The 144,179-nt window shown below is 43.7% G+C and overlaps 2 protein-coding genes across 4 annotated transcripts in view; one reads left to right on the top strand and one right to left on the bottom strand.

The window, feature by feature from the left end:
- Positions 1–2,578, bottom strand: part of LOC147629082 (cryptochrome-1-like) — a 4,257-nt gene extending 1,679 nt beyond the window's left edge. Inside the window, exons 1-4 of the mRNA XM_086812328.1 lie at positions 1,739–2,578; positions 907–1,131; positions 109–815; positions 1–8 (exon numbers count right to left, since the gene is read on the bottom strand). The exon at positions 1–8 is cut by the window's left edge and continues 781 nt beyond it. Of these exons, the coding sequence (XP_086668454.1) occupies positions 1–8; positions 109–815; positions 907–1,131; positions 1,739–2,045 (1,247 nt within the window). The 5' untranslated portion in view covers positions 2,046–2,578. The remainder of the gene's footprint in view (positions 9–108; positions 816–906; positions 1,132–1,738) is intronic.
- Positions 2,579–37,279: 34,701 nt separating this feature from the next.
- Positions 37,280–134,860, top strand: LOC147629081 (putative 3,4-dihydroxy-2-butanone kinase). Of its 3 annotated transcripts, none has more exons than XM_086812326.1 (20): positions 37,280–37,523; positions 37,657–38,117; positions 38,326–38,389; positions 38,581–38,693; positions 38,972–39,019; positions 39,206–39,277; positions 39,415–39,504; positions 39,701–39,874; positions 40,052–40,135; positions 40,257–40,312; positions 68,359–68,489; positions 68,691–68,783; positions 68,881–68,942; positions 102,759–102,902; positions 102,985–103,028; positions 103,149–103,232; positions 104,125–104,198; positions 104,332–104,444; positions 104,534–104,629; positions 134,496–134,860. In XM_086812326.1, exons 2-20 carry the CDS (start codon positions 38,070–38,072, stop codon positions 134,619–134,621), a joined length of 1,716 nt encoding a protein of 571 aa, XP_086668452.1. In that variant the 5' UTR covers positions 37,280–37,523; positions 37,657–38,069; the 3' UTR covers positions 134,622–134,860. The 3 variants fall into 3 exon arrangements, with proteins under 3 accessions (XP_086668452.1, XP_086668453.1, XP_086668451.1); XM_086812327.1 differs by having other exon boundaries at positions 37,282–37,523; positions 38,044–38,117; XM_086812325.1 differs by lacking the exon at positions 134,496–134,860 and adding an exon at positions 120,748–121,091 and having other exon boundaries at positions 37,282–37,523; positions 38,044–38,117.
- Positions 134,861–144,179: the final 9,319 nt, after the last annotated feature.

Below are 144,179 nucleotides of genomic sequence, written 5' to 3'. Positions count from 1 at the left end.
CCTTCGATCTGCTCCAATAAACATGAAAAAATTAAGTGTCATAGAAACTGACCTAAAAAGCAGTGCAAAAGCAAACTCCTAGTACCATGTAAGGATCAAATGGCCAACCTGAGGATTATCAATCCTATCTAATTCGTGACCATCTGGCAAACTGCCTGAAATGTATTGCCATCCCAAAACATCACTCTCAAGGTCAGCATCCAAGAGAGTATCCCAGAAGTACTTCATTCCCCAACGCCATGGAAGCTGCAAAAACTTCACACAGAAGCTGGAGACAATAACACGAATCTGATTATGCAACCATCCAGTAGCCCATAGTTCCCGCATGCCTGCATCCACCAAAGGATACCCAGTTCTGCCCTGCCTCCACGCCTTGAAGTAGCCTTCATCAACACGCCATGGAAAGAACCTCAAGTTTGATAACAAGGACCGTTCGTGGGTGAAAGGAAAGTTGAAACTGAGATACCTTGAGTACTCTCTAAATCCAATAGACCTGAGAAACATGTTCACACTGTTTTCCGCTTCTCGCTTGCCATCTTTAACCCATAGGACCTGCTTCATGCGAACGTTATGGAATATCTTCCTGACACTTAGCTCCCCATAGTGCAAGTGTGGAGATAACAAAGAAGTCGTAGCACTATCTACTTTCTGCCTGTTAACAGCATACTCCATTAATGGTCCATTTACAAAGGCCTCCAGGGCTTTGTCGGCATTTGCCCACCCAGGAGCCCAGGCTCGTGCTAGCAAAGCATTGCTGCCCTTGTCTGACTCATCCTCAAGTTCCAAGTCCTCAATGGAACAACTGAAAATGGTTCCTGCAAGCAAATAACATTTTTTGTTACCATAATCTCACCTCCACAGAAAAAGATGGCTTTTGTTGAGATGGTGTCCTTTGCTGGCTCATACCTGAGAACCTTGACAAGCGTTTAGGAGGTAAAAGAGGAGCCTCTGGCTCATTAGGCATGTCCATACACTTTGTCCAAAACCCAGAAAAGGTTGTGAAAGCCTGGCCTTGCTCATCATTGACTTCCCATGGCTCGTAAAGCAAGTCTGCATTGAATGTATTCACAATGATCCCCGCTTGGGAGAGTCCCTGCTTCACTCTATGATCGCGCACAAGCGATACAGGATCTGGAGGAAAGAACAAGAGAGATCATAAGTAAGACCTTTATGTGAAGGGGATGTTCCTATACAGACAAATGAATCGGACTCCTTATCAATGCAGACAGGTAAAATCCGCAAGTTACATGCTCTAAATGCATAGAGGAGGACATGTGCCTAATCTATACAGGTAAGTAATGATGAACCCATGTAAAACTTGGAACACAAGAACCCACGTAGTGTTTAAATAGGGGTAGGTAACGCCCATCATCTAGGCAGCCAGTTGTTACTTGCTCATCAAGTCCACTTAATACTTAGGAAGAGATACATACAAAAAAACCCACTGAAGGCTTATAGAAGAAGTGTAAAGATCAGTCATCTGAACCAGACAGGATCAGCTGAAGGTCAATAAGTGACAGTAACTAGAAATCAAAGAACCCATGTACCGCTTACAATATAGGAGTGAGTAGCCTAAACTATGCAGGTACGATCATCAACAACCCACTTAGTGTTTACTGGAGAGGTAGTAATGGGCCTAATCTGTGCAAAAATAACCCCCTGTGTGCTCACAGTAGAGGTGGGGATGAGTCTAATCCGGCCAGGCAAAACTTCCAAACAGCCCACATGGAGAGCTTACCGTAGAGGTGGTTGTAGAAGACGTGAGTTGCTCCTGTGGCCTTGACAATCTCCAGGAGGACGGCAAGGGCATTGCGGGCTCGTCTCATCACCAGAGGGGCTCCCATGCTCCTGAGAGAGTCATTGAGGTGAATGAGGCTCTGCTTCAGCCACCATCTGGAGACCCTGCCAGGCAAAAACTGGCCTTCCTCCTCGGGAGACCATATGAAGACCGGAACCACAGTACCTGCTCTCACAGCATCAACCAGGGCAGGATTATCCTCGACTCTCAGATCTCTCCGAAACCACACAACCGTGCAACCTGCCATAGCTTCTTTCTCTGTAAGTTATCCAAACCCCAATTCTTCCGTTAGGGGTCTCGAATTGCGCCCCTCTACTGGGCGTTTCACTGAAACCCTAAAATGGAGGGTACAAGGGAAGCTCTGAAATGAAGAAAATACTAGGTTTCCACAGCCTTACTGACCCAATTCATCTTATAGTTCTGCTGGAGGGGCCTGGGAAGATATCAATCATCCCTGCGGCGCGTACAAATAGATAACCCAAATCATCTTTCAAGTTTCAATAGCCAAAAAGAATAGGGAATACAGTGCAAATCTGAAGATTTGTGGCGGGGGCGGGCAGGGGAGGAGGGGAGGGGGTAAATCGGTGAGAGGGATTCGAGTGCAAAATAGTATCTACTGGCGCTAATAGCTGACAGACAGGCTGCAATGCGACCCTTTTGCCCTTTGCTGCTGGCACTGCGACAAGTGGCGGGGCTTGCCGAATTCAAGAAAGAGGAAAGGAAAGGGGGGGGGGGGGGGGGGGGGGGGGGGGCTGAGAGCTCGTAGGCTGATAAGAGGCAAGATGTGCGGGCCACAACCTTTGAGGGAAAGAGAGAGAGAGAGAGGTATTAACATCGGTAGAGCATATACGACCAACTGTGGGACTTGAACTCGGGTGGATCATGGCCTTTTATTTAAATAACATTATGAAGAAATAAAATGTCACTTTAAAAATTGTCATCTCCTCTTATTATTGTGTGAGATGATTGTTGTAAGGTTCACAAAAAAGTAGTTTCTCGAACCCTACTATAAGGGCTAGGTTTGGTACCTTTTGATCGACACTGAGCTAGGCTTGGTACCTCCTCCTGGGTAATGGCTCTCGTGGAGATCACGACTGATCATTGAGGTACACACTTGACCCCCTATTATTACCCAGGTATTGTACCTTTTGATCTCCTTCTTGGTATTGTACCTTTTGGGTAATGGCCTATGGAGATCACTATTGATCATTGGGGTCTTGTGTCTTGACCCCCTCTTACTACCAAGTATTGTACCTTTTGATTGCCTTCTTAGTAATAGCTCATAATTGGGGGTGGAAATTTTCCATTTGGACGGCCAAGATTATGGTTCTTTGTGAAATTATTTGATGGTGGAAGGGCAAGTTTCTCCAATAATATTGGTTCATGGTCAATGGAGATCTTCGTCTTTTGGCATTTAGTGATACACCATTGCAGTAATTTCAACATTTTCTAGTGATGGGAGATGGCCTTAAGCTTTGGACCATGCAAATATTTGATGGGGACGAGCATGATTACCTCGTAATGGGTAGTGGAAATGTTTGATAAATGGCAAGATTGCTCAATAAATAACGGCTCATGGTTGGAAATCATCATAATTTGTCATTTTGTGACCTCGAAATATTGTTCTAGTGCTAAAAAAATCCAAGCCAATGGGTAGTGGAAATGTTTGATAAATGGCAAGATTGCTCAATAAATAACGGCTCATGGTTGGAAATCATCATAATTTGTCATTTTGTGACCTCGAAATATTGTTCTAGTGCTAAAAAAATCCAAGCCAATGGAAAAAAGGGCAAGATTGGAATTTCTTTTATTAAATTTTGTTGATTTATCATTTTATAGCTAAAAATGTAAAAATATCATCGGATTTCTTAAGGATATGATCAATTTCAACCCATTTTTAGTTTCAATTACTACAAATACACTAAATGCCCAGTTTTTTGCATTGGGTTGTTCCAATAAGTTTTGCCAAGTAGGAATCATTTATTTTGTGCTACATTATGTTGCCCCGAGATATAAGGGTCCATCTATAGTTTAGCTTGTAGAGCTTATGAGGTCTATATGTCCAACTTGTAGGCATAATCTTTCAGGCCAGCCTCACAAGAGGTGCATCATGCCTTTTCATTTTGAAAGTACACCTCATGGTAGGCTCGTTACACAACTAGCCCTTGCTCGTTAGCCTTGGACCATGTCAGCATCCCGTTAGGAAAGATGCTTGTTTGCTTCTATGTTCGTAGCATAAGCAAGGAGTGACATGTAAGGATGAGCAAGGAGGGTTGGTAGCATGAGAAAGGATTGTTGTATAATGAGCCTTATCTCGCCACCTCTACTCCCTGAAACAACACAACAATAGTCCTCGAATTTCTAAGACTCTTGGGTGGGCAACAAGCCGAGTTTATTACTAGGTTACATGATGTAGCTTGTTCATCCTCTTCATATCTTACATACCTTTTAAAAAACTTTAGCATGACTTGATTAGATCTTCTCTATAAATTATGCTCCGTCCTATTCTTATGGTCCCACCTTTAGTATGAGTCATCTCTTGTAAACCTCATCCCCTCCCAAGGATCATTCCTCACCACTGCTAATTCTCATAGAAAGGGCACATTGACATGACCTTTACCCTATCAAAATGCGCACTAGCCTCTCCAACCATGACTTTTAGATTGTCTCCGAACAACTTTTCACCTTTTTCCACTCTCATTCACATAGTATTGTTTGATGGCATCCAATCTTATGCAAAAAGAAATATATCATGTGGTGTCCATGAAAGTAGTATTTTCTTACAGGACATGTTTGTTCCCTACCTTTTATTTTTATTTTCGCTATATTGGAGAAAGTTTAACTATCAATGAACTTAAGAAAATATATTCTTAGGAATCTAAGCTAATATTCTCTCTTTGGAATATAGTGTAGTCACCTCAAAATGAGTATTTGAAGGTCTGGAAGTAATATGTACAGTTGAAAGAGAGGGGGGAAAGATGAGAAAAAGGAAAGAAGGGTGGATAGCCAACCTTGGCTATAGCATTTGAAGACATCTCCCCCACCCCCTCCCCCTGAAAAGTAAATAAATAAAAAACATTTAGTTATCCTGAAATGGCACTATCACTAATGTTGTTTTTTCACAAGAGAATCGAGGAACTTTTAGTTATAATTTGTGCTTCCTCTCCCTTAGACAGTATATATGATACTTTAAAATTTTGTTGTGGCCTTTTGGTTGAAATTTGTGCTTCCTCTCCTTTAGACAACATATACAATACTTTAAAATTTCATTGTGGCCTTTTGCGAAACCATGTGATAGTTTACACTTGATGTGATAGTACTTTAAAATTTCATTGTGGCCTTTTGCCAAACCATGTGATAGTTTACACTTGATGTGCATGAAAAAATCTTATGGGAAATATGTCGTTGTTTGTCTACGTGTGAGCATGATAACACATTTTGGATCTTTTCCATGTGTAATACACATCCACTATTTTATGAGTTCATAATAATATTTTTGTGTCAATAACTACTTTGAACACAACATTGATAACTCATTAATTAATTATTTGTAATTGATTTCAGATTATTAAAGGTGAAAATCATAGAAATGTAATATGTATGCCATGCCCTTTTGCCTCGAAAGCAATGGACTAAGTTTGTGACATTACTAAGTGGATCTTATAGTGAGTCTATATGTCTTCAAATGTCGACTAGAGCACTGTGATTACAAGGAACACACAAAGAGCACAACAATGTGTTTCATGATTATATTTGACGACTTACAAATTGAGTTTAAATGAGCCTACTAGCTAAATAGCAAAGGATCAAGCATATGGTGTACCCTTTTTAGGTTTTCAAAATCACAAATAATTTTATTGCCTTGAACTTGAAGTGGCCTATCATCACTTGCATAAATTTGACAAAGAGGCTTTTAAAGGAGATAATATTTTTGTGCAAGGATGTCCTATCTAAGATTTTACATGGATTAACCAAGATCAACTATTTTTATTCCTAACCCTCCCTTGGATAGCGTGAACTTCATCTCAAGCTTAATAGTAGATGGGGGTTCTTATTGAACCGAAAGTAGTTGAATGTGAAACCATTGTGGACTAATCAAATGGATAGACCTATGGATCTGAGATAATATGTGCGCTACATGTCACATTCAAGTAGAAGCATTCAAGTGGAATATATTTTTTACCTATTCATTTCATGGCAATAAAAAAAAGAGATGTTAGGACCCTAATGCATGCTCTCATTTCACCTATGCAAAATTATATTGGAAGAAAATGCTATTAGGGGATATTTTTGGTATGATACACAATATGGAATATGCTTACGGTCGATTTGAATAGCCAAAATAAAAGGATCTTTGCTAATCAATACATTAATCTTGTCTTCCTAGTTGGAATGGAGTATATTTTGCATATTAAAATGTAAAAAAACAAATGAAGCCAAGTCAAACTTGTCTTGCAAGAAGAAGCCAAGAAGATTTACTCCATTATGCAAGGCTCTATTAGGTTTATATAAAGAGACCAAGTCATTGCTATATCATCTCTCCTTCATCAACAATGCAACGACTTCGACACATAAATGAAAAGTCATCATAGGGAACTGCAAGGATGAATTCATTGGATAAGATTGTGAAAAAGATACAACAAAAACTCTTGCTCAAGGGGATGATCGTAACTATGTCTAGATTCACGTTCCTTTATATTCTAGCAAGGCAATAGCTTTTTGAAACTTTTTGTTATTAGATGTAAGTCCATCTTCTTATGACTTTGATATAGCCTCATTATTTTTTGTTGGTGACCCTCAACTCCTCTTTGGATTGAGTTGTTTGATGTACATACCACTTTAGTTCATATGTTTTTCTTTTCCTTAAAAATAAACTACAATTCTCATCTTTTTATCAAGAATCAAAAGCAATTTAAATAAAAATCACCAAAAAAATCCATGTAATATGAAACACATACAATATTGACTTAATTCTTATGTTAAGATTGAGTCTCATATGTATCAAGCAAACTTAACTACCCCACCTACCCACACACCAATGTATACACAACCTTTGAAAGTCAATGCTCCACCCTTGGGTTTGGGTCCACATGTGTGTGGGTTGCTTAGTGATGAGTACCTTTAGATGGATATTGATGAACCTTCAGATGGGTCACTTAGTGATGAATACCTTCAAATGGACATTGAGGTTAATATATGTAACCATGCATTTGTGTGAGTTGGAGTTTATTTTATTATGTTAGAACCTTGGCTAATCATTTAACGGTAAAAAGAGTTGGAGTTTATTTTAGGTGATGGTTTAAAGGTAAAAAGAGTGTCTGAAACTTTAAAGTTAAAAAAGTTGGAGTTGTATATGAGTAGAAAATGTGCAAAGGAGAAGTTTATAGAACTTTAGGACTTGATTGCAGGTAAAAATTTGAGGAGGATCTTGATTCCTTCAATATAAATATGTGATAACTTTATGAAGGAATTAAGCAAGCAAGTTTTGAGTCTTTATGTATTATCTTTTTAGCTTCTTTTACTCTATTAGTTGAAGCGTCCTTAATTAGGAGACTTATTGGGAGATCCTTTATGCATAATCTTTTTAGCTTCTTTTACATTAGTAGTTGAAGTGTCCTTAATTAGTTAAAGTGTCCTTAGTTAGGGAACTTGAGAGGTCACTTTTAGGCCTTTTAAGTTTAGAGAGAAGACATGATCTCCACCAATAGTATCCAAGCTTCCATAACATAGTTTTTTAACCTTTAATTGTAACTTTTGGTGTTGTTAGTATTGTAAAAATAATATTCAGGCACTTAGGATAATTGTAACTTTTGGTGCGAAAATAATATTGTGGCACCTAGGATAAATAAACCTTATTTTTTTATAAGTATAGCATAATGGGGCTCGTCAACAAGATACTTAAAACTTATTTTAAAGAATTGTGATGATAAAAAACATGCTATTCATGAGCGGTGCAAGAGTGTCGCATGGAGTATCCTATTTTGTGTCAACTTGAATTATTATTTCATACGGTTAATTTATGGCAGTGCGCCATGGTCTTGAATTATATATTCATCTGCTCTTTTTAAGTATGAGCATGGACTTTTAAATTGTATGTGCATGTTAATAAAGTCTATGGTGGAAGGCACATATGTGTGAATAGGGTAGTGCCTTGCCAATTTTATAAGCCAATTTTATAAAAGGAAAGCCCAATCTTGTACGCACACTCTATTATTGGCTCAAGGGCTAAATTTTGGAATATGATGAAAATACCCATGTCGTGGATACAGCCTCATGCAAGGGGGGGGAGATTGAACCTAATCTTGTGTCGTGTATGGTTATGGTTTTTCTATCTTTCTTACTTGTATATTTGTTTTAATCATCTTTCATATGCTAAGGCAATTGGTAGCTGAAAGCTTTTTGTTGAATTAAATTATATTAACTTGTACTTGGATACAAGATCCATTTTGGTAAGTATAATGGACATCTCTTCAAGGTTTTAAATCAAAAACATATTCTTGAAGCAATTCCAAAAATTCAAGGTATGTCTATTTCCTTGTAAACTTGATTTGATTTATTTCAAAAGAGTATGTAAATAGATTAAAAGCCTTTAAGCCTCTGTCATACCTCAATTGTGAGGGCTACAAGTCCTTTTCAAAACATTTGTGCAAGAGAAGGAAAGAGAAAAACCTTTGGGTAAAGGAGTTGAAGGGTTTATGTGATTTTTGTGGGCCATATTGGAAGGAGAATTATCCCAAAAGCACTGGATGGAGAATTAGATCAAAGGTTTGGAATTCATGTCACCTTTACTCCCAAAACCACCTCCTCCCAAAACCACCTCTGTGAAGGCAAAAACCACCCTTCTTTATGAAAAATGGTTTTTCCGGGCTCTTATCCTCTCCATGATCCAACGATATGAATGGAATGTGTAGGGTTTCAATAATCCTCTTCTAATTTCAGAATTTGCAGAGCTTATGTAGTGGATGGTGTGGAGAGGATTCTTAAATCCACAAATTTTATTTTCAAATTCTTCTTCCCTGAAGTTTTTTTCCCTTTCTATTTTTTGCAAAACAGTTGCTCTTCTTCTTCTTCTCTATGCATTACGGCCACCTAAAGGTTTTTTTTCCCTTTCTAATTCCACAAGCATTACCAATTTGAAGCCTTAAAAGCTTAATCATATAGCTTGTATTACAAGCTATATCTTGAAGCTTCTAACTTTAAAGCCTTCCATTCCTTTTGACCTTAGCACCCTTCTACGCTTTTTGATAACATAGATTACTTTGTAGAATCTAATTTTTAGTCTAGGATTCTTTTAAAAGAGAGAGATATATTAATATGTGTGTGCCATTGCACCTTAGCAACCATAGTCCTCTACTTTATATATACCTATATATGATTCAATATGTTTTTCCTTCTGTGTGTAGAGAATACATATTAGTCATTAAAATATCACAACTGTTCTCAATTTGAATTTACTAGAGTCTAACACTTTTGGTCTCAAATAAAATTTATAACCCATTTTTTTTCATATATATATATATATATATATATATATATATATATAGAGAGAGAGAGAGAGAGAGAGAGAGAGAAACAAATATCATAGAAGTATTAATAAACAATTATAAAGAGAAAGATGGAAAGTCTCTCGGTCACTCAGTATGAATTTCTCAAAGATGGTCGATGACGTGATGACCACATTTGACAAGGAATCTAGCTGTGTCAAGTTAACGATTATCAATGATTAACAATGTTAACATTATCATGAAATGGTAGTTTGAAAATAATATTTGTCAAGATTGATAGATAAATATTTCAATAAAATAGACATGATTTAAAATGAAGCTTAACTTTAGATGGATTGAAAATGTACCTTGGGTGAATCAAACTATAATAAATGTTAATAATTGGTAAAAGAATAATGTTTAACAGGTTTATACAATGTGAAATCAAAACAATATTAAATGAGTGGAACCTTGCCTTTAAAATTGAACTAACCTCACTTGATGTCAAATTTAATCTTGTTGTAATTTAATTGGTTTGAAAATAGAGGTAATACAAAACACATAAAAAGTACATGAAGCTATAGAGTAGTATAATTTTCTAACAAGGGAAATGTACTGAGAGTCTTATCTATGGCCAAGGATGCCATACGCCATACTCATACCGTCTGAAGAGTTGGCGAGGAAAAGTATTCATCATGATAAGGGTAATGGCTACAATCGGAAATTCTTCTTTGGTCTTTGGGATATGTAATCGTATTTCATGACTAGATAAGGCATATGGGTAGGCATTTCGAGTCAAGGAAGTGATGTCAAAGTCCAACACTTTTGTTCCCAAGTCCCAGACAATTCCACGAACCCAAATCATGAAGGGTCTCCATCCATTAAGGAAATCTTTGGGGGAGGCTGATAGTCGATGAGCTTTTCCACCAAGCTATGAATGTATGGCCCAGAAGTGTTTCTAAGAGCTAGGAGGAGCGGTTAGATCGAAGACTAATTAGCCATACCTGAAATTTGGATAAAAATTTAAGAAAATTAAATTAGGGAGACAGTAGAAGTTATATGTATTGTGTAATATGACAACTTGACATAATATTACTCTCGATCAAAACTTCTTGCCAAGTTAATTTAATACACCAAAAGTAATTTTGTCGAGCAGAAATCAATATAGTATTCAAAACCAAAAGACTTTCCTTGAGTTAAGGGCATATGCTTTTGCCCTCATAAATAGCATAAACTAGAATTTGGATGCATCCCAACCTTAAATCGCTACTTGTTGACATCGTAAAATAAAATGTAAAGTAATTATTGATATCAAGGTAGGAGAGACTTACTTTAAATTGACGAGTTGTTTGCTATGAAATGAAATTTGAAATTTATAAAAAATTTAACAATAGCAAGTACAATAATAAATTTTATAATCCTCTAATAATATGAATGTGATTAGATGCAAACACTTTCTCAAGTGGTAACTTAGATTTAAGGTAGTAGAAACAGGTAAGAAATTCTTCATCAAATACTATTGGATCATCTTCTACACTATATCTCCAAATGATATTTAGATGTTCCATGATCTGACAAAAGCAAATGTTAGGAGCAAAAACTTCGGTGTTGCCGATAGGTATCATGACGAAGCATTCATCGTGATCGCGTGTCCAAATCTTTGTCTAACGTGATGTTTCATTTCATCTTGTTGAGATCCTCCCACAAGTCATGTTCATTGTTGCTTTTCTCCTCGTCCATTGGCGTGTCTTGACTTCTATACATCCTTCTTTCTTTATCCTTTCTTTCATGTCCTTGACTCCCTCTTGTCAATATTCTTGTCTGGATTCCCTCTAGATTTCCTTCCTTTTCTTCTTCTTTTCAGATGCTTATGCTACTTTGGGCTGTACTTGGCCTGTGTTGGTGGTTTGGCATCAGCTTCTTTCTTGCACTAATCTCTTCTTTTCCCCTGATTGAGTTTTTCCTGTCTGGATTTTCTACAAGATAATCTCCCAGGGGCGGGCTTTCCTACATCATCCTCACCATTCCTTGTGCACTTTGCACTAATTTGGTGATATGTTCCCAGATCTTTTACTGCCTTGCCCACTATTTTGGTTTCCTTTCTGATTGCCACTCGACAATTCTGCCTATCTGCATTTTGATAAGTCCTTGAGATCTTGTCATAGACATAACTTTTGATGGCTCCTCCTGTTCTTTCCTTGCCTCATGGTCCACTTTTACCATATTTGTAGCCGCATTTTTTCCTGTTGGGTTTTCCTCCCTTTGTGGCCTTGCCTCCTGCAATTCCTGCTGATGGCACTGATATATGAGGCAATCATTATGTCTGTGCCCTAGACCATTGCAATAGAACCAGGATCTCCTTGGATCGAATCTTCCACCTCCCCCAAATATTCCACATCCTCATCCATATGGTCTGTTGATTTGAGGTCCTATGGTGACCTAGTTAACAGTGGGGGCTTGCTGTGCACACTTGTTATGTGCCTCTTAAACTAGCACTCCTCTTTTGTGTTCCCTTGATTGTTGCACTTCATGTACCAAACATCTGGTCTGATTCCATGTCCTATGTGTCCTCTTTCAATCTTGGCTAGGCGTGGCCCTTAGTTCTTCCTGAACTTTCTCTGCCTACTTCGTACCTTTCTTTTTCTGGGGCTTTCGCTCTTCGGCATCCGACTCCTGACTGGGTTCTTACTCTGAGGTATCTTCTCTAGAATCAAATTCTAAGGTTTCTTTCTCTTTCTTCCTCTTTTACTTCTTCTTCCTGGAGTCTTTATTTGTTTACTTCAGAACTCCTTTTCAGCTTTGGCAGCTCCTGCCACCACTTGTTTGAAGGTTAGGGCTTCCATGTCGTATGAGGCTACCGTCGTCTGGATTTTTTTCCTCAGTCCTCTCACAAACCACTGGCTCAGTGTGGCTGGAGTGGGATGGTTGGGCTGGTCCAAGCGCATCAACATTGCTGTGAATTCGGCTATGTAGTCTTTTGTTGGCCTCTTTTTCTGTTTCATCCTCTTCAAATGTCTGGAAGTGTTCCAGACCCTATTGGGCATACGACTTGGTGGCTTTGCCACCCAACATTGTGGCAAAAAACTCTGTCTTTTACCCCAACGGAGCTCTATTTGCCTGGAATATGGTTTCAAAGGCAAAGGTGTGGGCATATGGATCCTCCTCACTCTTGCCTTTGAATTTCGGGTACTTGAGAGACATCCTGTCCACAGCTGCCAGTTCTTCCCCTTCTTGAGCTTCCTGCCTCCTATTTGGTAGTTCCTGGCGATATTTTTCATGATTCCTTAGTGGTTCCGGAATCAGTCTTTCTTGTTACTGTGGAATCCCGTCTGGTTCCTAGTGATCTTCTTCTTGATTCCTTAGTTATTCTGGAATCAGTCTTTCTAATGTGGAATCCCATTTGCTAATCTTCTTGGATGGCACAGTGGACGATGCAATGGTGCTTCTTGTTCTACAGCTTCCTTAGTGGTTCCTTAGTGGTTCCAGAATCAGTCTTTCCTGTTAATGTGGAATCCCGTCTGGTTCCTAGTGATCTTCTTCTTGATTCCTTAGTTATTCTGGAATCAATCTTTCTAATGTGGAATCCCATTTGCTAATCTTCTTGGACAGCACAGTGGACGATGCAGTGGTGCTTCTTGTTCTACAGCTTCAGCCTGCCTATGGTAGTATTGCATTTCCCTATTTGAGCTTCCTTCGTTCCCTATGCTTGCTCCATTGTGCTCTTATGACTCTCTAGTGAGCATTCTTGACACTAGTTAGTGTGTGCTTTCTTTCTAGACTTCTTTTGACTAGTTTACTCTATTGATTGTGTAGGACTTAACTTATACTAGCCTCTATCTTTCTACTCTCATACCTGGCGTACCAGTCCCCAATAGGATTGCCAAAAGTGTTGATGTCTGGTCGAGACCCAGCACTTGTGTGGCTCCAAACCACCTAGTTGGTTCCAGAGGAGACACGACTAATGCAACTGTGCCCAACACGATAAGCCAATGCTACTGCATTGGCTTATCGTGATGCAATGCTACTGCATTGCATCACTAATCTGCCTAAGCAAGGGAGTTAGTCGCAATAGTGCAGAGGTTAGCTCCTACATCTAATGAGATTCCTAACGTGGCTCCTGATTCTGATTCCAGATAGGAGTCACATCCGGAAAAGAATGACATTGGACCTAGATCTAGTTAGAAGACATATCCAAACAGAAAGCACTAATACAACCTAGGAATCAAATAGAGTTGCATAGTACAGAGAATGGAGAATTACACCAAAAATCACTGTATCATGAGAGTGAAAGCCTAGTACCAATGCAATGGTGCCCACAGGTCACACCATCTACTCTCTTCTATCTCTCCTTTACTTCATAGTTCCCCTTTCCCTTTTACATCTACCCAGGTATTACCTGTTGGCAAGATTGAGTTACAAGTTATTACCCAACGGATATACTAGGTGTCAAAACTGGCGCAACAAGAGGCTGGGTGCGCCGGCTAACAGTTGGATGACCCCCAACAGAGATTGGAGTACATGTATAAGTACATGGATATACAGATGCATATTGGCTTGGTAATGTTGTAGATAGGAGATCTACTAGTGACTTTATGTTTTCTTTTGGGAGTGTTGATGTTTAGTAGCTAGACTACCAAGAAGCAATCAGCAGTTGCTTTGTCAAGTATAGAGGCTAAGTACAAGGATGCTTTCTTTTGGGAGTGCTGCTATTTAGTAGCTAGACTAGCAAGAAGCAATCAACAGTTGCTTTGTCGAGTATAGAGATTGAGTACAAGGATGCTGCAATGGCAGCATGTGAGGTAGCTTGGTTGTAGAAGCTACTTACAGATATGGGTGAGCTCATGGATAGGGTGCTTTTTGCCATTTATTGAGACAACATGAGAAACATATAGTTGGCGAGTAACCCAATGTATCATAAGCATATTGAGGTGCATTATCAATTTGTGATATAGTAGGTTCTAGCAAGTGATGTGGATTTGGTATATGTCAGCACAATGGATGAAATTGGCATCTTTACAAAGGCATTAGGTGCAAAGAAGCTCCACAAGTTAGGAGATTACTTAGAGTACATGTTATAGAGTTGAGCTCAAGAGGGAGTGGAGAGATATCAAGCTCAACTCTAGTGCAAATATGGATGATAGCTCCACACTTATGCCACTAATGACCGGATGCATGTATCCCCAATGTCACATGATATTTTGGTGTATTTCTAACACCCTTCCTCAACAAAATATCCATGGCTACTATGATGTCAATGCTAGCTCTAGTTATTGTTTACAATGCTAGTTATGATGATCGTATTTGTGCCCATAGGTCTTACTCCAATTAGGTTTACAATGCCAGTTATGATGACAAATGCTAGATATCTAGTTATGATTACATTTCACTTAGGATAATTAGGTGGGCAAGCCTTGGCGGATTTAGGAAGCCACCTATGCCTTTTATAACATCAAGGCTACAAACCCAAAAAAGTCTAAAAGATTCAAATTTTGGGGGACGACCTAGGCAAAGAACCCTTAACATAAAATAGGTATTAGAAATAAAGGGAAAGTCCCCCCTGTTGATGACTAATATGCCGATGAAGATCTTCTTGATGTAGCTCGTAATGTCAATGTAGCTCTTGATCTTCTTTATGTCGATGTAGATCTTGATGTTGATATAGCCCTTAGTCTTCTTCATCCTCTATTTCATTGTGTGATGAAATCCATATAGGCAAAGATATATCATATTCTCAATGTGTTCATAAAGCCTTACATGATGATGATGCATGTCCCTTTCAGATGATAATATGTTGAAACCTGCTTAAGGTGGTCTTAGCCTTATCACAATGGCCAATGCCTTGCCCTTGTACAAATGATTTATGAGCATGATAAATGCAGTTATGAAGCATATAAGCTCGAAAATCCCATTATCCCAAACAATGCTGATACAGATTTATACCCGATATTAGATTAACAAATTGACCACTCAAATCAAGGGGAAAATCTGATTTGATGCTTTACGGAGGTTAAGCAACACTTGAATGTGAGATGGCCCTAAAAACCTCAAATGATTAGCACTAATCAAGGTATTAGTGAAAGCAATTTTCTATATTTGAGCAAAAAATACCTTGATTTGGAGAGCACCGTCGAAGGGTGAAATCAAAGGGCTTTCCTGATATGAACCTTTGGGCAAGTAATAGCAAGTCCCCAATGGTATGATAAAACACTAAATGGTCAAAGAACATAAGGATTAGTGCCAATTAATCACTGATTTTAAAAGAGATAATTTACTATTTGTAGTGCAAAAGAAGGGGCAACTTGGAGCTTTCAATTGAAGCCCTTTCATAAATCTTATTCAAGAAACCTTCAAGGGGTACTAATAGCAATATATCTAGTTGTGTTTGAAGCCCAAAATCCTGAGATTAACCAAAGATGAATACCTTCGTCTCTGTTTGACCAAAATGACTATTAGCCAGTGCTATAGATAGCGATTTCTCCAAGTGTTTTTTTGAGAATCTAACATTGCAGACGGATTTGGCACCCTCAAAAACCCCCGAATGAGATGGGATTTGCACCGGTGTGGCTGCGATTGTGTGCTACAACATTTTTACCAAAGAACGCACCCTTCTTTTAATCAGTTGCTCCTGGTGGTGCGCATGCAAAAAGCTTGATTGAAGCTGTTGGAGGGTGCACCTAGGGAGAGGTAAGCAATGGTTGAGTATCTAAGGAGCAATCAACAGCTGTGTTTTTGCAAGGAAGAGGAGAAATGATAAAAATGACTAATCATGATTAGGGTATGTGATGATGAGCAAGGATTAATCATGAATCATTAGAAGCATGGCTCTGATACCATATGTTGGCAATCATAGGTCCAACCATGGAATATCTCCATGGTTGAGGAGAAAGAAAAAGAGAGAGAAAGAGAGAGCAAGTTGAAGGTGATTGTAATATGAGTGAGAATGAGATATGAATGAGCCACCAAGTACAATACCCTTTTATAGGCATCAATCCCTATCTTTTGACTCTAACTAAGAGGTTGTTCACACCAAGTTGGCTATAAACCTAATGTTACATGATATTTTGGTGTATTTCTAACACATAGTAGAGCCTTGATGACACATGGTGCAAGGAAGGCTAGGGTAGATGCAAGAATTTATCTTGGATCAACATAGGTTGAGTAGAGATTAACGTATGTGGTTATGTAGCTCACCATTACGCATGCATGGCAAAGGTTATGTAGCTCACCATTATGCATGCATGGCAAAGGTTATATAGGAGGTTTAACCCACGTTTTTTAAGGATATTTTTGGGCATTTACACTGAGAGAAAGCCATGGATAAAGAAATGGCTGCATTGGATAAAAATACGACATGGGAATTGGTGCCCTTGCCTAAGGGTAAAAAGGCTATTAGATGTAAGTGGGTCTACGAAGTAAAGCACAACTCAGATGGAAGCATTAGTAGGTACAATGTGAGATTGGTTGCCAAAGGTTATGCTAAGACCTACAACATTGATTATGAGGAGACATCACCAAGATGGCAACAGGGCCACCGTGAGAGATGTTATTGCAGTGGGGCTACATCAAAGGTTGGGTTTTACATCTTCTAGATGTAAAGAATGCATTCTTGCATGGTGAGTCGCCCAAGAAGAAGTATATTTGGACCAGCCACCTCGTTTTATGAGGAGTTAAGTCACCCAAGATATATATGCAGGCTACCTAAAGCCTTGTATATCTTGAAGCAAGCACCAAGAGCATGGCATGATAAGATTGTATGCAGGCTACCTAAAGCCTTGTATATCTTGAAGCAAGCACCAAGAGCATGGCATGATAAGATTGCACAGTATCTTATCACCATTGGCTTCATATGGTAGATGCTGATCATTCAATATGTGCGAAAAAAAGATAAGGGGGTTATGGTCATTAAAGGGTTTCACCATGTGAATTAGTCTATGTGCTTCTTAAATTAAGTCTGAATGAAATCAATCTCTTTGCACTTCCTCACACCTATGGACTCATGTTTGTGGGCTCATGTTTGTAGCCTCATGCCTCTAGACTCATGTCTAGTGGACTCATACCTTTTTGTGTATGAAATAGGCTTACACAGGTCTAGTGAGCTAGACACACGTCAATATTCTAGGCTATTGGGCTCATGGCTTCTAGTGGGCTTATGGCTCACTTTTTTGCCTGGGATCACGGGCTATTTTATGAAATAAGCTTACGGTTTTCTATTTTTATGAAATAGATATACTTGGGCATGAATTCCAAGTAGCGTATGGGGCTTTGAGCCAACGATAGGGTTGGTGAACCAAATGTTATGCAAACTTGTACTTAATGCTCTAATAATTGCAAAGGATAAGAATTTTCCTTAGCATTTATATACTGGTACATACTGTATGGTAGGAAATCTTTATAGGGGTGTGTCTTTATAAGTATTGAAGGTAGTTTTAATTGACTTGTACATCTTGTATGGTAGTAAAATCTTTATAGGGTGTGTTAATAAATGTCTTTAAGGTAGTTTTAATTGGCTGGTACAATATTATTAGGTATACCTATCTCTAGACTTAAGTCTCTAGGATTAAGTCTATAGACTCATGCCTCTAAACTCACGGCTCACTTCTTTAGACTTCATGGCTCATATCTGTAGGCTCATGGCTCATATTTGTAGGCTCATGGCTCACATCTTCAAGACTCCTGTATTTTTCATAGGACTGTGGACTCACATCTCCCAACCCGAGAGATGGTTCGAATTAGTTTTTGGAGGTTTCCAGATTTTGTAAACTTGATAAGGGGTGATTAAGATTCTTATTCCTAATTAATGGTGAGTTATTTTGGATTATTTTGGGTTAATTGTAGATACTTCTAAACTACCAATTCTAATAATGTATGAAAATTTATGAAACACATGAATACTAATTAATTTTTTCCCTTCTAATCCACATGGAGTTCAAAGCTTATGTTTTTGGAGTGGATTCCACTCTTATCACAAATACTAATCTATTTCTTGATTTGATGCCATGAAATCTAACCCTTATGGGCTTTAAAGTCATGCAAAATCACCAAAGAAACTAGGTTTTCCCATAATAACCAGTTTTTGTGAATGCATGATGTGGTTTACCAATAGAGTGCGGGGTTTGTGAGATATGATAATGTATGTAATTGACGATACGAGGAGCAATCATTCATGCTTATTCAATCAACCAATTTCGATTATGCAACTTATGCTCAAGAAAATAAGAATTGTAAACACGAAAAGAAAATGCAAAGGCAAGGTACAAGCTCCCATCTTAACCTGGATATGTCGACCTCGCAACAAGCAGATATTAGATGGGAATCGAAATCGTTGAGATGCAAGCTAAAGGGTTGCGCACACGATGAAGATGACGAATGCAAAATGCACGAAAAGGGAAAGAAAATGATTTTATGGTACAGATGTCAGACTGGGCGGCTGCCTTAATGAAGAATGCCACGTGGCTTCCCATGATTGGTTGAGAAAATGTGATCGTTACACGATGTGAACCTTTGAGGACTAGCTCACGGTGTGAATTGTTTAGAATGTTTCACGACGTGAACCTTTTTGAACCAGTTCACGACGTGAACTATTTAGACTGTTTCTCACGACGTGAACTATTTTGTGCCAAGTGTGATACCCTACGTTCCTTTCATGCTCAGGCACTCAATCATGCATTCAAAGGTTAGATGAAGTGAATGATCCCCATTTTACCTTGTATCCATTTTTGAGTAATGGATACCTTTATTTGTTTATTGCCATGGAAACCAAGGTGGTACTTTGGCACTTCCGTGGGCAGTTGTTGTTGCAAGCGTTTTAACTCCGTATGAAAGTGCTTGATCTTTCCCTCCATCCAACTGAAGAGTGTTTCTACTGAGTCTTGTGGATTGGGGTTTATATTTGTGTCCATTTGTTGCACCTTCTTTTTCTTCTTTTCAATAACATTGCCCAACTCCTCAATCGTGGTGGTTACAAGTAGTGGTTCTATTCTATTTAGCTAATCCTGTTGGATTGGCTTCTTCCTCCACACCAATGTTTGTACATTCCTAGCGTTTATTTTAGTCAGGAGTTGGTTCTGAATGCCTTTACTGTCCTTTTCTTTGTATTTGTAGGTATTTGCAAACAATGGGCTTTAGGTGGAATTTGAGCACCCATTTTGTTGTATTACCCTAGTAATAGTCTTATGCCACTAGCAATTCCTTTCAAACCCATTGCTCACTCCTATCCTTCATGAAATACACCCACACTTTCCTCATGTGATCATCAATGAATGTTACATAATACCTACAGCCACCCATAGACATAGTTTTTGCAAGACCCCATACATCTGAATGCACATCTAGTACATTCCTACTCACATTTCTATCATGTGGAAACACATGCTTGGTCTACTTTATGAATTGACATACTTTGCATACTTTCTACATACCATCAACTTTAAACTTAGGTAGCCCTGTCACAATTTCTTTAGCCTGCATAGACTTCATTCTTTGCACATTTACATGCTTGATTCTCTTATGACAAATGTTTTTATCTACAACAACTCATGAACCCTATGCAAACATTGTAGCTTTCACTTCATGCATATTTACATCTAGTGTTAATATTCTGCCCACACTATTACCTTTTGCAACCAACTTGCACTTGTCTTTAAAGTCTTCAACATAACAACCATTAGGGTGGTTAAAGTGCACCTGCAAACCTGCTCAATCATCTGGCCAATAGATACTAGATTTTTTGTAATATTTAGAACATGAAGTACATGTGTAAGATACTTCACCTTACCATTTTGCATAGACAATGGCACATTTCCAACATGGGAAATTGGATGAGTAGTATCATCCCCTGTTTCAACAAAACCTAGCTTTTCAGGATTTTTCATATCCTTGAACCACTTGCCATGTGGTTTGAAGCACCTGAATCCACATACCATACATCATCATTGTATACAGATACATCATTTTTTGTCACAACATTAAGCACGTGTTGCATAACAAAAAACCTTTCATTGTCCTTGTTACTTTGGCTAGAGGATGCATAATTATTTTGCTACACTTTTCCACATCTCATGTCATTTTGCTTCTTGCCTGCACATGCCCAGATTTGCCATAGTAAAAACAGCCTCGTGTATCATTTTACTGCCTTTGCCAATTTCCACGACCTCTTTGACTCCCCCTGTCCTTAGAATTGGCCTCTTCCACATGTGTGTTGTTGTGATTCATGGGACTGTTGTTGCTAACCATAATTTGATTACCTATTCGGCCACGGCCTTGACCTCTACCTTGTCCTCTACCGGCGCTTGAATGTTCTCCCAAGTCTGAATAGACGTCTTGAATGCCTTGTATTGTGGCCCGAGACCACATAGACATACTTCCACCTTATCATCATCATCATCAACAAAAACACAAATAGATGCAAAGGATTCTACAATGCCCTTGATCTTCAAGGCATAATCGTTCACATACATGTTTTTCTTCTCCACAGTATGAATCTCATTCTTCAACTGAATCTTTCTTGCCTTGGTGCTAGTTTAATACAACTTCACCAAGGTGTCCCATGCCTCCTTAGGTGACTTGGCATCCTGTATATGCCCAATCATGTTGTCCTATATGCTAATACAAAGCCAATACCTTGCTCCTTGAATCCAATCCTTGTATTCATTTACATCTGCAGATTAATCTCTGGTATCTCTAGTGCCTCTTCATGTTCACCTTCAATGTAGTCCCAATAGCATTTTTCCATCAGAAAATTTGTCAATCTAAACCTCCAAGCATGGAAGTTGTTATTGTCAAACTTCTATGCAACAATCCGGTTAATTCCATCATTTGACATCTTGTTTGCAACACAAGCTCACCAAAAATAGCATTCTTGTTTGACTTGCACAAACTGTTGTATTCTTCTCTGTAGTAGCGGTACTATACTACACCTAAACTGTCACAACCAGTGACCTCAATTTGAATACATACACCTAATAACACCTGTAAGAACTTTTTACAGTACACACAGTGTTGGCACAACCAAATGCCCTTCTTGCAGTTCCAAAAATAGAATTCTACAAAGAATCAAAACTTACCCGGAGTGTACGTAAACGCTTGCGAACTAAAAAAACAGAGGTCAATATGCGCCTGAAACTGGTCGCCACCAAAACTATGTCCAAAAGACATTATAGTTGCCCTGCAGCTCCACTCTCATGAAGACAACTCCTCTATCTGAGTTCGTTTGCCGGTGCCTCCCGAAGAGCTCCCAACAAGGGTGTAGTAGCCAACACAAAGGGAAAAGAGTAAGTGAAGGTTTTACCCTCATATCGCTTCCTGTGCTTCTCTTACTTGCCACTCAGCTTCTTAGCATGAACCAGGTTCTAATACCATAAAAAGATGTAGGGAGGAAGAGAGTTTGAGCTCTTGCAAGCACACACACTTACAGAAACCCTAGAAGAGAACACACAAGATGAGAGGCTGAAAATTTATTTTTCTTCTTCTTCACAACCAAAGGGTTCTACCAAAAGATAAGGGAAATACAGCATAAGTACTAAAGTACTATGTACATGCGGTCCATAATGTGAACATGCTAAGTGAGTGAGCTGGCAAGGTAAGTATGACATAACTCAGTGGGGTAGACTAGTAGCTGGTGTCGAGTTGTAGAATCACTGGCAAAGATCTATCATGTTAAGATCCTACCAAACACCCCAGTGATGTAAGCAGTGATGAAAACGGTCACCTAGGCATATCATAATTGCCAACTCGTGTTAATCTTGACATCTCAACATTAGTTAGGATGATAACATTCTTATCTATGCAGATAGATCCATTACCATGTCGAGTAACAAGAGAGTATCACCTTTCTGGGCCATGCATGCTTCAAATGTACAAAGCCCATGGGAGGATGATTGTGAGGAGTATGGGCCTCTTTCTCAAGAGGCCCCCGTAGCACAAGGGCCACGAGGTTAAATTTCTTTTACTGACATGATGGCTCCTCCTTGGGAGGGCCTGATAGAGGAAATTAAGTTTGTAGCTCCTAAAGAGGATGCCTCATTACCAGTGCATATCCCACGAATGGAACACTCTAATATTGTTTCCACGTATGTAACAATTCACAATATTACCTTGGATAGTACTAGAGTTCCACCCACCCAAACCAATGTTAGTATTTTAAAGAAACAAAACGAGGTAGAAAGAATGAAGCAGAACTCATATGGAGCAACCCCAAGTTCTTGGTAATTCTATGCAGTTTGTGATGATATATGGAGTAGTGCTCCTAAATGCTTTGGAACAAATTGATGAATCACAAACAACACCAACTAAAATACTAATGAAGATGAGGAAGACAACTACATGCAAGCGCAACACAAATGACTTGGAGGAGCCATCCCCAAGTAGAGCTGATGTCAACTTGGAAGGGGTGGTGAAAAAAGGATAAGGTATCAAAGAAGCCTACCTTGGCCAATCTTGCTCACATGATGGTGTTATGGGCTACTGCACCTCCCAAGAAGGAACTCCACACACTCTCCTATTCTTACTGGAGCTTGTAGGTTGTCAGTATCGAGACTTTCTTTAGTGGCAGCTAGTTCTGTTGATGTAGCTTCTTTATATCTCGTATCCACATCCGTCTGGGACACTTGTTGCTATGGGCCCTATTCTGCACCTATCTCTGCCAAAAGTGGCTAATCAGAAAGGATAAGATCTCGGAGTGGTGTGAGAGGTTCGGGAATACCATTGAAACAGGGCTTGAGGGAGGTGGGTGAAGAGGCATTGCAGGAGCTACGCTTGATGTCATCCCTTTAGTGCCATGTGTTTCTTTCTATTTTCTAGCGCTTGCTTCAATGATGCTATCTCTCTTCTGACACGTCTATATCCAAGCGTTGGGATTCTATCTCAACTTGCTGGAGGATCCCCCTCATTGTTTTATCTTTTTTGGTCCTCCTACCCTTCTTCAATTCATGTAACAGCTCTTTTGTTTCTTTTAAGACTGCTTGTCCTTATTGCAGCTCGATAGGAATGTTTGTAGATGGTTCCAAGGGTGCAGTAGCTTAGGGTACCTATACTTCCTGTGTGCCTTTTGGAACTGGAAGATTAGCTGCATGGCTAAGCACTCTCGTAAGGAGGTAAGGGTTATGCACCTTGGACTGGTGTGATTTCAGATAATTCTCCATCTCTCGATGAATGTACCATGCCCAATCTTCTTCTTTTTGTTCATGAACCTTGGTAAGTTGGTTTAGGGGGACCCTCTTGTACCTGTCCACGGGTTTAACCTGGATGATAATGGACATGGCTCTGCAAGCCTTTTCATCCATCTCATCCTTGATGTTATCATATTCCACCCCATTGGAGTTATAAGAAACCCTCTTCAGTATGTCTTCCATGGGCATTTGCTCCAAGCTATGTACATGTTTAGGAATTGGTGGTGGCAACTGCAGAGCATTGCATAGCAGTTCTTATATGATGAGTACCTGCTCAGTTGTACCATCTGCCTTTGTTACTGTACCCCCCTAGTGGATTTATCATAAGTCTTCAAGTACTCCGCACATAAGCTTGTGTTGATGGTGTAGGGAAGATCTTTGCCATTCGTCTCAGGCCCACCTTTTCCAGCTTGTCTTTGAGTTCAACATCTTGCAATATCTATAAACATTCTGGGCTGTGATACTGGAGTAAAATCTTTCCATGAGCTGTGTATATCTGTGCTGATTATAGAGCCATGAAACTGTTGCGCCATTTAGTGCCGCGGGGTGCTCTCTTCCTTTTGTCCACTAGTGACCTTGTTGTATTGGCTTGAGTTATTGCCAGATTTTCTTTTACCTCAGGGTTTGATGTAGTAGAGGAAGCCATCTGTAACATTGAAAAAAGTGTCAGTCGTAATGACTAGTAGGAGCTCGTAGTCCTTCTTTTCTTTTCTTTTCTTTTTTCCCCTTTTTTGGTGGAGAAGTGGGGTATGTGCGTGCGTGCGTGCGTGTGTGTATTGGGCGCTGATGTAAAGAGAGTTAGTGGAGTGAGCAATAACAGATGTGTGTGGGTATGAGCCTTAATACACAAAAGTGCGGGTCATGAAAGGCTTAGTCCATGAAAGGCTTAGCACGTGAAAGGATTAGCATGTGAAGTGCTTAATCCGTGAAATAGCATACGTTAATTTGTGAGGGGCTTAACACGTGAAGTGCTTAAGCCGTGAGCTATTAACATGTGAAAGGCATAGCACGTGAAGTGCTTGAAATGACAGAGTGTTAATTCATGCAGAGCTTAACACGTGAAGTGCTTAAGCCGTGAGCTATTAACATGTGAAAGGCTTAGTACGTGAAAGTGCTTAAGTCGTGAAATAGCAGACTTAATTCGTGAGAGTGCAGGGCTTGGTGTGTCATGATTATTTGTGGAGAAGAAGGGTTAGTGATGTATGTGGTATGCACAACTAATTGTTAGGTGCAATATTTTCTCCCGAGGGTTTGGTGTGAACCTTTTGAATTAGGTGACTGTTATTTCACGGGTTTAGAAGCTATTTGATTTGGGAAGAGATGAACAATTCTACATGCAATGCATTGTGAAAAACAACAACAAAAGAAAGGGAAGGTCACACAAGCACTCGATTGAGAAGATATGAAGAAAACAAAAGAGAGAGAAGGTAACATATGCAATCGATTGATCTCATATGTGTCCACAATAATTTTATTCATACAAATGAAACAAACAAGGGTGGATAACGGGCTCCTACCTGAGAGGGATGGTCGCAAACAAGGAAAAATGAACGTACACCAACTCGAATGTAATTCAAGAAGCGATGAAGATCGATGAAGAGTGGATGCAACGAGATGAAACAAAGTAGGTCGAAAAAAGAATACACAAAAAGGAGAAGAAATAGTATTTATGACTCAACCATTGGTCCCGGTGGCGAGGTAGGTGGAGGGCTTGTAATCGTTTCACGGCATGAAGTGCTAGAGTCGGTTCACATTGTGAACTATTTTGAAGTGTTTCACGGCATGAAGCATCCCATACCAGTTCACAACGTGAAACCTTCTGAACCCTTATGCATGTAAATTGATACCCTATGGGGCTGCCTATATGCTCAAACACTCAAACCTAAACATTATGCATTCAAAGGAGGAGATTAGTACTCATGAAATGAAGAAACATGTTTCATGACATGAAAGGCATACTCTTTTACCTTGCACCCACTTACTTGGGGGATGAGTGCCGCTTATGATCCTCCTCCTTTATTTACGGCCACGTAAACAAGTGGGGTACCTTGGAACTTGTGGGTATTTGCTATTGTAACCACTTTAGTTCAGAGTGAGAGCTTCGAATTTTTCCTTCCATCCAGTTGAGAAGTGTATCCACTGAATCTTGGTGCACCTGCTATGTTTCTTGTCCATGTGAGTACATGTCTTCTTTACCCTGGTCCACAAATTTAGTCAGCTCTTTCTCTCTAGTGGATGACATTGGTGGTGGCGCACTCCCTTGTTTACCTGATTGAACCACTTTCTTTTGCCAGACCAATGTTGGTTGTTCTTTAGCACTTGATTTAGCAATGGATTGGTTTGGTTTATTCTTGGTCTCTTCCATTGTCCTAAAGGTGCTCACAACATTGGTTTTAGGATTTGTCTTTGGTAACCATACTGTTTTACTCCCTTGTGATAATAGCCCTATGCTATTAGTAAAAGTCCTTTCGGACCCACTGCTTTTGAATGCTGAGTTGATTGTGGTCTTGTTTGGAATATTTTCTTTTGTCCTTGGGGTGCCTTCCTAGCCCCTTTCTTATAGCCTGGCTTTTTTGGTTGGATTTCCATGAGGTCCTATCTATATCATAGTACCCTTAGGCTTGACGTTGGGTTTTGGGAATCCACTGTTGACATGCTGGGTACTTTTGTTTCTTTGCTTGTGGTTTTCTTATATGGATATGAGTTTGTGACGTGGACGCTTTGTCTATTGTGGCTTGTGCCTTCCTTGGTACTGGTGGCTCCACGTCACATGTCATTGCGTGTTTTCTTTTATTGAATGGACTCCATAATGGCACAATGATTGTGCCTTTTGCCATCATTGAGTTGCACTACCTGTTCATCCCATTGGATGTGACAATTACTGGCGCATATCTAGGATCTCCCCAGAATCATCTCTTCCTCCATGGATCCTGCAAGCATGACAAATCCCTTTCCAACCAAGGAATTATTTCTAATAGAAATATTAACACTAAAAAAATCCCATGATTTTTGTGGTTGACAAATACACACTGTGAACTTGTGCATCAGATGCCTCAAGGTGAGGTTTGTCTAGAGCCACCCATGTTTCATAGGAGATCAAATTATGACTTGATCTCGTATCAATCAATACAATGCTTTTGGTATGGCTCTCTTTCATAGAAACTCTTACATTGAGATATGCAGGCTCAATGTCCAGGTCTTCCTCATCAAGCAAGGTGAGTGAAGCCATGTTCACATGTAGCAATTTTCCCTGGAGTCTCTGCTTTGCCTTGGCTTCTTCTAGAGCTTATTGGATTTTTTCTTTGGCTAGCTCCTTTTTTTGTTTAAGAAGATGCTCTTGCGCAAGCATTTCCTGGGTCAGGGGTCCGTAATACTTTTTAAGTTTTCACCCATTAATGTATCCTTCCATTTCTACTCCCTCAATGGTTTCAATTCGGATCGACCCTTAAGGGGTGATCTCGGACACTCTAAAAGGTCCTAACCCTCTATACTTGAGTTTCTTTTTCTTAGTGCTCCCAACACCATACGAGGTCTCCTATTTTTAGTTCCTTGTGTTTTAGGTTATGGTCAAACCAACGTCTTCTTCAGAATTTATCAACCATAAGCCCATGTGATGCAATTACCCTAGTTTCATCAAGTTTTTCCAAATCAACCAATCTTTCGGCTAGTGCATTTTTAGTAAGCCTTTCCTATACTGCAATTCTCAGGCTTGGAACTAAAAAATCCATTGGCATCACTGCATCCACGCCATAAGTTAAGCGAAAGGGAGTATACCATGTCGCTACCTTGTACGATGTACAATAAGCCCATGGAGCTGCAGTCAGCTTGTGTTCCCAATCCGTGCAACTGGCTTCTAAGGTTTTCATCAAAATCGCACATAGAATCTTGTTAATACTCTCTGCTTGACCATTTGCTTGTGGGTAATAAGGTGATGATTTGTACTACAAGGAACCATATAAGTAAGTGTTTAATCACCTCATTAATGAAATGTGAACCCCGGTCCTGACTAAATCTAGAAATAATCTACTCGTATAAGAAGCATCGGCTCATTTAAAAGCCCTTGCCTTTGCCCACTTTGTGAAATAATATGCGACCACAATCACATATCGGGCTTGTGAACGGATGCGCTGCTGGACTAATGGGTCCAACAAAATTAATCCCCCATTTCTCAAAGGGTTATCTTATGTGATTACAGGAATGGCATCCTGTCTTTTTGTTGTGGAATAGCAAATCTTTGACATTCTTTACATCTTTTCACAAACTCTATGGCATCCCCGAATAACGTAGGCCACCATAGACCTGCTTGAAGCACTTTGTGAGCTGTAGATTCTCCTATGAAATGTCCTCCGACTATTCTTGAATGTGCTTCTTCTAATATCATAAAAAATTTATCTTCTCGCACACATCTTCTCAAGATACCATCTTTGCCTAGCTTATATAATTCTCCAGCAATCAATTGATAAGGTGTGGCCAACTTAATGAGCCGATGCATCTTATCCTTGTTCAAAGGTCAATCTTGTGGAAACCCATAAGCTAGATAGTCTATAATTTCCTCGCTCCACTCAAGCACTATATCAAGTTTAAATAGATAAGCATTAGGGAGGTCATCTCATCAATGCCAGTTTTAGATTATCTGTTTGGAATTCTAGACATATGGTTAGCCAATACATGTTGTGTTCCCTTTCTTACTATGATCGTAAAGTCAAATTCCAAGAGTAGAAGTAACTAGCATGTGATTCTTCCCGTGGTGCAGGGTTTGTTCACCAAATACAATAAGGCCTGATGATCCACAAAGAATACAAACTTGTTGGCCAATAAGTAATGTCGATATTTCTTTACAGCATAAACCATGGCCAACCCTTTACGCTCCGTAGTGGTGTAATTCATCTCTGCATCGTTTAGTTGACGACTTGCAAAGCAAATTGGGTAATCCGATTTGAATTCCCCAGGTTGTGCCAATACACATTCTATCACAAAATTCGATGCATCTATGTGTACATGGAATACAAGATCCCAATTGGGTGGCCCGAGAATAGGTGCACTTGCCAGTGCTTTCTTCAACTTATCGTATGCTGCTTGGCAGTCATCATCAGTCCATTCAAAGACAATGAGTAATTTATACAATGGTTTGGCGATTTCAGCATAGAATAAGATAAAACGACGATAATACCTAGCACGGCCCATAAACCTCTGTACACTTTTATTAGTTGGTTGGTGGGGGGTAATTCCAAGATCAATTTTACCTTGCTCTCATCCATGGAAATATCATTCTTAGACATAACGTGCCCTAAGACTACACCATGTTTGACCCAGAATTGACATTTTTAAGGGTTTAAGGATATACGACATAATTGACATTGCTCAAACACCTTTCTCAAGCAAGCCAAATGTTCAGTCCAACGTGAGTGTGCACATAGATCATCAATGAATACCTCTAGCCACTTCTGCAAGTAGTCCTTGAAGGCTGTGCACATCAATTGTTGGAACATTGTTGGGACATTGGTGAGGCCAAAAGGCATAACCTTATAAGCATATGTTCCCCACTTGTATTGAAGGTCGTTTTGTGCTGGTCTTTTGGTGCTATGGACACCTGATTATAACCGAAAAACCCATCTAAGAAGCTATAAGCTTCTTCACCTGCTACCTGTTCCAATACATATTCAGTTTACGGTAGTGGTTTGGGTAGTGGTCTTTCATGGTAGCCGCATTGACCTTTTTAAGATCAACACAAACTCTCAATTTTCCATTCTTTTTTGGCATAATCACAATTGGTGAGAGCCATTATGTGTGCTCAATTTCATAGATGAAATCCATAGCAATGAGGTTATCGATTTTCTCCTTTACAATTGCTGCATATTCCAGATTTTTATAATATGGCTTTTGCCTGGATGGTTTTAATCCGTCCATGATTGGAATCGTGTGTTGGACCACCTCGGGTGGTACACCCTTTCATTTCCATATATTTCCAAGTAACGCAATCTTTGAATTCTGTGAGGAGAGCAATGAGTTCTCGTTCTTCAGTTGTAGTTAAATCCTTAACAACATAGACAAGTTTGGGATCCTCCCCTAGCTTATCAAGGTCAACTTCCTTAACTTCTGTTGGACTATCGCGTCGTAAGACGTAGATTGACCATCTTCCTTTACCCTTTTAGCCGTCAGTCAGTAGACCACTTTCCGTTCATCAATGTTGTATGTCTTAAAATGGTCAGGCACTGAGAGTAGGTCTGGTTTGTCGTCCTCCTCATCTTTTGTCTGAGCCATCGCCTTTGTAGCCTCGCGCTTAGCCCGGCCAGAGCCTTGCACCATTTTCTACGTCCTGCCTTTATGAATTTAGGTGCTTCTAGTTCTCGAGGTATCACCTTCTCTTCTCATTTTCCTTCCAGGGTTATCTTACTCAACTCTTCGCCCCCTAATTCTTAGAAAACTCCTCATGCGCCTTCATGACCTCGAGATATCTTAGCCACTGAGCATCTATAAGTTTATTTCATAATAGGACATTTCGTTGAGTGACATACCTTTTTTGTTTGTGCCATCTCCTAAGGCGTTAGGTGCTATTATGGCCTTATGATCTAAAATCGTATATGCTCGATGCTTCATCCTCCGTTTCTTCTTCAATTGGTTACACATCTACCATGAGTACCGAGGTGGTAGGAATATTTCCTGAATCCACATACTATGTTCCTCTGGAAGGCAACACATCTATAGTAGCAAGCACATGCATCCAGTTTTCACTGAAATCCAGGGGTGGAAGCGATGCGTACATTGCGGCCTCTTCCTTGTCCCATGCATTCTCCTCCATTGGTTGGCAGACTTATAGGGACGTGGTTCGTTTGGTGGTGACCGAATCATTTCCAAACAATTGCCCTTCCATTGGATGTGCCTTCCACGTTTGTAGATCAATCTTTAGAATTTGCGAATCCTTTTGAACATACACTTGATCTAGCACCCAATCATGTACCAATTTGGCTTCCCTCTAAAAAGGTCTCCCCAAGATAATGTTATATGAATCCGGTTGGAGCAAAAAGTTCGTTACAACAAATGTATGATTGTAGTGAAACAAAATGACCTTGAGTTTGACGTTTTTCAATAACCCCACATGTCTTGAAGATGTTTCGTCTGCCATTTTAATGATTAGATCTGCTCTTTCCAATTCTGGTTTACCCCAGTTTTCCCAACATCGTTTTCTAATGATGCTCTCCCCCACTCCTCCGTCCAGGATAGCCATTGCTTGGTATCCGTTATTGGTGAATTGGGATCGTCGCATTGTATCGTCACTCTCATAATACCGGGCTAGTTGATTGACAGGTATTTTGACGAATTTGGGAGTTCCTTCCTCTTCAGGTACTAGTTTTTTCTCTGTTAGAGGTAAGTGAGTCTCCTCTGCAAATGGACATTGGGTTTAATCTTCCTTCCATACGTTCGTCGCATATTCAACCCTAGGGATTGAAGGGATGGACAATTCTTGCTCTACTTACTCAAACATTCTTGCCATGAGGTCACTATCAGTCCCTTCCTTGGTTCCTTCTAGAATTGAAGTAGGCACTTCCAATTTTCTTTCCTTTATCAGCTCGTTTCTTAGATACACTGTATCCCTAGCCCTGTTAGCCCTTAATCTGGCTTCATGATTTCGTTGGCACTCCTCAACTAGAGCTTCCTCAAGCTTCCTTATCTCCTCGTCGGTGTTTGGGTATTTCCCAATCCCTTTAGGAGTTGCAGGTCTCTCTCTCTCTTGCGGTTTCTTGGTTGTGCCCATCTTGTTTCGGCACTTGGTCGTCTACTTCCCTTGATTGGGTGGATCCGATGTCAATGCTATCTCCTTTGGACCCATCCTGAATTGTGACCATGTTATCACCCTTGCCCACTTTCTTCACTCTTCTTCTTCTCCCAATTTTAGAAGTTGTGACATCTACTGTGTTTTTCCCCTTGCCCACTTGTTTTGCTTGCGCTCGTGTCAGGACATTCAACGGCGTGATATTCCTAGGCTGCACACTTATAGTCCTGATACTGCATGGTTAGAAGTGGAACCCGAACCATTGACGCGATATGGACAGTTTTTAATCAAATGATCGATCCCACACTAAACACATGAGAGTGTTGGCATAGCATTGGTCGATGCTGCCAAGCATTGGGCATGGCTCGTATTAGCCACATTCTTATTAGAGCATTTCGCTATTTGATGAGGTCCACCACAACCAAAACATTGTAGTGGCCCCCTCCTCATAGTTGAGTTTATGTCTTCACCTTTCCATTTTACCATGGTTTGGAACACTAGCACTGGCGTGTTATTCTATAAGACATAAAACTCTAGCGTGCGATCTCTGCGGCCTCCTCATAGTAATCGTTGTTGATTTCTACCTCACACATGACTTCACCCTCATCCAAAGGCTCCTCAATCAACACTTGGTTGATTTTAGCCTATGGAAGTTGTGGTGGTAGAACAAGTGGCAGCAGCAACAACATGTCCTGTATCCAAAACATCCCTCTTGGTAAGTAGGATGAGTTTGGTTGCCTTGCACATGCAGTGGTTTAAACTGGTGGTGGTGGTAAGGCTAGCGGCACTCTTGGTGCTGGCAGTTGTGCTAAGGGCTAGGCCCTTGGATATCGACACATGGCAATGTCACGGTTACCCAATCTCACATAATGAGCATAGTAAAGTAACCACCTTAGTCTTAATTTAGGACATTCGGTGGTTGTGTGATTTTGTCTGTAAATAGAACACTAAATTAGATCTCTCCGAGGATAGAGATGAGCATGCCTTGATGCTTTTCTCCCATCCATGACCTTGATTTTCTCTAGGATGGAATTGCTGAGCTCTTCCACTATCATATTTCCAACTTGTTTATTTCGGGTTCCTATGTCCTAGTAACTTAAGACCCGTGATGTTGCCGCTATTGAAGTTGCCTTGGCATCTTCGAGTTGTGGCAATTCAGGCATATTGTCCTCATATTCTATTGCCAGCTTACATCACGCATCTAAAGTAGCTGGCTGGCTGGCACTAGATAATCATGCATTTTATGATCTCCGACTTCTCTCTGGAAGCAAGAAGCTGAGCCATAGAACTCCATCTGTCACTACTTCGAGGAGAAAAGCTTGGTATGAACACATTTTTAAGCCTAGTGAAGTTGACTTTATCTTCTCGCTTTAAGGTTCGATACCATTGGTGAGCCTTTCCCTCTAGGGTCAATGAAAAGCATGGATTATGGTTACATCACTCACACTGGCCCACATGTTTCACATGTTGACTCAAAGACCTCTATATGCTGGATCGGGTCCTCATCACCTAAGAACTTTTGCACAAGCTTAGAAATAATATGTGGCTTCATTTGGGATGATCAGGATTCTAGGGTAGTGCCTAGTTCCCTAATCATACCTCGACCCATTTTCGTAGCCATATTTAGCAAATCCGCCTTTTGTGACAGCGTTCAGATCTGTGTTTTGATCCATAGCTCGTCTTAGAGGAGCTACTCCCCCCCTACCTAGACCTCTTCCTCTTCCTGCATTAGATCTTCTATGTAATTCAGGTATATGGCTAGGTCCAACCAACTCCTCATTGTTTGGCTCATTATTAGCGGTTTCAGCTCGTCTTTGTTGGATTAAGAGCTCCATGCCGCCCTGCAAGAATGTAGGATCATTTATCATTTCTTATATATCTTCTCTAGTATAGAGGTGATCCTCACCTTCTGCAGGTACCCTAGGTAAATTGACCTTCTCATTTTGCGTCTCAAGGCTTTCATCCAACCTTGATTCCTTATTGATGGGCTCTAGAGTTTGTATTACTCCTTCTCTTATGCTCGTCCACATGCTATCAATGGCATTGCTGGATGTTTATGGTTCTCTGCCTCGTGATTGAAATGGTTTTACGTTCTCCATTCCCCTCTGTTATGCCCTTGTTCTTCGCAAGCACTTGTTTCCTTAAGGTCAATAATCACAACTATCGTTCTACCTCAACCCTCTTCAAGTTTGTTTCTATTTCCTCCGATGTAGGGAAAAAGACTTGTCCTGTCCTGGGCGCACTTTCCTTATCCCTCCTGACCCTGGGGGTTGTCCCATTGATCCTCACTCTGTTAGTAAGCCTGGAGCCAGAAGTTTGGGTTGGTAATTATGGTCTTAGACCATGTCCAATGCTGGTTTATGGACTCGTGCCCGTAGATTGCATGCCATCTTCTGTGCCATGTTGGATACCAAAAAATCCCCTGGCCACATCAAAGATTCCACTAGATCGTGCAGGGGAAGACGGTTTTTGTTTCTCTCCAAGGCCAGAGAATCGTAGCTCCTCTTCCATGTCACTACTTGTATCAATGGTGGTCAGATTCATCCAAGATGAAACACTCAATTGAGTGCTCGTCGGTGGAGCAGCCTGAACCAACACTCCTTTGATAGGAAGAACCTAGGTGGTTTGATGCACTGTCGTCGGGAGTAAGGTTGTCTCCAATGAGTTTACCAGACCTCAAGTGTATGAGAATGTAATTTGACATGTGAAATTACCACTCCAATGTTTTCAACTGGTTTTTTGCCGAACTGTCTTTTTTGGCCGTGAAGTAACAGATATCCGTGAAATCGCAGAAAATGCTTCATGTCGTGAAGTAGTAGGGAGCAGTCCACGTCATGAAATAGCAAGAAATGGTTCACGTCGTGAACTATTCCTCATACTGCGCGGCAACTAAGGTTTCATTGATTTTTTAAGTTCAAAATTAATTCAATTTGAGTCAGATAGACCCAAATAGTGCAATTAGAGTACCTCTTCTACAACTAGTATAACAACCCTTAATTCGTGAACTAGAAGTCTGTGAAATGTGAACTCGTGAACTGCTAACACGTGAACTACTAAGACGTGAAGTGTTAGGCTGTGAAGGCTTAACCCGTGAAGTAGCAGGTAGTGGTTCACGCTATTAAACAGAAACTGATTCACGTCGTGAAACACTTTACTACTATCTCACATGATAAGATTCTTCAGATTCGTTGTGTCAAGATAAGGCACCCTATTTTTAACAAGGTAATCCCGGAAATCCTTGCGTTGATTGGAATGTGCTTCACGCCGTGAAGTAGTAGGAAATGATTCACGTCATTAACTATTTTCTGCACTTTCATGTGTTAGACTATCGCATCGGCAAATTGATGTTTTGGAGTGTTACTTCCCTATCCAATTGATCCAGACTGGTCATACTAAGGATTGCATATGTAATGCAAGTTATTAACACGACCAATGGCTCTTTATTTTGTAAATTTTTACGAATTTTTAGAAAAAAATAGAAAACAAGGTGTCACCCCTGCTAGCTCACGGTAGCACGATTGGTGACAAAAGTATCTAAATTTAAAGGAAAAACTAATGTAGCTTCCCTTAAGCTCTTCCTCACCCACACATTCAACACACGATTTTCAGCAATTTCTTCTCTACCATTCAAATTTTATCTACACAGTTTATTCACATTGCACCTTCTAAATGTAAAGGCAGCACTGATGAATCTTGCATTGTGGGAGTCAAAGCTCTAAGAGGGTGGAAGAAACAACGGTGTTTCCTCGGCCAACGATGCCAAAAATGTTATGGGCTACCACACTTCCCAAGAAGAAACTCCACACAACCGTCAATGGGAGAAGCAATAGACACAACAATCGTTGGGTACTTACAAATGCTTTGAGCTCGTGTTCCTTGAGGCTCCCCAAGCTTGGAAGCCTCACTCCTCCGAACACCACCTCCATGTTGCCACTGCAAAGTCGCTCACACCACGAATGCAAGGCAACCAACCTTTCACACTCACACTCATGCATGCATGAAAGAGGCACATGTACTAGGGCTCTCTCTCTCTCTCTCTCTCTCTCTCTCTCTCTCCAAAGTACAAGAGTTCTCATAGCACAAAGGGGGATTGTATCATTTCATTATGAGAATTACCTTATATACAACTGGCCCTTATTCACACTTGGGCGCCCAAAACTTACTAACTAAGGCCTTGGGTGGCCAGATTCTCAATACAACTTTTATAGTGCCTTTTCATGACACTTATTAATGTCCTCAATTGGAGGAGCATCTTTGTTAATCCAGAATGGGATAATTCCTCAATAGGAGCATCTTTGTTAATCCAAAAATGGGATTAACAGATGGTTGATGGGTTGCAAGGGATGTGTGAGACTGTCCATGAGGTTAAAGAGAAGCATAATGTGACATTGCGACAATTAGAGGAGAATAGAACTGCATTAAAGGAATGGCTCATATGGATTAGGGAGGAAACCAAACGACAACAAACTTATCTTACTACTTAACTTGAAATAGCAAAGCTTTTGAGCAAGTCTAGGGAATAGTGAGTATTCGATCTTTATTGATATCCTTATTAAAATAGTGAATCTTGAGAGTAGTGAGTATTCAACCCTTATTGATATCCTTCGTTGATAATAGCTCCTTGTTTCAAGAAGTTCTCAAACTATACGCGTGACGTTGTGCAGATTGCTTGGATCTTCACCATAGGTAACAAGATGTTTGATAGAGTTACCTTTCTTATGCATCTATTAATTGATAGAGGTATAGAAATCTTCCTTTCTTATTCATGGATCCATACGTGTTTATGTGGCTTGTGTTCATGTGGGGTTCTAGTATGCTTTAAAGTATGTCTATGTATTGATGCTCATTTACTTTGCCTCATTTACATGAGTTTGCATCGTTGAGTAAGTACATGCTTGTTATTAGTTGCCTTGCAATGTTTTCCATAATCATAGCATACTTAGACTCAAGGAGGATTGGAGATATAGGGTGGTGGTGCTGTCCACGACAAGTGACCTTTTGTGGCGAGTCATCCACTCTAACATTTGGCTTAAGGCATGATTAGAGAATTAACACAAGTTTTTCTATACATATAGGATGTCGTACAAGTCGTTTCATATTTTAAGTGCATTGATAGAGCCTCGTTTGCCTTGCTCTAATAATCTAAATACCATTTAAGACCTCATATAAAGCGACATTGCATTAGCGATGACGTTATAGAGATTAGCACATTGGCATTCATCCACTAGCTATTGTTTAGTGTGGGTGAGTCAATAATTTATAAGCATATAGGTATAATTGTGGATTTCTTGTGTACACGAGAGTCATGGTATTAGTGTACCACATGGTGACCATCCAGAACATATCATATCGAGTTTGAAGCATTGATATCTTTGCCTAACATGTGTGGTGCTATAGATGGTTCTCACATCAAGCTTTAATGGAAGCCACCAAAAAAGTATTTACCTTCTCAGTATAGATGTAGACATGGTATACTACAAGGTATTGTGAACTCTAGGAAGATATTCTGAAGTATCGTATGTACTGCTGGGGGGGGGGGGATGACTTAACACATTTATAGGTTAAAGGCTGGAGAACACTTGTGGGAGAAAAGACTCTTTGATAAAGTTAAAGTATAGAATGGTTTTGGGATCCTAAAAAATTGTTGGCATATTTTAAGGGACTTAAATGTGGCCATGCCTTTTGCACCAAAAGTAGTAGCTACATATTGTGTATTGCATTATTTGTACAGATGTGTGGCGAAGCTAAACCACAAGATTAACGAAAAATCAGGGGGATGATGGCATGGGGTGTCAATGAATCATGGGCATGAAGATGCGAACTGCCTTGTTATGCGACTTCCATTTGAGGATGTAACATGATCGTAGGCTAAGCGGGTGAGTTTCGATTCCTGATAGGCTAGAACGGTTTGTGTCTGAGTGCAAGTCCTAGTGGAAGTCTCTTATAAGAAATTGGTGGCGAAAGATAATTCTAGTAATTGCTTATTTTACAACTATTTTTTTCATGTACCAACTAGCTGCCCGGAACAGGCTATCTACGCGGGCGCCCATTGATGAGCGGGAACTCTCTCAAACTGCATCATCAGCATCATCATTTCACCTCACCACCGTGCGCACTGCCGCCGCACCCCATCGTTACCCGCCTACCTCCCTCAAGCTACCGCTTTTCTACTGATTTCCTGTTTCTGTCGCCCCTTCCCTATCCTTCTCGCGGCGTCGATTTGCTTTGTCGCCGCTCACCACCTCTTTCCGACGCCGGCTTCGACGGAATGTCCTCGGCTAAGAAGTTGATCAATGACCCCAATGGTACGTCAGATCATCTCCTCCTTCTGTGCACTGCATTCTTCAAGTACAAATAATACAAGCTCATGAAGCTCCTCGATGCTGGTCAACGCATGCTGCCTTTTAATCTCTCGGCTGCCATGCGTTCGTTTCCAAGTGTGCCCGGCCCCCCAAACTTCAAAACCTGCAAGGCTCCGCCACCGTACACGAGTTTAATCCTTCAGCGTGGAGAAATCAGCCCCCGTGTGGGATGCAGAGAGGCTCAGCTTGCCATTACAAGGATTTATTCTCTCTCTCTCTCTCTCTCACACACACACACACACACACACACACACACACACACACACACACATACGCACGCACTCACTCTCACTGTTCCTTTTCCATGTGCAAGTCTGCTTCATCAAGAACACACCTAGGCTTGTGTCATTCTTTTAACTAAGTTGATAGTCCACCGTCATCTACTGTAATGTAACTGTTTTGCCATGAAAAAGAGTCATCCAGCGCAGAAAGCTTTTGAACCCTGGTGGACTGGATCTTGCAGATGCGGTCACTGAGCTTATCGAGGGCATGGTGGAGACTTATCCCAATCTCCAGTATTTGAATGGATTTCCAGAGGTGCAGAGATTTTATTCTATCTTTGCGTGATCGGTGCATACGTTCTTGGTTAACTTTATGCCATTGATTGCTCATGCCATTTACTCTTCTAGCTGGAAACTGTTTGAGATGGTTTACCTCGGAAGGGTGCCCTTTCAAATTGCCATTTCACAGTGCCCTTACATGCCAGCAGTGACTTGATACATCCGACGATGCTCGTATATTTCAGGTGAAAGTGGTGCTTCGAGCTGATGTTTGTAAAGCAACTTATGAAAAGGTGGCAGTCATTTCAGGTGAGAGAGAGAAAGTATCCACCTAGAATTTTTGCGAATCATCTGTTCAGTACTGCAAACAGTATGTTGCCTATTTTGATCATAAGCCACACTCTTCACTGGATGCGTGTTCTTTTCGTTCTGTATCATTTCATTCCTCAAGGGGCATCAATACGTAGCATCCAGTGATAATGTCTGTGCAAAAATTGCAGGAGGGGGTAGCGGGCATGAGCCTGCTCATGCTGGGTTTGTTGGAGTGGGAATGCTTACAGCTGCTGTTTGTGGTGACATTTTCACCTCTCCTTCAGTAACCGCAGTCTTAGCTGTGAGCATTTAATTTCACAAGGACTTTCTTTTCTATGATGAAAGTATATGATCTTTTACTAAGCTGTCACCATTGTATCAAGAGCCTTGTCTCTTCAACTTCATGCGAGCTGCTATTGAAGGCTGTCCCCTTTTAACTTATAAATCCACTGAAACGCTCACAAGCCACTGGCCAACTCAGTTTATTGCTGTTGCTAATTCATTGATAGCATTATTTTGCTTGCTCATTCTTGGTGACCAGTATTGAATCTAGCTTACTTAAAGTGAATGGATTCACAGGCAATAAGAGCTGTTACTGGTCCTCCGGGGTGTCTTCTAATTGTGACGGTAGTATTTTGACTCTACTATCTGTTGTGTGCTTCATTGACCATGGTTTTTGTTGGATAAGGCAATTTGGAGTCAATGATGTTTGCAGAACTACACCAGGGATCTTATTGAATCTATTATCTGCTATGTGATTCATGACCATGATTTTTGTTGGATAAGGCAATTTGGGGTCGGTGATGTTTGCAGAATTATACTGGGGATCGCTTAAATTTTGGTCTAGCAGCTGAACAGGCAAAGGCAGAAGGCTTCAAAGTCGAGGTGGGAAAAAGAGAATTTTAGATTGATTGTTTTCAATTCAACTACCGTTTGAGCTCCCATTTGTGGATTTTTCTCTCTTCACTAGGTCTGACCAACCTTCTTTCTTGATTTTGTGATGTGGTGAATGTGGTTCCTAGATGGTGATAGTGGGTGATGATTGTGCCCTACCTCCTCCTCGAGGAATTGCAGGGCGTAGGGGGCTTGCTGGTACACTTTTTGTAAACAAGGTCAGTTCCCAATCCACGAGACATAACTGTGTTCATGAACAGTTTTGCTTGGTTCTCAATCCTTTATTCTCATCTTAGAGCAACCTATAACTTATTCGTCTTCCCTATCCATCTGTTCTATCTGTGCTTGCATTGTTTAGAGTGTTACTGATGTTTGAATTACCTTATGCCTTGACTACTGTTGAGAGCTGATCAGGTTGCAGGATCAGCTGCTGCTGCAGGCTTGAGTCTTGCAGAGGTGACTGCTGAAGCTATGAAAGTGGCACAATTGGTTGGTACAATGGGTGTTGCTTTCTCTGTATGTACAGTACCTGGTCAAGTTACATCTGACAGGTTGGATTCTGGAAAAATGGAGCTCGGTCTTGGCATTGTAAGTGGACTGAATTTTTGGAGGCACTTATTTTCAAAATTTTTAATTCTACCTTTTATTTTTTTTGCATGAACTGGTATCTTCCAGGTGAACAGCTGGCACGAGCAGAAGCCACACCATGGAACTTGGGTTGTGTCCTCACATGCTGATGCTAAGAAATTTTCTTCACTTTTGCAGCATGGAGAGCCCGGAGCTGTAGTTGTTGATATACAACCTGTTGAATCTGTGGTGACACATGTTTTGAAGCAGATCCTTTCCTTGGTAAAGTGTTCTAGTCAACTTGATTTATGAAGTTAAGAGAACAGTTTTTGATTTTGGAATTAAATATGCTCATTTTCAACACTTTCATTGCCCTTAGACTGTATGGTTATAATTTGTGTAGGAGACACAGTATGTGACCATCAAACGTGGGAGTCAAGTTGCTCTTATGGTGAATGGGTATGTGTGAGTTTGTTTGATTAACTGTTTTTCAGTTGTGAATGTGCATTGTATTATAAAGCTGGTGTTTTTCTTTTGGAGTCGAGGATGATTGTCAAGAGGGACAGCTGTTTAAGAATTGTTCTTTCCATCTCCACTTTATTTATGTAATGGACATTGGCTGCCATGGACATCCAGTGGTTAGCCGATCCTTCTTTTTCCTTCTTCCAAGGCAAAAGAGAATCGTACATTGCTTGGGACACTTGTTTGCATAGCTCTACACCAAGGCCCTTCAAACCTACAAGATGGGCCTTCAAACATGTTAGGCTCCCAATCACACCCACACCCATGCACCTGTGAGTCCCTGTTGGAAATATTGTTCATCCCCAGATGGACTCCCTGCATGCTTGTATTGTATCTGGCCCATTTATAGGGCCCTGCACTGCATATTTTCTTTGCTATTTTTGCACCATTTTTTGGAGCCTTTTTAGCCTTTTTAAAGATTTATGGACTTTTGTCAAGGTCGGCCTGCAGGACCTAGCCGACCAGCTCTAGAGGACCTATATAATAGGTGCCTCAGTCCTCATCATTTTCATCTCCCTTTTCAGCTGTGATTTGTACATACCAGCACTCATGGGCCTCCCTCGTGCTGTACCGTCATCCTAATTCAGGTTCTTGATCATCTGCAGTCTACTGTCTACACATATATGCTGTTTTATCCTCTGTTTTCAGATTTACAGCAGTAGCACATAAATCTCACATGGTATCAGAGCCTAGAACTGTTGTTTACAGATTTCAGCACATAAAGACCTGCGTTTTTCTTCATTAACCTGTTGTTTACAGATTTCAGCACATAAAGACCTGCGTTGTTTACAGATTTCAGCACATAAAGACCTGTGTTTTTCTTCATGAACCTGTTGTTTACGGATTTCAGCACATAAAGATCTGTGTTTTCAGATCTGGGAGCTGTGTTTTTCATTTGGAAGCTACGTTTTCTTCAATTAGGCTATGTTTCTCCAATGCACGCATCTGCAACTCAAGCAAAGAGCTCGGCTGCAGGCGTGACCCCGCGAGAGGGTCCCAGTGTCGAGTATTTGGAATCTGGGATACGGAAGGAGAGGGAGGAGGAGATGGAAAACGCGACATTGGAGAACAGGTACACTCTTCTAGAGCCTGGATCTGCGTCTTCTGCTCTTCCAACTTACTTTCTTGCCTTTAGGTCAGCTTTGTCTTTGATACCATAAAAGAAAGAGAAAACGCGGCCCAAGTACAAACTGCCCAAGTACAAACTGCTGAAGGCTGTAGATAGTTGATTATTGCTGAAAATGAGCACGAGGGAAGCCCGTAGGTGCTTATAAGCATAAGAGACTGTTGCAATAGCGAATGACCTCCAGCAAATATGCAAAAATAAGATGAGATATGAGGAGAAGGGTGAGAACCCTTATATACCTCATATATGAGCATGTCAGCCAGTTACTGCAGGCCGGCAGCAGTTGTGAGCCATAAATAGCCTAAAAAGACCCATAAAAATGCCAGAAAAAACCTAAATGATGTTTGCTAGTTATGCTAGTGCAAGGTCTCATAGAAATGACCAGCACAAGCATGCTAGGGTACATGAAGACGATCTGGAGATTATACATTTTCCAACATAGGCAACCTTCGTGCCTCTCGAATTGTGGCCAACGTGTGGATCAGAGCACCCAAGATCCCAGCTTTTGTGCCCACTTGTGGCTAGTGTGTGGATCCAAGTCTTCGAGACCTCAGTTTCACGCTTTGTCATGTGTCAGACCTAGGCCCGGGCCTCGGAAATATTAGTGCTTTACATGTTCCATGACCGGGAGATTGTTCATAACAAAGTGCACATGCACACATGTTTGCATGTTTGAAACTATTTTCGCGTGAACTATTTTCATGTGATTGCTTGCTTTGAATGTCCAATTCATGGGCTTGGGACGCCTACTCGTGAATAGTGTGAATGCCTTGTATTTTGATGTGTTTTGTGGCATGCGAACAGGTGGTAAGTGCACTCTAAACCTTTATTTTAATCTATTAAAATGATTTGTAAGGTTATGACCTTTGCATGTTCACACTCATTAAAATTTGTCTCGACAACTTTTAAAGTGCTCGGGGCCCAACCCGGTGGGCACCTTGTTTGGGCACTCTAGTTTTTATAGAGTGTGGAGAGGGTACCCCATAAGTGAGGGGTGACCACCCATGTTGCAAGAGTTGGTGTAGACAACCAAAAATCACATGCACGATTCATTCTCTTCTCTTTGCAAGCTATATCGTCGTTTTTCTTGCACACAAGCTCTCCATCGTTTTTGCTCACATAGATAGGGGCTACGCTCACCCGATCGCAATTCTGACTGCATATTTGTGATCCTCATTTGAAGGGCGCCCCTCTTCATGTGTTGATTATTGAACATTCTGCCGCCCAGCTGAACCACTTTTACGGGCGCCATGTCATTAGGCCGCCTGCGTTATGCTGAACGGCTTAGTTGTCGAGAAGCCCTTGTTGATAGGCGATTGTTCTTGGAGAGCCCTCGTGGCTGCATTTTTCTTTTTGGAGCTGTTCTGAGCCTTCCATGGGCATGTAATGCTCGTGGGCGGTGCCCGTGATTGACTGAGAGCGTCCTATGTGCTCTACTTCTTTGACATACTCCGTGGCTCCTTGGATTTTTTCTTGGTGTATTCTCTAGCATCAGTCTGCCATTTTCAGCACTCTCCATTGTGAGGCTACAACCGAGGCGCTATTGTGGGCACACCAATGACGTGTGTGGACTCGGAACACGAGTTGTGTGGTTGCTTCGCTCTAGTGAGAGGTGGGGAATTTCTAGAAAACCTCTAGCAACAGAATTCTTCTCTGACAAACAATTTTGTTTGGTACATGTATTCATTTCTTTTGTTCATGGAAAATCCGACCTAAGTGCCTGTGGAACATTGTACAAAACAAAATACTCAAATAACATACTTGGTATTGAGAGGCGCGCGAGAGGGGGGGAGGCAGGTTCCGGCCCTGGTGGTGTCATTTTGCAAAGTTTCATTTTCAGCATTGTCTTTGTCTCGTGCTGTTTCCATTTCAGAAGTGTTTAGGAGACGGTGCCCAATTAGTGCTCACACCCGACCGGGTGAATTACATTGGTATTAGAGCACAGTTGTTTCTCTCTCCTCGGCAAGGGGCTTGGACACCGCGTAAACATTGCACTTGACATTATGGACAGCCAAGGGAGGAATGGTGAAGTGCCGAATTCATGAGGGAATTCAAGTGATACACATGCCTTGGAATCTATGCATGGCACATATGCACCTAGACAACGTGCTGCACGGCTTGGACAGTCGCCCAAAGGCAAAGAGATTATGCAAGAAGATGAGTATAGTGCATTAAAGTCTGAAATTCAGCATATGAGAAAACAACTACAAGAAAAAGAGGCTTCTACACAAGAACCCAAAGGTTCACAAAAGGTGAAGCCGCAAAAGGTGAATGTATGGTGGACCGCACATTGGACTCCATGGCAAAGGAGTTGGGTGTGAAGCCAAGGGAGAGCTAGCCCTTACATATCTTATCTGAAATGGAGATGTGTTGGAGGGTAATGCAGGTGAGCCGAAATTCAAGATACCACCTCAAATAGAGCTGGGTGGTGCTATTTCTCGCAAGGTAAAGTCTTTTGTCAATAGAGAGGAGCCTTTGTTGACTTCTCGCCATGCCTCTGCTAGACATCATCATCCCCTTGCTATTGGCTTCCTTTGTGGTGTCCTATTTTAGCCTTTAGGGATGACCATGTTAGCTAGAGGGGCTGGTCACCCCTTACATCTTGTTCCCACTTTTTCCCCTATTTTATGGAGTCTTGGGGTTTTTCTAGTTGTGAGGATGCTGGTTGGCTGCCCTTGTTTGGGCATATATATAGCCGGGCCATTCCCCCCTCACACTTGACTTAGGTATTTGCCTTGCATGCCTTGGTGCCCCTGCATATTGGCTTGCTGCAGTCCCTCACATACGAGGTGATCTTCCCCCTCTTGCTCGGGACTTGTACTAGCATGTGCTTCTTGTTTGGGTGATATTGAGAGTAGGTATCCACGTGCATTTTTTCTCCATGTCTCTCTCTCTCTCTCTCTCTCTCTCCCTCCTACGTTTCCACTTTCCCATCTTCTGCTGTGCATTCCTTCATGGTATCAGAGTGCCAGTGACTTGCAGCATTAGTTGCTCCCTCTTTCCTCCGTTTTTTCTCATATCTGCTGTTGGTTAGTTTGCCCTCTTCCAGGCGCTTCACCGTTGCAGTTTTGTGGTCGATCTTCATCAGCATCTATCCTTGGGACTCTTGTAGTGCTGTTGGCCTGCTCTGTTTTAGGGCAGCAGCAGTGTATTTGTTGCCTTTTTCTTCTACAGGCTCTTTTGCTGAAGTTGGTTGGCATATCTGAGGCTTGGTGGTATCTTATCGGATCTGTGTTTTTTTCCTGCTGCACCAGACTCTGCCCTATCTACAGCCCCTTTCACCTCTGCGTTTTTCAGATCTGCAGCCCCTCGTTGCTGTGTTTTCTGGACTGTAACTGCTGGTAGCTCTACCTGCACTTGGGCTCCATCATTTTCAGCCGAAGGTACCTTCTCTTCAGCGTTTTTTCCTCATTTGAGGTGTGGAAGCCGGTCAGTCTGTATTTTCAGGATTGCAGCCCCTTTCTTGGCTGCGTTTTCTTCTCTAGTAGACACATATCACTTGGAGAGGGGGTCTTTTGTGGATTGTGGCTTTGGTGACAGCTTGGTACCTGAGGAGGACATTGGATTTATTGATTTGAGTCAGTGTTTAGCTGATTTTGGAGCATCTATACCTGTGTTTTTTTTCCTTAAGTTTTCTTTGGCTGCGTTTTGCTTCCCGAAGGAGTTTTCGACACTCAGAGGGGGCCCTTCTCCAGCTACTTCTTGAGGATCAGTTTGGGAGAGCTGTTTTGTACTTGTGGAGACTTTCTTTTGCGACAAGAGTTTGCAGATTTTGGAGGAGAGTACTTTCTTGACGAGAGTAGTGATCTTTTCAGAGATCTTGAGCAGAGTTTATTTTGTCCGAGCCTGTGTTCTTTGTAGTGTTTGCAGAGAAAGGAGGGTGTTTTGCCTGTGAGGTGTGATCCTTACACTGGGATCACTTGTTTGTTACTGATTCTTGGAATCTGGTTCTACTTATGGAAGAGTCTTGATGCTTTTGAGGACTTTGTTACCACTGTAGTTTATATTCATGCTTCCCTTTCTCATTGTGAGGAGTCTACCTCTACCTCTCTTTGTGATGCTTCTGAGGATGCCCCTCCACCTGCTAGTTTTGCATTTGACTTGATGTGGCATGTAGGGTTGTTTTGGAGGATAGACTTTCGGACCCGGTGGGATGGTTTGGATCTGTGGTTGCTAGCCGTGCTTGGGACACAGTGGTACTTCCGGAGTTTTCTGGATTTGGATCAGAATCAGGTTGGGCTTGTACCAGTCCGACGATGTCATTCTTCAGAGGGGGATGTGGAGTCCTTTCATCTGGCGATGCCCACCTCAGTGGAGTGTGCATTGGGTAACTCATGGTATGGAGTTTAAGCTGATGGACCCCATCTTTTCTATAGAGTCTTTATATCTTGTGATGCCGACCTTTCCAGAGGATGCTTTTTTTTTTCAACGTTTGGCAACTCTTGTTACAGAGTTTGAGCAGATGGACTCAGAGGGTTCCAGTGAGGAGTAACTTGCTTCTCCCGGGATTGATTATCTACAAGATCGGATCTAGGTTGGTTTTGAGGTTTTTCAGATCTTCTCCAGGTTGGAAACACGACATTCGACTTCTGGGAGTGTTATTACACTTGGGAGTGGAACCATTATTTGGAGCAACACAAAGCAGCCTACATGGTTGTTTTCTTCTAGAGGAGCGGTGTACCTAGTGGCTTGTTCTATTGCTCTTGTAGCTAAGTTGCCGAGGAGATTGCTTGTGGAGCTTTCCTTGTACTTTTTGCTGCTGTAGTCTTTCATCTTTGATCGAGGACGGCGTCTTTGGCTTCTTGGAGTTCACTCAACATCCGGTGGTGAGAGGGGGTGTTAGACATCATCATCCCCTTGCTGCTGGCTTCCTTTGTGGTGTCCTATTTTAGCCTTTAGGGCTGACCATGTTAGCTAGAGGGGTTGGTCACCCCTCACATCTTGTTCCCACTTTTTTTTCCCTATTTTATGGAGTCTTGGGTTTTTCCTAGTCGTTAGGATGCTGGTCGGCTGTCCCTGTTTGGGCATATATATAGCCGGGCCATTCCCCCCTCACACTTGACTTGAGTATTTGCCTTGCATGCCTTAGTGTCTTTGCATATTGGCTTGCTGCAGTCCCTCACATACGAGGTGATCTGCAGTCCCTCACATACGAGGTGATCTTACCCCTCTTGCTCGGGACTTGTACTAGCATGTGCTTCTTGTTTGGTTGATATTGAGAGCAGGTATTCACATGCGTTTTTTCTCCATCTCTCTCTCTCTCTCTCTCTCTCTCTCTCTCTCTCTCTCTCTTGCATTTCCACTTTCCCATCTTCCGTTGTGCATTCCCTCAGCCTCTTCATGGGTGAAGCAGGTGAGCCAAAATTCAAGATACCACCTCAGATAGAGCTGGTTGGTGCTATTTCTCACAAGGTAAAGTCTTTTGTCAATAGAGAGGAGCCTTTGATGACTTCTTGCCATGCCTCTTCACCTCATGGATCCAAGGATGAAAGATATGCTCATGCAGGTTATTCCTTTCATGGTGAACATGGCCGCCGGCAGGACATGGGACTTCGCCTGTTGAATTGGCTTTTCTTGTTATGCAGGTGATGTACAGGATGAACATGCATGCAACCCATGATACTAGGTGATGTACACGATGAACATGCATGCAACCCATGATACTTACGCCTTTGAGTATTCTTATGAGCAAGAAGTTGCAAGAAGGGATGTACCCATGCATGCAGGAAGGCCATTGTTGCCAAGGCCACCTACTTAGAGAGATCATGTGTCATATCGTACCAATGATGAGCACTATGTTGAAAGGGCTGCTTCATTGGAACGGGAAGGGAGGAGCATCAGCAAGAAGAATCGAGGCCGGTGACAAGTCGCTCAAATTTGAAACATGTCATAGTGAGTATGATGCAAGCAAGGCAATGGCTTTTATTGCACAATCTGATATTGCCTTTAGTGTGATGAAGATTTTACGGTGAAGTCTAAGATTCACTATGCAAGTATGTTTCGTAAAGGATCGGCTGCACATTTGTGAAACTCTCCTACTTGGAGGTCTCATCGTTTATGCACATTAGTGAGCCCGAAAAGAAGGGAAAATTTGAATCCGGATTGCTACCCATCTACCAATCAGGTGTAGACATGCAGAAAAGCCAAACTTTACAAGAGCTTATTGCTTCAGCCCTTTCCACCGAGCAATTCGTGCAAAAATTACAACTTTCCGGCAAGGATGCACATGCTAAAAAGGTCAAATAAAGGGCTCTCCAAAACCTGCAAAAAGGTGGACAGCCATCGAGAAAAGACTTTAGAGATGCCAAAGGAGGCAGGAAAGCTGAAATACTTAATCTAAGGACAACTCCAACAAAAGGCACAAGTTTGGTCTCACCCTGGGGCAAAGAGAGCAGTATGCTAAAGAGGGAAAGTGCTTTGCATGTGAAAGCAAGATCACATGTTTAGGGAGTGCCAGCAATGCAAAAAGAATGAGAATGACAAATAGCCCAAGGTATATGTACATGCCGTTTGTGATGTACAAGGGAATACAAGTCATGAGGGTAATGAGAGAGTGGTATGCAAAGCTAGGGACAAAGTAAGGACCAGCCCACTCTCTTCATGTTTGATGATTGTCCAACAGATAACTTCATCTCCGTGCAAATGGCTGTGGCTTTGGGCATTGAGGTAGGGGACTTGGGACCCAAATTGAAGCTGAAGCCGCTTTATGCATAACGGCGGCCGGCCACATGCTTGTTATTTTTGCTGAGAAGGAGGGAGTCTCTATTTCCATTGTATCTCACATACAGATCTATAAAGCAATAAAAAAGGGTCTTTCTATGTACTTGGTTTTTGTTTTTGTAATGTTGAACATAATGATGTGCATGTGGATACTCTTACTCAAGAGGCTGAATTTTTTTTGTGGAATTTAATTTATTGTTTTGCCAATGCATTGCTAGGGGAGCTACCTCCTCCAAGACCCTAGGATCATCACATTGATATAGTGCCGGGTAGTTCACCTCATAGACCCACATACTGCGTGAGTGCTGTGCAACAAGAGAAGATTATGAAACAGGTAAATGAGGTTTTAGAGCATGGTTTAGTTTAGCCAAGCTCTTTGCTATTTTGCTCATCTGTAATCCTTCTACAAAAGAAGGACGGGTCATTTTGTATGTGTGTTGAGTATCGGGCATTGAAGAAGCTTACTACCAAGAATCGTTTTTTTATATGCATAGATGACATTCTTGATAAGCTTGATGGGTTGGCATGTTTTGGCCGTGTAGATTTGAAGAGTGGGTATCACCAGGTGCGTGTGGTACCGCAAGATGTACATAAGACGGCATTCCAAACAGCATGAGAGTTACCTTCATTAAGAGACAAACCATATAGCTGACTTTCCAAATTGATCACCTTGGTGAGGCTCTTCATCTCAAACTATCCTTGCAAAACCCTCCATGCCTCATTAGATGACTCCGTTGTTTGAATGGGAGGAATCAAGAAGTTCGACGTGGTCATGATAATCAAGGCAAAGACTTGAGCATCATGCTTCTCCCAATATGCAATCAACTGTGGGTCAAGTACTTCTTCATCAATAGCACCTTCGTCATCCTCAATGATACGTCTCCTTCTCAACGTGGATGTGAGACTCTTCTCTGACCCTCCTGGTTTCAACTCCTTGCCTTAAAACAATTTTCCACAGCTTGCGGCACAAGGTGACTCCGGATCTTTACTTTCCACAATGGATAGTTGGATCCATCCAACTTGAGAACTTAATAGGTAGTAGAGATGCCATGCCGCAACCAACCAATACTTATGCCAAAAATCTTAACCAATAGTGTAGGAATCCTTGTATTTGCAGCCAAAACACCACTTGTAGCAAGAAAAACAGCTTACCCCTTTGCGTTTGAAGTGAAAACAGTCCTCTAGGCTCTCGGCAACTGGGGCTTGATGAAGAGTAGCACCACACTTGCATTTTGTTGAAGATGGGTTGAATCACCTTTCCTCACTCCACTAAATGAAGAACTAGTAGTGAATCTGCGTTTTTCAGCAAATCGTCACTCCACAGTCACTCCACGAGATGAAAAAAAGCATATGCCTTTGCGTTTTCAGCCCAACATGACGAAGAGCAACAGCACACGACTTCACCAAGGCTCCCTATGGCTGTGCGCATAGTCAACTCTGCTATGACAACAAAAACGCAACCCCAACAAGGTGCCAACAGTAGCAAAACAAGAAAGAGCGTGAATTGCAGTAGGATTGCACGTGCACAACTCCATGTGCGTTTAGTAGCATGAGATGAATAGGAGTCGATTCTTCGCGTTAAAGAGTAGCAACACAGAGCAAGATAGCTCAAAGCCAAAGATCTGATTCCATGTTAGTAAAATGAGATAGCTCAAAGCCAAAGCTGTGATACCATGTTAGTAAAATGCACAACTATGGGAGAGAAGAGAGAGAGAAACACTTGATTGCAGGAACACACGCTTGCATAAGAGAGAGAGAGAGAGAGAGAGAGAGAGAGAGAGAGCACAAGGAAACTTGCTTCAACTTGATTGCACTTACAAATAATGTTACATGAGGGTCCTTTATATAGGCACCGGACCTAGCCTCAAAGTGAGCGTACTAGAGTGTATTCACACTAACCTTACACTTAACTAAGAGACTATTCACTCCCTCAAGGAGGCTCACAAGTGGAGATGCACCATAAACCCTACATTCAACATATGTGCCCAAGAAGCCGGGAATGCACGGAACTAAGCAACCTCAAGGATGTAGCATGAAATGTCTACTTGTAGGCTTTTGGCTTGGTTTTCGATGCAAAAGTTCATCTGTATTTAATGGTATTTTAAGTGTCACAGTATGTGTATACATTATAAGGTTCATGTACACACTAATTAATGTGCAGGGCAGGCACTTTATTCTAAAAGTCCGCCCAATACATCAAAGAGTGTGTAAAGCCTTGATATTTTAATGGGAGATAACAGTTAGATTTTGGAATCATTAAAGTTAGGTTTGTGTTCTTCATGGGCTAGTGCACAGGCTCCCATGCTACACAAAGAACCTATCTTGAATCGAGGTTAGGAAAGGTAGAGTAATTCTCACAAAGAACCTATCTTGAATCGAGGTTAGGAAAGGTGGAGTAACTCTCCTTGCAAGAACACTCGAGAGGGCAAAAGCTCGAGATTAGGTATAATGTTTCTAACCATAGGAACTTTTCATGAGGGACGGAATCTAAGGGAGGAATGAACAACATAAACGGGTATGTCAATTCTCATGGCGTGGAACATGTGTCTGGGGAGAAAGTTGGGCTTTCCAACGAATCCATCCACATTGACCCTAAAAAATGCTCTCTGTAGAATCCATGTCTGGTGTCCCCAAAAAGAAGTCCCATACATCACCGCCGGCTACCAAAGTATTAGATTGTGAGTATTTGGTACTAGGTTCCTCGAAATGGGCTGAAAACAGTCTTTCCAAGCAAGCAAGGGTGGGTTATTGCGAGGTGACCATGCTTGGGCAGCCGGATGCATAATAAAGAGCGGGTTAGTAAAAGTGATTCCCAGGTGTACATACAATTTGACCTACTCGACATCATCACCTCTGTATGTGAAAGAATGTCTGGTTGTAACAAGGAAGGAGGCATGGAGGAGCATAATCTTGGTCCTCCCAAGATTCAGCCGAGGTCCCAATCATCACAAAATGTGCGCGTGCGCGTGAGAGAGAGAGAGAGAGATGTTGGAATTAGGGTTAGGATTGCAACAATGCACACACACAAGATAGAGAAGCTTGAGAGCACACAAACTCACTAGATTAGAATAAACAAATGTGTGCCAGATACAAAAGATAAGTACACCCCAAAATGAGTAGATAAGAGGGTGTACATATGCACGGGGGAAAAAACCTCCTAGTGAGGGAAAAAGTGGCCCGGCGGTCCTAAGTGTGTTCACACAAATCACTACCATATAATGCTACAAACCCCCCCTGGAGTGATGATGTGAACATGTACAGGGTATGGCCGATCAATCCTGAAAAGGCAGTAAGTCCAAAGCATAGTTGTTTCTCGTACGCGTACGAACAGGTTCGTACGGTACGGTACGAGTGGTACGATACCGTACGATATCGTACGGGATTATTTTATTTTATTTTTCCCAAAAAACCATTTTTCCTTGAAATTTTTTTTTCCAAATGCTTAAAAAAAATATAGAAACCTTGCTTTACGAAGATCCCAAATGCTCGCAATACTTCGCAACTTTTGTGTCCACTCAGTATTCCATATGGGGTTGTTGAGAGACCTAAAAAATCTGGCGAGGTAGACTGGTAGTGTACACTTGATTGGTAGGATGAGAGAATCTTGCTACATCACTTGGGGATCCCTCGTATAGGTAGGCTAGACAATTAGATTCTCAAGTTATGTACGAGGGAGAAGATTTGGACATGGCCATTTTGATCTAGAGAGGAGTCCCTAACATTATCACCCTAGATGCACTTCTCGTATTTGTGCAAGGACGGTCCCTTAGTCATAAACGCTACACTGGGAGACCTTTGGTATTGCATTACCCATCTAGGTTCTTTTTTGGAGACAATCGGGAGATCCAACCGAGAGAGACACATATCCATGTTGTGGTTCCTCAAGCACTGTAGACTCCTCCCCTCCCAACCTTCCCTCACATTCAAGCTTGAAGCTCCATAGGTTGTAAGTGTAAAAAATAAAAACCGTATTTTATCGTACGGTATCCGAAAATTTCATATCGTACCAAAAATTCCCGTACGGTATCGTATTTTCATACCGTGACAACCATGGTCCAAAGCTTTATGAAAAGCTTCGAACTTTTCACGAGAAAGACCTTTCGTGAATAAATCTACCATGTTGTCATGTGTAGGCACATAGACCAAGGTGATCTCTGCCGCAGAGCGTCTTTCCATGACATAGTGGTAATGCACCTCAATGTGCTTCGTGCGAGCATAAAACACTGGGTTTCTTGCAATTGCTAATGGGCTCTGGCTGTTAGTGAAAATCGTAGTGCTAGACGAGTGTCCAACACCCAAATCAGCCATAGGATATCTGAGCCACACACACTCAACTGTAGATGGAAAAGCGGCCCTGTACTCAGCTTCACAGTTGGAAGTGGCCACTATAGAGTGCTTCTTGTTGAGCCATGATATACATGAATCACTAAGGCGAAAGCAAAACCCACTAGTGGACACTCGTGTGTCATAACATCCAGCCCAATTTGAATCACTAAAAACATGCAGCTGTGACTCACCCCCTTTTGGATAAAACAATCCAAAATATTGAGTGCCCTGTAAATAGCGGAAAACCCGCTTAACAGTCTGCCAATGCTTTGTACCTGGGCTATGTATAAATCTGCTCAATTGTGAGACCGCATACTGTATATTTGGTCTCGTGTTGCGTACATAAAGAAGGGAAGTCTGGCCTTGTAGCGATCAATGCTACCATGTGCTTTGCGTTTTAACTTGTAAACCCACTTAGTATCAATGGCCTTCTTGCCATGAGGTAGATTTGTCAAATACCAGGTGTCATTCTTGAGTATAGAGTTATACTCATCCTCTATAGCATGCATCCAATGATCATTATCCTGTGCTTCCTCAAAGGAAACAGGTTTCTCCTCATTACATAAAGTAGAAATGAGAACACGATTCACATGAGGATAATCTGCATGATGAGAACCTGCACGAGTTCTGCGAGGTAAAGGAGCTGCTAACTTGTTATCCCTCAATGTCTACACAAGCCATTTTGGCATACGCCTAGATTCTTCTATGGTTGCTCTCTCTTCATCCACTACATCCTCAATAATTGTCTCATCAAAAGGCTGATTTTGCACTTGCAGAGGCTGAATTTCAACACTTGGTTGAGCATTCAATTGCTCTACATATGGTTGCCCTCCATTAAACAAAGGTAGGAGCGAATCAAACATGTCCTGTGAGCATACATTCTGCTGTTTTTTTGCATGAAAGCTGGTTGAACTAAGTTTTCGATAAAAAAACATCTCTACTTACCAAAATCCGCTTTGAGACCGGATGGTAGAGTCTATATATCTTGCTTTCTGAACTGTATCCCACAAATATGCATTTAACTGCCTTATCATCAAGCTTATTGCGTTGTTGCACAGGCACAAGAGTATAAGCAAGATAACCAAAAACACGCAAATGAGCCACAGAAGGCTTCTTGTCATGCTAAGCTTCAGAAGGAGTTTTAGATTGCAAGGCCTTGGTAGGGCATTTGTTCAACACATAGTTTGCACACATAGTTGCCTCTAACCAAAAACCATGAGATAAATCTTGGGCTTTCACCATACATCGTGCCCTGTTCTTTCTCTCAACCACACCATTTTTCTGTGGTGTGTATGGCACTGTACATTGATACCTTATGTCTTTTTCAGCCATATATGCATGAAATTCCTTGGATATATACTCTTCCCCTCAATCTGAACGAAGGGTACTAACTTTACATTCACATGCATTTTCAGCCATGGATACGAAGTGCCTAAAGCACATAAAAACCTCTGACTTCTACTTTAATGGATACACCTAGCTATATTTGGAGTAATCATCAATAAAAGTGACGAAGTAGAGATATCCCCCAATAGATAATGTCCTCATAGGACCACATACATCACTATGTATAAGCTGTAATTTCTTAATAGCTCTCACATATCCATCCTTTGGAAATGATGCCTGATGCATTTTACCAAGAATACACTCCTCACATACATGTCAAGTAGGGGTCTCAAGAGTCGGCAACTCAGACACCATATCATGTCTTTGAAGGCGTAACAAACTGCCATAATTCAGATGGCCAAATCGTGCATGCCATAATTTTGTATTATTCATAGCACGAGTCGGAGAGACTGAGCAAGCATCATGCTGCAACTTCTTAAATACATTCATCTTGTATAGGCCATGAAACAAGGTACCTGAGGCAATGATAGAATAACCATCATTTCTATCTTGAACTGTACATCTGTCATCCACAAATTTCACCGTCAAGCCTGACAAGGCTAAGGTTGAAACTGATAGTAAGTTCTTCTTAATGCCTGACACACATAAAAATTTCGAAAGAGTAAATGCGCTCCCATTTGCAGCAGTGATGAGCACAACTCTACCAACTCCTTTGACAGGATATTGGGAACAATTTGCACATGTGACGGTTCCTGTACTTGCGGACAGATTTCAGAGATGAGAACAAACCTTTTTGTGAAGTCATAGTTGTCAGGTACGATATCGTACGGTTCGTACGATACGATACCGCACAGAAAATACGGTACGATATGATTTTTTTTCTTATCGCACGATAAAATACGGTGTTTTAAAAAAATACTTATAAACTTAGGTATTTCTAAGTGTAGATATGGTGTAATTTAGAAAGGAGGTAAGCATCATAGTACAGAGGAAGCTCAAACAGCCATAGATAAGCAAAAGAAAGACCATTACCTACCAAAAAATTATATTTTGGGATTTTTTTTGATTTTTTTTTCTAAAAAAAACGTATGAATCCGTACGAGTACGTACTGTACGGTATTCCGTACGATATGCCATCATGCGCCGTATGGAAACAACCATGTGTGACGTAATGTGCTTACTAGCACCAGAGTCAAAGTACCAAGAATCCGATTCTGCCACTTGCATGTATACATCATGAATAGAAGACTCATAACTGGAATGTACAGTCCATGCCCAATCGTCTTGAGCAAAACTTACAGATTCCTTCTTCTTTGCACTTTGTGAAGATGCATCAACCACAACCATGCTCGATTCTTTCTTTTTCTTCTTCTCTAGCCTTTTTTTGCACTCATGTATGTAGTGCCTTGGTTTCTTGTAATAGTGACACTTGCCCTTCTTTTTAGGCTTATCACCTTCTTTCTCTACATCCTTACCTGAGGATTTTGATTTTGGCTTATAGCCACCATGCAAAGAAGCTTTACCTTTGCCTTTCTGATTGGCAACAAAAGCTTGGTCACCAACTCGCATATTAGATCTGTTTTGCCTAGATTGCTCTTCTTGCAAGAGTATTGAAACCAACTCATCAAACGTAAGGGCATTTGGATTTCCCTTCATCATGAGTCTAAGGGTAGAGGTAAAACTCTGATAAGAATCCGGCAATACATTGAGAACTGTGGGCACCAATGTACTATCAGGATATATCTCATCCACACCAGCAAGCTGCACCTTAAAATCTTTGATCTTGGTCAAGAAACTGTCCATTGAGTCTCCCTCATTCATGTGCTCAGACTCCAACTGTTTGCACAGATATGCAACTTGTGCTTCATTGTGCACCTGGTATAATGCAGCAAGTGTATCCCATGCTTGTTTTGAAGTCTTACATGATCGAATATGAGGAATAATGTTTTGCTTCACAGAAAGTGCAAGCAATGCATGTGCCTGTGCATCACTTCCATCCCATCTTGTTTGAGCAGCAGTGGGAGATACTGGTGGTGCATGTGGAGGAGCCACATCTGTATCAGATTCTACTTCAGATGTACCTGCAGCACCTGGTTGCACTGGTAGTTGTGAAACAGGACGAGTTTCACTATCACTGACCACATTCCAAAGGCCTTTAGTAACCAATACATGCCTCATTATATAGAACCACAATGGGTAGTTATTCCCATCAAGTTTGTCTTCAGCAGACAACATGTTGAATACATCACTACTGCCCAGCCATGACTTTCTACCAAATGAAAAATCTTTCAACACACTGCAAGTACTCAATATTCACTAAATGCAACCTTGGATGGCTGCCAACTGACCGAATCACGTGTAAAGTGTATGAAAATTAACACAGAGTAGAGAATAGAGTGTTACTGGCGAAAGTATGATGGTCGATATTGTTGAAGACACTAGATGCTCCTGCACGCCAAATCTTTGCCGCTACACAGTCCAAACATCCAAAATCGAGCAGAACCAATCCAAAATGACGCCTCTCCAGAATGGCTGCAGAAACCTTGTGGTGCCCAAAACGCGTCCGAAACGCGCCGTAGACCTGGAAAGTTTTGTATACTTCGTATACATCACACTACAGTATACATCTTCTTCTCCTAAGAGGGTATCTCAATCGGAGACAGAAAAATAGGGTCGTGAGGAGGGAGGCAGACTACTAGATCAAGTGTTAAGGAAGCTAGCTCTGATACCAATTGTTGGAATTAGGGTTAGGGTTGCAACAATGCACACACACAAGATAGAGAAGCTTAAGAGCACACAAGCTCACTAGATTAGAATAAACAAATGTGTGCTAGATACAAAAGATAAGTACACACCCCAAAATGAGTAGATAAGAGGGTGTGCATATGCACGGGGGAAAAAACCTCCTAGTGAGGGAAAAAGTGCCCTGGCGGTCCTAAGTGTGTTCACACATATCACTACCATATAATGCTACAAGAGAAGAGAGAGAAAGGGAGAGAGAACACAGCAACACGTTGTGTGCTCATCTAGGGTTTCGTTTTGTTGTTTTTCTACTGTTTTAGGGTTTTGTTTTGCAGTACACTGCTGTTTTAGGGTTCGTTTTGCTGTACACTGTTGTTTTAGGGTTCTATTTTGCTGTAAATTGCTGTTTTAGGGCTTTCAATTGCTGTTTTCAGTTGCCTTAGTGTTTTGCATTGCTGTTTTAGGGTTTTTGACTGCTGTTTTAGGGTTTCTTCTTTCTGATTTAGGGTTTTGTTCTAATGTTTCAGGGTTTTGGACTGTTGCTTAGGGCTGCTTTACTGCTGTTTTAGGGTTGTGATATGAATCAGATAGATGAGAATGAATAGAGAATGGATGTGATGAGAATAGAAGTGATGGTTTAGACTTTCGTTCTGCTTTTTTTGAGTTTCCCCTAGAGAGAAAGAGAGAGAGCGAGAAATGAAATGAAATGAAATGAAATGATATATTAACGTCTTCAAAAGGCCAAAATGACCTATGAGACCAAAAAGGTTACAACAATTGGTATAAGAGAGAGAAGGTATAAGAGAGAGAATGGAGGTTGCCCAAGAGGTTCAGCAGGTGTGAGATGTGGTCTTTTCTGAGGCTTCGGATGGAATCGGCATGGCTGTTGGCAAGAGATCGATTTATGACTCTGTTGGTGATGAGGACTCCAAGAGGCAAAGGACAAGTCCTGTTGAGGATCCGTCACAACCCTCGAGTGCAGAACCACAGGTTGACTTAGCTTTGATGATCGATGTAGGAAATAAGTTGCTGCATGATTATGTGGCAGCAAATCAGGGGAGGGCTGCATTTGTCCCTCCGGAGACTGTGGCCGAGGTTACCTTGGGGACTCGTCTTGCTTAAGCAACTTGCTGATTTTTATGATAGGGTAGTGGTGTTTTTCTTCACTGGCCGCTTGCCTCTCATGGGTCGGTTTAGGGCTTGGTTGTCAGACATGTTGCATGCAGATGTGGTTGAGGATATCTTTGATCGGCCAAGAGGATTTTATGAGGTCACGTTTCGGTCTCGTGAGGCCCGGGATGTGGTGTTGCAACATGTGCCGTTGTTTTTGGATGGTCAGTTGGTTCATGTGGTCCCTTGGAGGCCATTGGCTGATTACAGAGATATTCTTCGCAAGCGTGTCCAATTTGGGTGGAGGTCATGGATTTTCCTCCGATGTATTGGAGGTTGCTCCCGAATTTGCTGAGGGAGGAACATAGGGGAGGTGTTGGTGGAACTTCGGGTTACGTCTCGTAATCATAATCGAGTATGTATGCTTTGGGACACTAGGAAATAGAGACCTGCACATTTGAAAGTGCGTGCTGAGGGCATGGAGCCCGTGATGTATGAGTTAAAATGGGGGTCATTTGCAGGTCATTGTTTTCATTGCGGGCAGATGGGTCATTTTATTTCTGAGTGCCCAAAGGTTGTAGAGGTCTCCCTTGAGGTTGGGCAAGGTCAGGAGACACAAGTTTCTGAGGCCCCTCAGAGGGTGGTGATGAAGGGTAAGGAACACGCCCCAGTTTCTTCGGATCAAAATGGTGTTATGGAACCTCAGGTGTTGTCATCGGAGGGGCAATGGGTGGACGTGAAGAGAAAGGGGCAAAACCAGCAAGCACAACACCCACAATTTGACGCGAGGCCCTAGGGTGCTTCGCTGCGAGGGCAACAACCTGAGTTGCGGACTTACAGTTGTAGGCCTCAAGGTTCTTATGGTAGAGAGTGTCAGCAGGGCCTTGGAGTGATACCTTCGAGCGGGCATACACAAAGGTCTAGGGTTGCTTTCTCGTTGCCTCCTTACCCACTCCGATCTCAGGTCAATAAAGAGAATCAATCTTCTCTGTCGTTGGCTTTTGATGTGAAAGGGGGAATGATCTCTCCTTGGGATGGGAATTACCCTTTGACTCGTGCTCACCAGTTGCAAGATCCCTCTTCGTCTCGGATGGCAGCCGAAATGGGTGCAGTGATGTTGAATGCCGTTCATGCACTTATGGATAGACAACAGTTGGGTGGCAGTGGGGACTCCAGATGGACCCCTCAAAGCCTGACTCGCTTTCATGAAAATTGTACAATGGAACGTGACGAGGATGAGCCGTTGTGGTTGGTGGGGATATATGCTCCCAATAATGTAAGGGCTTGTCGTGCCCTTTGGGAAGAGTTTACTCACTTGCACATCTCGAGGCTAGGTTTGTATTGGGGGATTTCAATGTATGTGTTCATCCTTCTCATGCTTCTTTGCCACACTCGGTTATGGATGGTCTCGAGAGGCCGGTTTGCGATGAATATGCAGCGGTAGTTTTGAAACAGGACATGTGGTCATGGTTGCATCCTCATGACTTGGGGTATACTTTTCATTCTCAACAGCATGTTCGGTCTTGGGCTAGACTGGATAGAATGTATGTGTCGCAGCATGATCTCGTCTTGCCCGAAATCATCGCTATGATTGTGGAGAGACGACATGTGTTCTCAGATCACTTCCCTCTGGTTTTGGAATTGTTGCACCATCTTGTGGATGCTTATAGGAGAATGTTGGGAAAGGTACCATTGCGTTTTAATCGATCCTTTTTGGATAATGAAGTTTTTCATGTGTTTATGTTGGAGGTGGTGCAACACTTTGCGAGGGTCAGGGAAGATGGAATGGGGGCTTGGCAGGTGTTTTGTGGTAATTTGCAAAGGCTTGCACGTCAATATGGAAATGCCAATGCTTCAGTGCAGCGTGCTTATTTGGAGGAGGTGCAAGGTCTCTTGAATGCCTTGCAATCCTTGGCTTTGTCTTGCCAGAGAAGTGACGAGCTTGATGGTGCGATCTCTTGGTTGGGTCACGAGGTGCAAGCTATTCAAGACATGTAGTATGTGAAATTCAAGCTCTTGGTAAGGCTTGATGCTTTGCTGGATAATAATTGCCAAACCCATAAGTTTTATGCACGCTTGCATTAGAAATATGCAAGGGAGAATATTGTGTGTTTACATGATCGGCAAGGGGTTATTATTACAGACCTGGCTTGACATTTGTATGGACTACTATAGGGACCTTTTGGGACCCCCACAGGTGGATTCGGTTGAGGTTATGGCAGCTTGGGACTTGTTGTTTTAGCAAGTTAGGAATCAGGTCTCTCCCAATTTGGCAGTTGATTGAGGGTATGGCAGCTTGCGGCTTGTTGTTTTAGCAAGTTAGGAATCAGGTCTCTCCCGATTTGGCAGTTGATTTGGATGCACCGATTACGGAGGGGGAGGTGGAAGCTGTGTTGCTTCATTTGCCTCGGGGGAAAATTCTGAGTTGGGATGGCCTCAGGAATGAACTTTTCACAAAGTTTGCTGAGGATTTGAAAGTACCTTTGACGGCTATTTGTCAGGAGGTATGGAGCTCAGGTTTCATGCCTTAGGATTGGAAGATTGGGCTGCTCCATCTCTTGCCCAAGGTGCCTTCTCCTGTTCATTTGAGGCATTGGAGGCTGATTAGTCTTATGGGAGCCATGTATAAAATATTCACAAAGGTGCTGGCTAATCATTTACAGAGGGTTCTTCCGTCTCTTGTTCACCGCTTCCAATATGGCTTTATCAAAGGTTGGGATATCCTACATAATATTCTTAATGTGCAAATAGGCATTGATTATGCAAAAGCTACAAAGCAAGAGGTGGTAATGGTGCAGCTTGACTTGGAAAAAGCTTTTGATCATGTTAGTTGGTCTTTCTTGTCGTAGCTTATGACAACTTTGGGTTTTGGGCCTCGGATGTCCAATCTGATTTACACGATTTGTAGTGAGGCGGAAGCCCGTGTTCTACTAAATGGTGGGGTGACTCAGGGTGTTGGCTTGACTCGGTCTTTGTGGCAAGGATGCCCTCCTAGTCCACTGTTTTTTGCTATTGTCACACACCCCATACTTTTCTTGCTAGACAAGATGGCTAAAGATGGCCAAATTGTGGGTCTGCATCTGTCGAGTGGTCAACAGTTGGGGGTTAGGCCCTTGCGGATGACTCTTTCATGTTCTTGAGGGATGACAAAAGGAATGCTGCTTGTGCTATTGAGACTTGGGATCTGTTGCTCATGCTTCGGGTTTGTGCATTATTATTGAGAAGTCTGCCTTGCTTAGTTGCACAGAATCGGATTTGGCTGCCTTGGGATGGCAAGGAAGACTGGTCCCTAGAGGTTGTATTACGCGGCATTTGGGCTACCCTGTGGGTGTTGATGTATCGACCAGGGAATTGTTGAATTGGATGATCACCCGTATTCATAACAAGTTTTTGTACTGGAAGTCCCAAGGGTGGGCTCTACATGTCCGCCTTAAAATAAAGTGACCCAGTCGATTATGGTACCGATGGTCTCTTTTTTCCTTCCTTTGATACCATGGAGTAAGAAGTCGTTGGGTGAGTAAATGCAACCTGTGCGATTTATGTTATGGAAAAAGCAGGGTGATAGGGTTGGACAGACTTGGGTCTCTTGGATGCATATTAGCACGCCTAAGAGATTAGGGGGAGGAGCTAGAAGATGAATCCACCACAGTATAGGCTTCATGCAAAATCCTTGCAGAGAGAGCCTTTTGTTACCACACGGGTTGTGACTTGGCCAGGGAGGGATGATTCCCGCAAGGAGCTGAACCGTCTGGCTAGGTTGCGCTTGGTGCGGGTGGCTGATGCACTGATACCGAGGCAGGGCCGGGTTTTCTCTTTCCTTCGGATTCGTCAGCATTTCAAGTTCCCAGGTCTTATAGTTTACTGTGGAGTGTGATTAAGGAGAAATTAGATTCGTTTGGGAATATTCTAGCCTTCGAGGCTGCTACACCATGGGCTGATTGGATGCTTAAAAAGCCTAGGGATCTTATGCTAGTGTCTGCTAAGTCTACCATTTGTTTTAACACCATAATCCAACCACCAAGTGACAGCACCAATATTTTGCAGCTCCGGAGTCTCAACACCATAATCCAACCACCAAGTGACAGCACCAACATGAAATCTACAATAAAAAGTTTAAAATCCAAATATGTTCAAGTCACAGTGTTCGTAAGATAATAAAGCTCAAAGTTGAAATAGATTGGTTATTAACTTTATCTATCATGTTGGGCATCCCTGCATTCAAAAATTCCCTCTTTGTTGCAGTAGTTAGACGGCTGGTCCCTCACCTTGCGTCGCCCTTTAGTAGTAGTGATCATCTTTTGCAAAGTGGCATTCCAAGCACACACTACCTCGCTATCTGCTTGTTGCTGTCTCCACTTGTGTTGAAATTCAGGGTCAAGAATGTAGGTTGCAGATTCTCAGCTCAAAAGGTTTAAGTTCTTATTAAGAAAAAGTGTGTGCATGCTTTTGTGTGTGTGTGTGTGTGTGTGTTTTTTTTCCCTATTCATTCATGTAATTGTTTTGTTTTGTTTTGTTGTTTCTTGTTTTTTTGTTTTTTGTTTTTTGTTTTTTTTTTTGGTTTTTTGTTTTTTGTTTTATTTTTTTGTTTGTTTGTTTTTGTTTGTTTGTTTTTTTTTTGTTTTTGTTAATATCTTAATTAAAAGTCTTCGTTTGATATTATCTTTTGATTTCCTCTCTTTAGTAGCTAGGTTTGTTAGTTTATTTATCTTTGATCTTTCAAATGCTTTGTTTTTGTCTTTGTCCTTCTTCACTATTATTTCTTTCTCAAATCTCTCAATTCATAAGTTCAGATTTTTTTGACCTTATGAAGGTATAAATATACCATTTGTTGGCTGAGGATAAGAGGTGGGTTATTGAAAAAGCCAACAAAGTTTGGCCGGTAGCTCGAAGACGCTCGTGGTGGAAGCATACATTGATGGGTGTTTGGCATTCCATGATCCCTTTTCAAGGGAAAGTCTTTGTTTGGCGGGTGTTGGTGGGAGGTTTGCATATAGGGGATCAATTGTACAGGAGGAAGCTTGCAACAGGCCTTTGTGTTTTCTGCACCACTTGCCCAGAGAATAGCCACCATTTCTTTATGCATTGCCTGGTTGCTAAACGTGTTTGGGATTTTGTTTCCCGAGCTTGGTGGTCCATTGCACACAGAGAGGTTTCAGTTAGGGATTGGGTTTTCGGCAATCTTCCGGGTGCAATAGTGGAGGCTGCACTCGTGGATGTGTTTCATTTCTTTAGGTGGATTAGCTTGTAGCATATACGGCTCACCCCAAATGCATGCATCTTTGATGGCCAATCGGGTATACTGGCCATATTGGACGAATTCAGGGCTTGCGAGAACTTACATCACAAAGTGCAAGTGTAGCGGGTGCACATTTATATCTTCATGACCAACAGATGCACATCAAAGCAGTACCAATTGGAGTTCGCTACGAAAGTTCCCTAAGTAAGTAGCAATTTCTCTGAAGGGCACCAGTACTCTTAATAGATAGTGGGCTGCTTGATTGTTAATCAAGTAGTACACATAGCTCTTTGGTGTTGGAAAGTCACAACCACACAGAGAGAGTTAGGGTTTCATCTTATAGCCACACAGAGATGGAGATGGACACAATACACAAATGTTAAGAGTGAGAATCAATGGAGGTGATAGAGTCAACCTTCCACATATATCCATCCATAATAATAATATGAAAGTACAAATAATAATAATATGAAAGTACAAAGCAATAGATAGAGTGTTCTTTCACACCTGATATCTAAGGGGAAAAACCACATGGGAAAAGGCGCCCTTGGTTAGGCATTTGCCTTCAAATCCACCCTTTAGTGTAAGTGTGAACCTGCATAATGTAGGGTATCGCTCTTTTTATGAGAGCAAGCCTAAAGCTTTTTGAAAAGCTTCAAAGTTCTCTCTAGCCAAAGCCTTTGCAAATAGATATGCAACATTATCTTGTGTAGGGCAGTAAGATAAATTGATCTCCTTTGCATGTAATCTCTCCCTGACATAATGATAATGAATCTCAATGTGCTTGGTACGTGCATAAAATACGGGATTTTGTGCCACGGCGAGTCATATGGGATGCGAAATGGGGACGGGGAACGAGCACGGAAAAGACTTAGAATGGCCATTCCCTGTGACTATAGAGTGACATGGGACGGGAATGGGAAGGGGAAGATGTTGCTATCCCCAACATTCCGGAGTCTAAAAATGCCATTCCCTATGACTATGGCCACGGCCCTAGAACTTTGGCTATCAGTGAGAATAGTAGTGGGTGTTTGTTGACACTCACGAAGATCAGCCAATAATCTCCTTAGCTATACACAATCTACTGTACATAGCAGGGAAGGCTGCTATGTACTTGGCCTCGCAGATAGATGTGGCAACAGTGGGTTGCTTTTTACTCAGTCAAGATATGCATGAACTCCTAAGAAAAAACAATTCCCACTGGTGGATTGCTTGGTATCATAATCATCAGCCCAATCTGAATCACCGTATACATAAAGCTGCAAGCTGCTTCCCCATGGATAGAACAAACCAAGATCGATAGTATCTTGTAGATAATGGAAAATGCGTTTCACAGCTTGGCAATGCGTTGTGTCTGGGCTGTGCATGAATTTGCTCAACAGAGACACCCCAAAAGCAATGTTAGACCTCGTGTTACACAAGTAAATGAGGCATCCCACTGCGTGGCTGTAAATTCATGCTTCAAAAGGTTCACCAATGTCGTGCATGTTGACTTCCATGTGAAACCTTTTTAGTAAACTCTTTATGTACTTAGTTTGCTACATAACAACTCCATCATATCTGTGCATAAACTGAATGCCAAGATAGGAGTGTAAAATCTGACATATCAAATTCAGCTTTCAAATCAGCCCTTCACATACAAGGTGCTTTCAGTTGGACTATTCACATAAACTTTATGATATTGATTCTTTAAACTTCTCTCTCTCTCTCTCTCTCTCTCTCTCTCTCTCTCTCTCTCTCTCCCCCCCCCCCCCCCCTTCCCTTTCGAAAGGGACCCTCTTTGCTTTCCACCTAAGCTATGCACGAAGAGCCTGAAGCCAATCCTAGGGAACAATGAAGCTTCTTGTCTAGGTGCACGTAGCTTGCATCTTCAGAGACATGTCTATTTCATCGAGTCTTTCTCTGAGACAGTGCCCAGATTGTTTCGCCTTTCATTCGGGTCGGAACTTACCCAACAAGGAATTTTGCTACCTTAGGACCATTATAGTTACGACCGCCATTCACTAGGGCTTCTCATCAGGTCACCGACTTCCTTAACCTTCCGGCATTGGCCAGGTGTCAGTCCCCATACATGGTCTTATGACTTTGTGGAGACCTGTGTTTTTGGTAAACATATCAAATTCAGCATTTTCTTACATCCAGACATATTTCAGCCATTGCCACAAAGCGTTGAAAGCATGTAAACACATCTTCTTTTGCCTTCAAAGGATATACCCAAGCAAACCTTGAGTAATGAATGTGACGAAGTAAAGATGTGGATGATGTCCGCTTCGGACCACATACATCACTATGCATGAGTTGTAATTTATTTTCAGCTCTAACAGCTCCATCCTTGGGAAATGATTTGTAGTACATATTTCCCAAAATACACCCCTCACATACATGTCTTGTTGGATACTCAAGAGGCGTCATATTTTCAAGTATATGATGCTTTTGCAAAAGCATCAAACTCCCAAAGTTCACATATCCAAAACGAGCATGCCATAGCTCTGCATCATGCATAGCAGGAGTGTAGGCAGGTGCTGTATGTGCATCATATGGACACTTGGCATTGCGTTCAAAAGTGACTATAGCATAACCCCTTGAAGGGTCTTTGACTAAACACATCTTATCTGCGAATTCGACCACCAAACCTTCATAGGTTATGGTTGAGATAGAGAGCAGATTTTTCTTTATCCCTGAAACATACAATACATTCGTCATGCATACATTTGCACTATTGGTTGCAACAAGCATGATGTTGCCTATCCCTTTCATTGGACAAGTAGAATGATTTGCACATGATACAGTGCGGTCAGCATAAACCAAATGCTGAAATACATCTTCGCAAGAAGTGATATGGCTCGAAGCACCACTATCAAAATACCAAATTACTTCCTTACTGAGGGATGCAATCAAAGACATATCCTGTTTTGTAGCACTTGGTGTCACTATTGCATGTGATAAAAAATGTCCACTCCTCATGGACTACATTAGCAGACTGCTCTGCTCTGTCACTAGAAGTGTCGGCTACTGCATGACTTGCATCTCTCTTCTTCTCTTTTGCCATCCGCTTTCTACATTCATTTATGTAGTGGCCAGGCTTATGATAGTAGTGATATTTGCCCTTATATTTGGGCTTGCTAGCATCCCCTTTTTTAGACGTATCACCTCGAGAAGAGGGCTGTCCATGACCAGTCTTATTGGATTGGTGTCCTCCATGCTTGGCTGAAAATGCCTTGTCACCACCATGGTTGCTTGATAGATTTGCTCTTGTTTGTTCTTCTTGCAAGAGCAAACCCACCAACTCTTCAAAATTGACAAGTTCTGCACCTCCTCCCATAGAGAGATTGAGAGAGGTGTGAAACCCCAAATATGAGGGAAGCAAAGAATGCAAAGTATTGGTGACTAGCTATTTGTTTGGGATAACCTCATCAATGTTCAACAACTGTTCTTGCAAATATTTCACTTTGGTGAGGTGATCTGTCATTGAGTCGCCCTCATCCATAGAAAGGGTATCCAATAGTAGGCAACCCTTGCCTCGTTGTATACCTGATTCATTGCTTCCAAACTGTCCCATGCAAGCTTTGCAGCCTTGCAGGATTGGATGTGTGGAATGATAGACCTTTTGACAAAAAGGGCCATCAAGGACATGGCATGTGCATCCTTGGAATCCCATCTTCTTTGCTCTTGTGTAGGAGCAGGATGTTCTACCTGAGCTCTTGGAGCTCTTTGTGTAGCTCTCCTCTGAGGTGTTGCTCGTTGCAAGGTAGTTGGGCATGTGTCATCACCACAAACAATTTCCCAAAGCCCTTTGGCTGCCAACAGATTCAGAATCATGAAACTCCACAGGGAGTAGTTTGATCCATCTAGCTTATCCTCTTGGGATAGCACACCAAATACATCTGTAGCATATTGAGCCATCATGTTAGAATATGCACTTTAATACCTGCAAGCAAACCAAGAAGCACTTACGTGCACTACGTGCCTGGTAGTATGTGCACTAGCAGGCAACCCAATGTTCCTGTGCAAACTTTTTGCGTGCAAAAATGCAACCTCAAGCAAGAGTATTCTTGCACTAGATTCTCTGTAGTGTCTAGAAAAAACACTCAATGTGTGTACATATGTTTCAAATCTTTGCTTTTGTATTCTCGATATTGGTGGAGCCAAGGGTGCCATGGTCGATTTCAAGAAGAAGGATTCATGTTTGTGTTCAGAGACAAGGCAAGAAGGCAAGGTGACAAAGTGAAACAGTGCATAGATCACTACATCAGATTTGGAGTGGAATCAAAGACAGGGCAAGGTGTTAAGTGAAAAGGTTGCTAGGAAGGGAAGGGTGACCAGTATGGGAGACCATATGTGGAGATTCATCCATGATCAAGGGTTGGAATCCCGTCATCAAGTTTAGCGGAAGGGGATGTCATGTGCATGCACATGGACATGCCTAGCCCTGGTGGGCATCAGATTAGTTTAGGGCTCAGATTATGCGGAAGACCTCCACGTGGGGAAGGACATCAGTTGGTCATGTGGACAGGAGTCTGCAGATGAAGTAGGCAGCATAGATGCATTATTGTTGTCCATGGAGCTGGCTGACAGCAGGTCGGCCAGTTGGCCTAGTTGCCAAGAGCCTATAAAAGGCATAATATTGTTCATTGTTAGACATCTCTCTCCCCTAAGGACTTAGGTCGTAGATAGGCTTTTGATTATCCTTTTTGGAAGGCCAAAGGCCACAGACGATTATACCTTTTTGTATCATATGAATATACTGAATACACAGCCACCTCTCTCTCTCTCTCTCTCTCTCTCTATTTGTGTTTTGCATCAGGATGTTCCTATCTCAGAAAGAAGACAGCTTCCGGGCATGTAACAAAATTAGCACTTAGCAGTCATCTTTAACATCCTTATTTCCATTACTTGTTGCCTTCATCATTAGCTGTTTAGTTCAGCTAGTGTGTTTTTGCAGTGGCAACTAGTGTGAATGTTGGAGGGATATTATATACTTTGATCACTTTTGGCTTTCTCCCTTTTTATCTGTTCTCCTCTCCGCTTCACCCCTCTTATTCCTTATAATGATATTGTTCCAAAAGTGTGGATTTTATTGTTTGGTTTACAAATTATGTGGAATCTATCAGTATTTTGTGTCTAACAGTTGGCCAAGTGTTAGAGCTTGAGTATATTGGATTCCTCAAAAAGTTACAAAATAGGGTTTTTTCTGGCAAACCTGAGATTGATACTTTGAGGTTTTACTGTTTCTGCCTGCAATATTGTAGATAATGAGATTAGTTTATTTGGGCTTGCTTTTCTACGTGGGGACTGTATACTTCGTGCCACTGATGCATTTTTAAAAAGTAGATGCCACACGTATTTAGATGATCAATAGTTATCCGATGAATGCAGATTAGGTGCAACCCCTGTCATGGAGTTGATGATTGTAGCTGGCAAAGCTGTTGCACAGCTTCAGCTGGATTATGGATTAGCTGTAGAGCGGGTTTATACTGGAAGCTTTATGACTTCCCTTGATATGAAAGGTAAGGGCTCTCTGTAAAGTTATATTTACACTTGATAGGAAGATCATAGCCTGACTTGCTTGCATGTTTAGAGGTACACTATGGAGGGTTAGGAATAGGATACGAGCTCTCTGTTGTAGTGCTATTTCAAATTCAAATCTTGCTCTTCTTTTCTTGAATCTAATGATTTCCAAGTCTGAAATATGGTTTGGTGATATCCAGGGTTTTCACTATCTGTTCTGAAAGTGGATGACTGCATATTGTCAAGGTTGGATTCACCAACTAGGGCACCAGCATGGCCAGTCGGTGTTGATGGTATTGATCCTTGTTCTCATGTGCAGTATTGTGAGATGTTTATGTAAAAATGGGAGTGTCTAGGCTTTTTCGGTGACTTGATTTTACTTATTCGTAGGACCTCGACCACAAACTACAATCCCTGTGGATTTGCCCCAAGTGCTATCTACTCTTAATATGGTAATACAATCTTCTATTTCTTTTTTATTTACAAAATCAAGAAAATAAATCTATTTAATATCGTATGATGGTTCAGTGTTGCCAGGCTTTATTTAGGAACTTTTTAAATGCACCAAGCGTTAAGGAGGGAGGCTGCTTGAAGTGATTGACAAGCCTCTAGTTCTTTTTTCTTGACGGATGGTTTGCTTGGGCAGGATTGCTGAAAGCTAGATATTCTGCTGTACGTGTGTTTATGCTCTTCAGTTGTGCAGCTGAAAAAAGAGGATGTGAAGGGGTTAATTTTTCTTTATTGCCCTTGCTGGAGCAGCTTGCTAGCTTTTTGTTGATCACGAGGAAAATGATAGTACATTGTTTTCAATAAAAGACTTCAAAAGACTTGTGTTTTTGGCCTTCTTTGTGATGGTGAAGCACCCTGTTTTCCTGTGTTAATGAACGGTAACACCTTAGCATTGTTGATTTTTTAACCCAAAGTGGTATCCTTGTAGCAGGCAATGCAGTGTTTACATGACTTTCTGTTGTTTGTCAGGGAACTCTTGCTGTGTCACATGCATCGGCCCTCAGATGCATGTGCTGTGTCTACTGGGGCATAGAGGGTAGTTCAGGAGAGATGCAGGCCATTGTGAGCCCTATTTGCTAAATGGTCAAAGCCATTGGGTTCACAGACAGGCAGAGATGCATGAGGGTAGAGTAGGTGCATGTGTGTGAAGGGGGACTTGATTAAATTTCAGGGAGGCAAAGGCCTATGAGAATGACAGGCTGGGAACAGATGTGGAGCAAGCTTTGGACAGCATAAAAGGGCAACGCCTAGCATGGAATATAGAGGTAAAGTTTGGGGAACGTAGGGTCTGTTCTACAGCCTGTAGGTAGTCGCAGAGCTGCCTATGCCAGGTAGGACAGGTCAGGGGCTGGGCATTTGAAAAGGGACTTTGAAGGGTCTGCAACCCTATTGGGGTGTGCACGTGACATCCCCTCCTAAACTTGGAGCACTCGGGCATATGTTGCACCTTTGCTCCATCCTTGGTTTGGTCCAACTATAGGCTTTGCTCCAAACTTTCTAGCTCTGTCTCCAAAAAGAACTCCTCTGGAACTGCTAGCATGGGCACCTCCTCTAGGACTGTTGCCACGGTTACTTCTGCATCATATGGATTTTTTACATGAGTAGATCCTTCTGTCTATAGGTGCCTGCCCTGAAAGGGCATGGTCTCCAACCCGAAGGTGGTACAATTGCGCAATGCACCAGGTGCCAATCTGGGGCTAGCAAAATTTGAACTTAGGACCTTCCCTTCTGAGTTACAAACCCACACTGCTAGGCTACTTGCACATTGGCTCCTCCATATGGGGTTTGGAGAGGTGCACCTGTGAATTGTTGGTATTTCCACCACTTTGGAAAACTGTTGGACCTCGGCTATTGGTTTTGCATGTGACATCCCCTTCTTCTAAACTTGGAGCACTCGGGCTCTATTTGGCTCTGTCTTCAATGGGAACTTCTCTGGAGTTTCTCACATGGGCAACTTCTCTAGGACTGCTGCCACGGGTACTTGTGCATCACTTACCTCATCCTCTTCCATATGGGATTTGGAGAAATACACCTATGAGCTGTTGGTGTTTCCACCACGTCAAAAAACCAGCTGAACCTCGACACTCGTTCTGGGGTTGGTTTTGGCTTTTGTAGATTTGGATATTTGCACCTCTTGGTTGACCTTGATCTATGGATCCTAGGGTGTCCTTGGTGTATGTAAGATTCCCCAAGGATCAACCTTAAAACACAGGCTAAATCCAAGATTAGTACAAACATAGAATGGTGTAGGCAAACTCACCTCCCAACCGTAGATCCCATCCGGAATCTTCCCCGAGCTGCGGGCTAAGGTTCCACTCCCCACAGGCCAAGCCAGACAGCCCTGGCTTCCCATACCACCATAGCCTATCTTAAGGGACTCTCAACAAGACCACGTGTGAATTGACATTTTCATGGCAAGTAAAACTACTCTAGTCCAGGCACAAACCAACTGTCAAGTATAACAATATGACCTCAATAACCCATAAGTCACTTGTAGAGTGACTATTGTTGCTATAAATAACCATCTAGTCATAAATAGCCAGTAACCATGGATTATCAATAATAATGAACCCCACAGTTGTCTGCGGGACGCGTACCGCACCACACGCACGTAAAAAACGATACGAAGCGAAATGAGCAATATGAGGAGACCGGGATGTTTTTTTTTTCCCAACACTTGCCATTTGAAATGGTACGGACGTTTCGTACTGTACGGTATGAAATGTTTCCGAAATGTACCTGTGAAAAAAAGGAGCCGTTTCTGTCCGTTTTTTGTTTCTGCCTGTTTTTTCTGATTGTTTTTTGTGGCCGTTTTTTTGGCTGCTTTTTCTAGCCGTTTAGGGCATGGGCCTCCGCTCTCTTATATAAGCTCTCTCAAGTGCTCTCTCTCTCTCTCTCTCTCTCTCTCTCTCTCTCTCCATATTATGATTGTATACTCCATGCATATAGCTTTGCATTCTCCTAGTAGTTCCGCAAAGCTTTTGATAGTGTACCCCCAGCCCGCCTCCTACACGTAACACCGTCTACTACAGGAGATTAGAGTCCCATCTGACATGGTATGGAGCATCAGCGCCCTATATGAGTCCATCACTGAACGAGTGAGAGCCCCAGGAGGTACATCACATGAAAGTTCTAGCACTATTGGAGTGAAACAGGGCTGCTCTCTATCACCCACTCTTTTTGGCCTCTATGTTGATGAGATCTCCAGCTTCATTGACGGATTAGGCAGGGTTGGTCCCACACTGGCAAGCATATCGATCCCCATACTACTTTATGCAGATGACATCGTCCTCCTCTCAGCCTCAGCTGAGGGGCTTCAGAGACACTTGGATGCCTTACATGACTTCTGCACTTTGCCGGACCTCTCTGCTAGCCCTATACTCACGACTCCGCATACAGAGAGCCTTGGGAGCCATCACAGAGTAGGAGTCGAGGAGAGAGATGAGGAGACTTACTCGCCGCAAAAGGCGGGCCTTCAAAGAGATACACGAGCTAGAGATCTTCCATTTCTTCATGAGTACACATGCAGAGGGCCTATACCACGCCCCACAGCAGCCACCTATACCTCAGCCACAGGAAGCTAGCTTCTTTACCCACTCGATGGTAAAGAAAGCTATCCGCCGCCTACAGCATGGACGGGCCGCCGACCATATGGGCCTACAGGGTGAGCATCTCATATATGTAGTAGATTCTTTGGCTCCTTTTCTTGCACACTTGTTTAACAGTGCACTAGCAGAGGGTTTGCCTGTGGAGTGGACGATGCACACCATTGTGTCGATCCAAAAAAGAGGGGATATGCTCGATCCGAGCAACTACAGGACGGTTATGGTTGGCCACGTGTTGGCCAAACTCTATGGTGCAGTGTTGGAGCAAGAGCTTAGCTTATATGCTGAGCGAGCAGGTTTACGCTCATCAGGGCAGGCAGGCTTCAGGAGAGCCTTCTCTACCACTGACCATGTATTCACTTTGAGATGTATGATTGATCGGGCCAGAGTGAGGAAGAGAAAGCTCTATTGCTGCTTTGTGGATTTCCGCAAGGCATTTGACACAGTACCACAAGAGAGGCTCTTTCAGCGCCTGCAGTCTCTTGGCATACCAGCAGATATGACATGGGGCATCTATGCGTTGTATGAGCAGGTTTTTGGGCGAGTCAGATGCCCAGGAGGTATGTCCGAGACTATTGCTAGCACCATTGGTGTGAAGCAAGGATGCCCACTTTCCCCCACGTTATTTGGGTTATACATTGATGAGGTGGCTGACTTCATTACACGGGGAGGCGGAGATGGAGTTGATTTAGCAGGTACCTCAGTACATATTATGCTTTATGCTGATGATATTGTATTAGTGTTTGAGTCTCCAGGAGGTCTATAGCAGCATCTACATGCACTCGATGATTTCTGCACACAGAGGGGTCTTACTGTGAACCTTGGGAAAACCAAGGTTATGGTCTTTCATACATCGAGACAGGGCAGGAGTCAGCTGACATTCACTCTCGCAGGACGCCAGGTGGAGGTGGTGACATCATACGTGTACCTAGGGGTAACCTTCTCTGCAGCAGCCACGGCTTCACCATGGGTTCAGCAGCCAGAGCCAGATTGACATGGGGATATGCAGCATTGGCTAGGCTAGAGAGACAGTGCCACCAGGTGCATTTTCAGGAGCCCCGGACGAAGGGGTGGCTATCTGACACATTAGTCACACCGGCACTGATGTATGGAGCAGCCTTTTGGGCGCCAGGACTTGCTACCCATTGGTGGACACAGATAGAGAGACCACAGGCCCTCATGATGGCACGCATGATACGCAGCAAACCGTCAGTACCTCATGACATTATCCGAGCAGAGTTTGCTGCGCCTCCTATGATGGTAGAGGCCATATTCCAGACTATATGCCTGCTAGACAGATTGAGAGAGAATCCACAGGACAAATTGTCATACAGAGCTTTTGAGGCCATCTAGACAGCTGGCTGAGGCAGGAGACAGAGGATCATGGTATGCACAGGTCACACATTGGTTCTCACAGCATGGCCTAGACATGGATCATCTACCACCATTCCAGTATGACAGGGATGCACCACATATCCGTCTCTCTCATAGTGAGAGGAACAGAGTATTGAGACAGGACCTATGGCAGCTCTATACACGAGAGACATGGATATCGCCTACACAGCCTCTTCCACCGAAGATGCTGTACTACAGAGATCACTTCATGAGTATCACTGATGATGAATTTATAGAGAGGCCTAGATACATGGAGGGCTTTTTACCACACGGCTCCTGAGTAGCTATTGGTCAGCTTAGAGTCTCATCACATCGACTGGAGATCGAGACTGGCAGAGCAGCACGGATCCCTCGAGAGGAGAGGGTATGCAGATTGTGCAGAGAGGAGGTGGAGAGTGAGGAGCATTATGTATGCAGATGCAGAGCATATACAGCCATCAAAGAGAGATATCCCATTTTCAGGGAGCCACATTCCCTACGCCATATCTTTGAGGCAGCAGACGAGAGCATACCGGGGAGATTCATTCTAGACATACAGCGTCATAGAGAGACATCATTACAGGCTCAGACAGCTCCAGAGGGGGGACGCCAGACACATATTACTACATTTTTTCGGAGATCCACCCCACTCCCAGCCCCTACACAGCAGGGAATTACTCTCCAGAGAGTAGAGACACTCGGAGCCCGCAGGAGACAGAGGACACTTGGCTTTCGGACACCACGCCTATACCAGAGAGAGATGACAGAGATCAGAGCTCAGTTTCACACAGAGGGTGCGGAGCGATTGGCTCGCTTCAAAGCAGACCCAGGCATGTTCTTCAGGGAGCTGTGGACACCCCCTTCATTGATGTATACCATTCTATACCCCCAGTATGGTACAGGATGGAGCTAGCTAGGTTGCATATCATGATTGTATACTCCATGCATATAGCTTTGCATTCTCCTAGTAGTAGAGCTTCATCCCCTCCCCCACTCATTGTACTTATTGCACACCCAGATTCAGCTTTTTAGTTTAGTACTTTTTCATTTTGTTGGGATGACAGAGCATACCCCACACAGGTACACTGATTTGTCTCATAGGCCGAGTTCGGTCTTTTGGAAGACGTTAATAAAATCTTTCTTTCTTTCTTTCTTTCTCTCTCTCTCTCTCTCTCGTGTCTGCACTATCGGGGTGAAGTAGGGCTGCCCCTACTCTATTTGGTATATACATTGATGAGATCTCGAATTACATAGACAGACAGGGAGGACCAGGAGCACATTTAGCAGGAGTCATGATACCGATCCTCTTATATTGTTCTTATTGCTGATTCACTAGAGGGGCTGTAGAGGCATTTGGATGCATTACGGGCCTTTTGCGAGGACCGGGACCTCACTGTGAACCTTGGAAAGACCAAGGTCATGATCTTTAACACCTCCTCACAGTGGATAAGTAGATATGCAGTACACTTTACATACAGTGGAGGGCCTGTGGGGTATGTTACCTCATATGTATACCTTGGGATCACTATTGTTGGACCTCAGTTCTCGATGCGGAAGGCGGCCGAAGCTAGATTGATGAGGGGATATGCAGCCCTTGGCTTGCTGGAGACGCGATGCTCACAGATACACTTTCAGGAGCCGAGGACGAAGCTTTGGTGGGGTGAGATGTGCGATCGGTCAAATCCGCACCTCGTCCTACCAGCTGAGAGTGGAGTGTGCCAGATATGGACCCAGGGCGGCCGCACCAGAGGACATGATATACCGGCTTTGTCACACAGAGCCTAAGACAGAGGATCATTACATATGCGGATGCCCTGTATACTATGAGATTCGGGGGAGGTTCCTTCTGAGCTGGGTTCGGACCACTTTCCAGGATCATGGACTTCCCAGATCAGAGATGCTTGGGACTTTTTCTTCTAGAGCTCCGTAGACATAGGGAGTCCTTAGTGAGATCCAGATTAGCTGTACTTGCTCGAGGACTAGCACAGAGAGCTCTCACTGACTTCGAGGGCCGATCCACCCATCATACCCGGACCACAGGCTAGTCCAGGAGCTCGGCCGAGAGATGTGACACTTGACAGAGCCACTGAGTTATGCAGAGCTCGACGTCCAAAACCCCATGGCCCTCGCCCATGGCCACGCCACCACAGGAGGATCCGGGCCATCATCTCCCATCATCGTAGGACCTTCTCGTGCCAGCTTAGTATTCCCAGCTTGAGTAGCATGTCACAGTGGTCCATGAGGGATGTATTAGGGTGATATGAGAGCTCTCTGCTCATGTACCTAGATCAGATTTTATAGTTCTAGATTTTTGTTATCTTTCTTTATTACTATTTTGTACCGAGGATGATGTGTCTCATGAATATGATGTAACCTTTTGGTCTTATAGGTCATTTTGGCCTTTTGAAGATGTTAATACAACTTTCTTTCTTCTCTCTCTCTCTCTCTCTCTCTCTCTCTCTCTCTCTCTCTCTCTCGCTCGCCAGATGTCCCCGACCCAGAGCATCAGGACCCTCCACCACACAGAGACGGATTCGTGAGATTCTCCGCCGACATGTCATGCTCCCATCACAAAGGCCTGACATTCACTCCATCAGATCGAATCTAGCCGAGGCGGGTATCGACATGTGAAGTCGCGACTGGGGTTGAAAGGTGTAGATGGCACCATGAAGTTCGCATGTGAGATTAAGTGGTATGGTTCGAGACCGCGATTCGCGGCCGGATGCAAGGTATATTGGTGGGTTTGGGTAGTCCCGGTGGTATGTAGCTTGTCGAGGTAGCATGAAAGGCATAGGAGATGTAGAAGTACTTCATGTGAGGCCACCTTCTATTGTGAAAATGGTTGGGACCCTTCAAAATTGAATAGTTGGTAGAAACGGCCCCGTCTTCCAAGTCCGGCCGTGGAACACCAACTACAATGAAATCAGCCAAGTCATAAGACTCCAAAACGGACACCTCTTGGCCATACTCATTAGCCCCATGCTTGATATTTTGGAGAGTGGTATACCATCTACATGGAGCAAATGCTGCTCTCATGTTTCTATGTTCTTAGTATTTCCATGATGAGTTTCCATGGACAGTTTTGTATCACCCAAGTGAGATAGCTATGTTTATGTTTACTTTCTGTTTTATTTTCCATTCCATGATGAGATATGCCATGGACATTATTGTTTCTTAGTATTTCCATGATGAGTTTCTATGGACAGTTTTGTATCACCCAAGTGAGATAGCTATGTTTATGTTTACTTTCTGTTTTATTTTCCATTCCATGATGAGATATGCCATGGACATTATTGTATCACTCTGGTCTCATAGGCCCATTGGGTCTTTAGTAAACGCTTAATATATCTTTCTTCCTTTCTCTCTCTCTCTCTCTCTCTCTCTCTCTTACAGATACAGATGTACTTACAGCACAACTGAGCAAAGTAGTCCCCTTCGTGGACTTAGGAGACCCTATCTCTATTATAGTAAAGGGTACACAGGCAAAAGTCTCCTATATGGACAACAATGAGAAAATAGCAGTGATGAAGCAAACAAGGTCTCTCCAAGGGACAAAGGTATGGATAGCTGATGAACTCACCCCGCTACAACTTAAGAACAAATCGGCAGAGCTGAATAAAGTTAAAGAAGCAAGAAAGAATGGCAAATGGGCAATATAAAGAGGAGGACAAGCAATCATTAAAGAATTCCGTACCCCACCCCCCTCAAGAGCAAATCCATCCATGGATGAAATATAGCTATTTTTATTTTGAACCTCAATTTTGAACTAGATGCAATAGAACCCATTGTAATTTAAACTCTTAAGAGTCTTAAGAGTTCATTTTGAGTTATTTTTTTTTCAGTTTTATGTCTCTTTGGCATCGATACCCAGAGTGGAATGTAAATGGATGTACCTGATCTGTCCCATAGGTCGGATTCGGCCTCCCGTGGACGTTAATATAACTTTCTTTCTTTCTCTCTCTCTCTCTCTCTCTCTCTTACATGAGCATGTTCGAGTCGTAGCACGAGACTTGGAGGCGAGATACATGTGGATTAGCTTACGCCTCTCGGAGACCAGATGGATTTATATCGCCCTTTGCTACTTTCCTCTGAAGGGGTCGCGGTTTGCCACCACCGAGGAGCCGGGTGGAGGAGAGGCTAGTGAGTCTCCATACTCTGTCTTATCTGAGGAGATCTCACACTATCGACACTGGGAGAAGTCTTCTTGATGGGGGACTTCAATGCACGGACCTAGAGCAGACAGTGCGAGATATATGACTTTAAAGATCCCTTGAGACTAGAGCCGCTAGCTACAGAGGATACAGGGACCACTCGGATCTCCGCTGAGACGGAGGAGCTGACAACACTGGATATGGGCAACATTTGCCAGAGCTTGGGACCCGACACCATCTCGTTATTTATAACGGGATGACTCAGTGGCCAGATTCAGGTGGGTTGACTTGCTTTGCAGTGGGAGGCGGCAGTAGTACAGTGGACTATGTGATGGGATCCCGGGAGGCAGCAGATATGGTGTCTCACTTCATTGTACCACCATGTGCCATTGGGGCGGATCATACATACCTATCCCTCACTTTCAGGAGCTTACTGGAGACCCACCCACCCATCATACAGCCACCACGCACTATTTTCCACTTCACTCATCAGGACCTAGCCGATGTGTACGACTATCATGTTCATGATCAGCTATTTGCCTTAGATCCATCGGCACCCATGGCTATGCTCACCTCCCAGCTCTCACATGTACTGCACTTTGCAGCCGCGAGGAGTTTCCCATACCACATACAGACAGGACAGCCACCTACATCTGGGAGCATGCCCCAGAACCGATGGTATGATGATGAGTGCAGAAACCTTTACCGCAGTCTCCGAGTGCAGAAGGCTCGCGTGGAGATCACCCAGAGGCAGGCAGGCAGGCAGGCAGGAGGATGCATACTCTCACCCGCCGTAAGCGGTGAGCTTATGAGGAGGCTCAGTACTGGGACACAAATCACATGCTCATGAGCAGAGATGTTGCTGTTGCTTGGAGGAGACTCAGAGAGCCCCGTCCTCCCACACCTATTACCGATCCTCAGACCTGGCAGACATATGCAGAGAGACTTTATGATGTGCCTGCACAGCCCCCTATAGCACAGCTCACAGAGCCCTGCTCCACAGTCTCCACCTTCTTCACCCCACCTATGGTTAGGAGGGCCATATGCCGACTCCAACATGGACGGGCGACAGATCATACAGGATTACAGGGAGAGCATCTCATCTATGCTATTGATACATTGGCACCATTTCTTGCTCATCTCTTCAACAGACCTCTGTCAGAGGGGTTTCTGGCTGAGTGGACGATGCACACTATTGTGCCGATCCATAAAGCGGGAGAGGTACTAGACCCCGGGAACTACAGGACCATCATGATTGGCCATATATTGGCCAAACTATACGGGGTAGTTTTGGAGGCGGAGCTAAGCACTCATGCAGAGGTTGGGGGATTGAGAGCAGCAGGCCAGGCAGGCTTCCGTCGAGCCTTCTCGACCATCGACCACATTTTTACATTGAGGTGTCTGATTGATTAGGCCAAGGCACGGAGGGAACGGCTCTATTGTTGCTTTGTGGATTTCCACAAGGCATTTGATACTGTGCCCAGAGAGCGCCTCTTTCGGCGACTACAGACACTAGGCATACCTTCAGACATGATGTGGGGCATATACAGGCTATATGAGCAGGTCTTTGGGAGAGTCCGATGCCCAGGAGGCTTGTTCGACACAGTTGCTAGCACCATTGGTGTGAAGTAGGGGTGCCCGCTCTTCCCCACGCTCTTTGGGCTCTATATTGATGAGGTGGTCGATTACATCACACAGGGAGGAGGCTCTGGGGTTGAGCTATCAGGTATTACTGTCCATGTTATGCTTTATGCTGATGACATCGTCTTGGTATCCGACACGCAGGTTGGGCTTCAAAGACACCTTGTGGCTCTTGATGACTTCTGCGCACAGCAGGGTCTCACAGTGAACCTTGGGAAAACCAAGGTTATGATCTTCCACACCTCACCCGCAGTCAGGGGCCACACTACTCTCACATTAGCAGGAGGGCGGGTCGAGGTGGTGAGCTCTTATGTTTACCTTGGCATCACATTTACTAGCTCAGCTAGACGCTTCTCCATGGCTCGGGCAGTCCGAGACACAGTGACCCGGGGGTATGCAGCTCTTGCTGGCCTTGAGCGTCAGTGTCATCAGGCACATTTTCAGGAACCCCGCACGAAGGGGTGGCTCTTTGATACATTAGTGACACCAGCCTTGATGTATGCAGCAGCGGTTTGGGCACCAGGGCTTGCAGCCTCCACATGGGTACAGCTGGAGAGACCACAGATCTTGATGCTCTCGAGGATGATACGCATCAAGCCATCCGTCCCGCACGACATTGTTCGAGCTGAGTTTGCTGCACCACCTATGGCAGTGGAGGCATTGTTCCAGACGATCTCCTTTATATACAGGATGAGGGAGATGCCCACAGAGAGATTATCCCGCCGAGCTTTTGAGGCATCCAGACAGCTGGCCGAGGCTGTGGACACACTGGATCTTGGTATGCATAGATGCTACAGTGGTTCTCACATCATGGGATAGACATTGAGCGGTTGCCACCTTTTCAGTATGATCAGTCTGCTCCACGGGGTTACCTCTCTCTCAATGAGAGGAACAGAGTGATGAGACGGGACATATGGCAGCACTACATACAGGAGACATGGACAGCACCAGAGAGCCCACTACCACCGAAGATGCTGTATTATAGAGACCACTTTATGAGCATCTCAGGGGATGGGTTTATACATCGACCGCGGTACATGGATGTATACATGCCACACAGCTCTCGCGTTGCTATTGGACAGCTACGAGTCTCATCACATCAGCTAGAGATAGAGGCTGGGAGAGCGGCACGGGTTCCTCGAGCTGAGCGGATATGCAGATTGTGCCGCGAGGAGGTGGAGATTGAGGATCACTTTGTATGTAGATGTAGAGCCCACCAGGGGGTCAGAGATAGATATGCAGGATTGTTTGAGGAGCACTCTTCACTACATCAGTTGATGGAGGCCTCGGACCAGCGACAGCTTGGCAGACTACTACTAGAGCTTCATAGTTCTCGAGAGAGACTCCTCCAAACACCCGCTCCCACTAGGGGTGGGAGATAGTCCCAGCTCACAGTTTTCTTCCAGAGAGCTGTGCCAGTGCCAGCTGATGTACCACGTCGTGTGACCGCACAGAGAGCAAAGGAATTGAGAGCCAGGAGGAGACCTAGACAGACTGGACATAGAGCACCCCGACTCTGTCACCGAGAGATAGCAGCTATCCGAATGAGACACCAGATGGAGACGCAGGAGAGGCAGGAGAGGGTAGCTCGCTTTCATTCAGACTCAGGGTACATGTTCACGCCATTCACAGCCTCAGCATCGGCGATGTATGATATCTTATATCCCTCTTATGGCACGGGATGGAGTTAGACATAGATCTGCATAGCATGCTTGTACTACCCCTTCAGCATATAGAGATGCATCTTGCCTTAGCACTCCATCCACATCCCCACCCCTTATATTGTTTGTATATGGGCTCCACCGATCCATGATGATTCACAGTTGTATCCAAACACACGCACACTTTTTCTTTTCTTTTCTTTCTTTTCTTCCGATGACCGGAAGAACACAGTTGTATTATTTTTTTTTGTCTCATAGGCCGACTTTGGCCTCTCGTTGACGTTAATATATCTTTCTTTCTTTCTTTCTTTCTCTCTCGTCTCAAGCTCTCTCTCTCTTTGGCAATGGGGCCCGGAGGAAAGAAAAGGCTTGAGGGTTTTGCCTTATATATCACCACCAGTGAGAAACCTGCTAGTAATTTTGGGTCATGGAAATGAACATGCAACTTTTGGAGGAAGGGTAGCCACGAGGCTCCTTGCACATGTGTCCAAGCTTGGTTGGGAAGTTGCGCCATGCAAGGAGATTCCTAAAGAAATTGCAGATGGTATAGTGAAGAAGTACTTGCTCTTCTGCAACCAAGGCAAATGTGGACATGGAGGAGCTTGCATGTGCGATACCTTTGCATTTGTGAGTCCTTCCCCCACCCCACCGGGCTTCAGCTCCGGCTCCGGCTTCGGCTCCAGCTCGGTCGGTTCCAACTTCGAATCAAAGAGGCCAAGGGGGGGAGCTCTCTGGCAATGAGGCAAACCACCATCGGTGCAAACATAAACAACCTCACATATATGAAGGTGAAGATGAAAGCCGCGCATGACGAGATTGCGCGCACGGTCATCAATTCCAATCTCCCCTTCTATGTGCTCAAGATCCCACAATGACACAAAATGGTGAGGGCCATTGCGGAGGTGCAAACTCACACCCGTATGCGAAGGATAGGCGAAGTATGGTTGTTCTATCCTCTCCGATGGATGGAGTAATCGTAAGAAGACTGGTATCATGAATATCCTTGTTTCATCCGCTCTCGGCACATACTTCTTACGCGTCCTGGATACGGGAAAGGCGGGGCAAAGAGAAGATCGGGTATCTTTATCTATCATCATATTCGGCAAGCCATCATAGAGATGAAATTTGAACGACGAGTCTATGTGCATTGTGATTTAAGTTTTAGCTCTTGAGTCTCTAGTATCTATGTTCAAGCTTCTAAAGAATGTCATGACTCATTGCATTTGCCATTGTGTTACATGTAGGTTGGGCACGAAAACGTCATTCAAGTCATCACGGACAATACATCCAATTGCCACAAAATGAGGCGCTTGGTAGAAGCTGAGCTCCCATCTATTGTATGGACTCCTTGCGCCTTGTCTAGACCTACTCATGATGGAGGATGTGGGGAAGCTAGAGTGGGTGAAGAGGGTGGTCGTACAAGGTCTATCAATTGTGATTTTCTTCACAAAGAAGGTGAAGGTGCTCGCTATGTTTCGCGACCAAAGCGACTTGGAACTCAAGAAGCCCTCTTCCATGTGGTTTGCCTACATGTGGCTTCTCTTGGAGCGGCTATATGACATGCAGCCGATGCTCCAGATGACCGTGGTCTCCCCGGATTTCGTCGCATGGCTAAGGGAAGAGATGGAGACTAGTGCGGACGAGGTCCGATCCGTTCAACAGCTATGCATGAGAGAGTCTTTTTGCCGCAAGGTGTGTGCCATTGTCATTGCGGTGACTCCCTTGTATAGGGTCTCTTGCGCATGGCCGACATGGAGGGCTCCACATTGGGGCTACTCACCCACTTCATGCGAGAGGCCCTAGTCGAGATTCATACGACAACAATGCTTGATGAGGACGATACCGGCATTCCTATGGAGAGGATTAGGTAAACCCAGGTCCCATGGACCATCTCGATTCTCCTTCTTGCTCTTTCTTTTTCTCGTTTTCAAATCTCTTTCTTTTTCCTTAATACTTAATACTTATTGATCTTAAAGTGGCCTTTTTGCATTCTAGGGGTGATGGATCCCACCGAGCCTCCACCCACTCCACGACGTGATTGGCTTGTGGCGTTTGTGGAGAGGAGACGGTGATGGATGCATAGACCTATCGATGGTCTTACGGCCTTGTTGCATCTCGCCTACAAAGTATAAAGGCTCTTTGCTGATCAGGAGCTACTTTTCGATCGAGATGTCTACTTGCCAAAGATACTTCCCATGCACGAGCAAAGAGAGTTTCAAAGAGCTCATTTGGTACAATGATAAAAGGGGAGCCGCTTTCGCCAACCCACTTTGCTCGAGTAGGGAGTTGATGGTCTGGTCACTTTTTTTGGTGAAAGTCATTTGGTTATTAAATGGCTCACGTACAAAAATGGCTTTGAGAGTCTATTCAAGAGTCAACTTTTAAGACTTTTAACTTTAAAGTTTATACTTTAGAGTAGTAACTAGTTCTTACATTATTCTAACTCTCTTATTTTCTCATAGGATTGCTCTTCGGGGACATGTGAGAGGAACTGTAGTTCCTACTCACTCACACACAAAGATACGCAATCGTCTGAGCACCATGCAGTTAGAGCGGCTTGTATATTGCCGCTCTAACATGCGCATGGTGGAGAAGATTCATGACATAGAGATCTCTAAACAGGTAGAGATCTCGAGAGTTCAAAGTTCAACTCATGATTCATAGCATGCCATGAGTGATGAGTCTTGACTAATAATTTATAATTGTTTGCATTTACGTGAATGTCGACGAGTTCAGGTTGACAGTGGACACTCTTAAGAGTGTTCGCAAGGAGTGAGATTAAGATGAGGATGCTATATATGCCGAGATTTACACGGAGCTAGAGAAGGTTGTCCATCGAGTTTCTCGTACTCGTAGAGGTCGTGTAGCTAGAGGTGGCACACGAGTAGGAGGCTGCGAATGCACTGTTCAGCGTCCTACTTTAATCGGCCCGGTGTCTACATATGTGAGATGTGGGTCGACTTGGAGGAGCGCTTTAGCATCTATAGCCGAAGAAGAGGATGCTCCTATGTAGACATCAGAGAGCCCGAGTACGATGACGAGGCCTATGTTCTTAGTGAGGGTAGTTTTGGGCTGACTTTTGATGATGGGAGCATCTTTAGCGAGGGCATTCCTTTCCCTAGCGATTTCTCTTAGGAGAAGGACTAGAGTCTAGAGTCTCGACATTTTGGTACTTAGTGTTGTGACTAGTCACTACACACTTTTTTGTATTTTCTATTGCAGGCCGCGGTCCATGGCTCTTATTTATGACATGCTGTAGCATCTGTTCACTATTCATGACTCTTTGAAGTTTGTACTAGTGTTTTAAGCTAGACTTTGCATCTCTAAATGTGTACAAATATCTATGTTTCAAGAGTTTTTTAAAAGTGGAGCATACCTTAATCGAACTTATTTTTTGAAAATTAAAAGTTTCATATCGGTACTGTTTTTTCGTACCTTCGTTTCATACCAAACAACGAGTGCTCGAAAAAAAAGTTTTTTTTCAACCCTTAAAATTAAAGGCAATGTTAAAACCTACTGGAATTTAGACCTAAAATTCTCTAAAAACCATACTAATTTCGGGATTTATAACTAAAATATGTAAATTTCATTCCTTAAAGTTAAAGACAATGCTGAATTCCAACCGGGATTTTTAAATTTCAGCTGAGAAAATTACCCTACAAACCGGGTTATGTGAGCACTAACATTGATAACTATGATGAACCCTAGCCACTTGTAACTTGGTTTCTACCTTCTTCCTAATCTTAAGACTCCCCAACCCTGCCCAGGTTGGGACCTAATCTCGAGGATTAGTGACAGGTACATATGTCTCGTTGGTATCCCTTTGTCTTTGGTCTCGCATAATGTAGCTTATATGGCATAGTTTGTATGAACTCTAGGTCTGGTAGGCAAGCAACAACAAGGACTACATGGTGGAATACCATCCGCAAAAGGAGGTTGCCTTATAGGAGCAACATCCTCGAGATGAAGAAGCACCGAAAGAAAAACGAGAATCATTCTAGAAAGAATACTTTCAAAAATCCAAGGAGCGAAATGCCCTATACAGACAGGAAGATATATGGACAGGAAGATAAAGATAACATAGCTCGATGCAAAGAAGAGTGTTAAGCAAGGCATTGGTGTTGTTGGCAATTTATCTAAGGCCAAGTATAGTTAATGTAGTGGAGGCAGAGGTAGGGGAAGTTGATAAGTGCTACTTTTGATCAACAAAGACGAAGGGATACCAACAAGACATATGTACCTATCGCTAATTCTTGAGATTAGGTTCTAATTTGGGTAGGGATAGAAAGCCTTGAGATCAGATTAGAGGGAAGGTTGCAAGTAGGTTACAGGTGGCTAGGATTCATCATAGTTGTCAGGTATGAAAAGATGATACTGATACGAAACTTTTAATTTTCAAAAAATAAGTTCAATTGAGATAGGATCCACTTTAAAATACTCTTGAAAAATAGATATTTGTACACAATTAGAGATGCAAAGTCTAGAGAAGTTATCATAAACTAGAAAAAAGTTAAAACACTAGTACAGACTTCAAAGAGTCATGAATAGTGAACATATGCATGCGGCATGCCATAAATAAGAGCCGTGGTATGCGGCCTGCAATAGGAAATACAAAAAAGTGTGTAGTGACTAGTGACAACACTAAGTACAAAAATGTCTAGACTCTAGACTCTAGTCCTCCTTCTCAGAGAAATCACTAGGGGAAGGAATGTCCTTGCTAGAGGTGCTACCATCATTAGAGGCCAACCCAAAATTGTCCTCGCTGAGGACATTGCATGATTGACCTTGTCATCGTACTCAGTGTCACGACCCTGTGTTTTTCTCTTGACAGTATGCAGGTGTGCACGGGGACATGGTGGACAGTGTGAATGGCATCAGGTTGGAGTCAAAAAGTAAACCCATGTGTGGACAACCCCAAGTGTGAAGGGGGCAAAGAGATTTTGATTTAAAAAAAGGTTTTATAACCTTTTTGTGGTCAAAAATTAATGTTATAAAGGTTTTAAAACCTTGGGAGGCCCCTAAGTAAAAATATAGAGGTTACTCTACTTTTGGGAGGGGGCACGCCTCTTTCTCACGTTTGCTTTTTGGGGAGGAGTCGTGCATGTTGGCTGCGTGGAGGAGAAGGGAATCACACCTGCATAGAGAGTACCCATATAGAACTGCTGGTCGTACAGAACAGGCGGTTGAGTACTGTACGGAACAGGCGACTGCATGTTTACTGGCGGCTGGTAGTACAGGCGGAGCTGACGACCAGGGTACGGGTGCTGCAAGTTCAGACACCTAATGTGCAGGCAGCTGGTACACGCAGTAATTGTAGGCCTGTACGGACAGCAGGTACAGTCAAGTACGGTGCAATCCCGTACAGCTGGTACAGGCAGCAGCTGCTGTACGACAGCTGATACAGGCGGAGCTACACACTATTTGGTACGGGTGGCTGCAGGTGTTGACCTGTACGGATAGGTGGTGCAAGTGCATCGTACAGGTGGCTCCAGGTTGAGTACTGTGCAGGCAGTGCATCGTATAGGTGGTAGTGCATCTCACAGGCGGCCAGGCGTGTGTTTTTTGAAGGACGGCGTGTTTTTGCAGAAAGGAGGGGCTGGTTTCCCTGGACTCTCAGGTGGCCAGGACTACAGAGGTACACAGCTCTTTGAAGGCAATCTTGGATTGTAGTGTACAGCTCCTCTCACCCATAGGTGGCTATTGGGACAGAGGTGCGCATGGTGCTGATCCTCCTTGCAACAGGAATATTTTGAGACTGTTTATAGGCTGTTTATGGGCTGTTTTTGTTTGGCTGCAAATTCAGCAATGTACTTGGGTTTCTGGCTACAAGTACAGGACGCTTGGTTATGTTTCTTGGCATGGGAACGATGCAAGCTCGCATGGCTCCGTGCTCATGGAGCAGATTGTTTTCTTCCTGCTAGAAAGGAACAGAAGGACCTACAGTTATGGGCATCTCTATGTTTCCAGATGTTTCATGAGGGAACATGTAACTAGATGTATGCCGTTGTTGGCACTGTTGTTGAATGGTGCCATGAATGGTTTTGTATGGAAACAGGACATAAGTTTCAAAGGGAAACAAGCCTAAGGGTTTCATGTGGAAACAGGTCGTAGGTTTCTCGAGGAAACATGTTTTTTTTTTGGGTTTCTCCAGGAGATAGGTCACATGCAGGCAGAAGGTATAGGAATGGACACATGTTTGGTACAGCCTTGCTACTGATTGGGCAGGGGACAAGGAATCCATGACAGAGATGGATAGTACCCTTGGAAGGTAGAGAGGGTTGGTACAGGTGTGTCGACTGTATGGTATGCTGTGCTGTGATACGAGTTCTCTTTGAGAGACAGTTTGGGAGTCTGTGTTGTGATGCAAAAGCACTGGATGTGTCAGGGTGTGATGCTGTTCATAGTGGGAACAAGCAAGAGTGGTTTGTCACTTTGACGTGACAGTGTGGCCTATTGTGCAGGATGATTGTTTTATCATCCAGATGCATTGGAGGACCATTGTTTTTGCCATATGGGGTGTCTTTGCTCATAAGATGCCTTACTGTGCCATTGAGTGCAATCGAGGATGCTTGCCATTTTTCAAGAGGGGGGTATGTCACGACCCTCTGTTTTTCTCTGGACAGTATGCAGGTGTGCACGGGGACATGGTGGACAGTGTGAATGGCATCAGGTTGGAGTCAAAAAGTAAACCCATGTGTGGACAACCCCAAGTGTGAAGGGGGCAAAGAGATTTTGATTTAAAAAAAGGTTTTATAACCTTTGGTGGTCAAAAATTAATGTTATAAAGGTTTTAAAACCTTGGGAGGCCCCTAAGTAAAAATATAGAGGTTACTTTACTTTTGGGAGGGGGCACGCCTCTTTCTCACGTTTGCTTTTTGGGGAGGAGTCGTGCATGTTGGCTGCGTGGAGGAGAAGGGAATCACACCTGCGTAGAGAGTACCCATATAGAACTGCTGGTCGTACAGAACAGGCCGTTGAGTACAGTACGGAACAGGCGACTGAATGTTTACTGGCGGCTGGTAGTACAGGCGGAGCTGACGACCAGGGTACGGGTGCTGCAGGTTCAGACGCCTAATGTGCAGGCAGTTGGTATAGGCAGTAACTGTAGGCCTGTACGGACAGCAGGTACAGTCAAGTACGGTGCAGTCATGTACAGCTGGTACAGGCGGCAGCTGCACACTATTTGGTACGGGTGGCTGGAGGTGTTGACTTGTACGGATAGGTGGTGCAGGTGCATTGTACAGGTGGCTGCAGGTTGAGTACTGTGCAGGCAGCGCATCGTATAGGCGGCAGTGCATCTCATTGGCGGCCAGGCGTGTGTTTTTTGAAGGATGGCGTGTTTTTGCAGAAAGGAGGGGCTGGTTTTCCCTGGACTCTCAGGTGGCCAGGACTACAGAGGTACACACAGCTCTCTGAAGGCAATCTTGGATTGTAGTGTACAGCTCCTCGCACCCATAGGTGGCTATTGGGACAGAGGTGCGCATGGTGCTGATCCTCCTTGCAACAGGAATATTTTGAGACTGTTTATGAACTGTTTATGGGCTGTTTTTGTTTGGCTGCAAATTCCGCAATGTACTTGGGTTTTTGGCTACAAGTACAGGACACTTGGTTATGTTTCTTGGCATGGGAACGATGCAAGCTCGCATGGCTGCGTGCTCATGGAGCAAATTGTTTTCTTCCTGCTAGAAAGGAACAGAAGGACCTACAGTTATGGGCATCTCTATGTTTCCAGATGTTTCATGAGGGAACAGGTAACTAGATGTATGCCGTTGTTGGCACTGTTGTTGAATGGTGCCATGAATGGTTCTGTATGGAAACAGGACAAAAGTTTCAAAGGGAAACAAGCCTAAGGGTTTCATGTGGAAACAGGTCGTAGGTTTCTCGAGGAAACATGTTTTTTTTTTGGGTTTCTCCGGGAGATAGGTCACATGCAGGCAGAAGGTACAAGAATGGACACATGTTTGGTACAGCCTTGCTACTGATTGGGCAGGGGACAAGGAATCCATGACAGAGATGGATAGTACCCTTGGAAGGTAGAGAGGGTTGGTACAGGTGTGTCGACTGTATGGTATGCTGTGCTGTGATACGAGTTCTCTTTTGAGAGACAGTTTGGGAGTCTGTGTTGTGATGCAGAAGCACTGGATGTGTCAGGGTGTGATGCTGTTCATAGTGTGAGAGGCTATGGATGGTTGTGGCAGCCAGGATCATAGGAGAAAGCTTCTGTATGCAGACTCAATGTGAGAGAGTCTTTCGATGTGAACAATGGCTGGACTTGTTTGTGGATGCCGAGTGGACAAGAAGCCATGATGCAGGTTCTTTGTAGGCTTCAGGGGTCCTACTGAGACGGCTGAGTTTCCAGCCTTATTGTAATCAAAGCTCTTAAAATCAATTAAAGAAATACCGCAAGGGGCGCCACTGCATTTTGGGGCCAATCGGTGTCTTTGTACTGTTTGCAGGAGCACTCTAGCTCCCCCTGTTTGTTTTCCTTTACTAGGTCCTCAATGGCGTTGAAGTGTTTTATGTGCGAGTGTTTGTTTCACCGCCCGTCAGGCCGGTTTCACTCAGGCTCTCGGATGTTTGCATTAGGAGCATCCTCTTCTTTAGAAACAGGTGCTAAAGAGCTCCTCGAAGTTGAGCCATGTCTCATATATGTAGCCCCTGGGCAGGTTGAAGTAGGGCGCCGAACAATGCATGCGCAGCCTTCTACTTGTGTGCCACCTCTAGCTACGACCTCTACATGTATGAGAAACTCGATGGACAACCTCCTCTTGCTCCCTCTAAAGCCCGGCATATATAGCCTCCTCATCTTGAACTCGTCGACCTTCACGTGAAAGTAAACATTTATAAATTATTAGTCACACGACTCATCACTCCTCACGACATGCTATGAATCATGTATCAAACTTTGAACTTTGGAGTCTCTACCCTTTTGGAGATCTCCATGTCATGCATTTTCTCCACCATACGTATGTTAGAGCGGCACTATACAAGCCGCTCTAACTGCATCGTGCTCAAACGATTGCATATCTTTGTGTGTATGAGTGAGTAGAAACTCCAGTTTCTCTCACATACTCTCAAAGAACAATCCTATGAGAAAATAAGAGAGTTAGAATGTAAGAACTAGTTACTACTCTAAAGTATAAACTTAAAAGTTAAAAGTCTTGAAAGTCGACTCTTGAATATTCAATAGAGTCACCTGCGCGACGAGACTCTCAAAGTCACTTTTTGTACGTGAGCCATTTGATAGCCAAATGACTCCCACCAAAAAAGTGGCTGGACCATTGACTCCCTACTCGAGAAAAGTGGGTTTGTGAAAGCGGCTTTTCTTTGATCATTGTACTGAACGACTTCTTGGAGGAACTCTTTTTGCGTCGTGGAGTGGGTGGAGGCTCGATGGGATCTCTAGAATGCAAAAAGGTCAATAATTAGTATTAAGTATTAAGGAGAAAGAAAGAGATTTGAAAACGAGGAAAAGAAAGAGCAAGAAGGAGAATCGAGATGGTCCATGGGACCTGGGTTTACCTAATCCTCTCCATAGGAATATTGGGGTCCTCCTCATCAAGCACGGTGGTCGTATGAATCTCGACTAGGGTCTCTCGCATGAAGTGGGTGAGTAGCCTCAATGTGCAATCCTCCATGTCGGCCATGCACAAAACCCTATACAAGGGAGTCACCGCAATGACAATGGCACGCGCCTTGCACCAAAAAGACTCTCTCATGCATAGCTGTTGAATGGATTGGGCCTCATCCGCACTAGTTTTCATCTCTTCTCTTAGCCGTGCGATGAAATTTGGGGAGACCACGGTCATTTGGAGCTCCGGTTGCATGTTGTATAGCCGCTCCAAGAACAGTCACATGTAAGCAAACCGCGTGGAAGAGGGTTTCTTGAGTTCCAAGTCGCTTTGCACGCGAAACATAGTGTAACTTGGTTGAACACAATGCTAATCAATATACTTAAATACACTAAGATTTGATGGACACATGCTCAATACAAGAAGTAATTTGTTGAATTGACAATAGACATACAATGAGCCGGAATGGCCGGTCTCTCCCTCAAATAAAGTATATTGATCTTGGGAGAATCAAGTACATAGTGTCATGGGCATTTTTGACCAGATTTTCATATCAATGCATATGAATACAGTATTGCAAACAAGTGGTTGTCGGTGTAGACTTGCAACTCACACTACCCTCTCAAGTGCCCATGTTCCCTACCATCTGCTCTCTATTGTTCCACCAACACATGGTAGCAACAATTTGCAAGAGAGCACGTAGGACAAGAGAACACTACACAGGGTATGTGATCTTGTAATCTGGTTCCTCCCTCCTTCTACTTGCTTCCATATATAAGCATAAAAGCTTACCAATTGCAAGTAGAGTCGATGACAGCGGAAGTCTTCGCGATGGAAGTGGTTAGAGTGTTGAAATCTTCGATTTGTCGTAATTCTTCGTGAGTGACAAAAGTCTTCAAGAGGATGAAGGGAACCTTGGGAAAGCTTCCCCTATGGTTCAACTTGAGAAAGGAAGGCTGAAATTAGGGTTTTCAGCAAAAGACCAAAAATTACAGTAAGAAAGAGAGCTGTTTTTGAAAATTTCAGTCATTGGGAGTGTGTAGGAGCGTGAATAGCACCCAGAAACACTCTTGGAAGCTTGGGAAACACCTTAGCAAGCTTGGATATGGAGTTGGGAAGGAGAAAGTGCAAAAAATATATAGCCCAAAAGCCCTCATGAAGGAGGCGCCTTCTTCTAGAGAGAGAGGGAAGAGAGGTGGTGAGTTGTCCACTCTAGGTGGCAGGCACGTGCTTTGTGGAGCAAGCTAGAAAGGACACATGGCTGGTTACTCCCTTTGTACAAAGGGGATAAGGTCTGGGCGATGAACATTGGGTTTTGTCCACCTTGGGACATCAGTGTGTGTGAACACCGGGCTGGTCATAATTTATAAGTGAGTTTTGGTTGCCCAAAACTTAATGAAGTGTGTACACACTCACTTAGAAATTAGTGTTAACTCCTAAGGCTAGGTCTATGACCAATACTTACCACTTGTAACATGCCACATAACCATGTCAGCAGATAGTTTCACACGCACAGTTCCGGGCGGGCGTCCCCTTACCCTGAACTACACATTGGTCAAGCAAGCATGAAAACGGGATGCAATTTCAATTGCATAAAGATGCTATGCAGGGCAACATTGGTATGGACAATCTCCGTTCATGAGACTATACTAAAATAGACGTGCTCTAGGTAAGTACACGAGATATTAGACCCAATGGAACACCAATCCACTAGGCATTTCCGGGCATTGATACAAAGGCACCAGTCCCAACAGAAAGCCAAGTCCACAATATCACATGAGTGGCATCAATCCTCGAAATATACAACTGCCATGGACACCAGTCCAATGTACATACATGATGAGAAAGCACGGGTGGACCAATTGGGTGGCCAAATGGTGGCATCCTCCCGGCTTCTAAACAGTTGTCCGCAACCGAAAAGCATCCAAATATGTTTGAAGCACATACGGGCAATCTCTGAAGAACTCTTCATCTACCCATTTAGCATCAATGGGAAGATAGTTCTTAAACTTCACAAGGTAACGCCTGACAGCTTTGCCTGCAGTAAGCTTGTGTTCGGTGTGATACAGAATTTGCTCTGGGTGCAAGATCCTTTCAAGCTCATCCACTTCTCGTGGATCCTCAATGACCGTTTCATTGGACACCGGCCTTACATACTTGCGAAGGAGACTCACATGAAAAGCATTGTATATGTGTCAATGACTAGGCAATGCCAATCTGAAAGCCACTTCATTGATCTTCTCGATCACTCGAAAAGGCCCAAGTACCTGGTTGCAAGCTTAGGATATGCACCCTCTTTGCCAGGACTCTTTGCAAGTCTTGCTTTCTCAAATTTCAACAATATCCAATCATTCTCTTTAACATCCAATTGCCTTCTATTCTTGTCGGCAGTCTTTTTATGCTTGTCTTGTGACTTTGCAATGGCTGTCTGCACCTAAGCAAAAGTAATATCCAAGTCTCTTACATACTCATCAGCTGCAAATATCTCATCCTTTGTGCGAAGGATGGGTGGCAAAACCACCTTACCATAAACAATCACAAACGGGGCCTTTCCCGTAGATGCATGCACTGTGTTGTTGTATGCAAATTCGACAAGCGATAAGTAATTCTCCCAAGAGGACTTATGATCTGCCACATTACATTTCAAGAGATCCAACACAGCTGAATTTGCAGCCACACTTTGCTCATGCGTTTAAGGGTGATAAGCTGATGAGAAGTCCAATTTGGTGCCCATATTATGAAATAAGGCATGCCAAAAGAGACTTGTAGTCCTGACTTCGGCATTCCATGATGCTTGAACACTTGTACAAGATATATTTTAACCATATGCTCAGCTTTGATGGTCTTTTTGACTGGCAAGAAGTGAGCTTGCTTGCGTAACCTGTCCACAATTGTCCAAATTGCATAATTACCCTGTTGGGTCCGTGGCAAGTCCATAATGAAATCCATTGTAATACTTTCCCATGGCTGCATGGGAATAGGGAATGGTTGAAGCAAACCTGGTGCCTTTTGCCTATAAAATTTCACCTTTTGACAGGTGATACATGCACGTATATGTGTCTCTATGTCCTTCTGCATACTTGGCCAAAAGAAATACCGTTCAATCATGTGCGTAGTAGGCAATTATGCCTCTTATGACCAGCATATGGAGGAGCATGGCACTCATCCAAAACCTTTTGCCTCATGTCAAACACCACACATAGGTAATTATCTTTCATGAGATAATTCTCTTTGATCATATAAGAGGCATGTGCATGACCATCCATCAAATCAGCCCAAATAGTGGCAAAATCAACATCCGTATGATGATACAAATCACGCATGGCAGACAAGTCTCCATGAGAGGCAACCGAGATGGCTGCTACATACGGCTTTCGTGACAATGCATCTGCCACGACATTCTTCTTTCCTGGGGTGTGCAAGATCTAAAAATGAAACATAGAGATGAAATTGGCTATCCTTATATGCTTCTCTGACAATTTAGTTTGGGTAAGAAAATACCTCAAACTCTGGTGATCTGTTTTCACAGTGAAATCAGTCCCAAGAAGATAATGTTTTCATATAGTAAGTGCATGAATTACAGCCAAGAGCTCTTTCTCATAAATGCCAAGAGATAGCTCTGCATCATGCAATCTACGGCTCTCATAAGCCACGGCATGTCCCTCTTGATTTAGGACAGCTCCTATGCAATTTCCAGATGCATCACATTCCACACTAAAAGGCTTTTGTAAATCCGGAATGATCAACACTAGACCATGAGTAGCATCTTTTAATTTGAGGAATGCATCCCTCTCTACAATAGTCCATCTGAATGTGGCCTTCTTCTTTGTCAAATCATGCAAAGGAGAAGCAATTCATGCAAAGTGCCGAATGAACCTGCGGTAGCAAGAGCATAAACCAAACGAGCTCTATGCTCTTCTTAGGTCTTCGAGAAGACTAGGATGTCATCAAAGAAGACACATGTAAATTTCCTGTAGCCATGGAATATGCGATCCATCATTCTATTGAATGTAGCCGGGGCATTCGTAAGACCAAAGGGCATAACAAGATACTCATAAAGCCCAAATGTTGTCCTGAAAGGAGTTTTGTGTACATCCTTAGGCACTACACGTACTTGATGATACCCACTCTTGAGATCAATTCGGCTAAAACATGCCAATCCATCCAACTTGTCGAGGATGTCATCTATGCGTGGAATCGGAAACCGATTCTTGATGGTAAGCTTATTCAAAGCTCTATAATCCACACACATACGAAAGGATCTATCCTTCTTTTGAACTAAGAGGACGGGTGAACAATATGGGGAAGAGCTTGGCTGAACCAAACCTTTCTCAAGAAGCTCATTTACCGGCTTCATGATCTCCTTTTTTTGGGATGCACTTATACGATAGGCTGGTCTATTAGGTGGTGAGCTACCTGGCACAAGATCAATGCGATGATCTTTCGGTCGTACGGGTGGCAACTCATTTGGTAACTCATCAGCAAAACAATCGTTGTACTCTTGCAAGAATTTCAGCCTATCATTACAAAGAGTATTTACATGTACATTATTTTCCTCAACATTATCCCGTACAAAAATCAAGTACGTAAAAACACTCTTTTTTATTACTTTCTTAATTTGTACATGAGATACAAGGGGAATGGTATCACCCTCTTCACCAGCATCAATTACATGCTCTCAGTCTTTATGCGTGAAGGTGATCCTGTTGGTCTTGTAAGCTTTGCACGGATCAATATGTGTATGTCAAGGCTTTCCAAGCAATATATCACAGCCATTCAAAGGCGCCACAAGAAAATCCTCATGATCCACATAGCCTTGAATGTGTATGCGCAACTTGCCAATAATAGGCATGACCTGCACTTCTCTACCAATGAAGGCAGCCCTTGCTTCAATTTAAGGACTCATGTCCTCCACTTCAATATCCAAAGCAACTGCCATCCGTGTAGATATGAAGTTCTCAGTTGCACAATCATCAAACATGAACAAAGCGGGTTGATCCTTAAGTTGTCCCCAAGCTTTACATACAACCCTGTCTTTGCTATCATGTGAAGTGTTGCCCTGCACATCTGGGACCATATGTACATTGGGCTTTGATACATTTGCATTATCACGCTTCTTCTTATTTGGGCATGCATTTACAATATGCTTGGTGCTACCACAAGTAAAGCATTTCCCCTCGCTCATGTATTGCTTTTTCTGCTCTGGAGTGAGACCATAGTCTCTCACTTCGAAGGGATGCTTCTTGGTAGAGTTATTTTCAACCTTTGAACCATTTTTATCTCGGTTTTGGTCCTTTTTAGGTGGCTGTCCATTATTTTGCAGGTTTTGGACAGTCCTCTCTTTGCCTTGAAATGAGGGTTTAGCCTTGTTGGAATGACTCAATTTGAGTTTGAATTGCTCGGTGGCAGTGGTGGCTGTGATTAGTTGGTGTAAGGTGTGACCAGGATACATTTGCAGTCCCGCTTTGTACACGGGTTGCAATCCCGATCGACATCTTCTCTTCCTTTTCACCTCGGTGACATGCATAAATGGAGACACCTCCAAAAGTACTTTCCAAAACTTTTGTACATATGCATTCACTGTTCCCCCCCCGGGTGGGGGGTTTGGTGGTAGATCGGTTAGTGGATGGGAAAGCAGTTATGGCAGAGGTGTGTAAGATTGTGGTGAGTTGAGAGGTGAGGTCGGCTAGTGGGAAATTGGGGTCTACGTATGTTAGATGTCGGTAGAGATGGTCGGAGTAAGTGGAGTCCCCATCATGGTGGAAGTGAATCTTGGTGTTGTGGGAGATGGGCGGTGGTGGTGAGGATGGTTGGGAAAAGCTGAGGTTGAAGGAGAGAGAGCATGGTCGGCTCCAAGTGGGCCAGTGGGAATGGTGAAGGTATGTATGAATGTGGCTAAAGCCGGAGATCCCATTAGATAATCCATTGTACTTGAGCCTCCACCATGTGGGAAGCATGTGAGAGCTCCAGAAGAAGGCCAACAGGACATCCCATTGAAGATGGCTAAGCCGTGTGTGGTCCTCAGCATGTGGAACTCTGTCCCTTCTATCTTGTGATGCTCGCTGAATGCCAATCTCCTCCGAGTCTATCTCCTGCATGGTCCGCTCCTCCCGGTCATATACAGATGTCTGCTCGCTCCGAGTCCTAGCAGTGAAGTCCCCTAAAAGGAGAACTTCGCCCGAGTGTGAGAACTCAATGATGTCTGCATGGAGGGGATAAAACTGCTCTCCCTCCTCTAGAATAGCATATGAGAGCTTGAGACTCCAGAGAGTGAGCTTGAGAGAGAGAAAGAGAGCTTGAGAGAGAGATAGAGGGATAGCCTAGACCCTAGATGGCGGGACTCGGGAGGGAGAGAGCTTGAGAGAGGGAGAGAGATGGGGTGGGAGGGGGAGAGAAAGAAAGAAAGTTGTATTAATGTCTTCAAAAGGCCAAAATGACCTATGAGACCAAAAGGTTACATCATATCCATGAGGTACATCATCTTGGGTACAAAATAGTAATAAAGACCTCATGGGCCGCTGTGACATTGTAAGCCCAGCGAGGCGTGTAGTGACAGACTCAACCACGTGTCCAAGAGATAAAAATATAAAGAGAGAGAGGGGAGAGAGAAAAGGGAATGGGGATCTTGCACAGTACACCACATTGAGCGGGGAACATGTAGGAAATATGAAAGCAAGAGCAAACTAGAAATGAAACAAGAACACAAATGAAAGACAAAGAGTTACCTTGAGATGAGTGTAGACTAGACACAAGATTGATTGATTATTGATGTGACACCTACAATTTATAGGTGAGAAGTACAAGATTGAGTAGACTCACTTATGGGATAAATGTAGAGGTACCACATGGCACTAGACTCAAGACACAACGACTCAACTGAAACTAGACTAGAGAAATAGTACACCTAGTGTGCACTTATTTCCAACACCCTCCTTAAGTGGACACTAGGAGGAAGACAAAAAGACAAGACTATGACATGACAAAAGATAAGACCAAGACAGAGAGACTAGACAAGGATTGAGAGACAAGCTAGAAGACAAGATGGACAAGACTAGAAGACAGACATAAAGACTGATAGACTGAGAGACAAGACATGAGAGATAAAAGATCCTGAGACACCCCTCCTCAAGTGATATCCTCATATGGGTCCACAAGGGTAGGGACAAGAGTGGATCGAAAACAAGACACAGTCAGATTGATAGACAAATAGACAGACAGACAAGACTAGATAGACAGAAGACTGACTGTAGACAAACAGATGGACCTTGAAGACATCCCCTCCTCAAGGGCAATCTCTGCCTCTTGGGTAGGGACAAGAGAGGTCAAAAAGCATAATGAGTAAGACACTAGAACCCCTTGACCTACATCATCGGTGGTCAAAGTGGTAGACAAGAAAGGTGAAGTAATCAGAAAGCCCACTCCTCATCATGTGAGGAATGAACAACAAGATCTGCTGATTGAGATGCTGCAGCAACATGGGCTGAGGTAGATGCAGGGGCTGATGTAGAGGTTTTAGAGTAGCAGTCCTTCTCCCGGTGATTATCACGGCCACAAATGGTGCATGGATGAGCCTTGAAGCAGTCCTTCTCCATATGATTAGTTTTTCCACAATGGGTGCAAGGCTTTCTTACCTTAGAACCTCCTTTCTTTGCTAAAAATGCAGTGTCAGTTATCTTTTGTTGTTTTGTTCTTTCCTCTTCTTGGAGAGCATTGATGATACCTTCAAGAGTAGGATTATTGTGATACTTGAAGGTAGTGACAAGAGTAGCATAGGTGTCAGGTAAGCTTTTGAGAAGCACAGCAATAGCAATATCTTCGGAGATGGGGGACTTCACTGATGCAAGCTGAACCATAAGACTGCGAAAATAATTGACATGAGAGGCTATAGTAGCTCCCTCCTGCATATATAGATCAAAGAATGAGATCATAAGTGCAATCTTAGAGTTTTTAGAGTGGGGTCCAAAAAGGGTATCCAAAGTGATCCATGCTCGAGAAAGCAGACTGTATGTCGGAGATGTGATGAATGTAATCATCTCCAAGACCGAGCAAGATGATAGCATAGGCTTTGTCATTCTTGGCAGCGGGAGCATAAGTGATAACTTGCTCAATGTCGGAATCTTCGGGAGCAGCATGGTGAACAACGTCCCAAAGACTTTCTTTCATAAGATGGCACTTGATTTTGATTTGCCAAGTATGAAAGTTGGACCCATTGAATTTGTCGATAGACATGAGAGAATGAGTAGAAGAGGCCATGTGGGAAGGTCTTACCTCTTGCTAAAATGCAAGGGCAGTGTCTATTCCCTTACAAGATTGCAGAAATGAATGAGAGAAGAGATCCAAACTGTTTTTAGAAGCCGGCTCTCTCACCACTTGTCAAGGCCATAGCATGTGACAGCCCATCGAAGCATGAGGAACTAGCAGTTTGCAGATATGAGGATAAGAAAAGGACTGACCAGCAAACTGAAGGAGACAATGCACAGTACCTTGTAGACTCTTCAAGAGGAAGCGATGGCAGAACTGAATGCAGCAAATAGCTCGTTAGGAGGAAAGTCGATCTGCAGCTTCTTCTAGATGATGCGCACCCTTGAGTCGATGAAGAAGGCAGCCAAGGAGAACAGTACAACGGGCTGTATGAGCCTGAACAGGGTGGACAGCAAGAAAGTGAGCGGACAGAAAATTCAGGCCGTCGGGTTGCTTACTGATATGACGAGCTGCATGTGCAATACTAGAGGACAGAAGCGAACATATAGAAACGGTGAAATACAGAAAAAAAAACGTGAGGCAGCTCCCAGCTAAGCGGCGGCCAACAGCAAAGGCGGCGGCCTGTTTTGAACCAAGTGACTGCAGCAAGAAGAGGGGCAGTCGCTCACAGGAAACAAGGGCAAAAATGAGGGGAGCCAGGATAAACCTGCTCTGATACCATGTAGGAAATATGAAAGCGAGAGCAAACTAGAAATGAAACAAGAACACAAATGAAAGACAAAGAGTTACCTTGAGATGAGTGTAGACAAGACACAAGATTGATTGATTATTGATGTGACACCTACAATTTACAGGTGAGAAGTACAAGATTGAGTAGACTCACTTATGGGATAAATGTAGAGGTACCACATGGCACTAGACTCAAGACACAAAGGCTCAACTGAAACTAGACTAGAGAAATAGTACACCTAGTGTGCACTTATTTCCAACAGAACAGGCCCCACCCCCTCTCAGGAATTTATCGAGGAACAATCCACGGGCACGCTAGCTAGGATCAATACAATCAATGAATACAAAACAAATAAATATGCCGATGTAGGATATTCAAGTCGATGTCGATGTCGATGTCGACATACAAGATCTCTGATGTCGAGCACACCACGGGGATGACCCACAAGTATCTCTCACCGGGCTAGTACCAAATCCAAATATCCAAATCCAAATCCAAGTCCAAGTCCAAGTCCAAGTCCAAATCCAAGTCCAAGTTCCATAACCAAGTTCCGTGTTCATGTCCAAGCTTCATGCCCAACCTATATGTCCAAGTTCCATGTTTATGTCTAAGCTTCATGTTTCATGTCCAAGCTCTATGCCCAAGTTCTCAATGTCCAAGTTATATGTCCAAGTCCAAGAAACACTCGCTCATCCCATGAGTAATCTCCACAACTCCTATAGCCTTGTCCATGAAGGAAACCATGGAAATGCTCTTTCTCGCAAGAAAACTGATATAAAATCTGTTTTAATGGTTTTTGGGCGATAAAAACATCCAAAAAGCAGTTTTAGGGTTTTTGGAGCAGTTTTAGGATTTTTGAAGTTTTCAGGGTTTTTGAAATTTCTGTCCGTACAGTTCTGTACATGTCCGTACATGCGTCCGTATCGCCCATGCATATGCCCATACAAGTCTAGGGGTGACTGTACATCTAAAAAGCAAGTTGGAGAAGGTGTTGATGGCAAAGAAGAAACTCTTCATGATCTTAATGATGTCCACACACACTCCACAGTCTCCTTCAATCTTCAATGATCTTGTTCATGGTACTACAAGAGAAGTCCAATCCTTTTTATACTTGTAAGAGACCTTGCTTTTTGCCAAAAAGCCTTCATGCTTTTGCTTTGCCTTTTTACGCTTTGCTTTTCTCTTTTTGCCTTTGCTTTTGCTCTTTTTACTTTTAGTAATAAAATATTACTCAACTTTTGGTGCTTTGCTTTTCTGGCTTTAAGGCCTTGATATTTGGCCTTAGAGCTACTTTTTGAGAAAGTGCCTTTTAGCTTTTTGGTCCGGCTTAGTCTCCTCTTTCCAATGGTGTCCTTGGCTCGCGGTCAACCCTATTTGACTTTTTACTTTTTCTTGCTTTTTGACCAAAAATGGTGCTTTTTCTTAATCAATCCTTATGGACCTTGTCCCTATGTCTTCTTCCACATGTTTGGTGTCCGAGCATGGATTTCATTATGTGAAACAGAGCTAGGAGGGCCAAATAGTTATAGACATGGTGCTCAAGGTGGTAAAACAGAGTTGGCGCGAGAAGGTCCTGCGATGATGACCCGGATCCTCCTGTGGTGGCGTGGCCATGGGCGAGGGCCATGGGGTTTGGGGCGTCAAGCTTTGCATAACTCAGTGGCTCTATCGAGTGTCACACCTCTTGGCTGAGCTCTTGCACTAGCTTGTGGTCCGGGTATGGTGGGTGGATCGGCCCTCATAGTGTTGGTATGGTAGAAGTTGGTGAGAGCTCTCTGCTAGTCCTCGAGCAAGTACCATTGATCTGGATCTCACTAAGGAGAGAGCTTGAGAGACTCTAGAGCTTGAGAGAGAGAGAGAGAGAGAGAGAGAGAGAGAGAGAGAGAGAGAGAGAGTTGGAGAAAGACTAGATAGTAGACACTAGAGCTTGAGCCTTGAGAGAGAGAGAGAGAGAGAGAGAGAGAGAGAGAGAGAGAGAGAGAAGAAAGAAATATTGTATTAACGTCTCTCTTTCAGGCCAAAGAGAACTGGCCTATGAGACAAAACCATGTACAATGTATGTGGTATCTCTGAGTATCAGATGGTGCTTAGTGCACAATACAACAACTGGAAGAAAACTGAAAGAAAACTGCTACTGTGAGGTCGGGATGTATGTAAGGATGGAGCACTACTGGGGTAAATACACAACTATATGCCAGGGTCATACAACGATGCTCAATGCAGGCATGCTCCTAGTCAGCTCCATCCTGTGGTGAGGGGGGGGGGTGTAATATGTCATACATATTAGTGCCAGTTGTAATGATATGCAATATGGTCGCCAGATCAATGGGTCCCGGCTGTCCTCTCTTCTGTAGTCGCCTCTGGTGTTGTGCCTGAATGTCCCTGATCATATGTCCATGTCTGTGGGAAGGTCGGTATTCGGGCGCTCGTGGACGCGGCAATGCTCGAATCTCCTCTGCTCTCCTGAAAGTGACCCCTCGGCCCACCACTGTGGGATCTGGCATGGCTGTCCTTTGGAAGAAATCAGTCAGCTGAGTCTGTCGGATTTTGGCTCTCCTCTCTCTTGACTGGAGTAACTGCTCTCTCTGTCGGTATATCTTTAGTAAGAAGCGCCCAAGTACTCGTTGGTCTGATATCTGCTTGAGAGAGCTTATATAAGAGAGCCAAGGCCCACGCCCCAAATAGTTAAAAAACGGCCACTAAAAAAACGAATAGAAACGGCTACTTTTTTTTAAAACAGGTACGTTTTGTATCGTATGATAATCTGCACCAAGTGCAGAGAAGAAGGAATCTACAAGTTTTACTGATGATTGGGCATGGATAATATATTGCAGTTATGACCCTTCTAGAAGGTGAAATAAACCATTCAGTGCACAACCTCTTGATCAAGGCCACCCAGTTCTACAAGGGTATCTGTCATGCTACCTCAATATTTTACTAGCTTGGCTTTGTGTTCTTTGTTTCTAGAAAAGGTGGTCATTAAATACAAGGATCAGGTATGTCTTGTTTATTTGCACGCATGTGTTCACACGTGCACATGCACTTCACACATATATGCACCCACACATGCACACTCACTCATTTTTTATTTGGTTTATTTGGCCTGCCTTGGTATTGCCAAGTCTGTGCCATAGGATAGATGCATTTTGCAGATTTCAACGTATGCTGATTTCTCACATGCAATGTTATGATTTTACTTGTTGAGATTACCAGTCGTGACATAATAGAGATATCTAGCCTGTATAGTAAGGCTTACTGTATGAGGCTCTTTGAGTGACTTTTGTGCAGCCTAAATTTATTGAAATGAATTGTTTTCTTTGCAGATGCCTTGTCGGCCACAGGAGTTAAGTCCACAAGGAAAGGTCTTGGAAATGGCCATTCAAGCCGGAGCAGAGGCTGTTGTGAAACTTAAAGATGCACTAAATGAGTGGGATAGTAAAGTAGGTGATGCAGATTGTGGAACAACGGTAAGCCTGCACTTGGTGGTTGTCACAAAAGCAATTGACCATGTTTCCTGGGTGGCTGGTAAGGGACTTGTTGCCTGTACAGATGTGCAAAGGTGCCACTGCAGTACTTGAAGATTTAAAAAAGCAGTGAGTTTTCTGATTTTCTCGTATGGCTAAAATACTAATACAACAACCAGCCTAATTTCCAAAAAGTTCTATAAGCAACTATTTTTTGAGGAAAAATTATCATTGTTCGGTGTTTTGCAGCTATCCTCTCAATGATGCAGTGGAAACAGTGAATGAGATAGGTATATCGATACGGCGAGTTATGGGTGGGACGAGTGGTGTACTGTAAGTTCTAAAGCCTTGTGTATTTCTTAATTTTAATGCAGATGGTTGGTAAAAGTTTTATATTTGCTTTAAATGTGACATGCATTGAAATTTTGTTCTGCCTAAACTCGTCCATACTTTTTGGTTCCTACAATTAACGTTTTGTCTCGTGTCTCTTGAGTGGTGTGACTTGGTTTCTTTGCGATCAATTTTATGTCTTGCTTGAACTTGTTTGTTTGAGCATGCAAGCATTGATTTTAATGCATTGCACCCCTTGTATTAACTTGATCTGCTTGTCATGGATGACTTTAGCCACATTTTGTCCACTACATCCTCTCTCTCTCTACTGCCCTCCCACTCCCTGCTAGCCTCCTACTACCTGTAACCCAGCCCACCCCCCACCCTACGGCCTCCCTCGTACCCTACCCGTAGAGATAATTTTCATGTTAGTTTTTGTGCAATTTGAGTTTTAAATTTTGTAATATGAGACACGGCATTCTGTGAGTGTTGCCTTGTGTGCACTGCAAGCTATATCATCTTACACAATGCATAGCTGAATTTGTGCACAATCTTGTGGTATGTTTGCTTTCCAATGCTAAATCTTACAGCCTTTACAAATCCAATTTTTGGGTTATATGTATGGGGGATAGATGCAGTTTCAAATTTGAAAGGAAGTGAATACACTTTTTTGAGGGGGAAACATTTATACGGTTTGAAGGTGCTGAAAGCTCTCATAATGTAAGCAATTTTTGTGATCGTTTTATTGGTATTACTTGGATTTAGTAATGGAGCTTGATTCTGTATATGCACATGGATATTTTTTAGCACAACTATGGACCGTAACAATTTTCCAACTAGTGCTGCACAGTTAATATAAAGAGAATTTGAATTCTGATGCTCCTATTTATTTCAGATATGATATTTTCTGTAAAGCTGCTTATGCATGGTTAAAGGAGAATTCATCCACAACTGTATCTGCCAAGAATTGTAAGAAAGCTTGATTTTCTTGCTGTAATATGGCTGTTCATGTGTCCAGTACTTCAGAGTTACAAATTGTATCTTTGTGTTCATTTTTGAGCTAGGGTAAATTTACAACTATACTTTACTGTTTTTTCCATAGGGGCCGATGCTTTAGATGCAGCTGTCTCTGCTGTCAGTAAATATGGTGGTGCTTCTGTGGGCTATCGAACTTTATTAGATGCTTTAATACCTGCCACTGCATGTCTTCAAGAAGTGAGATCCATGGCTCCAAAATTCTTGTGCTTCTCTGGTGAAGTTTCAATGCTGTTTGAGAACCATTGAAATGTTCCTTTGTTTTTCAGAGATTAAAATCAGGGGAAGATTCAGCAAGATCTTTTCTTTCTGCATCAGAGGTTGCTTGTGCATGTGCTGAATCAACAAAAACTTTGCAAGCACAGGTACATAAATCCTAAATATGGGCGCATGAAATAAAATGCGAGCACAATTTGATATAGTATTAGAATGATGCCAAGTTGTACAACAAAGAGAATCTCATTTATAGTCTCTACATGATCATGAGAAGTAAAATTCAGAAAACATAGTTCAGTTGGAGCTTCTTACAACTTTGGAGTCTAAGCAAGAACCTTATCATCTCAATCCATTATTTTGTTGAATTTATGCATATGAATACCTATGCTTCTGTTATGAGCCTGTCTCATTGAAGTGACCTCCAGGGATCTTTGCTAGACATCCGTGTGAAATTAAGTGTCACACAAGTAAACACTCACCAGCCATAGAGCCAGCACACCTGGTTCTTCATGGGTGAACACGTTCCCAATCCAGGTATTCATGAGAAAAAAGCTACTCGTCTCGTAGAGAAGACCAGAGTAATCTAGAACAAACCAAGAGAATGATCGAGCTGGAGCGGCCCCCCCCCCAAAAAAAAAGAAAAAAAGTACGCAGTGCGACAGGGCTCAGCTGCACGACTCTGTCCGAAGCTACGGGCGAATCAAACTCGACCTCATAGTAGCCACGCCCCAAGGGATGAATGCTAGTGATCTTTCCAGGCACGCCAAGAAGGCTTGCCTGTAACAAATCCCTAAACTGTCTACGTGCCAGGTGCCAGGCCTTCTTTGCGAGGTGGCATCATGGCCTCGACCTGGCATCCGACCCTCTGGCTGGCATCTCAAGCTGGTTGCTTTCCGGGTCTTAGGAAGGAATACCTTCCTCTCCTCCTGGTCATAGGTGGTGCTATCGGGAGAGTGATGGAATCCCCACCACCTCCGCTTCGGTTCTTGCGCGGACGGTTGGGATTCCATCCTTTCATATTTACATTGCCTCCGTAGACTTGCACCATTTTGCTCCCTAGTCTGCGGGGGGGGACCCGATTTTGCAAAGAGTTGAGTTCTCTGGCCTCCCAGGCCAATGTTTCATCTGCCGCCAGATGGAACACGTCGCTAGAGTTCGTTCTTGTTGGCAATCCAAGAGGCCGCCTTCAGTTGTCCCCCCCTGCCCCCCCCCCCAGGCGGTCCCCAGGTGAGACCCTCCCCAAGGGGGAGGCGTGACACAAACCCCTACATACCCGAGCACCAGAGGCCCTGACCTTGGCTGAGACCGGCGCAGGAGAGTGGCAAACCGTTGGCTCGAGGCGGAACTGCTGGGTGACTTTGAGAGCAGAGCAGCGTCGACATGCACATTAGGTTGGCAGGATCCAAGAGGATACGGTTGTGTCATAGAACCGTTTCGAGCATTTATCTCAGAAGCTCCTCGAAGGTGATGGCCCCGCCTCCACCCCTCCCCCTTTTTTGGAGACCATTTCCTCGTCAGGATCCCTCTCCAAGTTTTCAGTTTCCCAAGAGGATCGCTGACCCTCCAGAGCTTGCAACGGGCCCGGCTTCGTAGCCACCACCTCTCCCCCCACCTCCCTCCCCCGCAGCCTGCTCTGACTCTCCCCCCTTTAGCTCGAGTTGTACTAGAACCCCCTCTCTCCCCCTCCCTCCCTCTCTATCTCTCGAGAGCACTCCCACCGCCCATTGGCTACACCATACCTAGAGCGGAGACAACCTGCCAGCTCATTCTTCCGTTTGATTCATTGTTTTCCGAAGTCGGTAGAGATGACCATCGCTGCCTCTCCGATGCGGGCTCTCCCTCCTGAGTTGCCAGGCGGTCCCCTCAGGGTGTTGGGGCAGCCAGTTGAGTACATTTTTTTCCGGTGCCTCCCCATTGAAGAAGCCGTTATATTCGAGGAGATGGCGTCCCATTCACATGTGTCGTGTTATACCACTCCAGACATTCCACCCTAGAGAGTGGCATGATGATCTTCTCCTTCCCACTGAGTGCAGCATAGGGGATGGACTTGAGCACGGAGTCAATGTCCACCGCTATACAAGGGCAAGCGATGGAGCTTTCGCATCATTTGCACGACCTGCGTATCACTAATGTGCTTACCCACCTTTGGCCTTTGGCTCGGATGGAGTTGGGTGGCTCTGGCCTTAGGGATCAGGCAGGGAAGATGGTCCAACTTGGAGATGTTGCTTTTTGTGTTTCTTCATGTTTTAGTGGCGGTGCCCATTCCCCCCTCCTACAGATATCTGCACTGTGATAGGTGGAGTCCAGAGCATGCATACTCTAGGGCTTGAATCGAGTGGATCCACATGGAGGCCTGGATATGTGCCCATGCGGCGTATCTTCGCCCCAAGATCGACAATGATTACTCTCCATTGAAACCTACGTCCAAGACTCTTCGAGTGGAGGGCAGTTTTGACAGTTCCACTTCCCATCGCTCATAATTATGCGGATTGTCTCATGGAACATTCGGGGTTTCGGGGATCCACAATGCTTTTAGAGGCGTGTTGGCCTTAGAGAGGAGCTCCACAGAGCAGCGGTTGGTTGACCCATTGACATTCTCTTCATTCAGAAGCACCATCTTTTAGAGGGACGTACCTGTCGTTGAGGGAAGATCTTGGAGCGTCGGAGTCGCACCTTCTAGTTCCACTCTTTTGGTCCGTCTGGGACACAGGGTGGAGTAAGCATTTCTGTCAGTGAGCAGCTTTTGCGGGTGGTGGTCAGCTCAGGCACTATTGTCACTGGACAAGCTCACTGGGTGACCATCAAGATTGGAGATGATTGTGTGGGCTTCCAAAATGTATACGCGCTAAACGCTGCAGCACGGAGAGCCATCTTCTGGAGTATAGTTTGTCAATCCTTGCCACATGCAAATTTTTGGTGTATGGGTGGGGATTTACCATGCTAGAGTCGGTTGATGACAGGCTTGGAGGTGGCATGGTTACAGTATCAGGTACAGAGTACTTGGCATGGGAGGAGTTGATTTTGGCTCGCAGGGGACAGAACCTTGGTGTCTTCCAGAGTTTGGATGCAGTCCCGAGAGTCTGTGTTTCTCCAAATCTAACAGGAGAAGTACTGGCCCTAACCTATCCAGATATGTAGATGAGTGGGCTTGTGGTCATGGTGGCATGATTGGTATTTTGGCTGGCAGTACATTTTCTGACCACGCATCGGTTATTCTGTCTCTGGATGACCCCTGGAGGCAGGATAGACTTGTGAGTGCCCGAATTCTAGATAGCCTAGAGGGGATTTAGGAGAGGCTAGATTTTCACGTAGGAGCAGCTGCAAGTGCTCTAGATGCAGGCCTTGGTGAGATTAGCAATCTATTATATGAGGCAGCACAAAGCAGATCGGTTGGCTTCCGAGAGTAGGAGAGGAGAATTTGCAAGGGTCTTGCTTCTCTACAACAGCTTCAGGAAAGTGCACCAGATAGCTTGTGGATTGAGAGTTAGCTGGTTGCCAACCGTACAGAGTTCAGATCCATAGAGGAGCGGTGGGTGGAATATAGACATAGTTGCAAGCATTCTTTGCATTCGTGCATTCGCATTCGAGAATGCCGAGTTTGCAAAAGAATGCATCGAGGGTGGATGCATTCGCATTCGTGGCGGGTAAAAAAATTATTTTTTTGGGCATAAATAGAATGTTCAAAGTCAATGCTTGAAAACACAATGAAAAACTTGAAAGCTTGAAACTTAAAAGATGTTAGAATTTAGAACTTAAGACTCAAGACTCAAGACTCGAGTGCTGGAAATGTACTCAATTTGCAAAGGGATGCAAACTGTTAAAAAAATTGCAGGCAAAGTTTGCAAAGGGATGCAAACTGCAAACGTTTGCAAACGTTTGCAAACGTTTGCAAACGTTTGCAAACGTTTGCAAAGCCTTGCATTCGCGAATGTTTGCAACTATGAATATAGATACCATGCCCAGAGCCTCTTTTTGGAGGCAAGCAGGAGACACAGTACAGTCATTGGAGATTTCTTTGAGATTGCAGGCCCACACAGACGGAGAGAGGGTATCCGTAGGTTGTGAGGCTCAGATGGATCCATTGTTATAGACCCCCCCCATGTGAGAGCCATTTCCACAGATTTCTTCAGCACTCTTCTAACGGGCACCCTCATTTCCTCACAGGTGTTGGATGCGCGTAAGCGGGTGTGGCGGCATACAAGAGAGGTGGTCCCTCACGCTCTTAGGACTTTCCTCTTGACTCCCTTCACATTTGAGGATTTGGTAGAGGCTATGATGAGATTACCTAGGGGCAAATGCCCGGCATAGGACGGACTTCTAGCCTCCACTGGAATCTCATGGAAGGCATTCTCAGGGTTGCCTTCAACGAGATAATGGTTACAAGAGCCATGCCGGAGAGATTGTCTTGAGGGTTTGATCCACTTGATTCCCAAGGAGGGTGGTGATAGACTGGAGATTCGGCAATGGAGACCCATCACCCTCCTAGGGATTGCCTACAATATTCTGGCCAAGGCCACTAGCCGAAGACTACAGCCCTTTCTCCCCGACTTGATTCATGGTACACAGGCTGGTTGCGTTCAGGATTGGAGTATTTTGGATAATATCTTCACCGTGACGGCCAGGATGCGTTCAGGATTGGAGTATTTTGGATAACATCTTCACTGTGATGGCCAGGATGCATCAACAGAATCTGATTGTGCTCCTTCTGGAGGGGACGATGTGGAGGATGGGTTTCTTGGAGGAGTGGGTCCGAGGTGTATCTAGATTCTACTTGGCTTCACACAGTCAGGTTCTTATTTTCTCTCTCGCTCAGTCTGGTAGGGGTGCCCTCTAGAAGCTATTTTCTTCCTATTTGTTGTCGTGGCCATGAGTAGTTCTCTCCGCCCAGGAGACCTAACTCTAGGGGCTGCATCTTCCCATCTGGAGGAGGAGCTCCTTGATTCCAAGTTCACTGATGACACTGCATGTGACATGCGAGGGAGTGATCGTAATAAAACAACCTTAGGCATAACTAAACTACACTTGGAAATACTTAAGAGATAGAGAATGGCTGCAATGCAAATGCAATGCAGCTATATTAAATGCAATGGTTACAACTGAGATCTGAAAAGATCTATGATGATGACTTTGACTATGCTGCCTTCTGAAGGCTGTGCTGCTGAATGCTGATCTTGGGCTGAAGACCACCACGATGATAGGAATCTGTCCTGGCCTGAATAATGACTGAAATGACATGATGCTTATATATGGTAATGAGGCTGCAGTCAGCAATAAGACTGCCTGTCGGCCTGTTTTGTCTGGACAAAATACCAAAATTACTTGCTCATTATGTTGCGCTTGGCTCTGTTTGGTGCCCACACCTGCCAGCCATGGGATGCTACTGCTGACCGGCTACTAGGTTCCCTTTTGGCTGCCAACAGCAGGCTGAAGCCCAACTGTAGGCTGCCAACAGGACTCCCAACCCCATGATGATGACGACCATGTTTTAGCTAGTGCTAAAGATGATGATGTTCCTTATGCTTATGTGATACTGCTGATGTTATGCTCTACATGCTGAGAATGCTCTGCTTAATGCTTATGAATGCCTAGAATGCCATGTCACCTGTACACCAACTGGGTGTGCAGGTGACACTGCAGCATACCTGTCAGGGGCTGAGGGGAAACTCGAGAGATTTGCCAAGGCTATTGAGATTTTCTGCCTTGCATCTGGAGCATAGATCAACTAGCACGACTTGTGTGGATTTTGGGTTGGCTCATCGCCTGCCTTGACTTGGCATCCTGTGAGACTTATCAGTGGGTCCCGAGGGGCACTCTAGTTCGAGCAGCAGCTTGCCCCTCTTCTTCTGAGCATTCGGAAGAAGTTGTTATACTAGAGTTCTACTAGGCTTTCCTTAGCTGGCCGTGTTGTGGTGGCGAATTAGGTTCTTCTCGCCACCATTGGTACATCACCTCTTTCTAGTCATTCTTCCGGGCTTGTATTGGCCAGGTTCAACATTTGATCCGAAACTTTATGTGGGCTAGTAGTGATGGGAGACCTGCTCGAGCCAAGGTGGGTTGGAGAGAGTGATCATTTAGCCGCGACGGAGAGGGGGCATGGGCATCATCGACCCCTCCATTCAGAGCCAAGCCTTATTGGGCAAGTTGATTGTTTGAGGTCTTCTTCTTGGTGGTGAGCCTTGGAAGGACTTCCTCCTTGCTAGGATCTCCGCCCATACCCCAATTGTGGGAGGCCCTTTGCCTGAGAGAACAAGATGGATTTTCACAAAGATGCAGGCACGTGGGTTTAGCCCAGCATTTGACGAAAGATTTGCAGCCAGTCTCTTGCGTGCTTGGGATCGTCTCAAGCCGGCCGTTTAGTAGTCAGCTCTAGTAGCCTCTGAAGAGCGGCTCCACCAACCTTTGATTTGGAACCACATGGGACGTCTGCCTAGTGGTCACATGCTCGAGGCTCGCCCACACGTGTTGTGGGGTGCTTTGAGCACGGGCCCCACTCGGTCACTTGGAGATTGTCTTACATTCTGACAACTGTGCCAAGAGGCCTTTGAGAGAGGCCTTAGTGGGATCCAGGGTAGAGACAGACTTAGCCTTGACATTGTCGACTCCATCCCTCTAGAGTGGCTGGCCTCGATACCGGACCCTCCTCCCTTGTAGTGGTGGCTGGGAGGGTTCACCAGGCATGATATTCCCCTGGCAGTTCATGGCAGATGAGAGTTGCACCATACTCACCTTCTCTATTGGGCTTCATGGCAGATTGGAGAGAGTGGAGACTCCCTTCGAGGACTTTAGGGGATGCAGAGAGGGAGGGTGATTGGTTTTCATGCACATGAGTGGCACATCGACCCTCCAGCGGCCAAGGTGGCCAGAGAGAGACTTCGGTAGTTATGGATTTTAGAGGGCTGGCCTCTCACAAGTCTCTAGTGGGACCCGGGAGAGTGGACATGAGAGGATCTAGAGGACAATGAGGAGACGCCTAGCACCCCTTTTTTGCTTACACTACACGATCGGGCCGTAGGATTCAGATGGCAGAGGTGGAGGGAACTCCAGCAGAGCAGGACACTGGCAATCCAAGGGCCTCCCACCGCACTCTTAGATTTTTGGAAGTGTTTGTGGGGTAGTTTTTGGCCGCGGAAAATCACTCTTTTCATGTGGCAGCTAGCGCATAGGAGCTTGGTAGTTGGCACTTGGGGGGTATACCAGCATTATGTCAGAGATGTGGCCATTTCCAGGAGTCTTAGCGTCATTGTCTTTGGGATTATCGTAAGGCGTAGCAGGCTTGGCAGCGGATCCTACGCATTTTCACTATGGATCGGATCCTCGCCTGTATTGTTATGTGGGGCATAGTTGCTTGGGCCATTGAGGCCACGATCATCATGCCATATGAGGAGGAAGGTGGGGGCTAGCCCTTTAAGTCTCTCACCTTAGTATCTCTATAGTGCGAGTTCCAGATCCTCCTATAGGTCGTGGGACATCAGGTTCTAGCCAGAGATGGGAGATTTGCAGCAGTATAGCTGCATAGCATATATGGAGAGCATGATGCAACGAAGCCATCGAGGGCACCCTAACCCCGCCAGCAGAGTCTATCCGAAGCATTTGGCTCGATATCATTCATACCCTCCATGGTCAGTGGGGTTAGGTTCAAGGTGGCTCAGACTGCATGCGGAAGTGCCGGGTGGCCTTCTTGAGGATTTGGTGGCACGGTCCCTTTCTTACATATAGTGGTGGTGAGCCCACTTGGCATGATAGACCTCTTGTGTGGTTGTTTCCTCCTCCCCATCGTATGAGATAGCCTTCTCCTCCTAGAGCGGCTAGCCACAGAAGAAGAGCATCCTCCCCTTTTGTACATCTTCACTCTCGTTTCCTTTTTGAGGATGAGTTTGTACTTAGCCATTTTGGCTGTTTTCTCGGTATCTAATAGAAGGATCTTTTCTGCAAGGGAGAGAGAGAGAAAGAAAGCTGTATTAACGTCTACTAGAGGCCAAACTCGACCTATGAGACAAATCAATGTACAACTGTCAATGTCTTCTGGATGTCCAGAAAAAGAAAGGACAAAATGAACATGAAATAAACTATGAAAGTACTGAGCTAGTGGGGGGGTGTGATGGATGGAGCACTACTGCTAGAGGCTCAGTATGCAACCTATATGCGCAGGGTATACAAGAATGCAATGCAGATCTGTCTAGCTCCAACCACTACCATAATGGGGGTGTAATATGTGATACATAGGCGATGGCGAGGCAAAAATACCTCGGAGCATGATCTCCGGGTGTGAGTGTAAGTGAACTGGCCGCTCTTGGATATGGTGCTGATGTCGAGCTTGTATCTCTGTGATCTCCCTCTGATGTAGTCTGGGAGTCTGGTAGCCTGGTGCTCTTGGTCTCTGTCTGGCTCGGAGGTCCGCAGCGCGCTGAAGTGTAACCCCCTCCTGTGTAAGGATAGGCACTGGGATAGATCTCTGGAAGAAATCAGTGAGCTGGAGTTGTCGCCCACCTCTCCCTGTGGTATGAGTCCGCAGCAGTGTCTCTCTGTGGCGTTGTCTCTCTAGCAAGAACTGGCCAAATCTGCACTGGTCTGCGGACTCCATGATCTGGCAGAGTGAGGGATGTCCACTGAAGATGGTGGTGTATCTCTCTCTAATGACAGTATATGCTCTGCATCTGCATACATAATGTTCCTCACTCTCAACCTCCTCCTGGCATAGTCTGCTTTCTCTCTGCTCTGGGAAACCATGCTGCCCTACCTGCCTCAATCTCAAGCTGGTTTGATGACACTCTGAGCTGGCCAATCACCACTCGGGCACTGTGAGGCATGTACACATCCATGTATCCAGGTCTCTGTATGAATCCATCCGTTGAGATACGCATAAACTGATCTCTGTAGTATAGCATCTTCGGCGGTAGAGGCTGACTGCGTGTGATCCAAGTCTCTTGAGTGTATCGCTGCCATAAATCCTGGTGAAGGACTCTGTTCCTCTCACTGTGAGAGAGCTGGATGTGTGGTGCATGTATATCATACTGGAAAGTTTGCAGGTGATCTATGTCAAGACCATGCTGAGTGAGCCACTGTATCATCTGTGAATACCATGATCTCCTGTCTCCACTCTCTGCGAGCTGCCTGGACGCCTCAAAAGCTCTATGAGAGAGTCGATCCGTGAGAGCATGAGAATCTGAGGCCTCTCTATCTGAGACCATGTGGAGGTGGCGAGCCCAGGTGCCCATAAAAGCATACATCAAAGCAGGGCTAACTAGTGTGTCAAACAACCAAGCCTTTGTGCGGGGCTCCTGGAAGTGTGCTTGGTGACATTGTCTCTCTAGCATGGCCAGAGCTCCATACCCTCATGTGAGTCTATCCTTGGCTGCCTGTGCCATAGTAAATCTTCCTGGCGGAGTCGTAAATGTAATCCCCAGGTACACAGGTACACATGAGTCTACCACCACTACATGTCCTCCTGCTAGTGTGAAGATGGCCTGTCGATGAACCGGCCCTGAGGTGTGGAAAATCATGGCCTTGATTTTCCCAAGGTTCACTGTAAGCCCCCTCTGTGTGCAGAAGTCATCGAGTGCATGGAGATGGTGCTGTAGTCCCATCCGCGACTCAGAGACTAGAATAATATCATTTGCATATAGCATAATGTGGACTGTGGTACTTGAGATGTCTACCCTGTCCCCACCACCGTGACCAATGAAGTCAGCCACCTCATCGATGTATAGCCCAAATAGTGTAGGAGAGAGAAATGAAGTGAAATGATATATTAATGTCCTCAAAAGGCCAAAATGACCTATAAGACCAAAAAGGTTACAACAATAGGTGGATCTGATACAATGTCTGTGTAAGAAAAGCTAAAACAACTAAACAACTAACTGAAACTGAAACTGAAACAACAACTATGAGGAAAAGTAAGGTACTAGGAGCTCCTAATGGACAACATCTGGGAAGGAAAACTCCAGCAACAAAGGTAAGCATCATATACATCACTATCCAAAGATGTCTCTCATCGGTCGATGGCGGATATCCTCAATGTCCTCCATGGTGAGTACTCTGACTGGACGTCTCCCATGCCGTGCTAGTATGGTCCTGATCCTCTGTTGTAGTCTCCGCCGGTGTCGGGATGGGCCTCTCATCTTGGGGCGCTTGGACCGCCCCAGCTCTATAGTCCGATCAATCAGTGTACCTCTGGTGCGGCTATACTCTAGGGCTAGCTGCAATGCCTGCTGGCCCGACTGCTCAATCTCTGGTCGAAAGAAGTCTGTAATCTGCCTTTGTAGGTGTCTCTCCCTCTCTGATCCCCTCCCTCTCAAGAGACCCTCTCTATGTCTACGCAGCTCCAGCAAATCCGAGGCATCTCTGATCCTGGTATCTCACGACTCTAGAAAGTGGTCTGAAACCCTCTCTGAACAGGCAGTGAAAACGGCCTCGTATCTCATAATATATTGGACAATGACGTATGTAATGTAACTCTGTCTCTGGCTCCATCTGGCACAACTAACAAATCTTGGCCTCAGCTGGTACTCCTCTGAATCTGCCAGTCTCAATCTCTAGCTGGTGTGAGGATGTGCGCATTTGACCAATAGCACACCGTACCCCATGAGAAAGATGAGTATCCATGTAGCTGGGTCTAATCACAAACCCATCCTCCGTGAGGTGGAGAAGAAGATCTCTATAGAAAGCCATCTTCGTACCAAGCTCCTAAGTCAAGTCCTGCCTGATAAGTCTGGTAATCTCTGCCGTGTGAGAGAGAGGGAGGGTGCATCCAGGGAGTATTGAAATGGAGGTAGCCTGTCCATACTAAAGCCATGCAGTTGGAACCAAGCTGTCAACATGATCGTCTCCCTGTGATGCCAACTGTCGTGAAGACTCCAGGGCTAAGCGAGCATATCTGTCTCTAGGGAGAGCCCAAGTGCTATGTATAAAGGAGACTGATCGAGTAAATGTCTCTACTACCAATGGAGGGGCAGCCATCTCTGCACGGATAATATCATGTGGTACGGAGGCCTTGGCCCTAATCATCCGGGAAATCATAGAAACCAAGGGCCTCTCCATACATCTCCATCCATCAGTGCTACTAGCTCGGCTGTGGTGATCCATTGAGGGTCCCCATATCTCCACTCCATACAGCATGGCTGAAGTGACCAAAGTGTCAAAGAGCCAGAGCTTTGTTCGAGGTTCCTGAAATTGAACCTGCGAACACATCCTCTCTAGTCTCCCCAATGCTGCATAAGCTTTGGTCAATCTGGTCTCCGCTGCTCTCCTCAAGGAAAATAGTGGGCCACTAAAAACCACACCAAGGTAAGTATATGCATCTGTATACTCCACTGTCTCCTGACCATATGTAAAGGTGGGTACTGACCTCCTAACCCACTGTGTTGTGGTGTTAAACACCATCACCTTGGATTTACCAAGGTTAACAGACAATCCACTGTCCTGTGCAAACATGTGCAATGCATCTAAATAACGCTGCATCCCCTCTGGAGAATCTGAGATCAGCACAATATCATCAGCATACAATAACAGCGGAATCCATGTCCTTGCTAGCTGTGCTCCTCTGTCAACCTCCTGCTCTACATAGTCCGAAACCTCATCCACATACATCCCAAATAAGGTGGGAGAAAGGGGGCAGCCCTGTTTCACCCCAATAGTGGAGTGAACCATCTCAGATATACCCTGAGTAGTACGTACTTGCCCCACAACTGTCTTGTATAAAGCCATGATTCCCCAAATCAGCTCTGTGGGCACTCCCATCTCCTGTAGTCTGCGCATCAGTCTGGCTCTCGGTACTGTGTCAAAAGCTTTGCGGAAATCCACAAAGCAACAATAAATCCTCCTACCATATAATCTGCCCTCCTCAATAATAGCTCTGAGTGTCAAGATATGGTCAAGAGTGGAGAAACCTCTCCTGAACCCTACCTGCCCTGATGCACGTATGCCCTCTCTCTCTGCCCATCTACTCAACTCCTGCTCAAGAATAGATGCATATAATTTAGCCAATGTGTGACCAATCATGATGGTACGATAATTCCCAGGAAGCATGGGATCCCCTGACTTGAAGATAGGCACAATCGTGGACATATTCCAAGTCTCAGGAAAACCGTCACACATGGCTCAATTAAACATCATAGCAATAAGCTCTGCAAGCATATCTCTGGCATGAATAAAGTGCTCTGCTACCAAACCATCATGATCATATGCTCTCCCAGTCCTCATCCTGTCAATAGCTTTCCTTACCATCTCAGCAGTAAAGAAAGCACATGTCTCTGGGCATGGCTCCGATGGGTCTGGTAGGGGCGGCTGTCCTGGTGTTGTGTTCAGGGATGCTACATACTCACCCCAAATCTCTGTGGAGGTAATGGCTGGTGATGGTGAATGCTCATGGAATAGTCTCCATGCCTCGCCTGAGTCTTGACTCATAAATAACTGATACAAATCCCTCTCTAACTGAGCAAGATAATTCCTCTTCTTTCGTTGCACTAGGTGCCGGAAGGTAATCCGTGACTGTCTGTGAGCGGTAACACCCATGAGCACCTCTCTTTGTAATCTGATCCTCATCTCTCTGCACTCCTCATCATACCAGCTGTACTGGGGCATGTTCCCAGATCGTCTCCGTGTAGGCTGACTATGGGGATATGCCTCTGATGTTGCAGCATGGAGCGCCTCTATCAATATCTGAGTGAGCTCATCTAATGGCCGTCCCGGCTCCTGGGCACATAAGCTTCTGTATATCTCATCCGTGTACACGGTGTCAGTCTCCCTCGTAAAGGTATAACGAATGTGTGTGGAGACCTGTCCCAATGGAGCGGTGCTGAACTGAAATGTGAGAGTGAAGTACAAGATAGCATGATCTACTGCTACTCCAACCGGCCTAGTGCCTACCATAAAATCTTGAAAAGAGGGAATGAGACTGGGCTGACCCATAACATAGTCCACTGTACTAGCACCATACCGACCGACGTAGAACGCTAGTGAAACCGCCCACTGTCGGGAATCTCTGTAGGCCATCTAGGATGGCCAATCCATGTGTAGTCCCCATGTCTATCAAATACCACCCATACACTGTATGTTCCTCATCCTGTGAGAGTCTAGATAGGCCCATATCCCTAACATCAAGCTCCCTCAACATCTCCTCTGAGGTATCATAAAATACTGTCTGGTTATGGGCGGTCCTGGCATTGAAGTCCCCCATGAGAATGATGTCACCATCCTTGGAGAACTCCCAAATGTCATCATCCAAAATGCCCGCTAGGTGATGCATACACTGATGTACTAGGAGCGAAATAGCATATAGCAATGTAGAGATATCTGCCCTCAGTCTAACCCACATGTACCTAGCTTGCTCATCTCTGCGGACTATATGTATCAGTGGCTGCAGCTCCTCTCTAAACAATATTGCCACTCCTCCTGAGCCCTGTCCTCTATGCTCTGAACGAGTCTCTTGTCTACAAGCTCTCCCATCGGTATCCACTAACATGTGGCATGGACTGTCCAGGAGCCTGATGCGTCTCACAGTAGAAGATAATGTCCCTCCCAGTGAAACTATCCTCAAAAGCCCCTACATCAAGGCGTAGAGATCCATTACAATTCCAAGTAGCAACTTTGAGTGTAGTCCCATAGGTCTCGCGCCGTCATGAAGAGCGCCTCTCCATAATCACCACTCTACCATCTCTATAGAAGGCCACTTTCCCTTTCTCTCGGGCTGCCCTTATCTCGGGCATAACTTCTTTCATGTGGGCAAGTTGCGAGAGTGTGAGGTCATCTCCAAGAAATTTTCCCGTCTTCTTGAGTGTAGGACGTCTCTTCAAGATGCCCTTCTTCGCTTCCATGGAGGGGAAACGAATGATAAGTGCTCTCTCCTTAGAAGATTCACCACTACCTTCTCTCTTCTTTCCCACTCTCCATGCCTTTGTGTGCGTGGCTTCAATGCCCATCATATAGAAGAGCTCCTTGGTTTCCCCTTCCGCATCATCACGGTCTTTTAGACCGGACACTCGTACATGTAAGGCCCGGGTTTTCCTCCTTTGCTCCTCTTCAAGGGTCATGTTGATGATGGTGGGAGTGGGGATGGATGGCGATTTGGCGACCTCGATCCATTTCTCCGCCTCGTCCATCTTCTTTTGTGTCTCTGTGATCACCTCCACCCATGAAGATGTCTTCTCTTTATGTTGCTCCTCCTCCTCTCGAATGATCCTCATTTGTTCCTTGATGGTACTCAGCTCTTCAATAAAGGACGGCTGAAATTTTTCATCCTCAAGCTTGCCTTGTGAAGTGGCTTCCAACTCCTTTTTGAGGGCTGAGATTTCAGCCGCTTGACTTTTAGCATGCAATTTGGCCTCCACTAGTTCCTCCTTTAAGGCTGAAATCTCAGCCTCTTGCTTGGATGTTCTCTATTCGAGCTCTTGGATTTTGTCAAATCCCTTCTCGAGTTTGGAGAGGCGGTTTATGATTGCGGTAACGGAAGAGTCGACCATCTTCTTGTTTTCTTTGATAATTGTGCTGAGCTTGTCCTCCACCTTCACAAGCTCCTCTTTAACTCCAGTCTTGGCCATGACTTTTTGCAGTACTTCCCACAGCCAATGGACTGGAAATTAATCCATGACACCTGCGCGCAACTTGAAACAGCAGCAGCCGCGCCGCCGGGGGGGGGGGGGGGGGGGGGGGGGGGGGGGGGGCGCATGCCATGTAGAGAAAAGAGAAGAGATTCAGCAGAGAGAGAGTTATGTTGCTGCCTTGGGGGCCTGGGTGGGGAGAGGGAGGCGGAGTGACGGGCCAGCCCAGGCGGGAGAGAGCAGGCGAAGAGAGAGAGAGAGAGAGAGAGAGAGAGAGAGAGAGGGCGGCGGAAGCGAACAGAGGGAGAGGGGGGGTGCGAACAGCAAACAGGGAGAGGGCAGCGGAAGCGAAACAGAGAGAGGGCGGCGAGCAGGGGCGAACAGCGAACAGGGAGAGAGGCGGGCGAGCGAGGGCGAAGAGAGAGAGAGAGAGAGAGAGAGAGAGAGAGAGAGAGAGAGAGAGAGAGAGAGAGAGAGAAATGAAATGAAATGAAATGAAATATTATATTAACGTCTTCAAAAGGCCCTAATGACCTATGAGGCCAAAAAGTTACATCATGGTGGATCTGATACAATGTCTGGATAAAAAAACCAGAAAATGAAAAATAAAGATGATACTACTGGCACCTAGAAAATGAAACTAGAACTGGAAGGTAAACAGAAACCCTTATAGGGTGTGAATATAGTGAGGGGGGGGGGGGGGGTACGCTATGGAGGTGAGTGGAGTACAGTGAGGGGATACAATATCATGTGGGACGGGGGGGTACACTATGGAGGTGCCTCCATCTCATAATATGTGCCGCATCGGACGTTGGCGGATCTCCTCAATATCCTCTGTGGTCAGCACCCTGACTGGGTGTCCCGCATGTGTCGCAAGAATAATCCGAATCCGCCGCTACAACCTCCGTCTATGCTGGGATGCCCTCCTCCGTAGTCGTGGGCGTCTGGACCACCCAAGCTCAATCGCATGATCAATCAGTGTACCACACGAGCACAAATTAAGGCAGCTTACAACCTTTCATGTTGCTGTATTGACATTGACTTCTAGGATTTTCATGACAAGTCTTCAGAGAACTAGATATGGACTAAAAAGACGTAAGGATATGTAGCAAAGCTAGTTCCTACTAACAGCTCAGTCCCCCAGCCTTCCGACCCTTGTTGCTTTTCGTGTTTGTAAGTACTAAAGACCTGATCTCCTTACCTGCCATATCTTCCTTACAGTGGTCATGTGCAGCCCGATTCTCCTTTTGGCCATATTTTCTCCCACCACTCATCCTTCCTCTCTGCCTAGGCACCTCTATTTCTAAGGAAATGGGGGATATACACAGGAAAAAAGTTCCATGGATGGGATATCAAAATCTTGGGCTCGGTGGTGTCAAGGTGATGCTGATGCTTCTTACTTACCAGTTACTGCTCCTATTAAGCCTCCCATTTATTGATAGACAAGACGAGAGACTGCGGAGTTAAGAAGACCACAAAATAATATGTTTTTGTAACTCAAGCATATCGTCAGCAAGTTTTTAGAATAGTTATCAGAAACTTTTATGCTTCTATTTTCCAGTTTTTCCTTGAAAATTAAAGTAATTAAAAAGCAGGAGCTCGTTGTGAACTTCTCAGCAACTCAATTGTGCATGATCAGATCCATTCACTTAATACACAATAGATTTATGTTTTCAATCACTTAACTGGGTTGAACTTTCTTAACCTGGCTTAATATGCAATGTTCTCTACAGAAGAAGAGACATGTAAACAAATGTGGCATTTTCCCTTACATCTTGTGGGGAATCATAGTGAGCTATATCCACCATTGACCTGAAATAATTGTTGAGCATTCTGTACCTGGAATGGAGTTCTCTAGAGACCCCCTTCTTGGATGTGCAAGCATGGAAGTTGTGTTCTTGAACATGGTTGAGGTGCTCTGGAAGTTTTGGTGATTAATTACTTTCAATAAAGACTTGCAGTGCTTGTGTGACTGACCATGCATTGGTGTCTGTCAAGAAGTTTTTGTATAAGATGATTTGAAGTATTTTAGTTTTGAGGTAATTTGAACATATTAACTAGTAATTTTAAAGTACTTTCTACTTGTGACATGTACAAAATAGAATCATGTCACCAAAGTAACATTGTGAGGAATTAATTCTGCGACTTGAAACACCATATTGGCCAATCCAAAGGCAGAGTTACCTTTTGTGGGCTTGGGTGCAAATAGCTTGGAATGAAAACCAACAGATGGTGCTAGTTTCTAAAAAAGTTGAGAAATTGCATGCAGAAAGAGTTTAAAGTAATCAATAACATGAATCAATTCGAAAGTAAAAAGCGCATAAGAAACTGGGCAAAGTAATTTTGATGCTTGCATTTAAAAGATAAAATACACGCAATTTAAGAACTATGCATTAGTGCTGTGAACTGGTTGAATACTTGTAGAGTGCGATTGTAAATCGAGGGACCAAGAGATGAGAGCCTCTACTTGAGATTTTTGTGATACAACAGTCACCCAGCTCAAAGGCTCTCAAAATTGGGTGCAAAGGTACTTTGTTGCACATAAAATCATGCATACGTACAGTTTTCAGCACATTCATGCACCCTCTTCCATTTAGAGGTGCAATTTCACTCTCTTCACCAATCAACTGTGCATAATCAATTATAATTGCACTCATTCATGAAAAACAACTAGTTCAAAAATCACGAGACCGGTCATATCTTGAGCATATGGTGAGGTCTCTTTTTGGTGTAATCATCAACGATCTCAATTTCATCACCGCCATGAGTCGCATTAATAGTTCCATCAATTCATGAATTTGAGTTCACACCCCAGCGTCCTCACACCTTCTTTAGGTGTGGGATGGGTGATCCTTTAGTTCCAGTGTTTTAAGGTGCTTCTTATGCTTAAGTGGAAATGCAATTCATTTGAGTATTGAGGCGATTGCCCCATCCCTGAAGTGAAATCTATCACCCTCATTTAGTGGTCAATAAGGCAGCCACCACTCGAGCCACAGATCTATCCCAAGTTGACCCTGAGTTGTACCCTTAACATTTGTCAAGCATGACGCCTCACATTGCAACTTAGTGCTTCTTTTTTGGATACAAGATGAAGACAAAGCAGACAGGTCCTGCGATTCAAATTGGCAATGGCGTTTGCTTTCTGCGTAGCCAAGGCTTCAGTGTATCCATGCCCACACCCCTTGAGCTTCTGCAGGTAAGTGTTACTGAGGAGGGTGAGGAGGCTCGAGAATGCATGTCAAAAGGTTTGGCAGAGCTTGTTGCAAAAGCTAACATGCACTTGCCCTAGTCTATGATTCTGTTGGTGCATGAGTCCTTTACTGAGATGCAAAAGCTAAACTTGGAGAAGGTGTGTGGAAAGATTGGGTTGGAGGTATTGCACATTGGCATCAGTGACACAGAGAACACAGAAGGATACACGGATTTTGACATGCCACGCATGGATGAGGCAGATGCTAATGCTGGCAACAAAAGGCGCAAGGCGGGTGGGAAGGATGAGGCGGATGTTGGGAACAAAAGACGCAAGCCATGCTGAGAACATGCCGCCCATGGATGAGGCAGACGCTGGGAACAAAAGGCGCCAGGCGTGTGGGAAGGATGAGGCGGATGTTGGGAACAAAAGACGCAAGCCATGCTGAGAACATGCCGCCCATGGATGAGGCAGATGCTGGGAGCAAAAGGCACAAGGCGTGTGGGAAGGATGAGGCAGATGCTGGGATCAAAAGATGCAAGGCGTGTGTAAAGGATGAGGCAGATACTGGGAACAAAAGATGCAAGGCGTGTGGGAAGGTTGGCCCACACATTGGCATTAGTGATGGTGAGAACATGCTGCCCATGGATGAGGTAGATGCTGGGAACAAAAGGCACAAGGCGTGCAGGAAGGATGAGGCAGATGCTGGAACAAAAGACACAAGGCGTGTGGGAAGGTTGGCCCACACATTGGCATTAGTGATGTTGAAAACGCAGAAGGATGCATGGATTATGGCATGCCGCCCATGGATGAGGCGAATGCTAGGACACAAGTCGTGTGGGAGGGTTGGCCTGCATATTGGCATCAATGGTTCTGAGTATGGAAAAGGATGCATGGATTTTAACATGCCACCTATGGATGCGGGGAACAAAGGGCACATGGCGTGTGGAAAGATTGGTTTGCACATTGACATCTGTGATGCTAAGAATGAAGAAAGACACATTGATTGCGACATGCCACCCGTGGATGAGGCATATGCTAGGAACAAAGGACACATGGAATGTTACATGCTACCCTTAGATGATGCAAGTTTGCCACATATTTATGAGGCAAATGCTGATGACATGCCACCCATCGAAGATGCACATTGCAGACTTGCCACATGTCGATGATGGAAATTGGCTTCACCACCTTTAGGGTGAGAACTGTGCATGGATCATGCATGATGAGCAAGAGAAGGCAGCGTAGGACAGAAGCATGCGAACATCAACTAGTTTTCTCTAGGGTCTTTGGATTGAGCAGGTCAAGGACGGACGAGAAGTGTGTGTCAATACTTGCTAACTATCAACCTGCGAAGAGCAGCCTCTCCTGTTGCCTAAAATCAGATCCCAATAGATTGAAGCACCCGATTTTAGCAATTGCAAGGCTAATGGTGAACATAAATAATAGTGGTCAAACAAAGGTGTACTACAGCAGTTGTTTTGTGGGGTCACCAAGTACAGCCAAGCATTCTATTAAGCCAAATATCTCATTCATAAGAGCGTTTTCGGACAGAACTCTCTTGCCTCATAATTTCATGGAGCAAGATGTATGGGCAGGGCAATCAATGGTGTAAGCAGGCCAAGGTTTTCAAATAAAAAGGATGAAAATGGTCTTTTCGTTGGTAGTGCCGATGTTGGGACCATAGAGGTTTCAGGTTCTGCTATTTTGGGAGCTTCCCTACTTCCATGCTTTCTGACATTCTTGACTATTGCTTATTAGCGCAAGAAAGTTGTGACATTGTCATTCCCAGCTATTGATGGTTTTGTGAAAGAGGCAAAAGATGAGCTGGTGAAAGGTAAGAATGTTGCATTGGCACCAATATGGCGGCAATACTTGCGAGTGATTGGTGAAGTTTATGACAAAGAGCTCAAGTTGTTGGCAAATAAAAAGAGGATGACAGAGAAAGATCTTAAACAAAGAGAGTCCCTGGTACAACAAGTCGAGAGGCTAATTAAGGAGAGACTCTATAAAGAGTTAGTGAGCACATTTGCATTCACCCACACACGCACCATGGTCTGTTCGGTAGGGAGCATTGTGTGTGCTAATGATGCAAGCTTTGGGACAATCTCCTCCATCTTATGCGGCAGCTGTGGTTGTAAAGCCCCAACCAGATAAACCCTGCGATTAAGCATAAGCATGGAAACATAAGGACATAGCATCAAGCTCACCGCCCAACCATAGAGCCATTCAGGCTCACCCCTGAGCACGGGGGGACAGTTGCATCCGAGACATGGCTCCACGTGCAAAGTCCCTGGCGTCCCATATCACCAGTACACATCCACCGGATGTAAGCACGAAGTAGTCTCAAGGCTTCGAGTCCAGGTTTGAGGAGCTCTCTCTCAAACTAACCCATAAAGTGACTTATATAGGCCTCCTATAAACGAGGAGCCAAATATAGCACATGTCTCATAAAAGCTACTAATCCCCCCCACCTAAGATGCCTAACTTAACCCAACCCGAGGGTCATAACCTTGATTAGCCTTGGGACGTAACATACTTCCCCCCTTATGAACCATTGATGTCCTCAACAATGAATTCAGGGAATCGACTCTTCAAACTACGCACTTACTCCCACGTAGCCTCGATCTCAGACCGGCCCTTCCACTTGATCAAGTACTGTGAATAAACGGTATATCGAGACCGTTTAGTACATTGATCCAGAACCAACTCGGGCTCTAGGGGAATATACGTAGTCATGTCCTCGAGGTTAGGGATCTCCTCCACTGGGACAATCTCATCACCTTCACCCAGGCGTTCCTTTAAACAACTGATGTGAAAAACAGGGTGATTCTTGATTCCAGAAGGAAGTGCTAACCGATAGGCTACCTCACTAATCTTCTTTGTGACTTGATAAGGACCACAATATCGAGAAGACAGCTTGTAAACCTTACCAGTTCTCATCGTTTTAGAGTCCTTTGGGACTTTAAGATACACCCACATGCCCTCTTGTAAGGCTCTAGGGGTTCGTCGTTGGTTGCGTAAAACTGAGTGCGATCTTGAGCACTGTTTACGCTTTCCCTTGCAATTTTCAGCATGTCTTGCATATCTTGCAAGAAGTCCAGTACTGATTGCAATTTGACTCCCCTTAGCCCAACGGCTATAGGTGACTTTGGTCGATAACCATACATAAGCATGAATGGGCTATAACCAGTAGCCGCATGCTTACTACTATTATAAGCAAACTCAATCTATGGGAGGTACCTTTCCCACTCAGAGTGTCTCTTGGAGACATACGCCCTCGGGCCTCAACATATCCTCCATAGTTTGGTTAGTCCTCTCCGTCTGACCATCCGACTCAGGATGATCTGAAGATGACATACTCAAGTGTGTTACGGATTGCTAGAATTGTGCAGTGAATTTGGGATCCCTGTCACTAACAATCTCCTCAGCCAGTCCATAAAGCTTGTACAACTGCTCCACAAAAAGCTGAGTCAACTTGTGACTCTTCACTATCAACTTAGTAGAGATAAATCTTGCCATCTTCATCAATCGGTCTACAACAACCCAGATTGAGTCATGGCCCTTATTAGTCTGCGGTAATCCAACTACAAAATCCATCGAGATACTTTGCCATTTGTTCTCAAGAATTTGCAAAGGATGTAACAACCCACCAGCTCTAAGCCTTTCAGCTTTGTTAAGCTTGCACTGGGAACACTTCCGCACATAGTCCTCAACAAAGGACTTCATGCGCGGCCAGTAAAAATGCTGGCCAACCAAGGCTAAGGTTCTATGTATGCTTGGGTGTCCTGCACTAGGTGCGTCATGGCACTCATGCAATATCAAAGTTTGGATGTCCAGATCACTGGGCACACAAACCTTGCCATCCTTGAACAATATTCCACCTATACTGGAATACTTTTTCAATATCTTTCTCTCAGCAGCACTCACTAGAGTGTCTGGAACACTCGGATCTCGCAGGCTGCTTCCGGTCTGGACCAATTGCCAGATTCGACGAAAATGGGAATCTTGTTGGCAACGCCCTTTGAGAGAGAGATAAAAGTCAATCGTTATCTCAGCAAAAGAGATAGCATTGACCTCGGGGATCCTACTAAGGGCATTAGCAACCCGATTGGTCGTCCCCTACGGTAACGGATCTCAAAGTCAAAACTCTTGCATGAGGTCAACCCATTTGGCCTTCCAACCCCTCAAGTCAGGCTGATCACAAATATACTTCAACGAATGGTGATCTATCCAGACTACAAATCGAGACCCATACAAATAGTGTCTCTAGATTTTCATCGCATGGACAACAGCCAGAAGCTCCTTTTCCTGGGTAGGGTACCTCATGTGTGAATCTGAAAGCTTTTTACTTTCAAATGCTATGGGCCTCCCATCCTGGAATAGGCCAGCACCTATTGCATAATTGCTGGCATCCGTTTCAACCACAAAAGGTTTATTGGGATCCACAATCAACAAAATAGGCGTTGAGGTAAAAAGCTCCTTCGGTGCTTTAAAACATCGGTCCAAATGGGTCACTCCAAGCCACCGGAGGACTTATCTTGCCTTTCTTGCTTCTCACCCCCTTTAAGAGTTTAGTCAAAGGGCCGGCAATCTTGGCATAATTCTTGATGAACTTCCTGAAAAAGCCAGTGAATCCCAAAAAAGATTTTGCTAGGAAATACATTACTAAACTCATTTAAAATATCATCCAGAATTTGTTGTTCTTTAGTACAACTATTGCTTGAGATAGAAATACACTCCAAAGCAGATGATCTTAACAAAATTTCAGAATTGAAAAGATCATTGAAACGACAAAAAGACACATAATTTGGATCAAAAAGAGATTCATATATATCCTTAGCCAAATCCTGAGTTGAGTTTACATTAGAAAATCCATGGGGGACGTCACCCCGGATTACATAGAGTTCACCATCATGAACAAACGAGAGTTTATGAGACCGATAAACCAGGACATGGAGTTGGGGCTATAGTGATCATCACGAGACGCTAGACACATTATCACATATGACAAGTTTCTTAGACATGGGGGCCATGCATGAGTTGTCGATCTACAATTGGATGTCTAAGTGGTCCGCATCAAATAGCTTGATATGTTTTTCCCCCATAGGGACAACTCTTGCACCATGGATTACTTGGTGGAGTCACCTACTCTTCTGTCATTCCTAGGAATACATCAACCCACACCACCAACCATCTAGGCAGATCACACTCACCTTGTCTTCACCATAGCTTTCATCTCCTTGACACACCCCCCCTAGATCCCCACACTCACATTCACTTGCATCCACTTTAATTATGAGTTAGACATAGTCTACATTGATCTCTTATACCACCATATAGCTAACCTTGACCTCTCATCACTACTCCTAGTTGTCATAAAACACCTCACATCTACTATGCACAAATCAATCCAAGCCATTCTCCCACACACCTTTTGTTACACTGCCAAATGCTTGATGGGCTCACAACTTGAGTACAAGTGGTATGATGATAAAGTGTGGCCACATGGCTTGATCTCCTATGAGAAAAGGAGATTGGGCGAATCCTTGCACGAATCCTTGCACGCAAAATGTAGTGTCTTTCGTTGCCACATCCGTTAGAAGAAGCGTACGATCTTGCCAAAGCGAGCTTGAGAATTGTGCCAACTCTTTTTTTGTGCAAACAGCTTAGATACATGGCACCCCTTGGAGAAAAAGAAGGCCCCAGATCCATCACCAACCCTTTCATTGGGAGACATACACAAGCCATTTATACAACATGCCAAATCAGCCCCACACCTAACCTGTTCTACATCCCTCGTCTTGCCATATTTAGCTAGCCTATTCACCACTAACAATGTTTCGAGCCTAGGCACCGTTTGATCTCACACTTCCACGTCTGCACCCCGAGCAAGGTTGACCAATTTATCGATGATCACTTGCCTCTGTGGGTAGCCGAAGTGTGTGTACCAAACGTGAAGAAATAAAATTGTGAGTAGAACGATTGTCAAATAGAACCCGCACCCTTTGGCCGCCTACAAATCCCTTAACTTGGAGGAGATCGTGTGGAGCAGAGGAAGATTCACTTATCTAACATCCACGGCAACTACTTGAAGCCAAATGATGAATTTCAACAGAAGAGATCAAAGAGTTACCTTGTAGTTCCCTAATATGTACCAAAGTCTTACCCCTTGAAGACTTCTTCTTCGGACCTTCTTCGGACAATCCCGATAATGATGACCGGGCTGGTTGCGCTCGAAGCACAAGTTCTCTTTCTTCGCCTTTGCTACCTGTTCTTCAGTTTGCGGAGCGGATCTTCTTTTGCCTCTCGAGCGCTTTTTGGGATTGCGCTATGACTACTGACCATCCTGGGACGTTGCAACACTACCTCGCTTCTTGTCTTTAGAGGATTTTTGGTTCTTGCGTGCAGACTCACCTCGAGTTTGAACAACGTACGAAAGTTTTCAATTTTGTTGATCGAGACAAACTGTTGCTTAAACAGCTGCTGAAAATCAGCCCATGTTGTCAGAGGTCCTTCCACCAGGCGAACGCCTTATGCTGAAGCATAATTTGAATTTGACTAAAATACGCTGAGCATCAATGTATCTGTACAAATTAAAAAAAACGGTCCACTTCCCAAGCCAGCTATCCAAGTAAAGCTCCTCACACTCTTTCTTCTCACTGGAAAGCGATTCCAAGTGAAAAGGCACTTGCAAAGGAGGAGGATTACTAACTCAAGCTTGGGAAGCCTGGGAGCGTAGCTCTGTGAGTTGTCGTTGCAGATCAAGTACAGTGGCATACAAAGTATCCACTTGTGGAGATGTAGGAGGTCGAGGAATAGGAGAAGGCTGTGTTGAAGGTAGAGGAGGTTGCACATAGCCTGTACGGAGCAGCAAACTGAGAAAAAGCTTGTAAAAGATTAGGATCCACACCTGTCTGTAAAGCGGGTATGGGTTGTCCCACATACTGAGGGAACACCTGTGGTATACTGGGTTGAGCTGTATCACCACCGTGCATAGGAGCAACAGATACTGTAGTTACTCCAGGTTGAGTTGTTGCAGGAGAGGCTGACAAAGGTCCAGACACCTCCACAGATGAAACCGAGGTATCCATGTATTCAGCCATGAATCAGTCCGGAAAGAGCACTTGTAAAGAGAGTAAAAGCTTGAGGTGGTGGTCTAAACTTTTCCAAACAGGCGAAAGCAGAGAAGAAAAGTAATGCACAAGAAGGAAACCCAAAAGCAGGCAGTTCGGGGTGTCAAAAAGCACAACTTCTGGTAGACTTAAGAATTCTATGTGCTTAAGTGACCAAACACCAGAAAAAGCATACTCGGTTCAAAAAAAAGCATCTCGGTTGTGCGCCCTCCAGAAAAGCTCCAAATCGACCTGTTTTAGGCAAAAAGCACCACGTGTGCTTCTTCACACACCACACGCACCTACATGCCATATATGGAGTACTCGGCCCCTAGTGATATGCGCCCATATCCTGGCTGTCCAGCCCAGTTATGGGGCGTCCCCCTTCACACCCGGGCATGCCCACACATGGGTACCATAACCACACATGGGTAGTCACTAAGGACAGCCTGAATCGACTCACAGCAGTGCTTTTCCCCTCTCTGTGTGCTCTGAACAGCACCCATACAGCACAGTCAAAACCTCCATGCATGCTCATCTCTTCACATCCCTCTGTCCTCCCGTTCATGGCGATCAGCAGGGCTGTTCACAGCAGCTCTTGGTTGACCTTAAATCTATGCATACCACTCGTAGACAGGGTGACCAGCCCGCATAGAAACCCTAATAGTTCACCCATGGAGAAAAAGCTATGGGGTGAAACCTAGAGACGCAAAAGCACATGACGACGGGTACAGATAAGGTTTTAGGGTGAACAATGCCCCCGTACAAAACTCGAAAAAGCACCAAAAAGCATGATGCTTACCCACTGCTTTTTCACATGGATATGGAGTTATTTGCAAAACTCCCACACATCCAACCACACTGATCTTCTCCCTCAAGTCCAATTACTCCCCGCCTTCCGTCCAAGCGTCCCATACCACCCAAAGCTTGGAAAGAAAAAAAGCAACCCGACGACTTAAGCTCCGGAAGATCCGGAAGATCCGGGCGATGGATTTTCTCCTCTCCTCCTGTCGGAGATTTCCAAGCTTAATCGGAGCAGGTCTTGCTGTGATACCAATGTAAAGCCCCAACCAGATAAACCTTGCAATTAATCATAAGCATGGAAACATAAGGACATAGCATCCAGCTCACCGCCAAACCATAGAGCCATTCCGGCTCACCCCCAAGCACGGGGGGACAGTAGCATCCGAGACATGGCTCCACGTGCAAAGTCCCTCGCGTCCCATACCACCAGTACACACCCACCGGATGTAAGTACGGAGTAGTCTCAAGGCTTCGAGTCCAGGTCTGAGGACAGCTCTCTCAAACATATCCATAAAGTGACTTATATAGGCCTCCTATAAACCAAGAGCCAAATATAGCACGTCTCATAAAAGCTACTAATCCCCCCACTTAAGATGCCTAACCCTAGGCTATGGTTAACCCAACGCGTCACCTTGAAGGTGGTGAAGCCAATTTCCAATGTCGACATGTGGCAAGTCTGCATCATCAATGGGTGGCATGTCATCAGCATTTGCCTCATCAATATGTGGCAAACTTGCATCGTCGAAGGGTGGCATGTCAAATTCCATGTGTCCTTTGTTCCCAGCATATGCCTCATCCATGGGTGGCATGTCACATTCAATGTGTCTGTCTTCATTCTTAGCATCACAGATGTCAATGTGCAAACCAGGCTTTCCACACGCCGTGTCCTTTGTTCCCTGCATCCATAGGTGGCATGTTAAAATCCATGCATCCTTCTCCGTGCTCAGCATCACTGATGCCAATGTGCAGGCCAACCCTCCCACTCGCCTTTTGTCCTAGCATTTACCTCATCCATGGGCGGCATTCCATAATCCATGCATCCCTCTATGTTCTCAGCATCACTAATGATAATGTGCGGGCCAACCTTCCCACACGCCTTGTGCCTTTTGTTCCCAGCATCTGCCTCATCCTTTCCACACGCCTGCGCCTTTTGTTCCCAGTATCTGCCTCCATGGGCGGCATGTTCTCAGCATCACTAATGCCAATGTGCAGGCCAACCTTCCCACACGCCTTGCGTCTTTTGTTCCCAGCATCTGCCTCATCCTTCCCACACGCCTTGTGTCTTTTGTTCCCAGCATCTCTGCCTCATCCTTCCCACACACCTTGTGCCTTTTGTTTCCAGCATCTGCCTCATCCATGGGCGGCATGTTCTGAGTATCACTAACGCCAATGTGCGGGCCAACCTTCCCACACGCCTTGTGTCTTTTGTTCCCAGCATCTGCCTCATGCTTCCCACACGCCTTGCGCTTTTTGCTCCCAGCATCTGCCTCATCCATGTGTGGCATGTCAAAATCGATGTATCCTTGTGCATTCTCTGCGTCACTGATGCCCTTGTGCAGTACCTCCAACCCAACCGTTCCACACGCCTTCTTCGAGTTTAACTTCTGCATCTCTGTAAAGGACTTTGGTGCCAAGAGAGTCATAGACTGGGGCAAGTGCATGTTAGCTTTTACAACAAGCTCTGCCAAACCTTTTACATGTATTCTAGAGCCTCCTCAGGAACACTTACCTGCAGAACATGGAGACGCTGAAGCCTTGGCTACGCAGAAAGCAAACACCATTGCCGATTTGAATCACAGGACCTGTTTGCTTCGTCTTCATCTTCGCCACAGCCTTCGTCCTCTTTGCAAAAGCCTTCATCTCCGCATTCACCTTAGTACAGAGAAAGGATTTCACAATTTAGCCTGTGTCAGAACCCTAAATATACATGTTGCCAAAAACAATGGCTCGGGTTAAATTTGGGAATCTCTTATATTGCGTTAGCAGAATTGAAGCATACTTGGAAGGGAGAGACCTACAAATCGAGAGAGAGACTAGGAGGACCAGCCCAAAGGCTGCCCCAATGGCCTGCCAATAAGCATGAGGAAGACTTGGGAACCTGAAAGTAGTAGGGTAATGGTTCGAATCTTCTACGATGGGATCAAAGTAGCTGGTGTAGGGTAGGAAGAAAATCTTCCTTGGGCGCAAAGGGAAGGGACTGCCCTTGAGCACATTTGAGGCTGCCTCCTCTGCATCAAAGTCTACTTGGAAGAATCCTTTCCCAAGTAGCCTTACATCTTTAAAATGGAGCACGAAGTGTGAAGGTGGCTAGTACCCAGTCACGGGCCTGCTGGATACAGGAGGGGTGTGAGCCAAATATTTTTCCAATGAGTCACTAACGCCGAATTTGGCAAAGAGGGCAGCAAGCTCGTCTTGTGCATAGTAGTTTAGGAAACACATTTCCTACAGGGAAGGAAACTTGGAAACATTTCCTTGTAGGAAATGCGTTTTTTTCAAGCAAATTTTTTGACTTTTTTGGTCCCAGATCTAACGTCGAAATCTGTGCGATTCTTTTGTTATTTGTGATTCAAAGACTGTAGGCTTCAAATTGGTGTTTCCATGTATTCTATGCATTTAGTGTTATTTTTACATTTTTTTTAAAAGTATATATTTGAAATTTTGTACATGCAAAAACCTGTAGGTAGGAAACTTTGGGCTGATTTTACGAAACCCGTTTGAAACGCGTTTGAAACTTTTAGGAAACCCGTTTCAAACAACCCCTGATGGTACTTGTGAAAACTGGATGGTTCGCCTGGCCGGAGGGGATTTATTGGCCATGATGCTAATCGAAAAAAGAGTCCGACTTGAACCTTGTTTAAGAGAATCTGTTCTTGAGCAAGGCTGAGGAAAGGGCAGTGAAGAGGAGGGACCCGCTGCCCTCTCTGCCCCTTAGCAAGTTAGCTCCCCTCGCCTCTGCTGCCCCCGCTTCCCTGCTGGTCGCGCTTCCCTGCTGCCCGCATTGCCCTTTCCTCTGCTGTCTGCGCTGCTCGGGCTCCTTTTCTACCACCCTTCTCTTTGCTGAGAGGCCTTAATAGTCTCAGGTTGCTGATTCTTGTTCTTAGTGAAAAAGCCTTACAGGAAGCTCCCCATACCTGAGCGCTGCACGCAACTGCACCATTCACTGCCCGCCCAAACGCATCTGAATCCTCATCAGTATTTTGGATCAGTGGCAGGACTTTGTTAGGTCTTGAAGAAGGTTTTCAGGGGAGGGGCTTTGGGTGGTATGCAATGCACAGGAAAACATTTCTGTTAGCTCAGTGGGAGAGCTCCTCAGTAATTGAAGGATAGTGGTTCCTATGGTAGAGTTGATCACAGGAAAAGTCTTGTCCAGATAAGTGGGGGTTATAACCGAGTTGGTTACAGGAAAGTCATTGTTCATATGTTTTTTTGTAAGTGGCATTTGTTAAAAGGTGCACCCTGGCTTCAGTAACTAGTATCTCTACCAGGGACACCACAGCAGTGGGTATCAAGGTGACACTTACTGTTAAGCAATCATAGAATACACTCACAGCCCTTCAACAAGAGAGTATTCAGCTGTAGTGTAATACAACAATCCCAAACTTCCTTGTTCCCAAACTTCCTTGTCAGCAAGAATAAAACCCAGTTTTCAATTTAAGATGTCGAGGGGATAGGAGCTGTAGTGTAGTACAACAATCCAGAACTTCCTTCAGCAAGAATAAAACCCAGTTTTCAATCTAAGATGTTTAGGGGATAGCATAGAACAAAGTTCAAGGACTTAGCTTATAACAAAACCAAAACTCAACCCCAAGTTCTTGCGAATGCGTAAGCACAGTGCCAAGGACTATCATACATGCTGGTTTGGATAGCATCTTTACAAAGTCCAGCAGTCTGTTGGCTAGCAGGCATCTACCCAATGCCTTTCCCATTTGTAACATGCACCCCTGTTGAACTTTAGCTACTCCCACCAGCCCTAGAGTGATAAACTGTTCTTTGTAAGATGGCCGATAGGCGCGTAGCCCACCGGTCAGGGCTTGTGACTGGGGAGGGGAGTTCCTGAGTTCAAATCCCTGCTGGTCCCTGTTGGTAACACCTTCGGGCGGGAAGACCAAGCTACCTCTGAGCAGGTACCAAACCTTGAGACTGCAGAAGGATCTACTCAAGGATTAAAAAGAAGATTTAATGTCTGCTTGCAATACTCCTTTTCTTGAAATGTTCTTTTTTGCATTCATGTTGCTAATTTGATGTTAGGCTGTGATTTTACATAGTAGTGCCATCTATTTTTGAACTTTCTTCCAATTAATGTTCTTAATGGTTTATTAGTTGAAGAACAGATTTGTATCTAAATGAATTCGTCTGTGCTGTTCACTTTCAGGCTGGGCGATCTAGCTATATCTCGGCTGATATCCTATCGAGTGTTCCGGATCCAGGGGCCATGGCAGCTGCTGCTTGGTTCCGTGAGGCTGCCATTGCAGTTGCCGTGTACCATAAAATTCTGTAGTGTAATTCACATGCGATTGACAGACCAAACAGGGGCTTGGTAAAACAAAACTTGTCCTCATAGGTGTTTCAAAAAGAGGTTCTTAGACATACACCTAAATAAGCACAGTTCTTAGCATTGTTCTAAGCAGTCATATACCATCTATCCACCGGCCCCTCTGCATTTTTCTTGTGGGCGATGGTGGCTGATGCTACAACTCATTTTTCAGTAATAAAGGTGGGAAGCCATAGTTTGAGAAATATAGTAACCTGTTACCCCTTTTGATGAATTAAAGCATCAATCTGTCATGTTAGAAGCCTTTCAAAGATACCAGGGACATGTTCAGTTCTATATCCGGACATGCTCCAAGTCCCCCCCTTCTGTATCCCCTTCTGTATCAAGGTTTTGGCTTCTGTGGTGAAAAGCTAGTAGATCTACTATTTTTAGCTTTAGGAACTCACACATGGACAGTTTTTTTGGTTATGTTTTCTGTTGCTTAACAGGTTGGATCTAGTAAGCTTGATGCTTAGTTGCACTTGGGGCAGGCATAGAGGGTTTGTTTCTGATCTCTTTAAGGGGGGGGGGGGGGGGGGGGGGGGGGGGGGGGAAAGTTTGCTTTGCTATGAAGCTAGACTATGGCGATGAGATCCTCGCCCACCATCGAGCAACTGTAGTTGCCATCTCGTCCCACCTTCTCCTCTGCCCTGTAGATCTAGGGGTTCTCCTCACCCCCTTGTTGATATTGGACTTCCTTTATGGATCCCTATCACACATCGATGGATAGCTCCCTCTCCACACTCACACCCCCGTATCCTCTACACCCACTTTGTGCAAGACATTAATATATCTTTTTCTTCTTCTCCAACTGTTCGTTGCTGAGCCCCCTTCCCCATACTCCAGCCCACTGTGTACTGCCATCTGCACCCTCCTGGTTGCGTCTTTCGCATTGAACCGTCCTATCGTTGCCATCCTTTCTCTTGTGCTTGCTCCAAGAGAGGGCTATCTGAAGTGCGGAGATATGTATGGGTGTATGCATGGAGGGGCCACACTCGTGCCTCTTTTTTTGGGGGGGAGGGGGGCATAAGAAGAGTGGCATGCTTATTTAGGTCCCACTTGCACAAAGTGATAAGGAGACCAGTTTCATGTGGATAGGTCAAAATTCTAGATAGTATACATTGCAACAAGTTACTTTTCACCCAAGATGTCTGCCTTTGCATAGGATTTATTATAGGACGAATAGTCAACTTCAATGGATGGACAATTTGGATGCAAGTGCAAATGTATGATTGGAGGCAGAGATCAACATGCTTTGGTGGAGAGACACAGACACAGACACAGACTCAGAGCACGAGGACAGGTGGACTTTACGAGGAACTATTAGACATTTGATTATAGTCCTCTAGAATAGAATTTTCCAGGGACTTACTTACCTAGCATGGTGTGATTGATTAGTTTTTTTGGAAAAGCAAAACAAAGGGGCAAGGTTATAAGCGACGAGGAGGAAGAGCTTGCATATGGTTGTGATTACCATGTAAGGTTCGGCTAGCAATGGGTCATTTTGCAGAGATCAATAGCACTATTGGGGCCAAATAGTGTTGTGCACTATCTAAGAAACTCTTTGGGCTCTACATTAATGAGATCTTAGGCTTCACGACCAGCAAGAGGGATGAAATGATTGGGTGGAATGGGCTTGTGGCAAGCACAAGTGATTCTTCCCATCCTCATATATGTAAATGACTTAGTCCTCCTTATCTTGTACTCAGCTCAGGGACCTTATAGTGGATCTTTGAAAGATCAAGATTATGCTCTTTAACACTTGATACTTGGTTGCAGCAGCTAGGCATTCTCTTACATATAGAGGATGTCTCCACCCTCAACGATATGCCACCCTTAAAGAATGTTTTCATGTCCATTTTTAGGAACCTAGTACGAGATGCTAGCTATTTGTGATATTTGGTTTGTCTAGAGATAAAGTATGGAGTGTCTTTTTATGGACCAGATTTGGGGGAGGACTAACGGTTGTGATATGATTATGAGTAAGTCATTAGTGCCACACGCCATAGTATTGGTTGAGTTCGGATTAGTCCCTCACATTATTGATATGAGTAAGTCATTAGTGCCACACGCGATAGTATTGGTTGAGTTCGGATTAGTCCCTCACATTATTGATACCATGTTTTGAGCTATCATATATATAGAACATACTTGAGAGGAATTGTAGCTTCCATGATAGCTTGATTAAGCTTAATAAGCACATTAATTTTGTATCAATTACCTAACAAATACATGGAGAACATAATGGGGCAAAGACTAAAGCTTTTCTTTACTTCAATTAGAGTGTATATCTCTTCTAATCAACTTCATAAGCAAAAACGTTTTCATCTATCTTCTTACATACCTACTTATATGCAATCACACACTGGCCATGTGATGGCCATTATTGCTCCTACATACATGTATGTCTATATAAATTTGCCCATCATTCGTTCTCAACACTCCCCCTCAAGCTCAACTCCATCTCATGCACGCCAAGTTCCTTGTTGAACTTTCTAAACCCAATAGAGATAAGATAGTGACTAATCTTGTTTGTGCATGCATGTCTTTAACTCATATAAAGCCTTTCTCACCCTATAAACATAATATGGTTGTTTTGGATGCTCAGAACTTGGCTATTGTACCATATACATGTCTTCTTGCAATTCACCATTCAAGAACATATTATTCTTGACATCCATTTGGTGTAATGTCCATCCTCTAGATTTCACCAAAGAAACCACACATCTCACTATCGCCATCTTTGCAAACATGACTAATCTATTTTCTCATAATCAAACTCATAAGTTTGTACAATCCTTTTTGCAAACAACCTTGCTTTGTACCTTCTTATGGAACCATCCGAATTGTGTTCTATCTCATACACTCATTTGCACCCAATGGCTTTCTTATCCTTAGGCAATACAACTAGATTCCAAGCACCATTCTCATCTAGTGCATTCATCTCATCATCCATTGTCTTTTTCCAACGTTTATGACCCATAGGTTCTTCCACACTAGTGAATTCAACATCATGTACGACCTATGTCTTGTATGCATAATGCATAGCACCAAAACCATCATAAGTAAATCTATGTATTGGATATTTGAATCTTGACAACGTTCTTGGTGCATGCATAGACCTCATCTTCCTTACACATGGCATGTACATAGACGGCATCCCATATTCTTCATATAGGTCCACTGCCAATGTGTAAAATTTTACTTGTCATGTCATGTACATTTTTGGGTTGATCATCAACCTTCTCTTTTCATTTCCTTGAAGCATGCACATTTGCCTCTTTACTATCATTTTTCACCTGGCACAATACACATGGACTAGTTTGCCACAATCTACTTGTCCATGGTGAAATAGATGTGGACCTACTTGATAAATCTTACAGTCCTGACATAGTTCTTGTACACTATGTAGCTTTCCAACAAGCTACACCATCATCAAAATCAACCTCAAATCATCATCCTTTGATGCATACCAATCACTCATTTTATCAAAGACAATATCCTTACTTATCACCAATTTCTTTGTGACTGGATTAAAACACATGTAGCCTTTATGATCAAGTGAATATCCAATGAATACACTTCCTTGGCTTAGAGTCAAGCTTTGACCTCTTTTCATCAAGTACCTACACATAAGCTTTGACCTCTTTTCATCAAGTACCTACACATAAGCCACACATCCAAAAACTTTCAAGTGACTTACATTTGTGTTAAATCCCATGAAACTCTCCTCAAGAGAGTAAAACCATGTACTACCAATGTGGGTGTTCTCTATTAATCAAGTAAAATGCCGTTTTCACGGCCTTTTCCCAAAAATGATGAGGTGCATTCCTTTCATTCATCATGGCTCTTGAAACCTTTGCCAATGTGCCTTCTTCCTCTTGGAACTCCATTTGGTTGCGGTGTGTACATGTATGTAAGAGAAATGCGAGCTTATTTTGACAACTACTCTCTATCTATACCCTTTATTACCAATGTCCTCTCTCTCTTCTCACCTCCTCCTCCCAACCTAGTCCAACCCAACCCTTCATTCCTCTCTCTCTCTCTCTCTCTCTCTCTCTCTCTCTACATCTCTCCTCTTGTTCTCTGTCTTCTCTCTCCTCTCTTCTCTCTCCTTTCCCTCTCTCTCCCCTTTTCCTATATTGGTCATGTCCTTCAAGTAATAGTAGCAGTGTTCGCTATCTACCCATGTAAAATTTTTTAACAGAGGATCTTTCTCTCGGTCTTTGTCTCTCTCTATCTCTCCTTGTTGTATCTTGGGTATGTCCTTCAGGAAAAAGTAATGTTGCTATCTATCCATGCAAATTTTTTTTAACAAAGAAGCTCGTCATCTCTCTCTCTCTCTCTCTCTCTCTCTCTCTCTCTCTTACACACACACGTGCGCGCATTGATGGTATAAAATAAATATTTTTCTCAACTTTGACATACACACACTGATGGTATTAAACAAATATTTATCCCTCCCACTTTGACACACTCAAAATCTCATTATGTTTGTAGTGTTTTAAAAACTCTTTGGCTAACAATTCTCATTTATTTCAATTTCACCCTGTACAATAGTACACTTATCACTATCCTTCTTCTCATTTTTTTCTTCCACCTTTTTTTCCAAGCTCCTGCCACCAACAAGGATGGTTTCTTCATTGTCAATTATATAGCCATATGCACACCAAATCCTTATTTCGTAGTGCTCAATTTTAGATTCCATTGATAAATGTCTACTTCTTTGAACAGTCATTCTCCATTGATTTTGTCCCACAACAACTTCGCTTCTATAGTGTGCTTCATGCCTTTTTGATGTTGCTATTAGAGCTAAACATGATGGTGAGGGGTTTGAGATCAAAGATAGAGAGAGAGCCACAATGAGATGTGGCATAGAGCATAAGAGATTGTGTGTGTGTGTGTGTGTGTGTGTGTGTGTGAGAGAGAGAGAGAGAGAGAGAGAGAGAGAGAGAGAGCTCTTTATTCCAAAGGATATATCATTGTAGAGACCATGCATTAAGAAATAATACAAGTACTCTTTATTTGAAAGGTTGTATTATTGTATATTGTGTGTGTGTGTGTGCGCGCGCGTGTTACGTTTGCAGTGTTTTAAAAACTTTTCGGTTAACGAGTCTCATTTATTTCAATTTCAATTGTACAATAGTACACTTATCACTATCCTTCTACTCATTTTTTTCTTCCACCTTTTTTTTCAAGCTCCTGCCACCCACCAACAAGGATGGTTTGTTGGTTATCTAGCCATATGCACACCGTCCTTATTTTGTAGTACTCAATTTTGGATTCCATTGATAAATGTCTACTTCTTTGAACTATCATTCTCCATTGATTTTGTCCCACAACAACTTTGCTTCTATAGTCTGCTTCATGCAATTCAAGATTTCTTGATCATCTTATTTCTTGTCTTTCGTCTTACCTTCATCATAGATAGATAATAGAGAGGGCCTATTTGATGGGCTATCACGCTGCTATTAGAGCTAAACATGATGGTGAGGGGTTTGAGATTAGAGAGAGAGAGAGAGAGAGAGAGAGAGAGAGAGAGCCACAGTGAGATGTGGCATAGAGCAAAAGATGTGTGTGTGTGTGTGTGTGTGTGTGTGTGTGTGTGTGTGTGAGAGAGAGAGAGAGAGAGAGAGAGAGAGAGAGAGCGCTCTTTATTCCAAAGGATATATCATTGTAGAGACCATGCATCAAAAAATAATACAAGTACTCTTTATTCCAAAGGTTTTATTATTGTATATTGTGTGTGTGTGTGTGTGTGATACTCGCCTAGCAATACAATGGAAATCCAAAAGACCTATCAGATATAAACACAGCCAAATAATATAAGATATAAACAGATCCAAAAGACTTATGAGATATAAACACAGCCAAATAATATTCTTACAAGGTCTTCCTTTTGGAGCTGGGACTAGTGTATGAACATATTGTTGTGGGCATCAAGGCCAAATACTTAAAGGTACACAAAGTGTACGTGCTTACATATTGCAACTGGACGCCTCCTCGGCTTTCCTAATTTGAAAGTCTTGGTAAGTTCAATTAGGGTGTTTTATAGTAGTGACATCATATCTTTCACCTCTAATGGAAGAATTACTTGTCTCCTTTTTACAAAGATCTCATGTTTTAGTTTCTTAATCACCCTTTTAGCCACAATGGTGCACCACAATGACATGGTGTGATCAATTGTCTTTACTGCAACCTTTGACACCCCACTTCTATACCTTCCTCTTTGCAGTCATCTAACAACATTTTGCTCGCCTACACTGTCTTCCATCTCCAACATGAATCCTCTCTAATACGGCTACCTCTATGTCTTCATTAGCTTAGTTTCCTTTAAAACTACTCACATGAACGGTGGCCTCACCAGAGCATTTGTGATCGTTGTGTAGATTCTCCATGTGTGGCCTACGTTAGTGTTGCAAACCACATGAACTATCTTCATCGTTATGTTTCCACCAATCCATGCTCGCAAGCCATAAGCTCAATCTTGGAACTCCTTTGCTTGATTGTTCTTGATGGGTTTCTTGCACTTGCTTGCACACCTTACCATGCTGCTTGGCACCACACAACCATGCTATTAGTACATGTGCGTCAAATTACCTACATGGTATCATGAACCTCAACCTCCCTTAACAAGTGGATTTTCCTCCTCTCAACATAGACCATTGAAAGGCATGCTTGTTTAGGTCTCACTTGCGTAGAGTGATGAGGAGACTGGTTTCATGTGGATAGGTCAAAATTCTAGATAGTACACATTGTAAAATCTTACTTTTCATGCATTGAAGTCGACTCTTTGTCCTACAATAAATCCTATGCAAAGGCAATTGTATGATTTTCATGCAAAACTAGTTATGCATACCCAAGATAGACTCTATGGAGTTGGGGCTATGGCGATACACATTATCACATATGACGAGTTTCTCAGACGTGGGGGCCATGCATGAGTTGTTGATTCTACAATTGGATGTCTTAGTGGTCCGCATCAAATATCTTGATATGTTTTTCCCACAGGGACAACTCCCACACCATGGATTACTTGGTGGAGTCATCTACTCTTTTGCCATTTCAAGGAATACATCAACCCACACCACCAACCATCTGGGAAGACCACACTTACCTCGTCTTTACCATAGCTTCCATCTCCTTGCCACTGACCCCCTAGATCTCCTCACACTCACCTTCACTTGCATCCACTTTAATCACGAGCTAGACTTAGTCTACATTGATCTCTTATACCACAATACAACCAAATTAGACCAAGCCATCCTCCCACACACCCTTTGTTGCATTGCCAAATGCCTTATGGGCTCATAGCTTGAGTACAAGTGGTATAATGATAAGTGTGGCCACATGGCTTGATCTCCTCCAAGAAAAGGAGATTAGACGGATCCTTGCACGTGGATTCTTGCACATGAAATGTAGAGTGTTTTGTTGCCCCACCCGTTAAAGAAGCATACGACCTTGGTAAAGAGAGCTTGAGAATTGTGCCAACTCTTTTTTGTGCGGATAGCTCAGACACATGGCACCTCTTGGAGGAAAAGAAGGCACCCACATCCATCATAAACCCTTTCATTGGGAGACATGCACATGCCACTTATACAACATACAAAATCAACCCCACACCTAACTTGTTCTACATCCCTCATCCCACCATATTTAGCTAGCCTATTCACCACTAACAATGTCATCGAAGCCCTATTGAAGCTACACAATGGTAGAGCCAAGGACCATGAGGACCGCCGCACTTTGCACATGGATCCACAACCTTGGTCCCTATACTTTTAATATAGTCATTATCTACATTCACAAGGTAGGATATTTCATGGACTCTAATAACTACTAGACCATTATGATTGGCCATACCTTGGCCAAGATCTATGGGGCAATATTGGAGGCAAAAATCAACACTTTGGTGGAGAGACATAGACAAAAAGCACGAGGACAAGTGGACTTCACAAGGAGCTATTAGTTATTAGATCATATCTTTATCCTCAAGGCTATGATTGAGGAGGCTTGAACACACCAAAAGTGGGTCTATTGTTACTTTATATACTTTATCAAGGCCTTCGACTCAGTCCCTAAACTGTAACTTCTTAGTTGTTTATTACAAGAGGTCCACTTTCCATGTGGGGAGTTAGGGCATTATACAAGTCTATAACCAATAGGGTTTGGGCATAGCAATGGGCATTTTTGGAGAGACCAATAGCACTATTGGGGCCCAATAGTAGTGCCCACTATCTAAGAGACTCTTTGGGCTGTACATTAATGAGATCCTAGACTTCATTTGTAGGCTAGGTGTGGCATGGACTCATGATATATGTGAATGACTTATTCCTCCTTATCTCATACTCATCTGAGGGAATGTAGGGACACTTGGATGCATTGCAAACTTTTATGATGAGAGGAACCTTATAGTTGATCTTGGAAAGATCAAGATTATTCTCTTTAACACTTGATATTTGGAAAGATCAAGATTATGTTCTTTAACACTTGATACTTGGTTGTTGTAGCTAGATGTTCTTTCACATATAGAGAGGAATAAGTTAAGTTATTAAGGTCACATGTATATTTGTGGATCACTTTTATCAGCGGTACCATGCCTCCACCTACCTAAAAAAAGTCTAGAAAAGGTTGGCATGGGGATATGCCACCTTTGCTCTCTTTGAGAGAATGTTTTCATGCCCATTTTTAGGAACCTAGTACCAGATGTTGGCTATTTGTGATATTCGGTTTGCCTAGAGATAATGTATGGAGTGTCTTTCTATGGACCAGATTTGGGGGAGAATCAACAGAAAGTGGAGATTGTAGGTTATGATATGATCATGAGTAAGCGATTAGTGCCATGCACCATAGTATTAGTTGAGGTCGGATTAGTCCCTCACATTATTGATACCATGTTTTGAGCTGTCACATATATAGAACATACTTGAGAGGAAATTGTAGCTTCCATGGTAGATTGATTGTCAATAAATGTCCACTTAATTAATCTTATTAAGCACACTAATTTGCTATCAATTACCTAGTAAATATATGGAGAACAGAATGGGGCATGGACTAAAGCTTTCCTTCACTTCAATTAGTGTGTATATCTCTTTTAATCAGCTCTGTAAAAACGTTTTCATCTATCTTCACTAAGCACACACTAATGAACCATGATTAACTTAAACCTATGGTGGATGGTGCTTAAGTGCACTCATAATGATGGGTGTATGCATTAGACTCAAGCACAATTAGGTTACAAGATTAAGACTTGTACTCATAATAAGAGGCTTGAGATGTGTGCAAGTTCTTCATACTTCCATTGCTTGAAAATGACCCCTTTTATATTAGTAGAGTACATCTTTGCTTGTTCCATGCACGTGGGATAATCTGCTTTTGCTATATGGCTTCATCCTCACCTACTCACTCCATGCCTCTACATGTGCTCTATGGCACCACACTTCTCAACACCCCCCCTTGGTGCCATATCTCTGGGGGCTACTCAAGGTGGTCAGATGTGAGTTACAACCAATCATTACCCTCCCT

This window comes from Cibotium barometz, chromosome 18, assembly GCF_041138505.1.
Source record: "Cibotium barometz isolate CiBa-2024 chromosome 18, ASM4113850v1, whole genome shotgun sequence".
Classification (NCBI taxonomy): Eukaryota; Viridiplantae; Streptophyta; class Polypodiopsida; order Cyatheales; family Cibotiaceae; genus Cibotium; species Cibotium barometz.
The sequence above is the reverse complement of the archived record's forward strand: the minus strand, read 5'-3'. Positions and strand labels throughout refer to the sequence as shown.

Coding starts and splice junctions, on each gene's coding strand:
- LOC147629081 (XM_086812327.1), top strand. CDS start 37,487: ATGTCCTCGGCTAAGAAGTTGATCAATGACCCCAATG. Junction 39,020..39,205: donor GGTGTCTTCTAATTGTGACG/GTAGTATTTTGA, acceptor TGATGTTTGCAG/AATTATACTGGGGATCGCTT. Junction 40,313..68,358: donor GTTGCTCTTATGGTGAATGG/GTATGTGTGAGT, acceptor CGATGAATGCAG/ATTAGGTGCAACCCCTGTCA.